Source organism: Cebidichthys violaceus, unplaced genomic scaffold (genome assembly GCF_023349555.1).
Source record: "Cebidichthys violaceus isolate CVI_PGR_0920_01 unplaced genomic scaffold, fCebVio1.0.p SCAF_10, whole genome shotgun sequence".
In the NCBI taxonomy this organism is placed as follows: Eukaryota; Metazoa; Chordata; class Actinopteri; order Perciformes; family Stichaeidae; genus Cebidichthys; species Cebidichthys violaceus.
In genome coordinates this window covers 3,305,461-3,449,639 of record NW_027176263.1, presented here as the reverse complement: position 1 = coordinate 3,449,639, position 144,179 = coordinate 3,305,461, and the positions used below count along the sequence as shown (strand labels likewise).

The 144,179-nt window shown below is 38.5% G+C and overlaps 3 protein-coding genes across 3 annotated transcripts in view; 2 read left to right on the top strand and 1 right to left on the bottom strand.

Annotated features, from left to right (window-relative positions):
* The first annotated feature begins 36,571 nt into the window (after positions 1–36,571).
* On the top strand, positions 36,572–75,793 carry sorcs3b (sortilin related VPS10 domain containing receptor 3b). Its single transcript, XM_068720939.1, has 27 exons — positions 36,572–37,381; positions 49,694–49,761; positions 54,549–54,648; positions 54,831–54,989; positions 55,145–55,218; positions 56,043–56,107; positions 56,716–56,834; positions 58,462–58,551; positions 58,792–58,971; positions 59,902–60,048; positions 60,935–61,037; positions 61,396–61,472; positions 61,582–61,673; positions 62,503–62,610; positions 62,847–62,964; positions 63,130–63,263; positions 63,787–63,900; positions 64,483–64,654; positions 65,383–65,569; positions 65,844–65,977; positions 66,332–66,455; positions 66,768–66,880; positions 67,171–67,305; positions 67,667–67,766; positions 68,663–68,768; positions 68,903–69,063; positions 74,086–75,793. The coding sequence occupies exons 1-27, from the start codon at positions 36,686–36,688 to the stop codon at positions 74,148–74,150; spliced, it is 3,741 nt and encodes a 1,246-aa protein (XP_068577040.1). The 5' UTR covers positions 36,572–36,685; the 3' UTR covers positions 74,151–75,793.
* Positions 75,794–77,269: 1,476 nt separating this feature from the next.
* On the bottom strand, positions 77,270–120,333 carry LOC137879938 (VPS10 domain-containing receptor SorCS1-like). The gene is made up of 27 exons (XM_068720929.1): positions 119,488–120,333; positions 105,828–105,895; positions 104,337–104,436; positions 103,939–104,097; positions 102,418–102,491; positions 98,768–98,832; positions 98,151–98,269; positions 97,719–97,808; positions 96,661–96,840; positions 94,338–94,484; positions 92,857–92,959; positions 92,538–92,614; positions 91,919–92,010; positions 91,656–91,763; positions 91,253–91,370; positions 90,992–91,125; positions 89,134–89,247; positions 88,561–88,732; positions 88,091–88,277; positions 87,404–87,537; positions 87,187–87,310; positions 86,552–86,664; positions 85,581–85,715; positions 82,769–82,868; positions 82,204–82,312; positions 81,038–81,192; positions 77,270–79,245 (listed from the first exon to the last, which is right to left on the bottom strand). Exons 1-27 carry the CDS (start codon positions 120,208–120,210, stop codon positions 79,187–79,189), a joined length of 3,759 nt encoding a protein of 1,252 aa, XP_068577030.1. The 5' UTR covers positions 120,211–120,333; the 3' UTR covers positions 77,270–79,186.
* A 21,813-nt stretch (positions 120,334–142,146) lies between these two features.
* The window catches only part of add3b (adducin 3 (gamma) b), a 19,143-nt gene continuing 17,110 nt past the window's right edge, over positions 142,147–144,179 (top strand). The window contains exon 1 of the mRNA XM_068720913.1: positions 142,147–142,658. The gene's annotated coding sequence lies outside the window, so the exon portion shown is untranslated. The remainder of the gene's footprint in view (positions 142,659–144,179) is intronic.

Below are 144,179 nucleotides of genomic sequence, written 5' to 3'. Positions count from 1 at the left end.
TGTAGAGGACACTGCAATCTTTCCAGTCCTACAGTACATAGATCCCTGCAAGTCACAGTGGTGGAGGGAGAAGCTAATGGAGCAAGAAGCCCAACCATGTCATCTCCCAGACAGGTTTACAAGGCGTAGTATACAAACTTTAAACTTCTCTCCACACACTTTCTGGAACTTACTGGCAAACACACCTGGACAACGAATTTTGAAAAAATATTACTGATATTTCTGTAACAATTCATATGTTGGAGAAAAAAGTACATCATTTCACTCCGAAATGTTATGGAGTAGAAGTATAAAGTGGTGTACTCTAGTAAAGTACTAGCACCTCAAAAGTGTATGAAAGTACAGTTTTTCCACCACTGCTGCTAATACAATATTTCTACATTGTTCTGTTGGTGCGTTTATAAATAGTCTACTTTTTCCACCCCTGAAACTCAAGGTCCATGTACTTGCTTTGATCTTCATACATATTTATTTTAAAGGGCCAGTGTGTTTGTCGTGTTTTCATGTCTACCCCTGTAGTTCGTAGTACGCTTGGCACATGGGAAAGGTTTCAGTTGGTTGCAATCTGCAACCTCACCTCTAGATGCTGACACTGGCCCCCTTTTTTTTTTCTTCTAGGGATTACATAATTACAGATTACAGTTTATGCAAAGTAGTGTCATGTGTAATCATGTACTGTATTAACCAACAAGTCATATCAGAAACCAAATCCTGCCTTTTATTAAATATGACATTTGATTGCTTATTTTCCCAGCGAGCACATTTTAGATAGCAACAAATGTGAAAATATGTAAATACCCGCCCATAATTTAAATATCCGTACATATATTACGAGCTAACTTTCATGAGTGCTCCTTTTTTATCTTTACCCTTTTCCCCACATTCAGGAAGAACCAGTGCTTTTATTTTCAAAGTCGGTGCCTAACAAGATAAACGACGCTTCACTCCAGAGTATTGATTCCTCCGTGTCACAAACAGATGCTCTTTCATTGGCTGTGACTCACAATCATATTAAGTTGACAACAAGGTGAAGGCCATGTTATATCTGAATGACAGCTCGTCTCCTCCAGAAACAAATGGATTCACATATCTTCCTCTTCTTCCACTCTCTACACAACACTCAGAGCTACACAACAATAAAAAATAATAATGATACGAATAAATACAATAAGAGTAGTCATAATAGTGACCATACCAGTAATAGTAGTAATGATAATAATACATAAGATGTAGTAGGCAAGCATATTCATATTGCATGATTTGTTGATTTTAATTCTATAAGTCTTCTGTTTTGTGTAAACGTGATTTTCCATTGTTGTGTGTATGATTTGAAGCTGCATAACAATGTGCAGATTGTATGGGCCAGATTTACACTCTTGTGCCGCCTGTTGTTTCAGTGCTCTCCAAACAGATGCTCCATCAAATCTCTTTATGCTTGGCTGAGAAATGGGAGTTACGCACTGTCACTCCATGGCCTCCATTCAAAGACTTCCAATGTATAAGCTGTCATTCACCATGATGGCTTTCATGAGTGTGTGCAATGTGTGTGTGCCTGTTGGCTCCTGAACATATGCCAGCGGGCTCTTTTTTGCATCCTCTCTTTATTTGAAAATGTGTTGTATATTCAGCCTGCCAGTAAACCAGTAATATGTGTGTGTTTATTCTCACCTGGTCTTTAGCCAAAAGTGTCCACGCTGTAAAACATTAACTTCATATGAAGTCTCCTGTGGATAGGGTTCTATTTTTCTAATTTTCCTCTTATCGCGTTATCTTAATAGTGCTGCAATTCACTCAGTCATTAGGTTTATGCCATCATGGAGGGCTTTATAACGATGCTTAAATCATGCTGTTTGCGTTTTCTATGCACTTCCCCTCACAGTTTGGTAGATTATTGGTTTGTCGTGTCGAGAAACCTGCACAGAGTATAAAAGATCCAAATGTTTCCCTGTCACGATTCTGCGTCAGCTCATGTCTATGCGACCGTTCGCACAAAGTTGGCTCTTCTACAGTTTATTGCAGAACATCCAAGTGACATTATGTCATAGTAACATGTTCTGTGCGCAGAAGAACCATAAAAATAGCCTCATTTTTAGCCTTTATTTGTTTAAATGTTTTACAAATTGGCACCATAAAAGTATGCCGAATTAGTTAGTCCCTGTCTGCATTGTATCCATTCATTCTATTCAAATGTTGACGATTCTCAGGCAAGTGGGAGTCTACATTCTAAGCAAATTTATTGACAATTATATGCGATGGACATTGAAGATAATGATGTCCTCGGTAAGTGTAAGTCACGCTTGATCTAAAAATATGAGTTTTCCAAGAAAAAGGGACATTTTTCAAGCAAATTGTGGGCCAAATCAGCAGGCCAAACTACAATTAAACTTTGCATTGTTTTATGAATGCTTGCATGCACCTGTCCCTTTTCCCTCAAACGGCCTCTCTGCTCCAAAACATTTTTTAATTATTATTATTTAGTCATGACATTACATTGTCCTCGCTTTAAGTCCCAACGCTACAGATCATTTCTCTCCAGAAGTGAATTTAGAAGGCAATGACAATGTGCATGATTTTATCGCATAAAATGGCAGAAACCCTCAACATTATGAATTAAAATGACAATTTAGAGCAGGGGTCTTCAACGTTTTTCAGGCCAATGACCCCCAAACTGATAGAGAGATGGAGCAGGGACCCCCTATATATATTGTATAAAATTGTGTTTTATATTAAACTGGGCCTAGTGCTATGTATAAACATGCCTTGTTATTGTGCATTCAATACTAAGCTATTCAAATATTACACAGGTTCATATATTCATGTTTTTATTTGAAACGTGTAAGGTACAGTGAGTAGGGTGGCCGTGACACTGCCATTTAGAAACACACCTTGTCAACTGATACCAATGCTAATATCAACATTGTCTGTCAATTGCATGATAATCATGTATACAAACTTTTCAAATTGACGTTTGACAAAACAAAAATGAGTGATGGCCTATTAGTGCCACTGCCATGCATAAACATACCTGTTATCTTGCATACAATACTGAACTATTAAAATAATGGACAGATTCATGTTTGAAAAAAATAAAATAAAAAATTGAAATTGTCTAATCAACCCAAAATTTCACGGACCCCCTAGGGGTCGTGGATCCCCTGTTGAAGACCTCTGATTTAAAGACTTGGTGTGTAAATGCAAAATGAGTAGTCTTTTGTGCAGCACAGTGTTTCTCTTGACTGTGTCCGTACTTATGACACAGTCTGTCTTCAGCACATCTGTCTTTACTCACACTGTAAAGCTGACATCATCTCCACACAAGCAAACCCACGCACAAACGCCCACTCTCCCCCCAGCACAGGCCCTGTAGACACTTCTATAGCATGCGGATGGAGGAGGGGATAAATAAATAAAAATCAACAGCAGGCATCTGTTTGAAACAACCGGCAGGATCCAGGATTCAGAACCCCAAAGCAGGCAAGTCGAAGGTCAGTGTAAAAGAAAAAAGGAAACACAATATCGTGTCTGTCTTTCAGGCTGCAGGCAAATGGGACCAATTTTTAGCCATGTTTTTTTTAACCTTGTTCCACATAAATCACACTAATAAGACTTAGGAATAATCACCAAGGATACAGATAAAAAAAAATGCCTGAGATGTTGCACTCTGTTGTCAAGGAAACTGGTCAGAATTGGCTTGGTGGCCTTGTAAGCTCAAAGTAAACTGCTGACCAAATCCATTGGATAGATGCAGCACATGGGAACCGTTAGAGACAAAATCTTCATCCTCTGCTGCATTTAGTTTACTTTTTAGTTTACTGGTGTGAGGCTTTAAATCCAACACTCATTTTTACACATAAGTTAAGAACAGGAAGAACAGGTCGGTATTAAATTTAAATGCAAATGATCTGTTACATTTAAGAAGGACCTTATTTAAAATCTTTGAGAAATATTCTTTATGCTACTGCGAACTATCGCAGCTGATGTGCACAACAAACAGTCACTTTAGGGATAAGATTTTGCTGTGAATGTGGGTATAGAATAGTTCATGACTCATGTGTGTGTGTGTCACAGGCACAGAAGACTCACTTCTATGAACAAAGCTGCGACACATAATGATGTGAGCTGAGTAAACACATCACAATAAGCATGATTGCAGCTTCCCATGCTGGAATTGAGTCTTCACTCTGAATCTTTTGCAAAAGATGTGTTCAAAATCTGCACATGATGTCTTCTTTTTTTTTTTTTTTTATTAACTCACATTTTCCTCTGTCAATTAATGAGATTTTTTCTCCCTCCGGAAGCCAATTAAACAATGGACCCTGTGTTCCCGTCCTTGCCAATATTCTGACAGTTCTCCTTTATCAACACGCAACTATCTAATACCAATTACTGTCTGTCTTTTCAAATACATGCAAATTAAAGTTGCAGCAAATTAACTGGCTTTCCAGCTTATCCCAGGCACTCATGTGGACCCACCCACTGCTACTATATCTTTTATTTTGTCATTATTTCATCCTCCAGTCAAAGTCAGTGTGTTCTCGAGGGTAATATGGTGTGAAGGAGATTAACCTGACCCAACTCATAATATCTGACTCAGCTGACACTGATTTGGCTGTTTATCTGTTATGTGTGTACATATTTGTTTCTCTGCGGGTTAGAGAGAGAGGATATAGTCTTACTATAGATGTAAAAAATGTGGTGAAATACACGACCAGAGCACTTTCTGTAATCATAATCAACTTGTATATAATATAACGTCCTCCCAATGATCTAGCCCCCTCTAGTGTGTACAGAAATGACCACGTAGGAGACTCCTGCCTCAAAGGTCCTCTTTAGACATTCATCACACATGGAACAGAAGATTTCAGTGTATTATTCAAATATTGCAGCTTTGTAGCATATTTTGAAGACTACAGAGAATTGCTCTTAAAATGAATAAAATATCATTTCAATGTCAGGTTGCATCTTGGCTGTGTTTTCCTCATAATTCCCTCTCCAGCCAATGTCTGCCCTCAGTCTCTGCTGGTCTTACTCTGCTGTTGCATACATTTGCTTTTCTGATCAACCAATTCCTCCAGCATCACAGAAATAGGCTCCTTCAAACCACTAGGGGGCACTATGAAACAACACAGCCATTAGCAAATTAGCAGGGGAGTCGTAAGGGATGGTTATTTCTCTAGCAGTAGCTGTTTGTTGCTGTGTTACTGAAAATGAAATTCAAAACAAACAGGTCTGTTTGGTACATATCCCCCCATTCTCCCCCGCTATTCCACTCATTTGCCCTCATACCACTTTTTTCTTTTTTCTGTTTCTGTCTTTCTTTTTTTTTCTTCTAAACCAACCAGTGGTTATGTTGTCTGGAATATGCTAATCTGCTATGCACCGGCAACTCCCTGGGTGAAGATCACTTATTAAAAGCATAGTTGGGAGGGTTTATGCAAATTGAGTCAAATCAAAGCAAGCTTTCCCTTGGTTGGTTACCTCTTTGCATACATTGTGAATTTGAGACCAATATTTTTTTTTCCTGATATTCCTTTTTGCGGAGCCTGTGCCACTTTCGCATCACCTCTGAGCTATCCTTGTTGTGTATTTAATGTTGAATTCATGGTGCTCTGCTTTCTTATTTTTTTTTTGCCAGTGTGTTGCTGCAGACAAACAGTTTTCTTGTCTCCGAAAGGAGAAGTTTCATTTCCCGTTGAGTGGATTGACAGATTTGTTAGAAGGAAAAGATGGATAATATCCGCTGTGGCCAAAGGCTGCCGTGAAGTAGTCTGACACAGACACTGATTAAGCCTCTTGAGATCTGAAAGGATTGTGGGTCTTAGTTGTGAGAGAAAAGGAAAAACAAAAAGAGAGGGGTGAGCAGGCTAAAGAACAAAATTGTAAATTGGATTGGATGAGATGCAAGTGTCCTGTGGGTGTGCTGGCTTTTGCGTAACATGTTGTTCAGGTTGGACCAACAATCAGTCGTGCTTCCTTAACTCCAGACTATTAAGTGCAGTAAAGAAGGGACAAGTAGATCTCAGATCAACAAGGAGGAACAGTATTAGGGATAATGTGCGGCATTGTTTGTGGGCAGCGTTGGTTTCTGTTTTCCTGGTCATTACTTAGGAGAAAGTCACACTTTCTGAATCAGCTGTGCTGTATGACTTATTGTAATGAAGCACTTAATTGGACTTCTTGACTAGCATATGGGTTTATGTTTATACCACAGTAATGCACACACACCTGACTTCTAAAATCACCCCTGCCCTTTAGCGCACCTTGTGCTGTGCAAAGGTGAGTCCTCTATGTTCCATATTTATATTTTGACAGTAAATTAAGTAAAAGGAGCAGAGGTCAATGTCTGCCCTCCGGGCAAATATGCAGACTCTGCAGTCTTGTATTGGGTACTAAATATCACCAGGTGTTCCTATTACTAGTGTAGATTGTAGTCGAACTGGGAATTTTCACTTTAAAGAGTAAGGACATCATTCATTGCTCAACCGTTCACTGCAGCCAAGCAGCAAGATTGATTAAATATATTGAATGTTTGTTCATGCTTTCAGAGGCAGAAAGGCACATTTAGCCATGCTTTACAAATGGATTTTTGTACAGAGAAGTAAGAGTTAACATTTTACCATCTTTGTCCTGTCAACTTGAATATAATCTCTGATGAAGGCAACTCATGAAAGCTCACATGGCTCAGTCTTAAAGTCATCATGTGTCTTATTTTACTGTATTTTTGAACAGGCATTTGATTTTAATGAGCTACCTTGAACTACAGCATACCATATTATCTAAAGATGAATATACATACTAAATCAAAAGTATATGTTTCTGCAAAATCGAAATATTTTTTTAAATATAATGTCCATTTTAGATGTAAATAACTAGATGTGTTTGGTTGCTGCTGTATACTACAAACAAAATAAAGTGTGTGTATCACGTCTTCACAAGTGGCTTTTGTCTAGACGTATTCATTTAGACAGTTGCATTCCTCCGTGTCTTTGTGGGTCAATTCAGTAAGGTTTGGACTATAAGGCGATCACTTGAGCACATTTCAGCATTTAACCCGACCATAAACCCCATCAGTGCAGTAGCGGCAGCTGTGGATGATTCCTTAATCCAACCAGACACTGGGAGACGGATTCATAAAGACAGAAAGCCTTCCAACAGCATCCTCCCTACTGCACACCAGCAGGGATACAATTTCCTAATGTGAATGCAGAAGGGTTTGCCGATTGCAAAGTCTAATTGCAATATTAATCAATTACAGAGAATAAAAAGCTAATTTTTATGCCTACCATTGGTGGTTGGCTTGCTCACTTCCTGTGCTCTATGTTCACTGGATCACATGAGGTTTGCCCACCATTGTAAGAAAATGAAATGATCCCACTTCACTTTGATATTTGCATATTTACCCCAAAACAATGAGGTTTTTGAGTAAATCGGTTTTTATAAAATAGCATAGTAGCTACATCATAGTATAGCATATTGAATGTTTGCCGGACTCCTGTTGATATAGTTACACAGATTCAGCCCTGCATTAATGGTGAACGCAGTTCAATAATGTCTCAGTCTGGATGAAAGCAGCCCCCCATAAAAACCATCAGAGGGCAATCGATGTGCTTTCATCCCCAGGACGGAAATTGCACTCATATGGCTCAGACTCTATGAAGGTCCCCCATCCAAAGCCAAATCATTAACATCAAACTTGCAGGAAAGATATCAAAATGTCAGTCTGCCTGCAATCTCTTGGCAGATGAGTATTGCCTCTATTTCTTATACAATTTCAGTCTTCTCATATCAGCTCTCGCCATAGCCTACTGTAGGCCTATTTCCCCAAGCACGATATGACTGTATTGAACGTATGTACATTCGTATCTACATACATACAGTGCATACAGTACATACATACATACATATATATGTACAAACATACATACATACCTACGTACATACAGTACATACAGTACATACAGAACATACATACATACGTACAAACATACATACATGCATACCTACGTACATACAGTGCATACAGTACATACAGAACATACAGACCATATAGTACATATATAAGCTACTAAGAATAATGAATTCCCTTAAGACTTCATTACTTGGGGACATGGTTAATTCATATTAAATGGTCGGTTCATCCAAAGTACAAAACCATACTTGTCTCTAGTGGAGTCATTGCATATAGTTTTGGTTTTATTTACCTATTTTTGAGTTTTTTGCTGCCAACCCAACTGAGGTGAATGGACTTTATTTTATGACAGTACAATTTACTTAAATTGACTTTGTGGTGTTAACAGCATCTAACTGAAATAGTAGAAATGTCTAAATGGAAGGAGTCTCTGTCCACTTAGTGGATGTATTGCAGAGGACCCAAAAAGGGGACATATTTATAAGTAGTGCGTTATGCACACACTGTTCTGTGTATTGGGAGGAGACCCCCTATTAACTGTTAAACCGCCGAACAGCATGCTGGGTACAGCTCGCTCTCCATTGCTCACTACAGTACATTCAAGAACAGAAGAAGAAAGATAGACCAGAGATGTTATGTTGGAGCAAACTTAAACAATCCAAGCATACGTAATGTAACTTTCGTAATGAACTCGGAAATAGCCTGGTCCCAAATAGCTAGCTGTTAGCCAATTAGTCATATACTCGAGCATTGCAAAGAGATGCAACTATATCATGGCAGGTGTATTGCTTAGGAACCAAAGGAAGTTAAGTATAGAGTGAGAATTTGTTTGGATGAGCAGATCTCAAGAAAGGTGCAAGCAGCAATAACGGGGGAAAAGCTAATGGCCCGTTCTCGGTCCGTTTTTTTTTACTGGACATTGCACTAATTAAGAAAATAACACTTACAAAGTAAACAAGCCACCAGGGTGGTCAGCTCTGATCCTGTCAGGACCCCTAGGGAACTAGTGGGAAAGCGCTTTGAGTGGAAGACAAGAAATTTGTAAAACAAATGTATAGAAAGTTTAACATTTTAATTTTAAACATTTTATACAGTGTATTTTGTATAATACTGTGAACTCTGTTGTATGTATTGCACATTTAGTTTTTATAATCCGTATAGTGAAGAATTTGTTTTAATTGCCGTTGTGTTGCTTGAAATGCTGTGTTAAACCTATTGAATAGGTTCGGGAATAGGCTTTTTGTTAAACAATATTCAGTTGCCCATGATCATTGAAACTCATTGAATTCTTCTTGTTCATACTGGCTGTAAAGAGATCCCTTCCAACATGCTTCCAATGTAAATGATGCAGGATACAATCCATATTTCTTGTTCTGTGCAGAAAAGTTAAAAGGGAAAGTAATTGCGCAAAGAAGTAGTTTAAATTACTTTAGTAAAGTTTTAATGTTTAAGATCTGGCTACAATTTTCCAACTTGAGAAGACAAGGGAATAGCACAGCCCTGAGCACTTGTCAATCTCATTGAAGGTACATCTTTGAGAGATTGTCGAATTAAATAAATCCAATGTGGCAGAAATTTGCACCTCGCAGGGAGGAGGGTATGCAGCGGCTCCGAAAGACAGACCGTCAGTTAGCTGCAGCAACTAGCATTGAGCCAGCGCAAATCCCGGCGTCAGGAGTCCCAGCGTCTTTTATGACAACTGGTGTAATGGCAGCAACAGAAAGTTTATTGATCAGGCGGGGAGTCGAGACTGTCTGGAATCCATTGCGCTGATGTTTGCATTGGCTGAATTTGTGTAACTACACTGTCTTAGCAGTTTGGTTGGATTTTTAATCCTCATCCATGTCCTTTTCCAGATGGTTGACAGTAACAGACATCTGTGCAACCGCATCCTGGGCTTCTTCGTGCCCTTTTATCCGTTTCTATCTGCGAGATATATCTGAGTCCTCCCCAACTCAGTCTGCGTTAAAAATGCTGTATGTCAGATGAAGCATTTACGCATGTGTCAAACAATGCGCCTTTAATCCGATCATCATCATTATGATACATAATCAATGTCCCAATCACCTGCAGTGGCAGCGCTGTGTGACGAGAGTGCAACGTCTCCCGCCCCATTTTTTCTCCAGGCTGGGCTGACATGGTGTCAACCTTGCTTGTTGGTGCCTCCCTGCTTATTACGTGTGGCATTTACAGTTTGTGAACTGGTGTATGTTGTCTGCTTATGGACCTGAGTTTCACAGTGGGGCAAAGACTACATCAGCTTGGCCCAATTAACTCAATAGCAATAGCTCTCAGAGGGCAAAACCTATGCCAAATAGAATGGTTTGTATTGTAGCTCCATATTCTATGAGTACAGGCGTAGCCCTCTAAGCCAGAGATCATCAGGTGTGCCGTGGGAAAATGTCCAATTTCACTTAATCTGTCCAAAAAAATATTATTTAGTTGCTGCTCGGTTCGGCACACATGTGAACCGCGGATTCATTTCATTTTTCTTTTTACAGTTTAATCATCATAATGTGAAATAAAGTTGTACTGCCGCTCATATGTTTTCATATGTATGCAGGGTTGCAGTGAAAAGATATAAAGCAGTAGTGTGCTCACGTGAATGGACCGTGTTGAAAGCATTTGACGGTGAATGTCATGGCGAGCGGAGGAAATTCAGAACATCCGGCATCATTTAAGTGACGCCGGATGTTTGGCTTCCCTGTTACTAATAATGATGGGATAAGGGTGGTGAACAAAACCGTTACGGTAGGTAGGCATTGTTCAACGAGAAAGACATACGACAACAGCAATACATCGGGCATGTCCACACATATGAAGCGCCACCATCCTGGTCTGTCAGCAACGGGGGCCAAACAACAACAACAACAACAAAATCACCACAGCATTTAAGAAACCGTTTGTGGCAGAATCAGACCGGGCTAAAGCTATTACCAAATCTATTGGAGTGTTTATTGCTGCAGACATGAGGCCATACTCCGTTGTGGAAAACAAAGGATTTCAAAATCTGGTTAAGGTGCTTGAGCCACGCTACGAAATCCCCTCACGCACCCACTTCAGTATGAAGATCGTTCCAGGCCTCTATCAAAAGGAAAAGACTGCGACAGCTCACTTCATCACGGTGGAGTGGAGATTCAAAGTCCGGTGCTGCAGACACCCCTCCTCTGTGAGAGTCACACAGACACAAATCTGGCGCTACCCTTTCCCCACACAATGTAGATATTCTCATCTTTTTGAAAAATAAACATCTTAAATATTGTGGTTTTCATGTAAGACTGTAGCCCAAAGTTATTTGCTTTAAGTGTTCTTGAAGTTATTTTAATGAATAAATTCATATTTTGTCTCCTCCCCTTTTCTTTGTTGATCCGAAAAGCTATCCTCAAAAACCGCGGTACGATACGAACTGTGAGGTTTGTGATCCATTGCACCCCTAGTTGCTGCAAATCATTTTCCATTGTTGAGCATCTGAGCCTGCAATATACTAGTGCCAAGGTAAGTAATTAAATACTCTTCCATGCCAGTGGGTGGCAGTAGGTAGCGCAATAATTACCATGTTAATTTAAGACAGTAGAATTAAATGATGCATTGCAGTGACAAGACGAACAGCGTTGGAGAAATATTTGAAAATAAAATAAATGCAGACCATGAACCGGGCCCTGGACACAATTCTAACCCAGATGAAAAGGCTAGTATGAGTGGTGGTCAAAAGAAAGAAAAAACGGTGAGCTTGAGGCAAAACAGCGAAAGTCATCTTTCCTTTGGATTTACTTTCACCGGGGATTGGTATGTATACTTGCTTATTACGCTACAATGTGTCATTTTGTAAATTTTTTGGTTGTTGGTGTGCCGCTTAGAAAAAGGTTGAAAAAAAACTGCTCTAAGCTCTGGGCCTCTCAGGCTCCACCTACACCAGCTGAAGAAATGCTGTTTTTTAACTGGGAGCAGAACTATGGTAGCCCGGCTGTTGCAAGTTTAGGGGGGCATCTGCACAGGGACCCCAATGGCGATAGCTCTTAGAGGGCCTATGCTCATAGATTCTGTTGTTACAATATGTACGTTTTCTGTCAGGACCTGCTGCACAATGTGAGGCACAGAAGATTTTTGAGTCTTTGAGATCTTTTGTAAAAGTCATGAATAGCATCACAAAACACTTGTCAGGTAATTTTCAAAGCACAGGCTGACCAAAGAAGTATACTAATTTATTGGAAATGCAGTGAATGTTCAAACAGTATATTAAAGTATAGGAGCATTCATCCTTTTGATCATCTGGCATGTATGTTAAGTTCAATGTATGCCAAGGCCTCCTGTGATGCATCCCACAAACACAAACATACAGACATACCAAACTCGCTCTCTTTCTCTCTGCCTTCCTTCCTCTTCTTCTCTCATTTTTTTTCTCTTTGTGCAGCATCAAAATAGTTTCAACCCTCTGAAGCTCATTGTATTTGGTCCTTATGGTGAGAATGCTTCTTGTGTTTTTGAAAAAAAATTACTTGCATTTATAACTGTCCGTCATCTCGACAGTGTGGACGTTCTAGTACCTGCTGCAAAGCTATATTCTTATAAAAGCAATTAGTGATCTAAAAACAACACTGCTTCAGTGTCGTGCTATATTGAAATAATTCAAAGGTAGATGACATATAATTGCTGTAATTAATGTATAATGACAAGTACTGTAATCATAGGATAACTGTTTTTGGATCATAATTGGCATAACCTGTTATATTCAGTCCGCATCTAATAACTTTGTTTGTTTGAATGTTTGAATAGTGTGATTCGAATTGATCGAAACATATCACACAGAAATCTCTAATTATCTCTTCTCAAACATGCCTTTGTAAAATTTTCAGTCTGCTGTTATCACTTTGTTAGCTTTCTGTTACAGTACGTCAAGATGTCCCTCAATTTGGAAAAAGCATCATCCTCAGAAAATCAATTTCCTTTGCTTCTAAATGTAGACTGCTATTTAAGGAGACTGTATGGAAATTATTGGGAGGAGGTTAAATATCTTTTCTTTTTGCTAAATGGAGGGTAGTCGATGAACACGACGCATGTCTTTTGACTGTAAAAGTTATCATCCCATGAACAAGACATGGTTTAAAAGGGACCATAGTCGAATATTGTGAAAGAAATTTGATTTTGATGTGACTGACAGTTGTTTCTATTATTTTGTCCAAATACTTCTCCTGTATAATAACATACAGTTCAACAGCACAAAATAACCTTCATTAAAGTTGAATTTATTGCAGGACTGCATTAGTCATAGCTAGGTGTACCTACTAATATGCAGCTTTTGATTAGCATTGTGAAGTTTTTGTATTGTATAAATGATGTGGTGTAGAGACACATTTTTTACGTCTATCATGGCTAGTGAGTTTTGGCTCAAGGGATGCAGTGCAATGCTTGGCTTTTGGAAAACCAGTGGCAATCAATGCAATGGACAGTTTAAGAAAGAGCCAACACACACAGACAGAAATACACACTTGCTGTCACACACGCTCATCAGGGACAAGTATACAATCTTTTTTTTGACATGAATCAATGTTGACATGTTCTTATTTCCAGAGCTGAAGCTTTTTTTTTTATTAAACTCTGACATGAACTGAACAGAAATTTTGCGGCATCCGCTGTAGCTGGCGACACAGCTGCCTCGGTCAATAGGCCAGAGCTGCTCATTGACTTGGAGCAGATGACAGTGCCAACAGAGCCGGATCAAACAGCTTGATCTGTAAAGGACTTGACTTAAGACACAAATTGACTGGGGGTGCAGGAGAGACCACCTCTCTCCCGAATTCAGATAACTTTCACAGCTCATAGACACAGAGAGGGACACATTTTTGGAAGGGTGCCACAGTCATTAAATCCAGTCTATTTTTGTATGCTGCACACGCATCTGATGAAGATCTGTCGATGTGGTTCTGATATCACGAGAGGCGGAATCACCTCTGCCCCTGACTCCCTCCCATGTTTGTGACGGGGACTTATGCCATTAGACACCACAGGAAAGGATTTCACTCTTGTTTCACTCCTGACTGCTGATTGAACACCTCGATGCTATCTGTCTAGGATAGTGGTCTGCTGCTAGAGGCGCTTCATGTAGAGTTAGATTATTTTCTTCCACTTAGATGGATGTATTTTACATGACATTAAACAGAACCAATATGGGATATGCCTGATACAAACCCATTTCATCTCCTCGCTTATCCCTCCCCTTTGAAGAGCGTGGGAGAGTTTCATGCCCTAACATCTTATAATCTGTGATTTCTATTCAAAGGGGGTATCATATGGAGTTAATGGTCACATGCACTTTAAAAAACAACGATAATGTTGTTTACATATGTATCCTCAAATTTGAAATGATCTGAAATGAAAATTGGACTCACTTCCAGTGTAAAATTTTAAAACATACATCATCTGGCAGGCACTCTGGGCTAAGTGTTTCTAATGTCTTGAGAGAGAGTAAATAAAGAGCCTAATGTGTTCTAGTGCACACATCTAAATAAGACTTGTCAAGAGAACATAATCTTCTCTTCCCATGATGCCTTGGATATTGTGATGGCTTGGCTTGTTTGTTTTGCGTTCAAGGGACTGCTCTGAAAGGGAAATGATAGTGATATTTTCTCGTCAAACGTAATGACTTCTCATTTTGAATTCTTAGAAGTCTGCAGCAGAGGGACGGCGTGCATCCAGATAAGCTTCAGGCCTGGCTCTATTCACATAGTGACATATACAAAAAAAGAAATGAATAAATACATGTTCATAATTACAAAAATAATGTGATGGATTGATCAACTTCAACATTAAAGATAAAGACATGATTAATTAATCAGACCAACATTTTTATAATTTTTAGCAGAGTCAGCATATTAAATTCTCAATAAATATGTCAGTTTGAACTTTCTTTGTACAAGATTGAAAAACATGGATTTAAAAAAAAAATATTATCCTGCTGCAAATATTGCAAATAACTAATGCATCATTTACATTGTGTTACAATTTCAATTTACAGTAGACCTTATGATGTTTCTGGTTATTTACTAAATATAAATGTGAGTTTGATTATGTTGATGGGTCTGGCTGTTGAGGGTCTCAGACTTTGTTGGAAACGGGTTAGTTCATGTATTTAGATTAGGTGAGATTGTGTTGTGGACACTGGAGAGTAACAGACTATTTCCAATTTTCAGATTATTGAATTGTCAGGAGTTGTGTGTGTGTTTTGAGTCTTGTCCTGTTTATTTTGTAATGTTATGGTTAAGTTGTATGTTGTAAAGGATGCAATGTCCCTGTGTTAAGTCTGTTTTGTGCACCCCTGGAAGAATAGCTGCTGCAAGGCTGTAGCTAATGTGGACATACTGTATACTGGTATTGAAAATATACAAGTTTTTCTCTACTTACACCAATGTATGATTCTGAAAACTTGATTACTTGATTTTTTTGGCCAGCAGTAAGTCAAGCTGTAAACACAACATTGATAGATTACCACCTTACAGTTTGTACGTGGCACATGTTGTCAAACAGTTCATACACCCCTGAGAAAAAGAACAACATCAACACTAATTTGGTGTCATGTTTCATTTAACTTGATGTCCAATATTCACTTTTTTCTACAGAACCTTCTGAGGGAAATGTCTGGCTCTTTAGCTGCTAAATGCTCCATTATGTTCACCAGCAAGTGACAAACTGTATCTGTCTGTCCAGTAGACAGATGCAAGATGATTCTGCATTGATACAGTGACATAACCTAATCTGGAGTTTGGTTTCAGCTCGGTGTGAATCTTTACTAGATTTTGCTGTAATTTACTGTGATGCTACTTTCTCTCCTCTCTCCCCTTTGTCATCCTCCCCTTTGATCTCCCTGTGCGCCGTCTTAGAGCTGCTATGTAAAAACCTTAGTTTTTTAGATTACAGTACATTATGCTCCGCAGAACGATCCCAGCAAGCATAGACATCATTTCAACATCTCAGCTATGTCTAACACTGACATTATAAATGCTTAAATTTAGTTAAATTTTCTTCTTTTGTAAAGTCTACAATCTTTTCATTGTAGTTTTTGTGAGATGGATAATATCCCATCATGTTTGCAATGTGAATAATAATAATAATAATAATAATAATAATAATAATATGTTTTTAATAGAATTTTATTTACAAGGTATATGAAGCCTGCTTTTAGCCCATATGGCAAAATGGCATTAACTTTTGAATTTAGAATTTCAGCCATATAGTACATATATCTAACACATCTAACAGTGCCTATAGATCACCAAAAGCAACATTTAAAAAAACAAAACAGAAATAGAGTCAAAAGTAACTAAAAGACACATCTTATTGTTTAGTTGAGGCTTAACAGTACAGTTATTTTCAGAAATAACACTGTTCTGCAGATGAAATTTAGTGTGTCCTGAAACTAAAATGCTTAGGATGTTGTACAGGGTTGTATGAAGGCTTAGTGTTCCCTATATGGTGGGTTCAGAGTACCCACAGAGTCAGAATATAGCACACTGTCTGTCAGCAGATGGACTCCACTATTCTTTCGACCATAGAGGTATGCTGTTGAGCCTTTGTTGTGGCTGTGAAGTTCTGTCTTTCATGAGTAGCTAGCATCTCTGACATTTCATCATTTTACCATAACAGCCTTTATATTGGCCAAAGTTAGACAGTATTGCATATCATCATTTTCAGGACAATGGGACCACCGTACAGCATGCTAAAATCCCCACACAACAGCATGAAATTGTATTTCCTCATCTGCTGCAGCAAAGCGACATACACCCGCATCACTGACTCGAAAAAAAGAAGTTCTCGTTCTTCAAGGCTGCTCAGTGTTCTATTATTTAATATCAAGGAAGAGTTCAACTGTTTTTGTTTGGATTTAGCATTTGAACCAAGAGAAATTGTGTAAGGTCTAAAGATGAATTAGTGCAGGTCTAACTATTTCATCATTGTTGCTAAAAATTCTGTTCTGAAAAGCGGATGGTGCTGGGCCACAGGCAGATATCAAATTAAGAAAAAAGTAACTGGGATGCATTTGTTTCCACTTATAAAGATCAACGTCTTGGCAGACAGCCTTTTTCTAACTTGGATCAACTGTCACCTTACAGGCATTTGTATCAACAAAGTGTTACAAAGCCAGGCAATCCAATTGAGGCCGAAGACCAAAATCATGTTCCCAATTATCAATAAATAATATTGAGACTGTAAGAATTGGCCAGCAAAGAGTTGTCGCACCTCGCCCGGAAAAGCAAAACCGGGTCCCACTTCTGGAGCCAATCCCGGTATGGGTGATTGCTGGCAAGCGACTGGTCGCTGCTGGACAGACCTGGTAAACCCAGGTGTAGTAAGAACTTGGAACATCTGGATGAGGCCCCTGTCCACAAGGCCTTCAGCTTCCATCTCCGTAACAATTTTCCATGCATCAAGGTAGTTCTGACAAACTGTTAATCTGAGGTCTTGTATGAGTGATGGTAAAACGGAAGCGTGAGATGGACAGGCAGTACAGCGTCAGCAGTGATATAGGTTTTGTATTGGAGTAAACAGAAACGGTATTTTCCAGAATAGCTTGCCAACTAAGTCACCAACTGATCCTGAGTATGGTTGCTATGTCACCAAGCTTCTAAATATTTAGCAAAGACACACAAATACATTTTGCTGTTACGCATTCTGGTGTGACCTGAATTGAAATGAATGCATCAAAGTGTGCATTAGTGTATAAGTATGCAGCGTTCCATTTCTACCATAAATCAGGAAGTCTGAGCGTTTTCTATTGTGAGTTTTTTTATTTTAATAATATATTTTGGCTATATTTGTTTCAGAACAATGTTTTAAAACATTGTCTGAATGTTACATTGTGAGCTTCACCTTTTTGAATTTTTAATAGTTTTTTAAGATCTGAAAATTCGATTTTTGAGACCAGTGAGTGTGGTCTCAAATGATTTGGAACAACTTTTACAAAAAGGATTGTGTTGAAAAACCATGATCCTGTTCTTTACCCATTTGTTAGCCTTTATTGTATGTAATAAAGTCGATGACAGTAGCCAGCAATTCATGATTAAAGTATACTGTGTTTTCAGCTAGTTGTAATAATTAAAATTGTCACTGGTCCAGTTTTCCCTCCAGTTGGCTGAGCATAAGAACGAGATGACCAGGTTTGGTCGCAGCTACATTTGATGAAAGGGGAGAATTCATTAATTTAACTGGTAAAGCAATTATGAAATATGTATGTGGAACACACTGCATCAGCGTGATGAAAGTCTGTCATTGTCCTGACGGCTGGTTTTAGCATTGACATTTTAATTGGTGATTTTCAGCTCTTATTCTGCACCAGAAATACACCGACGGCAGAGAAAGTTTCTAGGACATTTCAGAGAGAACGTTAGCTTCTAAGCTGGTCACATACACAGTCATGCACACTGACACAAACACACACACACACACACACACACACACACACACACACACACACACACACACACACACACACACACACACACACACACACACACACACACACATATACACACACACACAGTGGAGTCATTGAAATTGAATAGTCTGACTGAGCCTTGTGTGGGCTCAGTGACAGCGTTGATTAAACATTAAGGAAGAGATATAATGCCATTTTACCATTGTGAGTTATCCAACCTCTTTGTACTATCATTTCATCTTTGCCCTTGAACTCAAACACATTGCCGACTGACAGGATAGAAAGAATAATGATAATGAATTATGCATAAATGAGAACTTGAATTCATCTTTATCCAACTTTGGGAAGTTGGTGCGTTTGAGGACCCCAGAGTGTTATTTGTCATGCAGCTGACAGGAAACACTGCGGTTGGTACTTGTAAAATGGGCTCAGTGTCTGTGCCAAACAGTTTTGCTCAGCATTGTGGACCGTGATCCTGATCCTCTTCATCTTTGGTGGGAATAAGTGGGTGAGCAATGTGAGAAAATAAACAATTTGTCTACTTGGACTTCCTTTTTACCCTTTTCTTGAATTGATGTAAGATGATTTGGAAGCAAGTTGTAAAATAAAGAAACTTTGTTAAATTCTCTGAATAACGGTGGCAAAGTTCCTGGTCTGGTTAAATTCTGAATGTGTTTTCACTTACTTGAAAAACGAACAAGAAAAAAAAAAGAAAACACAATTTTGTATTTTTTAGGTTATTTTAACCCAGTGGGTTTTCAATCTGATAGTCTGGGCTGTAGTAGCCGTTGAATTTCCTTTTTTGGCAAAACAGTAACAACCTGTGGTACCAGATGACGTGTCTACTGAGATACAGAAGTGCAGCAGACATACACAGAGAGGACAGAATTGCCAGCAGCAGTGATGTCTTACTGATTGCTGTTTTGTCTTGAGCTTGTCTGATCCCTCACACTGTAACCATCTTTAGTAAATAGAGGCCATACACTTCTTTTTCTATCCATATCAATAATGTCGAAAATCATAAGCTTTGGATCCACTTGGACAATCAGAGTTATTGCACCCTAACACACTGATATATTCATAGCCTTATTTCCACCTAGGTTACACACTTATCACTTTCATTTTGGCCAAGATATTGCTGTTGGGATATATGTAATTTTCTCTGCAGGCCTTCGAATTTCCTGGATAGCTTATCATCAGCTGATGCCCTTTGATATCATGAACTTTTGAGCACAATATGAAAGGCGGTTTTGTGTACCATAGAGGTGCACTGTGTAATTCATGGAGTTTACAGCAGTTTTGGCATGGGATGTGCCCCTACAAAATTGTTTGAGGAAAATATTCACATCACTTTTTTTCTGTCAAAGGGGGAAACCTGTATAGTGTGCCGACCTCAAATTAACTGCTGAGAGGTGAATTCTCATTATATCTGCAGCTTGCTGCAGTGTCATGGATCACATTAGGCAGAAGTTTAGCCTGAACCTGCTCCGTTTAATTCAAACTCCATTCAAGCATTAGTTCTGCAATTCTGCTGGCATACATTTTGTTTTGGAACAACAGATTATCGTTTGTTTGGATCGCTTTTTTTCTATACTTTCAATTATCTGAGTGTGTTTTTATTGAGGAAAATTTAGACCATAATCATATATCATTATATGCCTACTGTATGCTTAAAAGATATATTGAAGCCTTGAAAACTTATAACCTCTATAACCTCACAATCATCTGTAAAAACATCCTAAACTACCCTTCACTAAATGTTTATCAGGCAACAACTCAGCTGCTTAATCAGGACTGTTAGGGTGTCTTTTGATCCACTTTGATTGACTGTGCTGGCAGCATAAGCCACAGCCCCATCGTCATCACATTTTGATTAGAATATTTATGAATCTTGATGCACAGAAAGACATGACATCACTCTTCCAACTGAATCTGTTCCACTTCAAACCAGTTTGAAGAGCAGAAACTGAAAAACAAACAAACCTCTGTTGTGTGAAATAACCAAAACTGTTGTAACATAGGCAGCAAACTGTGTGTTTGTATTAGTATTCATAGTAAGAAGCTGATTCAGAAAGTAAGTTTTCAGGGCCTTTAATAAAAACATTACATCCTTACAAATCCAGACAGCGGTTACCTCCAAACAAAAAAAATATTCATACAGTAGTTTTTCTCCCAAGCTGACGAAACAACAAGCAATATCAGTGACAGTAATTAGTTATTTCTTCTGATCCAATTTGAACATCCACTGATCTTCATAACATACCTGACCTACAATGTTTAACATTCAAGGTGGGACATTTAGCTTACATGACCATTTGACTAAATGTTCTGTGGATTTTCTGAATATGAAGAGGTCCATCTGAGCCGTAAAGTTAGGGACCATTTAATAGAAAAGTGCTCCTTCCTAACCTTGGGAATAATTATTCTCATAAGCGTAGTGCTGCAGTGCATGACAACATTGCATATGCAGCTTTTTTAATTTTCTTGTGCATAGGGAGGTCCTCCGGAGCCTGGCTGTGCTTGATGAAGGTGCTATCACCCTCAATGAGAGGAATAATTATCACAACAACACATACATAAGTCCTCTATTAGATTAAGGCTTACTTTAATAGACTCCCACCAAGAGTGGGAGTGGTGGCTTAATGTAATTGGTTACAAGACGACATGCGGAGGGAAGCGTCACGAAAAAAGTAGCAGATTTATAAGACCTGCTCCATCTCAGTTTTTTATTTTTTTCCCCATGTCTCCCACTGAAGCTTTATTTGACCACTCTAATCGCTCCTGTCCTGTGATCTCACAAGTGTGTCATATAAATGGCTGGCGCATTCTGTTTATTTTTCCCATCCATAATACATAGGGTATCTAAATCCTGCTGGCGTGTGCAGGAAACAGAGGGGGAGAGAGGTGGCTTGCTAATGGTGTGAGGCATAAAGGCTCAGAACAAAGTGGCAGAAATACATACACATAAGCCAGGAAGAGCCGGAGAGGCCACGCACTGTGGTCTGCTGGTTGAGGAGTGGTGATTTGAGAGTTTGGAGCTCAGAAAGGCTTTAGGCAGAGTTTGATCTGCCCCTGCTCGAGCAGTATTTGGAATCAGCTGCCTAAGTATTGCCTTACGCTCACCTGACTGCAAGGTCACACAAAATTTAAATTCATTCCTCTGGAAAGCACAAATTGCTCTCCAGTGTAACCTTTATCTTTCTTTATCCAACAGCACCGGAGTGCTATCTGTCTGGCAGAATTCTGTGGAAAGCAACATTTCCCAGACTTACAGTTTAATTTCCACTGCAGAGCCTCTTTTATAGACATGGTACTACTGTATGTATCACATGAAAATATACAACAGGAACACGTTGTGCTAGCTGTATTTACTGTGATTTATAGATTGCAATCAATAAATGTGACCAGTGGTGTTGCTCATAAATCTGGGCTCCGTCGTACTGAGGCTTCCCCTTTTTATACATCCATTGTCACACCTGCACAAATAACTGAATAAACAACTAAACACACACATCTGTCGTGGTTATTAAGTGTGAACGTATTTAAGAAGTTCTGCATGATCTGAAATCCAAAGAAGGTTCTTCTCTCAACATAAATGCTGTTCTTCGGTCGGATGCTTGATTACACAGTACATTCGACAGATAGTTATGGTTGGGGGGTTTAGAAAGGTTAATGTAATTACATATTGTATGTATTTATGGCAACCCTACCCTCCAAAAACAAAGCAAATGTTTATCACCTTTTCTGTCATGTTTTCAGGTAAAAAACACTCCAGAAATAGTTATCGTTCCTTCTTTTATTATCTTTCATATAATAAAACCGCACAAATTTTACTCTTACTAATTCTTACCTACTGACAACAAATGAAAAGATGTCCTAAAATATATCTAATGACGATGTCCTAAGTTCAAAAATATAACATAATATGAACTCAGGTAGACTACTAAGTATTGTAAGTATTTTCAAACAAGCCAAACAAGCAAATGTTTATCGTCTTTTAACAGCACAGAATATAATTAGAGAAAAATTGACGAGACTAGACTTTCAGAATATCATCAGACTGAAGTGATCAAATTCTGATTAAACCATTTGGGTTTTAGATGCGGGAAACAGTCTGTCAAACTATTGATTGAGCCAACACTAATAGTTTTCTCATAATGCTGCTAACATAAAAATTGTAAAATTGCCGATAAAAAAAAACTTTTAATTCCTTTGGTTGCCTTCTTAGTTCCTCTATTCCTCTCACTGCTCTGCACTGCAATGTGAACTCTTCACCACTGCACATCATCACCGTTTTTCGTATCTGTTCTGATGGTTGCCACATTAACTGTCAAGAGCCCAGTTTTTCTGTTGATTGCAAACATACTAGCTGCGAGCTTGTCTGACTAACTGCCCCGTGGTTGACTGTTAAGCTCTTACTTCTGCACTCATACGTATATGCAACATCTAGTGAATATTTTAGCCTTGAACCCACAGCTAGACAGCATCAGGGGAACATGAATGTCATCTGTTTCAGAGAGATTATTAAAAGAAATAAGAATTTGCAATGCGCCTTCTAAATGACTCACAGCAAACACATACAAAATCCTATTCTATTGTTTTCTGGGCTGCTTTTGGTGAAGGATTTAAGTTCTTACTTTTACATTTTGTGTCTTGCAGCAGAGCTTTATGTATAAGCTTCTGCTCAGGAAAAAACAGGTCTCCTTCTGGTCTCCTGCTGCTATTGCACAGCAAAGCCAGGATAAACAGGTGCCCGTTTTAAGATTATTCAGTGTAAGTGAAGTGTGTAACTGAACTGCACACTCCTCTACCTTTCTGCAGAGTTCATGAAAAATACAAAATATGTGTTTTTAGTCAGCACACCAAATGAAAGACTGTACAATGGCATGAACCAAAAAGAAACAAGGGAACACAAGAGTTTTGTTTTGCCTTTCTTGTATCTGAGATTTGTCCACAAGCATTAGGCCTTTAAGTCTGATTCGATAAAGCTGTCAAAAGTTTCATGAAAGGATGGTTAGACGATGCAAGATCAAAGGGTGTATTTCTAATATCTGTCTACAAGTAGTGTGAGCATTTAAGAGCTCTGTTTCCTTACACTGTATGAAGGTTTCACAGACCTGGGTAATTACACCTGCCAAGTGTTATTCAAAAAAAGTAATGCGTTCCACCACTTTTTCAGCCCTCCACAAACCAATCTAGGCTTCTTACATGACAGCTTTGCAAAAACTGTGGAAAAAAGAAAAATAAGAGTGACTGAACTGGAATAGAAGTGTCGTGGAGAGAAGATGGATTCCTGTGCTCTCAGTGGAAAGCTGTCATAACAGTCCTCAGCAGCTGTTCTGGGAGCAGCTAGGAGTCGCTGGAAATATGTCACACACACCTCCACTCCTCCCTGTACAGGCCCAAGCAGGAGTCCCAACTAACTGTGTCACATTTCCATCTCATTGTGGTGAAAGCCAACCAACATAGAGGGAGAGGAGTACAGAGGAACCGGGGCACAGGGGGAAGATCCTTTAATTTAGTCTCAGAGGAAAGCTTTAAGCCTCTATCCATCCAGGGAGGAAGAGCACAGTGTGAAGCACTGCAGCTGTACGTTGCCCTCTCACATCGTTTGCTTCCATCACAGTACCTCCATCAGACCTCCTGTGATGGCAAGTGATTTGGTAATAGATATGAACATACCCTCTTTGACGGTATACTTGCTCTGTAACCATTCTGCAGCTTAACTGGTGCATTTTCCTCTCAACACGGAGTAAAAGCATGTAAAGCATTAGAGTTAACAACAGTGAGTAGTCAGGGGATCCAGAGAGTAAAAGTGGTGTCATTCCTGATAAGACTCAGCCCCTGGCCCTACAGGAGGCAGTTTAAACTTTGGAAATTATGAATGCCCACCAGACTCTTATACCATGTTTTCTACCTTCAGCATTAAAAACTCTGCACTACCAATTAATTTTTGCTTCAGTGGCTTGCAATGACAATGTTGGCACTTTGGTAAAACACCACATTAAGTGTGATCTTTCATATATTCATGATTTATGTTTTCATCTCAGCACACAAGCATGTTAATGAGACCGGCAAAGAGTGTTTTATATACAAATGGTATTTAATAAGGATAAAAAAATGTGATTATTTAAAGACACAAAGTATGATCCAAACACAGTATAAGAATTTTTTTTTGCTTTTAACGATTAACACTAGAATTGTCAGTTTGTCTCTCCCTCCTCTACAGCAATATTCTCTGTTCCCCAGGTCCCAATCTGAAAACGGTGAGCGCCAAACGGTGAGCGCCACTACAGATTCCAGGGTGAATGACATGTTTCCTCAAAACGAACTTTGAGGTACATTTTCTCTCTGCAATCAGCAGTGATGTTTGTATAACTGGTGGGGTGACCGTGGCTAAGTGGAGTGCAGGGCCGCCTTTCAATCAGAGGGTTGGCGGTTTGATCCCCGGCTACTGCTCTTCTAGTCTCATGTCAATGTGGCCTTGAGCAAGACACTTAACCCCAAAATTGCTCCCATAGCTGCGTCTACGGTGTGTAGATAGATACTGAATTGTAAGTCGCTAAGTGAACGTAATGTAATGTATAAACCCTGCCGTATTAGAAAGGCAGTGGGCACAATGGATTCAACTTTCACTTCCCCTACTGCTCTGCAGTTGCCTTGCCTTAACCGCCGACCTCACATGTATCTCATTCCCTCATCAGCCTCTCAGTACATATACCGGCCCAGTTTCAGTCATTCCCTGTCAGTCCAACAAGGTTGCGATGTTCCTTTCTTCCTTTGTGTTGTCTCTGTTTAGCTTCTGATAAGTGAATCTGAACTTTAATCTTGACCTGTGCCTGCCTGCACGTGCCTGTAAGCACGCACTATACCTTCATTGCGGCAACAAGTCATTTAACTCTTCCGTTCTGAATGCATTGTCTCTGTTTGGGTCCTATCCTGCATTTGTGACTAGAATAGAACTGAATATGTCAGTTTTTCTAATGCTGTTTACATAAGTAATGCCTGGAAACATTTGATTTGGTTTTTAAAATTGCATTAGTTGATTTTTCCGACTTCGGGACAGTAAGTAAACACAATGATATAATGGGGCAAATGTGTTAGCAAATAGTTGTTGATATTGGTTAATATTAGTATTCATTTGGAGCCATGTTTGTGTCGACCTGCAAATGTAAATTCAATATTCACTCTCGTTTCCGATCAGTTTTGGCTCTCCCCCAACTCTTGAGGGAAATATCTGACTCCTCAGCTGCTAAGTGCTCCACTATGTTCACAAGTTAGTCACAGTAAGTGTTCAGTAAGTTTTTAGAGCTTTAAAGATAACTTGAGAGTGAACAAAATATCAATTAAATTAACAAAGATAATATAAGTGTGTTGGGGCTAAGAGAGCAACAGATCAATTTGGATTCGTCATTTTAACATTAATTAAATGAATAAAATATACTTGTGTCATGAGTATAAATTGTATGCACTTTGATTTATTAAGTCCATTAGAGCCACTTGTCAGTTTTATAAATTGGAGGTTTGCCTAAATCAATCTTAAGTCAACTGAAATTAATTTTTTGTCTTGTACAGCATACATCTCATATGCTCTGTAACTCCTGTGTTCCCATGTATGTAAGTGTGTGCATCGCAGTTTGATAAAGGAAGTATGGCGGCGTGGATAGGCTTGTCAAACTGTGCAAGGGCATTAACCGCCACGAATACAACCAACACATTTTGAATCTTCAGATCTGTGTGCTATTAGTGAGTGGGTAGAATACATTAATATTTAGGGTGAATAGTAACACTCGTTACTATCGTTGTAGTTTAAACAGTGAGAGAGACAATTTATGGTGGGTGGGTCAACCAAGAGGCCGATGTTTGTGTCCCAAACTGTTGTTGAGTTATTGTGAAGTTATGTTAGTGACGTTTGTGATGTGTTCATGTATTTTACTTAGTTTACATACTTGTTTTAAGCCCAACCATGATGTTTTTCCTAAACCTTACTCGTTTTGTTGCCTAATTTTGTTGCGAGATTACGTGCCACCACCATGTATTTCTGTGAGATCATGTTGCCTGTGTTACAGTGTTTTATCAGAAATAATTACTGTTTCCACCGCCACAGGCTAATAGTAACTGTGTTTACATGACGTAATTTACACAGCTACATGTAGCTAACTGTTACATGCTGACACGTTACATCCGTCTCCCTTCACAGCAAATGCTTTCTTCTTCACTGGGCTCTGTAGGTTTTTTTTCTCACAAACGTACCTGTAGTTTGAAATATACTAAACTTGGACAGGGCCCACAAAGCTGTGTCCTTCGAAAGTCCTGAAGGCTAGACTGAGGCTCCCCAAATGAAACAATCCAACTTTGCAGAGAGAAAACTAATGGTGCATTCGGGTGGTCCTCATAAAGTTGTAAAGTTAAAAGTTTATCACCAGGAAGTTGCCCTTGAATGGTAAATATCAGAAGTTAACTGAGTTTTGAGTATAAATTATGTTGAGAACTCTACACAGGCCAATAATGTTGTTAAATTAAGTAAAACTTGCATTCATCTGTTAAGACCTTATATTAACAATATAGTTTAATTCATGCCTGGCTTCTATTATGATAACTTTATTTATACAGCACCTTTAGAAACAGAGTTTACAAAATGCTTTGACAGACAAAGCAGCAAAGGCAAGGATATAATACCAACAACAGAAAGATTAACAGTGAGAACAAAGCACGACAACTAAGAGTTAAACTCGGATAAAGCAGTACAATAGATGAAACAGAAAAAAATACAATCGATACGATTAAAATAAAGTAATGAACAAATCAAACCAAATAAATGAATACAAAAAATGTACTAAAATAATTTAGTAAAATCAACAAATGAAAATAAAACAGTAACACGACGAAATCACATAAAAGTCAGTCTGTACTTGTGGACTTCTTTGCAGTAGCTTTTTTATTGGAACAGTTCAGATATATTCACCAGTTTTAGATCACCAGCTCGACAAAAATACATAATGTGGTCACATGACATTTTTTTTCTCTACAAGTGGACGAAGGACCCCATAAATGCAATATGAATTTACACTTTAATCCAAGATAATTTAATCCAAGATGCACAAAGCATGGTGCAGGGCCTTTATTTTAAATTAGGTTCACCTTTAGAAACAAAACAAAAAAAATTAAATATAGTGACCATTCTCAGTTTTTATAAACTAGGGTTATATACCACAAAGTCAACAAAGACTTGAGGCACAACTTCTTTAACAATTAACTTAAACCATTATCTTTTCCTAACTTTAGCCAAAGAGCTAACTTTAATCAAAGGACGCAAACCCTCACCTATATGGTGTCAAAGTCCACCCTGACCTCCTTCCTGTGACAACTTCTTTCACCTGTAAAACGTTGCTAGTGAACATCATCCATGCAGCATTATTTTCCACCAAAACATAAAGTAAATGGCAAACAAATTATTTGTATATAACTGATTTCTAGGGGCTGCACACTTTTGTGGTTGCTATGTCACATCACAGCAAGAGGGACCCTGGTTCACTGCACAGTCCCTCTGTGTGGAGTTTGCATGTTCTCCCCGTGTCAGCGTGGGTTCTCTCATGGTTCTCCGGCTTCCTCCCAGACTCCAAAGACATGCAGCTTAGGTCAACTGATGATTCTACATTGCCCATAGGTGTGAGCATAAACGGTTGTCTTTCTGTATGTGTCAGCCCTGCGATAGTCTGGCGACCTGTCCAGGGTGTACCATTCCTTTGCTCAAATTCCGCTGGGACCCTGAACAGGATAAGCGGTTACAGATAATGGATGGATGTAATTTCTAGGAGACAATCCAGTCAACAATCCAGCCCCAAAGGTGATAGGTGGGATTGTGGTCGGGGACTCTGTGCAGGCCAGTCAAGGTCATCCACACTAAACACAAGTTTCTTCATGACACTCACTTTGTGCATGGTGCCATTGTCATACTAAAAAATAAAAAAGTGTCGCCAAAATATTGGAAGCAAGCTATTGTCTAAAATATCCTTCTTCTGTATGTTGTAGCATCAAGATTACCCTTAATCGTAACTGAAGAGCCCATAGTCCAAATCATTTAAAACAGTAAACCAAAGTATGTAGAGAGGGGCGTCCACATATTTCTGTTTTTTAGTGATGATTCAGAGTGTTGCATATCCATCTGCAGCACTTCTAGACTCCATCACTGTGTCTAGAGTAGTCCTCCAGGCACTCATCGTTCTTCCATTTCATTTGTCTCCATATCGTGGCCTGAATTGACCCAAGCTTTATAATTAGCTGTCTGCTGTGCTCTGGTCCTCTAGGTACAGTATGCATTTGCACTGAGGAATGAGAAAGTTTAATACATCTGTCTCACACTCTTTATTTGCTCAGTTTTAGTATGAGATTTACAGTGGAGCCTGTAAATGTGACAGCTTGCTATTCCAATTGAAAAGTAAAAAAAAACAAAACTATTAAGTTAGTCTCATGGCACGCAATTCAACGCCATCAGTCTACTCCACTGCATGAATATGAAAGATAGTGGGACCATGGGATAATGATGCAGATGCAACAAGCAAAGGTGATGGCTAGTGGATGAATGCTGACAGCTTGGATTATTAGTGTTCATTCCCATGACAGTCCAATGAGACGAAAACACAATTTCAATACATTTTTTTCTACTTTTTTTTTAAAGTATTTTTGCAACCTGTAATCTGATTTTGTGGTAAAAGTGGTGATAGTGTATACGTTTATAAGCATTTATACAATTTGAGTGTACAGCGCACAATTCTATTGTTTAACATGATGGACATCATTTCTGTTGCTTACAATAACATTTCACACAACTACGACAAGTACAGTCAGTCAAAGTTGGGTTTGATTGCTTTTATTTCTTGACACTTTCGATGTCTTTTTGGTGATGTCGTAGTGTAAGGGATTGCTTTTTGAATTTAACATTTATTAAACAGTTAGGACATTAAAACTTCTTTACTTTGAAGGTTAGGGGGTTGACTTGTTCAAGGTCTTACCGTGAGTAGATGGAGGGTTGATATCAGTTTTGCCTCTGTCTTCAGTTGGCAGACTGGTCCTGCTAGCTTGACATGGGACTGTGTGGGAAGGTAGCTAGTCTCTACTAAAACAGAAGAAATGGAACACCTGGTCATTTCAAAGTTGAATGTTGTGTTTTCTATGCTGGCTTGTTAACAAATATCCGATGTGTGGATGTAGAAGATTTGGAGTTGTTTGAAGGTACTTCTTTTTACAGACCTATCCTCAGTGAAGAAAGTGAAGTCATGAGGGATACATCTAATTACTTTTGCTGTTGAGAAATTAGTAAAGTCACTAACTTGTAATTTGTAGTGAATCATTCATGACATTTGTCAAGTAACTTGCCCAACACTTATAATTACTGCTGATTGAAAATGATGCACACAACTGCAAAAATAAGGAGTTGTAAGAATATCTAAATTATCCTTTGGAACTACCATGTGGAGTTTGAACATTTTGTACTTTGACGGACCCCTAGTGATATTGTCTTAAAACAAACAAACAAAATACTATTTGTCAGACCATAATGCATGCTGCTTCCAGGATTGCCTCATTTATCTACAAACAAAAGCATATCATCAGAATGATTTGAAAAATGTTACAATCACATACAAAATATAGAAACCATTGAAAGTAAATGCTCTATAACATCATCACAGAACATAATCCAGGGTTTGCAGAATGGTAATATATATGGCTGGTGAATGAGTTGCACTGAGGCAAAGAAGATACAGTAGCTTGAGCATGGATATTTGGTGTGCATTTATTCAGTTTTCAGTTTCTTTTGTCCTCTCATGCATATCTTCACGGGTATGTATTCTGTATTGTCCTAGCAAGTTTTCAGTTTTATAATTCTGCCCAGGGAGTAATGTGTCCGGATTTACAGAACAATATATCTTCATATAGGCCCGTGCATGTAACATATAGTGACTTTGACACATAGAAACCAAAATCATTTCTCACATCACGCCATGCTGGGCAGTGTAGATTTTTGATTAACAGCTGTAATCGAACTTGAGCCCATCTTTCTGAACCATTTCCCCTTGGCTGTCCAAAAAAAGAATCACGTTGGATTTCGAGCTGTCTCAGACTTCAAAAGGCGTGAGATGGGAAAGAAGCGAGGAAGTGCAAGTGGAGGCACATAGACAGAGAGAGGGTTGGGCATGGTGGTGGGAATGTACTTGAAAGGAAGACAAACAGACCAAGAAGGAGACAAAGAAGAGAAACTTGTGGTGTGGTGTACGTGTGTGTGGTGGGAAGAAAAGCGTTGTTGTTGGCAAGCAATTGCCTGCCAATATACCCTAAAAAGTGATGGAGCAGAAGACACAACACACAAGTTCTAAAGTCCTATTTTGTTAAAAAAAAAAAAAAAAGGGTTTCAGTAGTATTGACTTTCCTTTCAGTCTGTGAGGAAAGCCTACAGGAACCCCAATGAGTCCTAGTTAGCCAACACAGCAGATGTATAAATGTGGGACAAAATCTATAATGGGGAAGACGTTTCTTTCCTCTGGCTTCTCCCTTGTCAGCATAAAATGTAACACGACAGTAAAGAATACAACCATTACTTGTTTATGATGTTGGAGCAGGGAAGATTCTTCATCAGTTGTCATTCCAAACACGTACTGGTTCCTTTTAATTTGCCATGTTATACTGCTATAAATCTGCCCCAACATCATCCTAATGCTAACAAGGAGAGAAGGGATTTGGATGAACTCGTTGCCATGCTGTTTTTTTTGTATCACTTTTCTAATCTAATCTATTCCTGTTGTTGTTTGCCATCTACTCTTACTGGAACTAACTTGAATAAGACTACCACTTGATTTTTAATCATGCATATATTCCTCCCACAATAATGTCCAAGCAGTATTTGTGAACATAAAAGATGTCCTAAAGCTAGAAACCAGAGAACCAAGATTGTGTCCATAAAATGATGTCTTACTGAGACTGTTCCGCAGATAACAGAGGTCACTTTGTAGATTCAGGGAATGCTTTGCCTCAACTTTAACATAAAAAAATGTGATTTATACAAACTGTAAATGAGCTGCCGCAGTACTGTGCAGTACAACTTGTTCTCAGACAGAAATATCATCCTTATACTGTAGTAACTGGCACCAGACGAGCATAGTTACCTTGTTTCTCCTCACCAATCCCTTCTTAATTTCACTCTTCAATATACTGTAATGCAATTATGCAAAGCTTCACTTTCTCTGGCCGGTCTCATTATACACAAGTATTGCTTTAAAGATTCCTCCCTCCGTTTGTCTGTATGACGTTAGAAATGGGCTCCACTGGGAAGATGAAATGTATGACTGTCTTCGTGGATGTCTCCCATGGGGGAAAACACCCCCATGGGAGACGTCCATGCTGAAGACACAGCAGTTAGTGGCATATGCTAACAACCGGGCAAAGGGTCAAAAGAGTTGAAATGTTCATTTGCGCAAGTCAAACTGCCCTTCTGCCTAACATTGCTGGTATTTCCCTTTAAGAGACAGATCTGGTATTTTCAAAGTGGGTCAAAGAATTTCTGCTTGATAACAGATGGTGTCTGCTCTCCAGTATCAATAAACAAACAAGTTCATTAGAAATGAACAGAGCAGCTTCATAATTGTGTTAATATATCTGTTGTCATATTGTAGTGACATATTTGAGCTAAATAGATTCAAAAACATTATTTTAAAGCCACATACGGGCACACACATGCACTCACATAAGCGGTTTAATAGAATAATTCATTCTTTAATGAATTAGTTAATTTTGCCTTACATAATAACCCTACTTAGGGTTTACTTGCCTTTTCCAGCATACATTTGGCCCATGACAGGAAACCAGCCTGCAAAGGTTGTCAGTCCAGCTCATGGTTGACAGAGACAGACAGTCATACTCACATTCCTGCTTAGGTGTGTCGATTTTAGGAATGAATTTTACCCAGCTTGCATGTTGGAGGAGAGAACATGCAAACGCAATACTGTAGAGAAACAAACTTCCAATTGTGTAGAGGAGAAATGAGGTAATCACTCAGGCACCCCTTGTTAAGGAATCATTTTGTTTTTTTACAATGTGAATCCTATTTTGTTGTTTTTGCTGAGATCAATCAAACACGGTGACATAACAGAAGAAAAAGCGGTCAGATGATCAGGTTTTAAACAAACTTTAAGCGAATTTGTTTGGAATAGAAAATGAAAGGGAACTGCAACAATTAGCACCCAAAGTGTACATTATCAGACCTGAGACCACAGTTTTTGTGTGCAATCCTCACCCCTGTCTTTTAGAAATGATATGTGTACACTAATTATTATACGTTTTGAAAAGAAATGTAACAGCTGCCTGGATTTTGACCCCTGCAGTGTTCATTCTGGCACCTGCTTTTGATTTGGTCTTTCTTTTCACACAAATGTAAAAATGTATATTAGTTTTAGTCAACAAAAACTGAAAATGTGTATAACTTTCCTCAGGGAAATGTTGTCCCCCTCTTTGCCATGGACATTTAATTCATGTCTTCTAAGCATTTTGTGGCTCCAGCTCTGGCCATCTTTGTTGTGTTGTACTGTTACTATGGTTATACGTGTAACTCTCGTCTATCGTTCTTCCCTACCCTCAGGGAAGCCTTGGGAGTGCCTAAACATGACCATATATAATGTTTATTATGCTTCGTTGCTAATAGTGGATTTTATATTGCAAGAACACAGATTGCCCTGTAGGGAAAACTAACGACATACATTATCAGTGAACATTTGACTGATATTCTCAGTTTCTTTGCCAATACGTACATTAACATAATTTCTTCATTTTAATGATAGAAAAAATATTTTGGGTAACATCACATTTCTTACCTTTTTGCTGTTGCTTTATTAGGTGTATATAAATGCAAATTCAAGGTCAGGATTGCAAAGAGGGACATTCTGGGAGTACTCACTTAGTATTTTATCTCCAAAGAATAGTGTACAATGTACCTGAACTGTCGGCTTACAACCTGATCATCTAACTACTCGTGTTTTCCTTCCCATCTTGTACTAATGTCTCCCTGTTCCCAGAAACCACAGTTACTTTGGTGTGTACAATGTTATCATAACAGATACAATAGTCAATTATGACAATCCAAGTAGTAATAAACTGAAAATATTCTTTAAATAATATGAATCAAGTTAAAGAATATGGATGAAGGAACAGAAACTATAACTGACCCAGAACATCTGAGAAAATCCTGCAAACTGTTACTAAAGATGAGCTGCAGCTGTGGGAGATCAAGCAAATTGTATTGATATCTCGACAGGCTCGTCCCTGTGTTCATGTACAGGGAAAAGGCTCAAGAACAAAGACATCAAAGAGATAATAGTAATCCAGTGATTCACCAATGAGCAGCGTTGTATTTTCAGTGACAGGGTCAGTTTATTATGGTGGCAAACTGTCCTAAACTACTCCCACTGTGATTTTAAAATGCCTTTCTTTCATGGAGACGATGAAGGAGGTACAAAATAAGTGTTGCCATCTGCAATAAAAGAGAGTTTCTCCTTTTAATGGCATGGGTATAGCCGAGTGGAGTGTGCACCTTGCTGTTCATCTCCTCCATGCGAGTGTGAGCTGTCTGGGTGATGGCCATTATGGTTCCTGCTACTGCCTATGCGTCTGCTCCGCCGGGATCACTGAAGTGTTGGAACTAACAAGCTTGGGATGCAGACAGCGGATGCACAAATGGGATTTTGTCCTGAAAGCTTTAGAGTTTGCTCCCTGTCTTCAGTAGAAACAGGAGAGAGGATGGTACTGTTAGCAGGGACTGTCTAAGTTATGCGCCACCAGAATGAGATGATTACATCTGATAATCTTGCTAATGATCTACACTGGGGAAGAGAGCACATAAAAATGAATGAGCTACACCGATGTACACAGTTTTCAGTCTCACCCTCTCATCTCTCTTTTTCTCTTATTCCCTTTCACTGTGGTTCAGATTTATGCAGAATCTGAGATTCTCCACCCAGGAATATGCAATATTCCTTGTCATAGTTTAAGCACACGCAGGATGTGGGGCATATAGACGCGCACACTAGGACACATTAAAACTCTTTCCCCCAGATATTTCTTTACATATTAACACAGGCCTCTTTTTTTCTCTCACACACACACACACACACACACACACACACACACACACACACACACACACACACACACACACACACACACACACGCACAAAGACACAAACATGCCGAAATCTGCACAATGCTTTCCCGGCCCAAGGTTAGTACAGATTAAAAGACGTGTCATTGATGGAAGAGGCTCCTCCTCCCTCCCCGGCCTGTCACAGTGTGTTTGGGAACAACCCACTTCATTTTAGCAGCATAATGGGTAAACAGAGTGTGATCAGTCCAATTACCCCCTCACTGCAGAGGCGTTCTGGCGGGAATGGCCTGTAGAGAGAGGGAGCTGTCTGGCGTGCGGCGGAGTTGCAACAGTAGCACCTGCTGCCCAGAGCCCTCACTTGTATGAATCTCAATTTGTTTGTACAGCCTTGCCAAAAAAACAGTGACCAAGAAGTGATCCCTCTGAGGAGGATGGCAGTACTGGCTAGCCTTCTGATTGCTGTTTTCACTGCACTGTCTGAGGACATGTGCAAGATCAGAAGGTGCTGTTCTCAGCAATGAACTCATGTCAATGTCATTCCTTCCACTGAGTTGTTTTGTGCTTATTTCTGACTGTGCAGCATTCAAGGACGGTGCATTTTTCTTATCCCCCATACTACAGCATGTTTTACAGCTCAACATGATTTTGCAGCCGAGAGTTCATCCACAGTACAGTAACAAGCTGCAGTCCTAAACATGAATTCTGAAAATATATGTCATATGATTTTACTGGTTTTCAGACATTCATTGTTCACTATCAAATGAAGAGTAGGACAGGACAGTTGGCAGCCCAGTAATAGTCCGCTCTTCACTTTTCAAGTTTCTCTCATGACTAACAGTCAGGACTACTTGACATGTCCGCGCAAGTGTGGAAGTTTGCGCTGAATATGTGCAGGTCCTGGATTGGTTTAACCTTGACAGAAAGGAATAATTGCTCTCATATTATATGTAACATCCGCTCCTAAATTACAGCGACATATCTGGTTACATTCTACGTCCTGTTCTTGTAATCCAAATTTGTGTTTGTCGTCCTTGAAAAAGATGGAAAGCCTTCTCCCTTGTGCAGCTGTCCACTGAAGCAAGCATATCAAGGTGTGTTTCAACTCTTTATCACCGGGCATCATCGTACATTTCTGAGGGGAAAAAAAGCTTTTAAAAACCATAAAAGAAAACGACTAACGTACAATTTATGTAACAACTGACAGAGAGCCCTATCAGCAGGAAATTGGACTTGCCTTTCACAATTCATTTGGCTCCACTAATTGAAACTAATACATTTCAAATTGCATATCGATTTAGAGAAAGCTATTTTTTCTCAGATCCGCACAGTAAAAAAAAATGAATGAATAATGCAAAATGTGAAGGTGCCAGGATTAAAACAGTTGTTGAAGGCTTGCTGTTGCCTCTGTGGCAGCAAAAGTCATGAAGATCACAGCCAACATATCACAGTATGACTTCAAAGGTCCTTGTGTTTCCTGGGCTGTTGTGCAGTAGAAGGCCTGAGGTGCATTGTATTAGTGGCCTAATTAGAAAAAAGCTTAGTGTGTCACCAGAAATACAGGCACAGAAGAAAACCCCTGCACCGCTGCAGTTATGCACATGAAACGACATCAGATCACATCTGGTTCTTTGTCAGGAAGTCCAACTGAATTTGCCCAAAATGTACTCCCCGCGTGCGCACGCGCTTGCACATTTGACAGGTGAATCCGGAGGTGATTGATGCAAGTAAATTGTGTTTTCCTGTCGTTTCAGATGCAAACATTGCCACAACGGGGACACACAAGTGTTCTGCAAAGCACAAATTACTTTTCCTGTCAACCGCTCCGAGTCAATAACGTGCTGTTTCGGATAACTTTAATAGGTTTACATAAATAGAATCTAAAACGATGCAAAATAAAAAAACTCTGCCGACCCAGACGAAAAATAAAATAGTGGAATAATTTTAAAATTGCATAATTATAAAGCCTTTTCTCCCTAAATATCCCCATGAACAATGAGCTCAAATCGTTTCTGCAGTCACTCTCTGTCGGCGCGTTTGCCTGATGCGCAGCACCTCCCCAACTGGTCCCTCACTTTGACAAATTCCTGGACGTGAGCGGGTCTGCTGAATGGCTTCTTGCTCGTAAAGATGATACCCTGAATGTTTTAGAAGTTGCTTTACCTATCTTATCCCCGCTGGTAGACTATCACTTTGGAAAAACACAATGGGACTGTGGTCATTTCTGAGTTTTTCCCTCTTGGCTTTCGTGTTGCTGTACTCCTTTCACCCCAAGTTTCTGGCTCAAGCGGAAGTAAGTTCTCCAAGAGCAAATTACAGATTGTATCGCCTGGAGGTAACACCGCTGGAGGCACGTACAACCCGAAAATCAACGGAGGTTAAAGTCGAAAATAGCGCAAAAGTTTTCATCGCTTCTGAATCGGAAGCAGCCGTTGCTTTGAAACCGAACAATGGAAAGCAAGAAGGCAATGAAACACGGAGTGGACTTGGAGACGAGTCGCTGATCGGCAACAAAACGGCACCAAACTGTCACAACCGTCTAAGAATACCAGGTAAAAAGTGCGATAACATATCCGAGGACAACTATGGGCGACCTGCAACGAATATATTGTTAGAAAACACATTTTCTGAGATAAAAAAGAGGGCAAAAAGGAGTGTGCGTACAACATACACCGACAATGTGGATAGGAGTACAAGTGGAGAAGCTCAGTCAAGAGAGAGGTTTGTGGAGACTGTCCAAGGTGTTTCCAACTCCAGACCCGAGTACCGACGCCCAGGGGAGGAAGCTAGAGGCTCTAACCCGAGGCAAAGTGAGCCGCACCTGGACACTTCTACTTTTGCTCTATCGGGAGACTCGGCGCACAACCAGGCGATGGTGCACTGGTCCGGACACAACAGCAGCGTGAGTTTCAGTTTTACAAAAAACACTTCATAATATCATAACTGCTTTAGAGAACACGCTATTTTCCAACACACTTATTACAATGCAAATATATCTGAAATTCAAATTCTGAACCTTTTTTAAATAGATTTACATGCATTTGCCACATTTTTACGCACAGCCGTTTCTGCGCGCACGAGGATAATTTCTACCTCCAAACTAATTATTTCATTCTAACATAGTCTTGAATTGACCAGTACATGTTCTCTATTTACATGCATGGTCAAGTTTTTTTTGTTTTGTTATTTCTACATTTAGGTTATGACTGTAAGCGGATTGCGCGCCTGATGGATATGACCTGCAGGATTCCCTCTTGCTTTTTCAAACCTGCGTTTTAACAACGTGTTTGTCACCTGAACTTTAAATTAACAGTTAACCTCGCAGGTACATTTACCTGCCTCTGAGCTATGTGAAGGGGCAGGTATTTTGACAGCAATCACAATACATTCATTATTTATGAAATAATCAAGTAATGTCTCTCAGGAAGGTGCAGTAGCTACTAATAAGGATTGTGTCCAACCAACCTTAATGTGACGCTGATGAGACACAGTATGACCTTCTGGCAAATGAACCAGGCTTTTGTTGTTGACATTTGACTCACACTTTGTTGGCAGTTGTCTAATTGCCTGGATAAATACAGCATTGCAATATGTTTTGTTGTTGAAAAGTTGCCAAGCTTTACACTTCAAAACAGGTTGATGGAAATATGCACAGCTTAAATGAACTACAAGACACTGCAGCAACCACCCAGACCACCCCCCATCCTCACACAGACACACACAGACACACACACACACACACACACACACACACACACACACACACACACACACACACACACACACACACCATTTTACCATCACAAAGACAAAGCCATGGAGATTTTATCTCATGCAGCATGCAAAACTGTTTGCAAGCTCCAGCATTTATCAAGTACAAGGATCTAACAATTATAAACAGCCTTATACAAAACAAAGGGACTACTCTCATTTCTTTTACTGCAGGTAATTCAGATCACTTCAGTTTGCTGGGCAAACGGGGGTGTGCCAGCAACATTAATCAGAAGATTTGTGTCCCAGAACCTCTGTAAATATCCATACAATATTCAACAATAGAGATATATTTAATAGAATGGCTCATTTCAACATCTGCATGTATTTCATCTGGTTCATTTTGGTAACATATGACATAACGTTAGAAGCATTGCAGACTTTTGCCACATTGATGCATTGCTGTGGACAGTCTCTATGGAAATATACCAGAAATACATCTTGTAAAATCAGATTTGTGGGCTGTATTGTGAAATATGTTGTTGGTTTGAGATGTCTTCACCAACGATGGCCTTTCATACTGCAGGACACTGTTCACTGGATCATCACTGATGGGCTTGTCACTGCAGCCAGTCAACATTTGAGATTTATACAGTCTGAACCCCTGTCTGGGGTTCAAAAAGTATGAGTGGAACTGCAGAGTTTAAATTGATGGCATTTTATGACAGGGTGTTAGAGCTCAGACTATAATAGATGTAAATGACTGATAATAAATCCAATCTAAAAGGGACATTTGAAGGAAAATTACTTCATTCCTGTGGTCTAGGGTAGCTCTATCAAATATTCAATTCAAGACTTTGCCTGTGATCTGGCTAAGAAGTAAAATCCCACAGGGAGTGAAATGAGAAAGATGTAGAAGGTGATGGTGAGGGGGGGGGGGGGGATCTTTACAGTTCAGATTAGTTGAAGAATTTCATCGTATAAAACCTAAAATCTGTCCACGAATCAGCCCTATTATTTGATTTCTGTGATTGTCTGAGACATCAAAGCCTGGAGTCATAGCTCTACGGTCTCTGACTTTAAGAGAGATAACATTGATTGGACTCGACCATGGGGATAAAACATATACCGCACAAATTCCCTTTTAAATGGATGCTTCTTAACTACATGTAGTATTGATTGACTGCATGTTTCTCACTTTTAAAATCTGCCCTGAATGTGAATGGGGATGGGGATATAAAGATTCATGATTTGTAATGACGTGTGCCATAAATACGAGCAAAAGTGGAAATGAAACCAATTAAAAAATACAGATAAATACACTTGGCGTGGGATGCACTATATGGTAAATCAATATTTCAGTCTTTTTGCCTCACATGAGTGTTCAAGCTGTGATACGATGTTGGTTATTTTTCTAAGCAGCCTTTGCAGCACATCCTACTCTCAAGGGATGCAGAGTCCCCCCTGCTACCTCCCTGAAGGCAAAAGTCTTAGTGTGCAAGCCAGCTGGTGATCAGTGAGTTATTGGCAGCCAAATGATTTTAGGCTCCTGATTGACCATTTTTGCAAGCTCCTCACAGACAGCTGACCAAACTAGGACACTGTGTTGAAGTTGAAGGCAGCTATTGAGCGTCTTTATTGACATCACGTCCCTTGAGCTTCTGCTGCTGAAATGATACTGAATGTTGGTGTAAATAAAGTCCACCTATAATGAGTATATGGGTCTGATCATCCTCAGTGGTCTGTTACTAGAAACTTGCTCTGGAAGGAGCTGGACATTGATGATGCCAGCTGTTCTTCTTGGCTTAGGGTTCAATCTTGTTGTTTATTTGTAATGTTTTGTCTGAGGTGGCGAGGGCCAAACCAGTCCGTCAGCTCTGTAAAATCTTTTCGTCTTTTTCTGATGCGACTGAATGCGAATCAGACAGGCCTCCTGGGCCGCGTTGTCCGCATGCTTAATCAGAACGAAGCGGTTATTGTTGCACATAATCTCAACGGTATAAATAGACAATATAAAAAAAAAAGGAAATGGCACGGCCCTGGGGGACACTTGTGTTTAAAACCGGTTCATTAGATAGACAGCCATTCCATTTAACATGCCAGAGCTGGTTGCATAGAAACTCCTTGATCCATAAAATCAAATGGAATGGGTTCCCAATTCACAAAGGCATTTGACCAGTTTGTGGGTCTTACAGGATGATGAAAAGTGCATTAAAAAGCTGACTCTGAGGTCTTCAGATACAACAAAGGGAAACATTTCAATGTGGTTTTGTTTTTCTGATAATGTTCCACGTTTCGCTTTCATATTCTACACACACAACCACATTTTCCTGGTTTTGCAGTTATAGTTTGGAGTAAAATCACTTTTTAAACACATGGTGTTCTGTCAAAGGGTGCTGATATGTGACCTGGTCAAACTTTTTATTTATGCACTTTTCATCTTCCTCTGGCCCCCTGGTTGCTAGCTTAGGGGATATTATCAATACTACGTTTGAGGACATTTTGAGATGTCATTGCAAATCGTTTTCCTTGTGCAGCACCTCAGCATTTAAACATGTCTATATTTCAGATAAGCTTGTTTTGTATAGTATTGTTAACACAGCATCTAATTCAACTTATGGTCTGTCAAGTGTCTAATTTTTTACCAGATATGGATTTTAAAGTGGTAGCCAATGGAAAGAAATAAAACAATGGTAAAAAAAACTTTGACTAGCCATTTTCATCCTCCACCTGCTTGTCCCCCTTGGGGTGTCAGCACCATAAGTCTGTTCATTAATCCAGCCCGTCTCAAGCCTTTAGGGGTGCACTCTCCACTGATGTGATTGTAAGATGCTGATAGAAACGGCAGCAATCCTACGTGCTATGTAAGAGATAGACTGCTGGTTAGAACCGCAAAAACAATTTCTCAGGAGCCTGGGTGGTACATTTAAAAAAAATGGCTGAAAGAAATACAAAATGTTACATGTTTTTTTGTTTCAGTGTTATTTTACGGCACACAGGATACAATTTCCCCCCTTTCAATAGAAGTAATTCGGTGAAAAATACAGTTTTTTACAACTCAAATGACATGCATGTCTGCCCCTTTTTTTCATGAATCATTTGTGCTTGGGGACCGTAATGCATCACATCAACATAGGCTCTCAGCACTTAGACTGTACTTTTGGCTCACAAAGTGCTTTTTAAACAGCAAATATAAAGGCCTGCGACCAGTATGTTCAAGCGCACTGTCGTTGCTTGATTCCTATCTGCCTCCCTATCAGTCTCAGCCTCTCTCTCTCTCTGTTTAACACACACACACACACACACACACACACACACACACACACACACACACACACACACACACACACACACACGCGCACACACATGCACACACTTATTTCAATTTTAATCAAAGTGACAAAGCGGGTGCAGAATCATATTCGACAGGTTTGCATTTGATTAATTACTTTAATAACTGTTGCAGTGTGGTAGACACATACTTTAACTGTGATTAGGTTATGAAAACAAATTTATGCATTTTCTGATTGGGAAAATCACAAATTTCAAATTCAAATCGGGTGATGACCTCTTTATTAATCATCACAGAGATAGAGTTAACACAAACTACGGCACTTAATGGAATACGTTTTTATGCTTAAAGGACCTGACTGATTTTGTCCTGTTCTTCAGTATCATTGCTTCTTATATGAGGTGAACTAAGTTTGGTAACATTAAACCTTGAGATTTGCAGGGCCTTGAAGCAGCATTTTGCCTCAAGCCACAGCATTTACTAATATATTTAAATATTACAGGGATTGCTCAGAGAAATGTTTTTTCCAATCTAGTGGGATAGAAAATAATCAACCTAAAGCACCACACACACACACACACACACACACACACACACACACACACACACACACACACACACACACACTGAGCAATCAATGGAGATGATGGAAAACTTCCAAACACAAAATTACACATTTACAAAATGGCCTACTCACTCAATTGGTATCCTGGAACAAATCCTCTGAAATGAAAAAAATAAATAAAAAATGACTTAGAGTTAAAATCTGAATATATATTAGAAAATGTTAATATTGAACGTATCTGCAAAATGTTCACTGATAACATTTTTAAATTATGTTTCTACAATTGCGATCATAGCCTGAGCCAACTTTTGAATGGTTATATTTTTGCACTCAAAACACCTAATGGTGGTGGTATTGGTTAAATAAAGTAAACATGTCACTTTAACTTCATTAACATTAACATGAATACCAGTTTGGCATCACTGATGCCCTCTAACTTCACCACCTTCCTGTCACTTTAATTCAGCCCAAGAACATAGTTTGTTGCCTGGAAAAGACGTTCCTACTGAACAGAATCCTGGCAGCATTTATGTTCCTCTAAATGTAGCTGGTCAAACAAATAAGCTGCATATGATCTTACTTTTAGGATTTATAGAAACGCAAATCTGAATTTTGACTTGACCTTAAAGAGAAGGCAGTCTCTAACTCTACATATTATGAAAAATGCAAATCAGTGGTGGGAGGGTGGGAAGACAAAACAAGGAATTGTGGGACACATTTAGCTCATGATCTCAGTCTCACTGCACTTTTTGCAATGAAGGGGGTCTTTTAAGGTGGAGTGCTTCTCTCTTCCAAAACCTCAATTTGGACCCACTACCGCCTTTGGCTCCAGCTCAGACCCCCACTGGCAGAAGCCAGGCCATTATGAGCCAAATCTGTGAAAGAATATAAGAGACTGAAGGAAATGCCTGCAAGTTGTAAAGTTGCTCAAAGTAAAAGCTAACTAGTGTTCAAATTGATCAAAAATCTGTTCATTTTCCAAAGATTTTATATTAACATATTTCGCACTGGTAAATTTCCAATTTCTGTTGTATTCCATGGCCTAATGAATAACAGGATTACACACAAAAGGAAGTGTAGTCATGCTACTTTACCTTCATCTGCTGAACAATAAATATGAGCAAACAAGAGTGCCACAGAACAAAAAAACCTTTAAGAGTAAAATGCTAATGTTGTGTTTTTGTCTCTCCACGCCGCTTACAATGCATCAAATTAATTTGAAATTGCACGGGATGTGACTAAAACTTTGTCAAATGTGTCAAAACATTTAAATGACTTCTAAAATTGCCATCACATTTGTCCTTGAACACTGTGTTCCTTGTTTTTCACCTTTTTTATAAACCACAGTGTATTGTGCCGTAACGTCAACATTAAAACACAAAGAATAAAAAAAACTTGGCGTATATTTCTATACTTAGTCCATTAAACATACTTCATTTACTTTGTACTCGTGTCCCACTAATAGCAAAAACAGCAAAGAGACATAACATGCACAAAACATCTTCTCACAATAGAGCTATGCTAAAAGTGAATCCCTTTTCCATTCAGCCCATTTCATTAATTTCCCCCCATAGTGGATTGAATTGATTGCTGAAACTTGCATTAGGGCTATATAACCGGAGCTCAGGAGTCAGGAGGATAAGCAAACATACAGACAGCACACTAATGCACAAGGGACATTTTGCGTTCACTTGATGAAAGCAGCATCCCCAGAGTATGTTTTCGCCCACAAAAGTACAAACAATCAATTTGGTCCACAGATAAGATGAGGACAGAGTAAGGCCTCTCTTCGACCGCACCATTTCTCTTGAAAGACGCTTGTCTTTTCTGCTAAGTGCTCTACTTTGGAGGCATCGTCACTGAGCCACAATCAAGATGTTGTGTTTATATCCCTCCACCCTCTTGCAGTTGCTCTTGATTTTGCCCTCGTCGCTGTCAAGCCTTAAAGAAATTTATGCAAATTTGCAACTAATACTGTATTTCTTTTCTCTGCAGGTGTTTGCATCAGATAATTTCTAATGGATGCATGAATATATTAATCTTTAATCTTAAGAGACACAAAAGGAATTTACAATTTATGTCTTTGGAGTTGGATGTGTTGTGACACTTAAGTTTTGAGCTAATTTTGATACACCAATTACTTTCAACACGAGTAGTTTTTTAAGTGTGTTTTTGTCTCAACAAAGGCCCTAAAATGATATTCTTTCTTGTGTTCTTTTCCCCTCATATCACAAGAAAAGTGATAACACACTCACTGTGCAAGATCTAGGATGTTGATTAGCTATTTGACTTAAAAAAAACAGTGTTTGTCAAATTACTCAAACGACTCTTTGTTGCACACTGTTTCTGTTTGATTTCTCTTAATGGAGTTGGGAATGTAATGAGCTTAACAACACATGAAACAGGTTTTATTTTTGTGTCCTCAGAATTGCAACAGGCCAGTGAAATGCAGTGTAGTGAGTTGAACAAAGGAGTTCAAGCCTGCTCCTCTCACATCGATATGCCAGCTGTGGTGTCTGATAATGACCAGGATGTGTTAGGGGGCCCCCATGGATCTGCATTATTTGGTAGACTTTACTCTTCCATCTATGTTTTTGACCGTGCTTCCTCGTCCAGATTAATTATTCTGCTTCTAAAGTAGTAATGGCGAAATGGCAAAATAGAGTCAATTTTGGGGTAATCTATGCAATGACACAGGTATATAAAAAAATATGTAAAAGCTGAGCATCACCCCAGACTAGCCTATTACAGACTCCATTTGCACTCAAAAACAGCCTTTGTGTATTTTTTTAAAAGTCTGTAGGACTCTTAGGATCGATTGTGATCATCTGTGCTTTTATGATTATGTCTTAACAATTGTATTGACTGCTGTCATTTAATTAGTTTTACATTTCCTTTTCAATCTGATCTCATTTTTTTTGATTACCTTCCCGTCTGTGTTATAGCCCGACTGACAATGAATTTCTGAGGCAGATATAGTTACAGATATTTGTTAGTTAAAACAAACAAAAAACGATGGTATATGGGAAATCTTTTTAAACATAAACACAGACACACACACACAAACACACACACACACGCACAATATAAACAACCTTGATACGGATCCGTTTGATTCATTTTTATAAGTCGCAATAACTGATATTTTTGACCACATTATAATATAGAAATGTGAATTATGGCATTAAAAATTGTATGCACAATACACAGTAAACAGGATAATTTAGAAGTGTAGAAATTAACTTGTCAGTGCTTTCGGGTGGACATCTAAATTAGCTCAAACGTAATTTGACATTTCTGTACTACAATTTCATGTTACTTATCGATTTAACATATACACCTTACCGATATATCTGTTGTATGCTAATATTGGCTTATGTATCGGTCTTGCTTTGGTCTATGTTACAAGTTGTGTAACTTGTATTTTGTATGTACTGTGTGCCGCTGCTGCTATTGTTGCCATGTTGCACTTTTTTTTTTTGTCTCAGTGAGGCACTTTTCTGGTTAAATAAAGTTATTATTATCATAAATTATTATAAATGATAAAAAATAGTTTAAAAATAGAAAAACACAAAATTGCACAAAAATATACACACATGCACCAACACACACTCCAGGTAAATAAAAGAGTGTCTGCTCTCAAGGTTTGTCAGATTATGTTTTAATTCAATGTTTTGAATTACACACCTTTACTCTGTTTTATCAAAAACTGACCCCCAGACAGCTGACAGAGAAAGATGGCATATTTGGTTAAACGCCAGCTTATAAAAGCTTATATTTAAGACATGATTTAATTAGGGTTGACACATTTCAGTGAGTTGTCAGGCATTTTGATGTTTTGGTTACACTCAGAGGAGGTAAATAGACAAGGGTTACTCCTGTGAGATGGCTCTGTGTATGGATGTGTTTTCCCCGTAGTACAATATACAAAAGATTTTGTGTATTCATGAGAATGTAAATGTGTGTCATTTCAGTGGTGAACTTTTCCCGAGATAGTAAGGGTAAATAAAATGGATATATGTGTCAATGCTTCTCTGAGCATGAGCCTTTAGCCGTGTTATTACAAAGAGCCTTACATCACTCACTGTTATCAACTTTGGGGGTCCCTTGGAAATTAATTTGGATCTTTCAGTTGGCCCCTCCGGCTAGGTTCAAAAACACTACCAGATCTACATGAAAGTGGCTGCATTTCTTACATTTCTAAAGATTTCTCCTACATCCCGTTGTGTGTTACTCCTGAGAAGGAAAGAAACAACAATCTGGAGGTGTGATTTTCTTTTCAGTAAGAGTCCCTTTCTTCCCTTGACTACCCAATTAAACAGAAATGTTTTTTGACGGGTGCTGTCTTAATGATGCTTTACTGGGGGCAACAGGTTCCATTTGGAGCGTGGTGTTAGAAAGCACAATAAAGCTGCACTGATGTGCTGCAACAGTCTATTTCATTTTATTGATAGCCATATTGCCGGACAGTACACAGAGATGATTCATGGCTAAAATAGCGAGCTGTGTAGAAAATCCTCTGCTCACCAACATGGTGTTGAGATGCCTCTCACGTGCCACTGAAGCAAATTTGAGAGAGAAAGAGTTAATACCTTTGCATGGCCAAAGAGCTCCTGACTGTGCCTTTAATGTTTTCTGTCTACTCTATGTGCAGGTGAAATGAAGCTGGAGAACAGAAACTAAAAAAATACACAGCAAAAGAAAGAACCTGGAGAGCCTGTTTTTAAAAGGAAGAAAAAAAAAAAAAACCAAGACAGAAAGATTGAAAGAATGACAGAAAAAAAAGGAAGCAAAGAAGGGAAAGAAAGCGACAAGAATAGAACGTTAGGATAAAAGGATGACTAAACCCAACTCCTCGGAGGGAGAGAGCCAATCTGAAAAATGATTGGTTGACTTTCCTGGGGCAAAGCTCTCTTTGCTCACATCAATAAAACATAAACATGAATAAATGCACTGCTTTTGGCCTTCCAGGGTCCTTACTTAATTTCATGTATGCAAGTGAGCGATGATACGCATGGAAAATTGTATTTACCTAGAAGGCTCAAATAATTCTGGAAGCCATTTTGTGTTTGTTTGCTCCCAGTATTTACATAAAAGCAGGGCTACACCATAAACTCTTCAAATTTGCTTTTAATGCTTCTTCATTTGTCAGCTCTTCGTAGTTTCTTCGAAGGAATTTTTCAACCACAAAATGACCATTTGAATATCATTTCCTCACGGCTTGTTACCTTGAATTTATGAAGAAAACTGATTTTCTCGCATTCATCCACTGTGAATCAAAAAACTGAGAAAAGTCTTCATGAATTATAATAACTGGCTGTGTTTAACAACAGCAGAACTATATTAAAATGTGTTTACAAACTTTACAACTTGTTGTAGTATAATCCAATTCTCATGTATGCCCTACTCACTACTTCATGTATTTTCTTCACGCTACAACATTACTATTTAAAACACTTGTAATGCTGCATAGAAAGTCTCACGCTTCTCGTCCGTGCAAGTCCGAAGTGTTTTAAATTGTAAGGTTTTAGGGAAGATGCGTGTGTTTGGGAAGTTGTGCGTATGCGACTGGACAAATGAGGCTTGGATTATACTGCATGAGTTGTGTGGGAGTTTGTAAACGGATGTTATGATATAACTTTTGCTGTTGTTATATGTGGACGCCATTTCAATTCCTCAAGAATTTTCTCTTTGTTTTGGATTCTTTGTTGAAGCATGCAAGATTAACAGTCTTTCAAGGATTTAAACGGTGAGTACTTGATATACAAATGGTCATTTTGTGGGTGAAGTATTCCTTTAAATCACACATCTGATGAGCAAGTCCTATTCCGTCCCTCGGCATTTGCATGTAAAGTAATTGCTCCCTATTGACTTAAGCCACAGATACACAGCTATCAATAGTGTTGAAGACATGGGAACACACAGTCTCCAGCGATGTACTCTTGATGTGTCTACTTAGGGACAAATCAACCAAACAGTCATCTGCCTCACTAGTCTTTTGGTCCCTGAGGTAGATCTCCAGTGACCCATTTCAATGGGTCAGCTTTTGTTAATGAGCAGACAGCACAAACACGTTGACAACATTTAAGACAGAGCTCCTAATGACAGCTTGGGTGCTGAGAGGCTTTTTGTCATCAAGCGGTGCCATTTCGGGCTATTTTTAGACTCTGTTTTACATCCTCAACTAAATTCGTGAGCATTTGATTAAATTGGATCCATGTGCAAGATGGTGCAAGTGATTGAAACCCATAAAACTGTGAACATCTATTCGTTGTTCACTCAGTTAATTTGCTGTGCTGGATATTTGAATCCCTTTGGTTGGGAATGAATCGCCTCTAGTTTGACACTGATGAAATCAATTCCAGATTCAATTTACCTCGTAGTATTTATAATGTCCCATGGCACAGACTCATTGTTGTTAGCAAAAGAGTACTGAAGAGACAAACGATCAACAGTTTGGCAGAGTTTTTCTCTCGTATCTATTTTTCAAAGCAGGCAATTAGGCCTAACATCACAGCCACTTAACTAAGTCTGTACTCCAAATTGATTCAGACTCCAGCGTTGGACCTTGCAGACATGGTGCATTTAGTTATGCAAATGCTTATCTCTCTGTGTGATTGGTTAATTAACCTGTAATACAGATAGTCCCCAGCCATGCACAGTAGCCGTTGATGGCTAAATTGTGGGTCAATTGGTTTTTTAACATTTTCAAAGCAGGCTTAGAGGCATGTCTTTGTTCCGCTGAGTCTTGTGTGACTTTTCTCGGTTTAATGACTCGTTCCGTGGGTCCCATAAGGTTAATGTGTTTAAACTCACTGTAATTGAGCTTTTGACATATCTTTCAGGCCTTTTCAAAATTCGTCATATTATGCCATGTTCCTGCTCCTTGATTGTTATTATCTACCATTCCTTCTTCCGCCCTCCATGCCCTGTCCTAAACTCTCTATTGCAACCCCCCTTTCTATTCTGAGTTATGAGCGTCCCCATGGGAAGTCATTTATAATGCCATTGGAGTGACAATAATTCGTTTGCACACCATTTCACTCTGCCCTCTGTGCCTTGGCAGGCTTTTATGGGCCACATTTTGGTTTCCCCCAGAAACACATTGTCCAACCATCCTGAGAGAACAAGCAAAAGCATTTAGCCAAGACTGCAACTGGATGTCTTCCAATGAGTAAAATAAGTGACATAACATCTTCCAACAACATTTGAGGTCAACATTTGTTGGTGCTTTTGCAACTACTTTACTATTTTTAAGGTAAAAGCAAGCAGAAGGGGAGAGGGTTGTGCTCTGCAGCCAGTGACTGCATATCTTTTCATTGTTCAGTGAACAATTATGTTCAGATTTTGCTGTTATGTAGGTATTATTCCACATGAGATACAGACACAATTCTTGACAGCCCACATGGATTTTTTCTTCAGATCCTGTCACCAGCAGACTGACATCTCCTGACAACACGAGGATCACTTGTCATACTGGATAACATACTGTATGGGGCTGATATTTGTTAATAAAGGGATTTAGCAGACATGTTGTATTCATTCCACACCATTAGGTGTAGACAGGTAATGAGGAACGTATGCAAAAGATTTTTAGTGCAGACCCTGGCATGTAATTAAGCATATCTGTTACTGTTATGTTGTAGGTGATCCTGATCTTGACGAAGCTGTATGATTTCAACCTGGGCGCTGTTACTGAGAGCTCACTCTGGAGGTAAGTTTGTTTTTAATCATTGCTATTTCCCCCCTTCTATCTAAATACAAAGGTTATGGCATCATTGCAAGTATTTTATGAAAATGCAAAAGCACAGCCCTAAAAACAATAAGGATAATATATTCATAGAGAGTGCAGTGTAGTGTAAGTGTGATTTATAGTGTTCACACTTGCTAGGATATGAACAATCAAGTTACACTGGAAGCCAATATGAAGTTTGTTTTAATAAAGCAATCTGAAGTAGTTCAGAATGAAGCATCTTCTCTTTGCTTCCTTCGGTCTTATAAAAAATAATCTTTTAAAGAAAGGCCCAACCTATTTTCTGTCCATCATCAACAAAGAACATTTTTGAAAGGCTATTTTTAAAAGATAAATCGGAACACTTATCTGAAGGATTCTTTGTTTATGTCCCTTTTCCTCTGACCTAGAAACTTCCTGATAGAGTTTTTTGATTGATTGTTATCCGTAACCTTTTGTTTCATAAGCAATTGACATGCAATTGCTACTGTATAGCCATAGTAATTCCATTCAGTATGTATTGAGAGGTGAGTTACAGTGCCCTATCGGATCATAAATAAGAATGGAATTCATTAAGGATTATACCACAGAGGCCAATCCACCAATCTGATATGGCTTTTTTCTCACCTCTCCCATAGCCTGCAGAGAACTCATTTCAGACTGAAATACATGTGAAAAAGAGACCATCAGTCTGCCAAGCATAGAGTTTCAAATTAATATCTGTTTCACCAGAGGCGCCGCTAAGATTTACACCCGACTTGACACATTTTGAAATCCCATATTGTGTACAGGAGGTCTTCCATCATCAAGGTGTCTGCTTAACAATAGCACCACGAGTAAATTAGAGTGTACCTCAGGGGGTGCACGAAGGCTCTTAGTATGGGTATTAGAAAAACAGAGATTTGAATGTTATGAGAAGAAACTGGAGTAAATGATTTCTTTGATAACACAATAAATGATTTATGACTACAGCTCCGGGCCACTCTTGGTGGCAGAATGCAATGTGCAGATCAATGGTGACTTGCAGAGACTTTCTGAACACACATCAAGTCCTTTTTGTGTTTTTAGATGGCTACCCTTTCTGCTAAAGAAACGTCACAATGTAATAACATCATTTAAAAGGCTTTCTTCCACAGCCTCAATCAAAGACAGATATGCCAACTGAAAGGAGTCCTTAAACACAAACACAAATGAGTTTGAGGGGTAAGTCTTTGTAAACAATGTCAACACCAAATAGGACGATTCAGATTAATGCACAGACAATGATAGCAGACACTGGGTATCTATCCAATTATGCAGTGAAATTACATTTGGAAGCACTCAGGTAGAACTGGGAGTGTGGATTGGCTGTTTGTGGTGAGGAGAAATATGAAGATTGGGATGACAAACACATCTACCCTTGTCATGGGATGCATGGATTGTAAGGAACAAGCAAATCTGTGATGAACAAGTACCTTCACATGATGCGACAGACCTAAATGTCTAATTTAATTTTAAAACTGGCCATTTAATTAATAATGACCAAGAGCTGTGTCATTTATTCTGATTTATTGTTCTCTTTTTAACTTAAATCTGTATTTGTCAGCTTTGTGTGCTACTTTGTTGCGCTATAGAAACAGAAATACTACAATTACGCTTCCCCTGCTGAAAAGAAAAGTGAATACAAGAGGATGAAACTAAATATCTAATTTAGTTGAAAACAGAGAGAACAAAAGGCCACTAATTTAAGATAAAAAAAAAACAGAATGAAAGGATTTCACCACTGGTCTTTGAATTCCTTTCTCATTGTCTTCAATTATCAAATATCTACAAAGGAGGAAAGGAGAGTAATGGTCTATCTACTGTGAGATAACAATGTGTTCATCGCTCAGAATGTTGTTATATTTAAGGACTATGCTCATGTTCGGTGTTTTTGTCTTTCCACTGCAATTTGCATTTAATACATACACTTAGCACTCACCGGCCACTTTCTTAGATACACTTTGCTGGTTCCTGGTTGGACCCCTTTTTGCCTTGAGAATTGCCTTTTTTCTTCATGGCAACAACAAGGTGCTGGAAACTTTCCTCAGAGATGTTGGACCATATTGACATGAGAGCATCATGCAGTTGCTGCAGCTTTGATTCAAATCTCCCGTTCCACCACATCCCAAAAGAGCTCTATTGGATTGAGACCTGGTGACTCGAGTACAGTAAACTCCTCCTCTAGAAACCAGTTTGGGACGATTTGAGCTTTGTGACATTATGTGTTATCCTGCTGTAAGTAGCCATCAGAAGATGGGTACACTGTGGTACTTAAGGGATGGACATGGTCAGCATTAATACTCAGGCAGTAACACCACCACCACCAGCATGAACCTTTTGATACAAGGCAGGGTGGATTCATGCTTTCAAGTTGTTCATGTCAAATTCTGACCCTCCCATCTCAATGTGTCAGGAATCGAGACTCATCAGACCAGGCAACTTTTTTCCAATCTTCTATTGTCCAATTTTGAAGAGCCCATGCCAATTGTAACCTCAGTGTCCTGCTGTTAACTGACAAGAGTGGAAACCGGTGTGGTAGTCTGCTGCTGTAACCCATCTGCTTCAAGGTTCAACTGCTGTGCATTCAAAGATACTCTTCTTCAGTTGTGACAAGTGGTTATTTGAGTTTCTGTTACCTTTTTATCAGCTCAAAGCACTCTGGCCATTCTCCTCTGACCGCTGCCATCAGAAAGGTGCTCACATGATTTTTTTTGTCTTTTTCGGACCATTCTCTTTGAACCCTAGAGATGGTTGTGTGTGAAAATCCCAGAAGTTCACCATATTCTGAAATACTGAAACCAGCCCATCTGGCACCAACAACCATGCCAAGTTAAAAATCACGAAATTGGCCTCTTCCCCATTCAGATGGTTGGTTTGAACTTCATCAGATCGTTTTGACCATGTATAAATTGAGTTGCTGCCACGTGACTAGATATTTGCTTTAACAAGCAGTTGAACAGGTGTACTTAATAAAGTGCCAGGTGAGTACATTATTGCTGACCGTTTTTTAAAGCGTACCTGAGGTCCATGAATTGATTTCCTACCTTGCAGGCAACCGCTGGTTTCATTACATTTCATTGTAGCATGAAATTCACCTTGCACCTTGACACATGTGAAGTGGATATTTAACATGATGTCTTTGTCAAAGTTAGTTTGCTGAATGGTATTGTAGTTGCGAGTAAGAAATGCCTAATGAATATGTCAACCTTTTTAATACAGAAAGCTACCAAACTTGCATTGTGATTGTCTTGATAGCCATATTCCCTATTGATTTTGGTTGTCAAAAAAAAGTAATTGCAACACTCCGGAGCTTCCTTTAAATGCATTGGTAAGGGGGAGTTTTCAGATTATTATGCACTAATGCATTAATTCAATTACAAAAAACAACAACCAAAAACAATATGCTAAAGGTACTTTGATGTTTTCTCGTAAACATCATTATGTAAACATTCAGTAATGTTCATTGTGTGTATGTTTGAGGCCTAACAAATCTGTTGAATGCATTTCCTTCATAATAAAACATTTCGAATTTGATTTATTTGGATATTTTGAAACCTGCATTGTTAAATTCATTAGTTAACAGTCTTATACCTTCCTTTATGTCTTTTGTAGCATGCGTGCAGAATACATTTCCAATACATTCTTAGCAACTTTCTCGCTAGATTTGGTTACTTGCAAAAAAGTGACCAGCAACAAATCTATTCAGATCGTAACATGAATGTAAATTAGTGCGTACAACAATCACTCCTTAATCTCTCTTATTTGTCCGGGAACTCCTTCTGCTTTGTTTTTGCTGTAAATGATTTACTTGGCTATTTCTCAAATTTGTATTTTGTCTCAAAAAGCAGAGTTTAGGTCCTCTCTATTTATTATATGTATACAACATTCTAGATGTACAGCTTTTGAAATAAAAGGTAGATTTGGATGCATATTGGTGATGTAATAGCAGCTTGAACAATAATAATGGCTAATGTTAAGGTTAGCATCAGTTAAGTTTAGCTTGACATTTTTTTATAACTTTATTTTTTGAATGTATGCAAATACTTTAGTAATGATGTTACATATATGCAAATTAGTTTGTGTCATAATCTTGCAACATCCAGCTAATTTTGGAGCAAACTTTAGCTACTTTCATTGAAAATGGTTGGAAACGGAGCACAACATACAAACAAAATGGCCACAAACTCATCAAAACATTTCTCACTTGTCAAAAACTCCACAGGGCTCCTTCAGCTGTTATTTATTTAATCAATTTAATTTCTGTTAAATAGTATCTTTGCAACAGTAAGTGACTACTTGAAAGCTGTGTTTTTATTCAACCGCCACCCTGTGTTCAAATATGTTGGTTGAAGAAAGAGCAAACTTTTCCATTAGGGAGTGTGTTTTTTCCGTGTTATTTTTTCCCATTCAGTCCCATTTGAGCACCTACAACAGAATACTGGTGGAGTAATGACAGCACGCCTTTTCAGTATGTCACATTTCTTGGAGGATTGCAGAAGTGCTTTATAAGAGCATCAAAAACAAAAATGACATTAGCATGAAGCTAGACAAGTTGGATGTCTGAGAGGTAGAAAATCCATCTAAAAACGTATGGTATGCCATGGAGATGCAGTCACGCGCAGTATAACTGATTAGCAGTTAATGGTCTAAAACATGCCAAACCACTGCTATGGTGTTTTGAAATCTGCCTCAGGAAGGTCTCTAATTTTTCCTCAAACATACAACTTGTCGTTTTTGTTTACGTCCAGATCCTCTGATTATGGAAGCACCTACACCAAACTCAACGACAAAGTGGGCTCAAGGACAGTTTTAAGTTACCTGTACGTCTGCCCTACCAACAAACAGAAGGTCAGCATTTCCCTATTGCTTTTGTCTCTCTGATCTCTCGCAAGGTCATTCCTGATATCAAATTACAGTTTCTTTTAAATTTGCTGCCAAATGACGGTATCACTGTCTCTCCCCCCCCCCCCCCCCCCCCCCCCCCCCTCTCTTCTAATGCCATATCCCTTCTCTGGTTCTCTGTACTTTAGATAATGATGCTTAGCGACCCAGAGGTAGAGAGCGCTGTTCTCATCAGTTCAGATGAAGGGGCAAGCTTTGAGAAACATCCCATTAACTTCAATATCCTGAGCCTGCTCTTCCACCCTGTACAGGAGAACTGGATACTGGCTTACAGTCATGACAGCAAGGTAGCTTCTGACTGAATGCACAATGAAGATAATTTATGATTCTTTTTCTTTAATGTGATTTTTTTTGGTTGATGTGATGATGGCTGTCCTGCTCATTAACAATATATTCCTCCTAAAACCTGTGTGATGAAGATTGGCCTAATTTTATTTTGCAGCTGTACAGTTCACTGGACTTTGGGAGGAAATGGCAGCTTATTCACGACAACGTGATGCCAGGCCGATTCTACTGGTATGACTATGTAGATCCTATTTTTGTATAGTGATTGATTGTAATTTGCATAATTATAGTGTTCATGACCCTGTGCTGCCAGAAGGATTCAGTGACCTCTTGTCAAAAACAGATCTTCATGGCAGTCAAGCATAAAACTATTATATCCACGTCACGTAGACCTGAAGGAACATTGTTCTTCTTTTTCCATAGCACAAACATGACATGCTGTTTTTGTTGTCGCTGTCATTTAGTAATCTCGACTGCTCGAGCACAAGCCAGTGAATATTGATGTGAGCCCGTTTATCCTTGTTTGTCATGGTACGTGTCAAACCCAAGAGTGTTTTTTTTTGCCGTGAAAGAAAGGACATTCGTTGGAGGACATCCTCTCCACATGCATGAACAGCGAGACGTTAGATAAATAAGAACAGCGCAGCAGGAATAGCGGCACCCGAAACAATGCATTATTTGTCCTCTTGAAAACCATTCCTTTATGCACATTATGGGAGATAGTTATTTTTGAAAATGGTTTTGCAGTCACCTACAATTTCATAACGACACACATTTGCTATGGTGGATATTTCTGGGAATAGCTGATGTCTGTTGTTGTTTCCTGTGTTGAGGCTTTGGTGAAGTGAGATTAATTGCAGCTGGGGCTGCAGATTGAGACTGACTGTTTTACAGGAGATAAAAACATCTTTCTATAGGTTTTTACAGAATAGCAATGACCATCTACAGCTGATACACAACCTGGCCTCCCCCTCTTTTATCTCATTTTCCCTTTCCTTCCTCATCTCCACTTCTTTCTGCTCCTCTCTATCTTCTCCTCCTCACGCTCTTTCAAGGGCGGTAATGGGGCTGGACAGAGAATCAGATGTGGTCCACATCGAGACGCGCATCGCAAAAGGCCGTGAGTGCTGCACTCAAGTCTGCTACAGTAGCAACACCCACAGGACCCTTTGCCTCTCATTTAGAGCGAGGTCACAGGGAAGATGAGACCCTTTCTGTTGTTCAGATTGGCCCCTGAAGTCTAGTAAAGCAGAATAGGTGTCTCCTGACAAAAACGGAGAGTTTTAGTGGGTTGATAGATGTTTCTTCTCTTTAATCTATCCCCTGTGTCTCATAGACAAACCTCAACTCCCCCCTTCTAAACGGCATGATATATTCTGTCAAACCAATTATAGGGGTTTCCTGCATTGGAAAATATACTCAAAGCCCTTCCTGTGGTGAAAAAATCTGCCTCTGAATTATTATTTTTTTTTGTAGTGTGACACACCGCAAGTACTGCATTAGTCTTGAATCTCAGCTGATTTTGAATTGCAAAAGGTCCTACTGCCTACTGTAGTATTAGTTGTTGAATTTTTTCTTAATTTATTCTACCGTTACCCAACTTAAAGTTGTTTCAGAACTGTGAACTTATGACTATGCGTTCTGTATAGCGGCTGCATACAAAGTACAGTTTGGAGGTGTAAATGCTTGTAATTTACTTCTGATTGATTTCCTTTCACCTCTCTCCAGGCGCCCAGTATGTGAAGTGCAGAGCCCAACGATGCACAGAAGGCAATAGACTGTACCTCTTTCCTGGACATGTAGACACCAACTCACTGGTTGTGCAGGATGAATACGTTTTCACACAGGTTTGCGTAGTAATAGATTAATTTTCTTTTTACTGAAGGGCTATATTCTGTCTCTGTGAAGTTAGATTTTCTTGTTTTTTGTTTTTTATTTTGGTCTTTTGTGCATCCAGTTCATTCTTCTCCATCAAAACCCACATAATGGCTTTCCCCAACACACCTGTTCCCCACTTACCCAATGTGGGTTTTGATTATGTTTTGTCTCGTTCATGGGAAGGCACGCTCAGTGTTTGCGTTTACGCACAGACATACTCCAAGCCTGAAAAATGTGTTTGCGAACTGAGATCACTAGAATAGGCAGGTTGGTGACCTTATTATCATTCACTCTGACTTTGACTCCAATTAGACACCGGCAGTCAGGGTCATTATTAGAAATTTAATTTTCAAATGCCCTCCGCTGTCATTGGTTTTTATCCACAGGAAAGTCATTTTCTCTCTGCTGGTCAGCCTTGATGCAGAAATCAAATGATATAGTTTTCTAGGGCTCAGTGTGTACTAAATCATTCTGCACTCTCCCATTTTGAATAAACGCCCCTAAATGTTTACTGTTCATATTTGAATTTATTCATCCACAGATTTAATCTTTTTGATATGATATGATGTTGCAGCAGCAGCAGCAATACTTTAGGGTGACCCAGTTTCACTTTCAACACGCTTAATCCACAGACTTGATTGGAATGGCTGTGATGTAAGAATGAAAATGTATGAAAAAAATACATCACAGCGTGATTCAGAAATGGTGATTCAATAAAATGCCCAAATTGCATTTAGCCGAGATGAGATTGACCGTCAAGGCAGAGGCAGACGTGAGGAAGATGTCTGGTGAAAATAACTGGACACAGAGAGTGTCTGCGCGGCTCTGTGGTGGCACAGATGACTTTCTTGTGACTTTCATTGCTCGGGGCAGTTGGATTTAACTTGACAAAGAGTAATGAGGTTATCGATTGGGCTACAACGAAATAAGCAGTCTTCAACACCTCCAAAGTCTCTTGGGAGAGAAGGAACAGCCAAGTGCAACATCCTCAAAAATGTGGCCTGGGAAAATGCAGCTCATTGATTTTCGATAGATTATTCCATTAGAGCCCTAATGTAGTGTGTTGGGGGACAAACACCATCCTTCTAGTTGATTAGAAAATAAGCAATCAAGTAGTGTTACCCTGCCTGTTAGTGGATGGGAAAGTGCATTAAGATCTTCAAGACACACTGTAGATAAAGCCAACACAATTTTCAGTGCTTCTTAGCTTTAGACTAATTGAGATAATGATAATTTCTCTTGTGCATTTTACTCCGCTTTTGACACTGTTGAGTAAAATTGCAAACATTTTATCAAGTCAGTCATGTGTTGCAAATTAATACACCTCATTCGGGAGACGTTTTAGCTTCATGTTTTCATTTCACATTTGGGATATGACTTTGTTTTGTGTAAAACCTCCCTTCCCATTTTTTCATTTTTGGACAGTCTACTAAGTCCTCTCTATAGGAAAAACTCATGGCATCGATCAGAATGCAAATAAAAGAGTTGCTGAGATAAAATAGAGAAAAACAAGGTGTTAGGGGAAGCAAAACTACAAAAAAATATACATGTGGTCTATTTAAAGTATGACAAAGCTTTCTTGACTCCATTGCAAAGGTAACCAAGTCAGGACGAGCCAGCTACTTTGTCTCCTACATGAGAGAATCCTTCAAACGGATGAAATTACCTAAATATTGTCTACCAAAGGTAAGCTACAAAGTAACCAAATAACTATCAGATAATTAAAAACAATGTGTTATCATAAAGAAACAAGATTATTGTTTTGTTTTTATAGAATACAAGTCTTACAACTGTTATTTTGTGAAGAAGAGTCACACTTTATTAAAAAGCTCTTGAACAGTTAAGTCTATTTTTGTTTTTTGTCTTGCTCACCCATCCTCTCTCTCTCTATCTGTCTTACTTTCTCTCACCAACACCTCTATGCAGGACATGCATATTATCAGTACGGATGAGAAGCAGGTATTTGCTGCGGTCCAGGAGTGGAACCAGAACAACACTTACAGCCTGTATATCTCAGACTCCCCCGGGGTCTACTTTACCCTTTCATTAGAGAACCTCAGAACCAGCAGAGGACCCGGCGGTAACCTACTGGTTGACTTTTATAAGGTGCGTAGTTAGTCTTGTTCATGGACTGCTGCTGTCACTTCACAACTAATGCCCCTTCAAGTTATTTCACATAGTAGTAGAAAACATTTCTTCCTTTACTAACCTTTTTTTCTCCATGAATTGATTAGTAATTTTGTCTTTAAAATGTTGTATCACATTTCAATCAGATCATGAGGGGACATGTTCAAATTGCCTTTTTTTAATCTAATCAACAGTATACAATCAGTGATATAAAAAAAATCTGAGAAAAGCAGTAAATCCTCACATTTAAGAAACTCAAACAGTGGTGGAAGTACATTTACTCAAGTAACGCATCTTAAGCACAATTTGTATGTACTTTACTTGAGCATTTCCATTTTATGCTGCTATACTTCTACTCCACTACTTTTGAGAGGTAATAAATGTCTTCATTTATTTTACAGTTAAAGTTACTAGTTACTTTTCAGATTAAGATTTGACTTACATTATCTGATCAGTCTTTAAAAGATGGTGCATTGTTATACAGATTAAACTACACAGCAAAGTAGTTCAAATTAGCCCCACCACAACCAGCTGCAACATTTAAGTACTGCTTACATGTTAATGCATTAATAATAATGAACTAAAATAAAAACAATCAAAACAATGACAAGTGCCTTCCTGTGTAAAGAGTATTTTCTACTTTTGATACTTCTCATACATTTAGCTGATAATACTTCTGTACTTTTATTTGCAACATAGTATTTTTACACTGTGGTATTGCTTACGTAAGTAAAGGGTCTGAATGCTTCTTCCACCATTGCTCAAACAATTAATTGTTTATTATTCATTCATTTTCTGTTCATCAACTAACCCAGTAATCCTTTTAGCTCCAAAGTATCATGAATATGATTGTTACATCCTGAAAATATTTCAGATGATCATCAGCATCATTGCTGTTTTCCTTTATAGGTTGAGGGGATAAATGGCATGTATCTCGCCAACAAACTGCTTGACAGTCATGTCAAGACTTTCATCACATACAACAAGGGACAAACATGGGCCCTGTTGCCAGCTCCTGCCACTGATGTGGCTAGAAATAACCTTCACTGCATTCTGGTGAGCTTGAGCCTTTGGGCAGGGGTAAATGTATGCTTATTCATGCGAATTAATCTCATGACATATATCATTCATCAAATGTTTCAACCTCATCAGCTGTGCTGTGGAAGTTCTTTGATTCAGAACCATACTTGCACAGGGCGAGGCGCCAGCTTGCGCATGAGCCTCCTAAATGGCAGATGAGATGCTCTGCTGGAATATTCTTATTATCAGTGTGAAGCACAGAGTCATCGTGTATAGTTTCAGGGGTCCAGACTTTCCATTAACCTCTGTGATTTCAATTTACTACCTGTAGTCACATTGAACTAATGAATGTTAGATTACACTGAATTACATTATATGGCCGTGCTGTTATTCAGCAGGTAGGATATTAATCTAATCCTGTCAGTATGTTCTTTAGAGTCTGTTTGAAATAATGTATATTGTTCAGTTAATAGCAGGTAATTTCTCTTTGTCATACAAAAGAGCATTATGCTCCTATCTGCTTTCTGACCCCTCTCCAACCCCTGCTGTTTGAAAAAAAACGTATTGATGTTTTTCAGTATGCTTTAGTCTGAGAGATGAGTGAAAATGATTTGAATCAATTTTGCCAGTTTTATCAGTGCATCTTGGGGAATTTTAATTACATGCCTTGTTTGCTTTAGAATGAAACAATTCAAATGCCCTCTGTGTCCTCCCAGACATTTTCTGCCTTTTTTTTCCCAGGCAGAGAATATGAAAGGAACAAAGTATCTTTGTTTTATAAATGGCATCTGAGAATGTTAGCACTTTTCTCTCAACGGGAAGCATAATTTGGAGGCAAAGCTAATTATAATTACTTTTGTGAAGATCTGTCTGATACATATTGTTTCAACCTGTGCTCCATTGGAATCCGTTTTGTTGACAGCCATTTTGTTCGCTGCATCTTCATCTGGAGATGTCGGAGAATCCCTACACGTCTGGACCCATCACCAGCAAAAAGTCTGTGCCAGGAATCATTGTGGCTACAGGTAGAGTTACCTAAAGCAGGAGCATTTGATTTATAGATTAAACTGATTAGAGGTATCCCTACTTTCTCAGATAAATGCACAGTGCATCCACAAAAACAAACAAAATGAATCACACAGTGCCCTCTTTCTGTCATTGAAATCAGATACTGAAACTTCAACTCCTAAATCTCCTATTTTGGAGGAGATGATTAGGTTGCAGTAAGTCGTAGACGTGTCCTCCAGTGGAAAATGAGGGCATGCACAGATTCAAAAAATAACTCTTAACGATTTTATCAGGTGATGGTTTATATAGGTGTGTTATGGAGTCTTTGCTATGTAAATACAGACTGAGTAAAATTATTCATGTCTTTGTACTCAGGGAATACCGGAACAGAACTGTCCTCCACTAACCTTGGGATGTTTATAACATCTGATGCAGGAAATAGCTGGAGACAGGTGGGTCTGCACACTGCATGCATTTATCTTAAACAGATTATGTATTCATATTGAAAGTGTGCTGTCATAAGTGGAGAAAATTTGTTTTTTTCAATGTGTACCAATACAGATTTTTGATGAAGAGCACAACGTTTGGTTTCTTGACAATGGAGGGGCATTGCTGGCAGTCTTACATGCAGCAGTGCCTATTCGACACTTATGGTAGGTGTAGCTACTGTTCAACAATAGCTGACATCATAATTGCTGTAGGTATAGGAACTTTAGGTGTTGGACTTAAAGTGGGAATTATCTTGGTATAATTTGAGTTTTCTCTCTGTTTTTGATGTAGCATATGATTACATTTAATGTTTTGAAATACTGATGGGCCAAGTTTGCATGGTTATTATATCAGCACTGCAGCTTCAGAACTGTCAGAATCATTTCCAACAGAAGAGAGTCTGTTACAGCTTTGTACTCTTGGTTGGATATGATGGTTTGAGTGCTTTTATGTAAATGTAGAGTGGAGCAGGGTAGAAATATGAGACTGAGAATGCCCCATAAGTCCCTCATATTGCGGGGGCTTTGTAACACTATCTACTTTGATGTCCCTGCACATTACAGCCCTGTCAAAAGTGATTAAGCTCTAGGAAAGGTGATTTGAAACCCCCCAAATCTATTTCTAATGTTACAACCTGAGTCATATCTTTCTTTTCCATTGTTTTGTCACCTTCAAAAATTTCCCTGGGCAGAGGAACATTTGTTCTATTGTTCAGCTCGGTGTCGAGATAATTTTTCACATTGAAGAGAATCTTAGGTGCTCCATTTTTCAACTGTGGCAAACGCTAAATCACCTGACATTTTGTTTTAAAATCATATTTCTTTGTACCTTGTTTTTCACTGCTTAACCTATGTGCTTGTGATGTTTAATGTTATATGCATTGAGAAAACAATATATTTACAAGCCACTGCAGAGCGATAAACATAGATGGATAGACAGAAAGACAGATGTTCATGCGTTGACAGCTGTTATTTTTTCTTTTTTTTCTTGAAGGATCAGTCTAGACGAAGGAAAAAAATGGGACCGACACAGTTTCTCCTTGGCTCCTCTGTATGTGGACGGAGTTTTAATGGAGCCAGAATCTGACAATCACATTATCACGTAAGCAGAGACGGACAAGTACAGTCCAGAAGGAATAAAACACATATTATCAGGCTTGAGGAATTTGCTCTTCTGTTTATGTAAACAAAGAAAGGTCCACCTATCTTGTCTGTCAGCATAAATGAATCAGATTTGCAGGTGCTACTATAATACTACACCATCATATCAGAAACTTGTATATCTGTATCTCAAGATGGTTTCATCTAAAATCTGCGTTTTGGTGAATCATCTTCCAGTTTTTTTGGACACTTCAGTCATCGGTCAGAATGGCAGCTGATCAAGATCGACTACAAAGGCCTCTTTAACAGGAGATGCATGGATGGAGATTACCAAACATGGCACCTGCACAACAAGGTTACAGGGATATTAAACATTATTGATTTATTGTCAGCTTAAAGAGATGCATGTTTATCCGTCGTCACTGTACACACTCGCTTATTGCATGAACAACATTTTTTATTTCCATCTCTCTTTCTCAATCTTGTGAAAAATGAAATCCTCTTTTTCTTTGTTTGATAGGGAGAGCTGTGTGTGATGGGCGAGAAGCAGATCTTTATGAAGCGCAGGCCAGGCAACCGTTGCATGCTGGCCCAGGACTATTCGAGGATCTATTCCTCAGAGCCATGCCTCTGCACAGCCTATGATTTTGAATGGTGAGGACTTCTTCTCTTAGCTTTCCCAACTAGGACTATACTGTAACTGAGACTTTTATCCCCAGTGATCTTTAACTTCTTTCATTACGTGTTTACCAAACATACATTTGGGATCAAAAACAGATCGTATCAGTTTGCAGAACTTAGCCTTAATGTCCATCTTACGTTCCACATTTACTTGAAAAACAATATGACTGTAATCATTAAATCTAATTATAGTTTTGAAATTGTACGTGGGAGTTAGGAACTTTTCATTGTGCTACTGTAATTTGCATAATGTTAAGTGACTTATTAGAATTCAATTAATAATGAATCATTAAATGAATTTTAAATATCATTTATCAATCTGTCGGAAATTCTGTTTGATCCTGCTTGTCTGACAATCATGTCTCTAGTTATGGTCTTAAAATATGCGATGAAGTGCCAACTGCAAAGCATTTTCCCCACTACAAAAGCTTGTAGAAGCTAGATTATTTGAGGTGCAGTGTTTATCATTTTATGAAGTGTCATGTTTTGTTGGCAGTGATTATGGGTGGGAACGCCAGGCGGACGGGAAGTGCTCCCCTGCTTTTTGGTTTAATCCAAATGGTGCGACTAAAAGCTGCAGCACCAGCCAAAGCTTTCTTAACAGCACAGGGTAAGTGGCCCCCAGTGTTTAATCCATCACAAAACAATATTATTCCACTCCAGCTTGTTTGTCACGTTGTCTTGAACACAAACAGAAAATAATGGTTCACTTTCTCAGTGGTTCAGGAAAAAAAGCATCTGAGTAGAGCTGGAAAAAGTAACCTAATTCCATAATTCATAATGTTGCTGAGCCGGTTTTGAGTTTGCAGCATGTTCCCATTTTAAAAGTAACACAATTGGCCAGGATGCATTATACTGTAAATCTGTGTGCTGTCGATGGACACTTTTCTCCCACAATGAATTCCAGAATTGACAATGAGGAGCTGCTGAGAACTAGAAACAATGAAAATATATTCTGGATGTTGGTGAAACAGCTCCGAAACACATACAAAAATAAAAACATTTTGCCCTCTCTTTGTGAAGTTATAGTGAAAGTAGCATTCCATAGTTTCAGTGTGATTGATATCAATTGCCGCAAGTCTTCATTCACCAAAGTACATTGATTTTTGCAAATTTGTATACTATGAAAATTAGTATGGTATATAAAAGTGGGATTTTGACACAACACTTTTTTTTGCTTAATGTTTCAAAGATATCGAAAGGTTTTGTCCAATAACTGTAAGGAGGGAGGGAGGAACGTGTACTCGCCCAAGAGGCAGGCGTGTCGTCCCAGACCCCCCCGAGGTCTACGGCTGTCCACCAGTCAAGGAGAGCTCAGTGCCACTGTTGGAAGCAACGTTACTTTCATGGTCTACCTCGATGATGTGAGTTGTATCGCCTAAACTCACTGTAGTGTTATCAGTAGCTGTAGTTCCGGTAATTATTTTAAAGGGTCACATACCGCCATATGTTTTCTGAGTGTCTGGTTATAAAAATATTGTTCAGTATTAGACAAATTAAGATTTTGACATGATGATGGCGCTAAATAAAAGGTCAGAGGAAAAGTAGTTATTAGGGGGAATTGAAGCGTGAATGAAATGACATGGCAATCAATATATTATCCGTTTTTGAAATATTTTACTCAATACTACAATTGTTTTGAGTTAAAAGAAGCCCTGTTGACCTTTCATATTAGTGTGGCAGAAATACAGATATCTCAAAGTATGGTGAAATAAAACCAAAGCTACATGCCACAATGGGATAGTGAGAAAGTACTTTTTAGTTGAGCGGTTGTTTTGCAATAAGGTGAAAAAAAGTTTTGTTTTGGATTATTTTATCATCTAGCAAGATGGCACCAGATGATAAACAAATCCTCGGGACAATTTCATGACCTCTTTTGCACTCTTTTTACTTTTCCTCTTCTTTTCTCAGTTGAATTTCTGTCTCCCTACATTCATATCCACCTGCAAAGTGTTTGTGACACAGCTTATAGGACATCTCAGCCCAAGCACTTTAGAAGCGGACTGTGCTTATTTCACTTGTATGTGATTGTGTTGAAGTATCCTGACCTAAGCTGTAGTGACAGATGCAATGTGTTACCACCTGTCCACAGGGAGACTCGTTGAGGACCAGCATCCAGCTAGACTTCGGGGACGGCATTAAGATCACATACTCTAACCTGAGCAGGACCGATGATGGCATCAACCATGTCTACAGAACGACTGGGATTTACAAAGTGACAGCTTTTGCTGAAAACAACCAGGGATCTGACAGCAGCACACTGTTTTTACACATCACCAGTATGTGAATAAGAAACATCATTACTCATTCCTGCGGCAGTGCATATAGCATGAATCTCTTACCTTTCATGGATAGTCACGTTCCCACTCTGCTGAATTTCCTTTTAGTCATGGCTGTAATACTTTTATGCATTTTAGCCTTGTAAAATGGAAATACACACACCTGGAGCTAAAAACGCTCCATGCTTGATGAATTTATGTGTGTTTTACTCGTGCCTGCATTTGCACACGTGTGTAACGTATGTATGTGGCGGTGTATTTGTTGCTGCCGCAGGTCCAGTGGAGCGTGTATATCTCTCCACTCCTATCGTAGCCATCAGGGGGAAGGAGGTTAATCTGACTGCGGTGGTATGGCCGAGTCACACCAGAACATTGACCTTCTTCTGGTGGTTTGACAACAGCTCCGAGGTGAGAAGCTCCTACTCCCACTCCAACTATTGTTCCAGTGCCACTGTTTGTTCTGTTTACTGCAGTCTTTTCCATCTTCTCTTGATGTCCTTGTGGTGTTGTTAACAAAGTGTAAATCTTAAAAGCCGTCACACAAATCATGTTAAATGTGACTGCACGTGACTTCACCGTGTCTTTCTGAAGAATCCCGATAGGAAGGCTGGTTGTATTTATTAATCACGTTGATTGTGTTCACTGCAGCACTACCTCATTATACAGTATGTCAAGGGCTGCATGTACGTAGTATTCTATATTCGGCTGAGAGGATCCAGGGTTTTCTGTGAAATTCTCTGTGTTTTTCCTTTTAAATTTCAGCCCATTATAACCTTGGAGGGAAGCATTTCATACACATTTCAGAGAGAAGGAAAAAACAAGGTCACAGTCCAGGTTGCTTCTGGGAGCACCATAATGCAGGATTCAAAAGTTATAAATGTTAAAGGTGAGTGGGGGAGACAGTCTTCAAAGCACTTTAATTGGTGTGATGCACGTTACATGAATATGCAATATGCTTTCTCGGGGAAAGTATGATGCCTCTCGGTCCACGCTGCAAGCAACGCCACGTTGTTGTCAACATGGACTTATCTAATGAATAAAATGTCATGGAGGGCGAACACGAAATCTTGAGGAGCAATTAACTTCAAGGCGTATGTTGCCAAATGAGAAAAGACAAAACTGCACATCAGATTAATCAAAAACGAAACCAGAATTAACATTCATATTCTAACAGACATCAATTTGCCTTTTTTGCCAGAATTCTTCAGGTCACTGCTGTTGTCATTCTCGCTAGCTCTTGATGAGCACAATCCTGACATCCCAGAGTGGAGGGAGGACATAGGCCGCGTGGTGCGGACAGCTCTGTCACAGGTACATAGAGAACATATTGCTCTGAGGTCCTTCCAGCAGTCATCAGCCACCAGTGGCTTTCACGGCCATTACTATTTTATATCTCTATGCAGTATTGATAAGGCAGTCACAATTTTTTATGGTCCATGTGTGTAATTTTACCTTTGACGACAGTAACTAAACACTGTTATTTAGTGTGAATTTGAAGACAAGCTGATATCAAAATGTGGATGTTTAGCAATTTTGACTTTATTGTCTAAAGTTTAGTAACAGTCCAAACTTAATACCTCCCTGTTGTCTTGTTGTTGCAGGTATCTGGGGTCCCTGAAGATCAGCTTCTGGTGTCTCTGTATCCTGGACTTCCATCTACAGCAGAGCTCTTTATCCTGCCTGATGAGCAGACGTCAAGTGAGCACAAGAGAGGGAGTGAGGAGGCTCTAGAGACGGTAAGAACCATGATATATAGAAATATTACGTTTCTTGTCATGTATCATTAGTCAAATTTTGGGTGTTTGTAGCTGAATTTTTTAACTATGGAGAGAGCCAGGCTAGCTGTTTCCCCCTGATCACAGTCATTATGCTATGCTAAGCTAAACGCCTCCTGGCTAAACCTCCAATGTTCTTATATTATTCTTGCAAGAATCATATCTGTTGAACTATTTTTTTAAGAAGTGCTAGTTATGATTTACCAGTTCATAATATGATGAGTGCATAAAGATGTTTTACCTTACAGAGATTATATTTTTTATTTATTGTAGCATAATATATCATTCTCTGTTTTTGTGTCTTACCTTATACCTAAAACAGATATCAGACATTTTTGTCACTGCCCTGAACCAAGGTTTGATCCAGTTTGAGCTGAAAGCGGATATTCACATTATTGTGTACATGACTCAGCAAACTTTGGGTAAGTTTGTTTTTAACCTGCCCATTGTCCCTGCATACTTGGACCAACTGTTGCATCTAAAAACCTTTTACAGGTACATCAAAAAGTGTTCAAATAGATATTTGTCTTAATTTATGCAAATTTAGTACAATATTAAATACTAAAGTGTATCTGTGCTTTAGTATTGTACTACAGTTGTAAAAAAGTTGAACCATGTGTCTTTTTTATGATTTGAGATTGAGTATTACCCAAACACTGAAAAAATAAGACAAAGACAACCATAAACCCTGAGTGAGATTCATATGATACTGTGTACCACAGGATTTAAATATATTTCACAGTACATCAGTTTTGCACTTGAGGCTGTGAGACAGTAGTTCTCTTTTGAAATCAGCCAATCAATCACACGATTGACAAAGAGGGCATTTGGTATGCAATGAGGAAATCGGCAGGGTCACTTGATCATTAGCATATCGCAAAAACGTGTCGATCAACCCTGCTCGGCTTTACCCTTTTCATCCACCAATGGATCTGTCTTCATTTGTGTCTGCATACAAAGGTCTGGGTTGCCTTTAAAATGATCCAGAAAGGTCAAACTTCATAGGCTCCTCTCTCAAGGAGAGAAAGGTGGGAGGGGAAATACTTTGAATATTGCATCTCAGCATTTAAAAAGCCATGACTATGCATAAGCTACCTGCATGACGGACCCCAGGGAGCGGCAGTAGACCTCCTAAAGATTCCTTTTAATACCCTGAGGGGATAACATGCATAGAGCAGCTCTTCAAACTCTACCTGCAGTTGTTACATGACATGAGGTGATGAAAGGGATCTCCTTAAAATAAGACATGGTTAAGAGGGAAATTAAAGCGTTTGTCTTTTTCCAAATGTGGTGCTCATTTGACGCGTTTGACTTTCAGCACCACTTGTGGATTCAAACTCCATCCACAGTGGGTCAGCCATGCTGATGCTGCTCACCGTGGTCTTTGTTGGTTTAGCAGCATTCTTCATCTACAAGTTCAAAAGGTGTGTTCACTTGGATAAGGAAGTAAACTGTATTTGTACTGAATTGTATTGAATTCTCTTTTAAATCACAAACGATGTATCTTTGTTGTTCGTGAAGACCTTACACAGCTGCTCTGCTAATTCTTTGTCATTAGGAAAATCCCTTGGATCCATGTTCAAGCTGAGGATAGTCATGAGAAGGAACCGGAGGTGATCAGTACAGTCGGTCAGAATGACAACATGTCAAAGGTCAAGCTCAGTGAGTTTCCCTCTCCGAAAGAACTCATGGAAAAGGAGCTGGAGGCCAGGAGCAGAGGTAAGTTATCGACACATTTACTACTTACCACCATTAACATTGAGTGGGTGTTGTACAAAATATACTGTATTTTAAGTAGTGATGGAAGAAGATTAACGTCTTTTATTTCAGTAAAATCAGCAATAACCACAATTTAAAATCTCTGTTAAATGTAAAACTCCTGCATTCAAAACCTTGTTGTTTAAGTACATGTAAAAGTTGTCACTATGGAGCCAAAATGGACTGTTGTTGTTACATTATTATATATATCGGATCATTATTATAGATGCAGTGACATGTAAAGAGGATTTCAATGTTGTACCCATACAAACTAACTACCATCTGCAAATACCAAATAAATGTAATGGATTAACAAGAACAGTGGTATAGAATTAAAATACTCTATTAAAGTAGAATTACATGACAATTGTACTTCACTTAGTTATTTTTCATAAATACATAAGTGAATGCATTTTAGGTGTGATGGCCCTTGATTGCTAAGACTAAATGAAATACAGAATATTCAAATCTGTATACTTTATTGAACATTTTAATGGCATAATATACTTTGAGATTTTTATGACATCTTCATGGCAGACAATATGACTACATATAACTTTTCTTGACATTTTTATGACAGACAACACTCTGACTTGACGAATAGTATACCAAAACTTTTTTTATGACATTTGTTATGGCATTTTTACGACATCATGTCATGATAACATGATATATTCATTACACACTATACAGTGACCATTTTTAATGGAATGTGACAGTTTTCTGGCATAGTATACTTTGACATTTTTATAGCATACATTTCATTTATTTGTCTAACTTTGATATAATTTGTTATGACATACTATACTATATCATTTTAAAGAAATATTTCGGACATACCACACCAATTTTTTTTGACATAATGACATTTTTAGAACATTTTCACTATAGGAGAGGCCAAGACCATGACAACTAAAATATTTGTAGTAAATAAAAATGATTTAGATTTTTGATGCAAGGGTCCTGGGACAGAGGATGTCGTATGTGTTTTACAAATGTTACAGCCCTCTTAGGCAAATTTGTGATTTAGGGCTATACAAAATATATTGAATTTGAATTTAATTAAATTGAATAATATTTTTATGACATATTATACAATGACTTAAAATGAAAAACTATACTGTGACTTTTTATAGATATTCTGACATTTTCTTTTTTTTTTCATGACTTACTATAGTTTTATTTTTTATTATTTTTTTAATGACTTTTTTCAGCATGCAACACTATGACTTTTTAATGACTTTTTTCATGATGCTATGCTATAACTTTTTAAGACTTGCTATACTATGACTTTTTTCTTTATGCTATACTATGTCTTTTTCATACATTTACTATTCTATGATTTTTTTCGACACACTCTATTATACTATACTATAACTTTTTAATTTTATTCTACTGTTCCATGATTTTTTTATGACTTTTTCGAACGTACTATACTTTGACTTCTACCAGGTGAGCTAATAAGTGGATACTATAGCTTTTCATGACTTTGACGATATAGTATACTGTGACATATATTTCTTGACATACTATGCTATGAAGTTCTGACTTTTTAGATGCACTACTGTATGACTTTTTTTTTTTTCTTTTTCCGAAATGCTATACTATAACTATAGAACTACTATTTTCGACATACTATTCTATGGCTTGTTTGGACATGCAATACTATGACTTTTTTAAACATGCTATGCTACTACTTTTTAAATGACTTTTTCCAACATACTACACTATGACTATTTTCATGGCTACTTTGACTTTTTAATGATTTATTTCAACATATTATACTATTACTTTTTATGACATGCTATATTACGATTTTTTTGACATAGTATTCTATGACTTTTTCATGATTTGTTTCAAAATGCTATATCATGACTTTTTGATGACTTTTTTTCAACATACTAAACCATGACTTTTTATGACTTTTTTTGACATACTACACTTTCTCATTTTTAATTACATTTTCATGACATACTATACTATGAGGTTTTTTTTATTACATATACTATTTTATGACATTTTAATGAAATTGTATTGGTATACTAAATGCTCAGACACTAATACAGGATGTAAAGGATGACTGTAATTGTAAAAGACATTAACATTTAACTGCCCAAAAAAAACCACATCACTTAGCATCACACAGTACATGGTTTCAGTTTTATTTAAACAACTGTAAATTAAAGTACAGCACACATCTACAGTACTGGAACTTCTTTATCAATGCAATGTGTCATATATGTGGAAATTGAACACCACAAGCAATTGCAGCACAGTAACCAGATATCACGATGACAAGTTCCATTTTTGATTGTTATGGCTGACATCCACAGTGATGTCTTTTAGATGAGAACTACTCAGTCCATTATTTGACAAAAGTAGCATTGCAGTTCTCCTGACTGACAAAGACATGTGGGCTGCAGGCTGTTTTTCTGGTCGCTCAGCACTTTGGCTATTCTTCATTTCTCAGCTGTTTGTACTTTTACAAGTCTTTGCTGATCTGAAACAAATCAACTTCTTTTTGGTGGCTTTCAAAAAATGTTTATTTACAAAAGGGCAGATCAGCATGGGACCTTTTGATCTGTGGCTCACTAGATCAAATTAATTTACATCCTGCTGTTTAATTAATGTTCTGAAATTTGGTTTGATTTTCATGCTGTCTGATTTGGGCTGGGGATACAAGTCTGTTGTATCCATTTTACAAGAGCATATTATGATCAATCATCTGTTAGTTCAGGCCTCTGTCCAGTAATCATTCATCCTTTGTGAACATTGACTTCATTATTCACTATTACATTGTGAATAATTCAATATGTTTATTTAATTGTACTTGAAATATGCCTAGTATAAACTTCATATCCCTCAGTTTCCATTGCCGTTAGGTAGGCCTTGCTCCAGCCAATGAAAAAAGCCCCCTACCAGAGGAAAAACATTAACCAGTTTTAATTTAATTAATGTCTGGGTTCAGTGATTTTACGTGTTCTCATTTTAGTCCAAATGGCTTTACAGGCACTAAGAAAAAGCCGATTCTGCTGGCCATATGTTTCACAGTGCAGCAAGCTATGAAATAAAATCTGAATTTATAAAGGTAGAAATTATGATTTGAACATTTAAAACAAGACGTTGCATATTAAAATGAAAATTTTAATGTAATGATGTAATGATTTATGTGATTACAAATTGGTTCTGAATGATTAACATGACAGCTCACATGGCCTCAAGCTGTAAAAGAAATTCAGGGCAAGGCAGGAGGTTGTCAGAACAGGTTTACTTAGCAATGTAGTTGTATTTCACAATGTGAGAAATAGAAATTAATTCTATTTAAAAAAGTGTTATTTACATACCCACAGTTAGACATCACTCTTGCTAGATGACGCTGGATGCACTAAGGGAGAAGTTCACTTTTTTTGAATGAAGGGTAGTGTGATGCAAGTATTTCACTTAAAGTTAAATTTTTACATTGAAGAGCTACCTTGGGAGTAAAAAAGCTCTTAGTTGAGTGTGAAGAATAAAACAGATTTAACAAGAAACGTATTCCTACTTAGAGCAACTCTCAAGTAATCGCATCATTAATTATATGTATTAATAGCCAATCAGAGACAAGCACTAATGCCTAAATCTCTTTCACTGTTTATTCCTTTAAAAAAAACATTATATTGTATTCAGTGACACAAACATTTTTAATTTACATTTTTAATTGTGTGAAATCTTTGATGCACTATATATGATATTTTTAGACCAACAATGTAGGAATGAAATGATAATGTGGAAGAGGTCGCTCATAGTGATGAACCTACAGAGAATTATCACCTGAATCTTCAGCTCCCTTCTGCTTTTCCAGAGCTATAGTTTCTGTGCATTGTTTTGTTTGCCCTTACTACTCACATAGACGTAGAGAAAAAAGGTTAGAGACTAGCTGGTGAACATAGTGAAGCATTTAGCAGCTAAAGAGACACATGTTTTTTCAGGAGTTGGTAGAGATAAAAAACAGCTTAAAGAGACTGAATGTTGGACTTGCATTGGTCAGGTAGCTAGAAGCACAACTCTAAATGAATAATAATGTTGCTCCGTAACTGCTGGATAGGTAAATAAGCAGCTGTTTTCTAGTTTTCCACATCAACTTAAAAGGTAAATATGTTAATGTGGCCAAAAATGTAGTTATCTTCAGTTAAAATGTGGACCTCTCTAACTCTCTTAACTTTAGGAGCAAGTCTCTTTCCTCAGCTCTCTGTGTGATACAGTAACTTTTTTAGGCATTAGATATTTCAATCTTAAATTGTATTCTTTCAGATCTTAATTTTAAACTTCTAAACTCCTCCTATCCTTTACCTTACAAATTTTACTACTACATATATTTTAGTCTTAAAATATGCTCATGTTTTCTTTGGCAAATCTGAACTAACTGCAAGATCTTTTCCTTGATACATTTACTGCCAGGTCATTAGTTATACAGGTGAACATGAAATTGGCTTCAAGCAGCTTCATACAAATCACCAAATTGAAATTACCTACACAGTTGAGAGATGAAAGTACCACCTTTGAATAAGCCAGTGTCTGCACAATCTGAACGACCCCACTTGTCACAGCGATCCTATCTTATCAGCTCTCCATCACCAGCTCAGCCCTGCTTGGAGAGGCCATGTTCCTTTGAGACAACAGGGGGCTTTTCAACCAATATGCATGGCTGATGAATTCATAATTAAGTGTAAAAGCTTATAAAAAAACATTTGATCTCCAAGTAGAAAGATACGATAGAACGCAAGATTGAATTTTGTGTTGATTGGTTGATGTTAAAGGCAGTTATTCCTTGACCCCTAAACCAATGCCATGTAGGCAAAGCAGAAATATAAAACAAGTTGTGTTTGCAAAGAGTCTCTTTCATTATCGTATCAAAACAAGCAACGTGTGATGTGCATGTAATGTCTAAGCAGTTAATTGTCCCTTTAATTAGTCTGTTTTTATTTTTTGTTTGCATGTTTTCAGGAGGAATTGGAAGAAATATGGAGAGAATTGTTACAAGGGAATTTCCAAACTGTACAAACGTCTAAGACTCTGTTACTGAGTAAGTACAGATAGTTGTGTTACAATTGTGCTAAAAGTGTTTGCTTTGTTGGCATTGCTTTCTTTTTATTAAACACATTTCACTGTGATAGCTGCTATCGTTCAAAGTCATGTTTTTAACCCACATGGGTAGAGTAAGTCTCTTTACAATACTTGATGAAGATCAATCCACCGAGCCAGACTCTAGGGCCTCTAGTTTGAGGGCGGTGAATTGCTGAAAATGGCTTATAACGTTAGCCAGCAAAACATGTCCAATTAGCCTCAAGATTCCCAGCTCTACATTAACACCATCTATTCAGCTGCCATTGTGTGCTTTTGATGAATGCGTCACTGCCTGTGACATATCATCATAAATAGCATAGGAAAAAGAGAGTTCTTGAAAGAATATACCTCAGAATCTATAAGAAACAGTGAAATGAGGAAAGTACCATTAACTTAACAGTTCAGTACAAGAGACATAATGTATAGGCTTCACTGTATATGTATAGATTTTTTGTTACTTTCAATTCTGCATTGAATGAACATGACTCACTATAAGGACATTTAGGCCGTTAAGGACTATCATGATACAAGGCTTAAAATGAACAAACTTAATGTAATAAAAATGAAATATTACAGTACTTGTTGATAATGTTTCCCTCTAACAGACAAATTGAACGAGAAGGCTATAAAATTTATCAAGTGTAACCTTTTATATTTTGTTTTTTATTTTTTTCTCTTTTCCTTACATCCAGAAAAGATAATATAACCCAAACAACAAAAGAAGTGTCAGTTTAATAAGACAGAACACATCTTGCCCTGCCTCCATACCACAGAAATATAGTTGATAGATAACTTTAGTCATCATTTCATGTTTAATAAACCACATTAACTTTACACTCTGGATAAACATTTACCGCCCTATAACTAGAGGTCTTTGAGTTGTAAATATACACTAATGAATATTTATATTAAAAATGTCAAAATCTGACTGTTGTGAATGCTTATAAGAAAGGAATATCGGAAAGGTTTTGCTTTGTAAGTTAACATGGTGCTTTAAATGACTCATCAGATGATGGTACACAACGAAAAATGTTTTGTTTGAACATGAACGTATGGCCTTAGAAGTAGAAATATTGTAAACTTGTACATAGAGAAAGAAGGAATGTAAAGGAATGTACAGTAGCATCATCCTACTTTAATGTAAGGTCGACTCACTGAACAGTTAGTAGGTTAGTATGATTCTATGTACTTCAGTCTCACAACAAACTGTATGTCCTCTTTTATATTTGTTTGATTTGTTTTTCCAGTAGCATGCCCTAATAATATGTGATAAAATATATATGAATATATTAGGGAGAGCAAGTACTTTATGTCTGTATGTATACATATATACAGTATGTATACATATGTATATATGTATATACACACACACACACACACACACAATCATTGGTTTTAAAGTTTCATTAAACAAATAATTGACACCTTGTCTAATAGTCTAGTTGTGCAATTGCCAAAAGTTGTGCATGATCTATGATATTGTTCATTTTTGTCTGATATATAAATTGTCTTGTTTTGAATCATATTTCTTACTGTGAACAAATTGCCATTTTTAAATTGTTCAAAATAAATGTATTTTTATATTGAATCATGTGTATCTATTATGCATGCACCCAAAGTTTCTGTTGTAATGGGAGATGTAAGAATATAATATAGTTTACACTCTTTTCTCCTGGCGAAAGGATGTGAAGACAGATTTTTTCGGCTGCCAGTGAACGAGAAATGTCTGCATTGTCATGACATACACCTGAAAACAAGATTCATGAAGCGCGTGTTATCTGAAAGTCAGGTGCCTTGTAGCAGCCAGCACATCAGTCTCAGCATTACACTTTTAATGATCCCTCAGAGGCTCTGAAGTCAGCTTTAATGGGCAGAAGTGGGATAACACCCATGTGAAGATTCCAATCTGACACTTTGACTGAGCTTCATTTTACCTCTATCACTCAAGTTGCCAGTTACAGATGGCTTCTATTTAATGGGAACAATTACTGAGGCAGTAGTCGAATGATGAGAAACAGACGATTTTGTAAAGAACTACTGCCATTAGTATTGCTCATTCTCTGTCCTGAGATTTAGAAAAAAAGCCTTTCACATTAAAATGGCAAAGAGACAGAAAGGTTTGGAGGAGAGAACTGTGTGGCTGATTGGCTGAAATGATTCTTCACGCACAAAGATGCAACAACAAGGCCCTTGTTCCTTTGTTTTGCATTTTGTTTGCCACCTAAACAGCCTCATATCGCACACCAATCTCCATCACTCCAACAGTCATCAACACCCCGAGAGTCTTATTCTCGGTCCTGCTCTCAGTCTGAATTAACACCAAGGCCTTTCTCTAACTGCCCTGGGATGTTCGGCGGTGCACAATCAAATTGAACGGTGACAATCCCTAATGGATGATTCGCTGCAGCCAGACACTAATGTAGCACTCAATGAAAGGAAACATGCTCATCAATTTCACACTGTGGCTAACACAATATTGCTGTGGGGTTATTGTTGTGGGACATTTTTCATTCAAGGTGCAACCCATTCTGGGAAAATCTTCCTTGATTGTGTGTGTGTGTGTGTGTGTGTGTGTGTGTGTGTGTGTGTGTGTGTGTGTGTGTGTGTGTGTGTGTGTGTGTGTGTGTGTGTGTGTGTGTGTGTGTGTCGATTTCCTGGAGAGGGGATAATTAATTTGTTGCACAGTGGGAGAGCCATGGAACTAGCCCATTAGAATCACTCCAGGCTACTTGGTGCTTTTCATTGTCCTCCTGCTCGGCCCTATTGTATCATGCAAATGGCTGAACTGAAACTTAGAGTGTGCTAAGCAACACTTGTTAGAGACAAAGCAGAAAAAGCAACAAATTCGAGTGAGGGTGCCCGTCGCTCAAACTTACCAGTTTGAGTCATAGTTCCGCCCTTTATGAAATTGACTAAATCAAAGGTCAAACACAACTAAATGCTGCAGTCAACTACATGGATTTTAACAGACAGCAGAAATAAATAAAGCGGTTTATGCTTTGGGGAAATGAGTTCAACAATCCGCCACACTGCATTAATGTTTAGTTTCTGCTTTATTCCGCAACCATGGTTACTTCTGCGAGATCAAATGAAAAACACAGGAACAGCAAGTCACTTGTAATGAATTAGCTGTCCAGCCTTTGAGAAACAGAAAATACTGCAGTTCACATTACATTTTTCTTTTCTAATTAAGACACAGTTTTACCATCTTGAAAGAAGGGGGAAAAAATCATCATGCAAATATGTTTACAATCCTATTCACAGGTTGATTATTGGGACTCGACAAAAACTCTCTGATGATCGGTGTAGAGACAGCGTTCGCCTGATGACGGGAAAGAGTTTATTTATGCTTCAGGCTCAATCGCAGGATTGGAGGAAAGAAGTATGGAGAAGCCCCCAGTCAATTTGTCTTACTGACATATGATGCTGACAACACTTAAAAAGAAAAGTTGGATGAAGAAGAACTTCAGTACTTATCCCAAAGAGACAGCAGCTGACCAAAGCCCTGTGCGTAGGCTGAGCCTTGTTGACAGGAGATACGTCTTCTCTATCTCCGTGTCCCTTGCAGCGAAGGAGATGAACAAATCCGCAGCCTTTTGTGCGCTGAGTCCTTGGGGGCAAACCTAGAACAGACTGCAGGCTCCTGAGGAAATGCCAGGTGGAGATGCTGGCAACATAGTGGTAGATAAACAGTCCAGAATAAATAAAAAGGTGTAAAATGAGAACATGTTTCCATTGAATCCTGGTGTAGTTTTAGTGTTGCCATTCTTCCTGTAGCCTTCACAGTGAGCTCAGTTCAAAGAAAAACATGAGAAATGTTTTGTAACTGTGTCAAGGAGCTCAAGTCTTTTAACTTTATGGTGGTACATCTGACAAACAAACAGCTAATGAATCTTGAACAAATAAGTAATTAATTAAAATACAGATCTAGCACTTTTTACTACATCACAGTATGTGTTTGCGGCTGTAACCATAGCTTCTTTGTTAACACAGGAATTATTCTGAAGGTTTACATTTAGCTCTATTTATAGAAACCAGAATGTACAACAAATGCTCTGGGCAACAAATAAGTACGAAGCACAAGTTTAAAAGTCATTGCGTTATTTTACAGTCAAATTGACTGTAAAATAATCAAATGTAAGATTTCCGCTGCACAAATAATCCATATGCATGATTTAGATTGGACATTTGTGTATAATCTGTTAAAAGTAGGTTTAACATTAATCACGTTAGCTTCCATTCCACTGTCACTAAAATTACTTATTTGAGTCACTTACACAAGAGGGATTGCTCAGTTTCTTGTCTACTGTATACACCGGTCTAGTACATTTCCCCTTTAATCTTGTGTTGTTATTTTTGTTATGACATTTATAACATTTTGAGCGGCAAAGAGACAGGCTTGATGGAATACACAGATCTGGGACAAGGAGCCCTCCCTCATCTCCTGGATATTGCAAGCTTTCATTTGATGAGAATCTGGTGATAAGATTTACTGATTGTACAGAGCTTAATGAATCTGCTTCCCTCACTGTCTTAATCAGATAAGCTATTTCCACATAGTTAAAGTAAACTTCACAAACACAAGCCCAGAGAACAGAAATAGGAACATATTTTGAGATATTATTATACATCACATCTGCCCCGCTGTGTGATATTTTCATAGTTGGGCAAACGCAGCTGTAACCAGCTGAGACAAATAACTTTTACTTCTCCCATTATGGATGTACATTATTTACATAAAAAGATCAATGTCCTTGCAAAAATACAAGTATTTTCAGTCAAAAAGTGTCCCTTTTCAAGAAGCAAGTATAAATCTGTACAGTCTCCTCAGAGGGATTAGGCAGCACAGTGTGAACTGGTCCATCGATGCATGGGTAGCAAAACACTCGAGACCATTCATTGTGACCGTGGTTTCATAGCTTGCTGGAAGTAACTGCCAAAGAAGATGTATTGCTTTCGAGTTGGTCATAGACTCTCAACATTAAAACACATGGGGCGCTTCATCAGAGAGCTTGATGTCAGTGTGAGATGGCAGGTAGCCTGACAAGGGAGGAAAAAAAGAAAGACACAGAGGAGGAATTTTATGTATCGATTTGCATACGGGTGTATTTTTGCAGGCAAACACATTTATCTTGGATGGGTCGATTGTTTAGAAGTAAATCAACTGGAACCTCATAGATATTTCTTGATGAAAATGCTTTCACTACTCCGCTTCTTTCCTGATGCACTAATTATTTTATTGGGTCAAATAATTCACCTAGACATTCTCATCACTTTAGCACTAGATTGTGCTTCACTTACCTGTGAATACTAATACCTTGCTGTGACAAACTCAGGCTGACAAATACATAAATATACTGCACATAATAATAACGGTGTCTTGCGAACTCCTGTATGATAATACAGGTGCAGGGGGAATAGCATCAGTACTTAACAATAAGCGAATATCATGTATCGGTTTCGTTTCAGTAAGCTTCAACCTGTGACCACTGTTCCTCTCTGGCGGTGCAGTTTTTAACATGCAACATTTACAAAACAAATAAACATTTTCTCACTCAACCCTTGTGATCTGATATGTACTTAAGTGGTGGGATATCTGTTTCTGTGATTTATACCACAACTCAAAAACAAAGGGGGTGAATTACATGTTGTTTGTGGGGCTCATAGCGTTAAAAGAATTACATTTCAGAAATGTAACAGCAACAAGTCTTTTCAGAAACAATGTTCAGGTTAAGGTGCGGTCACATTAGCCTTCTGTTTGATCAAACTGCCCCAAACTCAACCACTAAACAAGGATGTGATGTTGCAATTTCAGTATGGTAATGAACATTTTCAGGGCAATAGTCAAACTGGTGGTGGTTTATGAGAGTGAATGCTGCAGTATGTGGTCTGGTAGTGTAATAGTGAACATTAAAAATGTATTGCACATTTCAAGGAAGTTTGCTTTCTATTTCTTTGTCATTCCAAACATTTGGCCCATCCTACATGGATTCAAACATAACTACTGATTGAATCATACACAAAGCAAAAATAAAATCATCAGTTCTAACATGATATGTACTTCTACGTTGAATACAATATATATATTCATGTGTAAAACAAGTTGAGCATTAAATAGCAGCGCAAAGAAAAGAAAAGCTACAAGCTTAAAGTTTATCCTCATCTATTTTCTCCAAGTAACTGGCTGACATAAATGTTTTGTATGTTAATAGCTAATTTGAAGACTTTTGTACTAATTAACAAGAATAATCACTACATTTACAAACACAGTGCATCACTGTTTCTGCCAATTAGCAAGGAAAACACAAGAAAAGTGTCAAGGACATGCAGCGGAACAGGAACCGCATCCTTGTATTTGTCTTGCAAACAATATGGGCTTCAACTGAAGTGATGGAAGTGTCATGTCACCGTTTACGGCTTTACTCATTATGTGTCACTGTGAACACTTTTCAAAGGAATGACTTTAGACTAATGAAATAGTTGCATATCTCTAAACCTTGGCAAATATACACACTACAACCAACTACCACTAAAGAAAATGTTATTTTGTCATGAGGATGAATTGACTTTTTAAGTAGTTCTGCAGACTTTATGACCAGTACACACAAAGACAACATTTGTTGCATTGAAAACAATGCAGGTGGTGATTACCTGAACTTATTTTTAGGTGCAATACCACAGACCGAATACTTAGTTTGACAAGCGATAGAATAATACACTTCATCAAGAATAGACCCTCATTGTCCAACATAAAAATCTGAAAATAACAATGAGAAAAATCCTTGTATATTCGTGAGGAATAGCTGTAGCCTAAAGGGAGACACATAATTACCTCTGCCTTTTGAGTCCAACTGTACATCCACATGATCCAGTGAGGTCAGCTTGTCCCCCTCAGGGTTTGGGACGTCTATGGAGGTCACTGTCGGGATGACCTCTTGTTCTTTGTCAGGCTGCTCTGCTGTGTATGTGTTGATGCCCGGGATCTTCCTGTAGGTCATGCAGTTGGGAAAAAAAAAAAGATTTAAAAAAAGGCAAGCTAATGGAAACCTGCCATCAGGTCTGTTTCACTAATGCTTTCACTAAGCATAATGTGTCACACACTATTTTTAACTGTTAAGGATGGGAGAGGATTGCTTGAAAGCTGGAAACTAGGGCATTTCACATTCCACTGGGCATTGCTCTTTCACTTTCATATTGTTCACCTCCATTTTCAATCAATTTTTCATCCCCTCAGATGCACCCACAATTCCACTTAAAACTAACATCTTGCATTTCTAATTTCAGAGTCTCCCCTTGTGATTTTGTGCCGCAGCTGGTGCGGTGACATTTGAGGCAGCTTTAGAAACTAAAATTTGATTTCTTAATGTTGTAATTAAGATCTTGAAAGTGAAAGTTAAGTAATGTTTTACTTCATAATGAGTAAGATCCTGCAAACTACAGAGGAACTAAAGCATTCCTTTATGATTGGCATGGGATTACCTGCAGCATAGGATGCTATTTACTGTATGTCCCTCACTGTATAATATATGTTGTCTCAGGGCTTATCTCCTCAACCTTTCCTGCCATTCTGCAGAGTATGCCTCACCTTGGATGGCTGTGTTTAGCATTTCCGAAAGGTCAACCCTCACATTGTCAGATAGATGAATATTGATAACTGCAGGCCTCTGACAGCCATTCAGCACTCTGGGGGAATTGATTAGACTGTCATTCTCTGTAATATTCTGCAGATTGAGACAGAGGGGAATTGTCTTATTCCTCAAGCTATTATTGTGTCGCGGGTGTCCATAACTCAGAGATATATGGAGTCTGAATACTTCTGGAAAGTTTTAGGAGTTAAGAGTGAGATGCATGCTTGTAGTTAATGGGGCTGACTCCGAACAGGGTCGTTATGCAAACACACAAACAACAATAATCTATTTTATCATGGATATCTGCTCCTGGAAATCTGAGGATTGATCTTCACACAAGTCCAAATATATTCTATCCAGTATACTGTACCTTTTGAACTTATATATAACAAAGACAGCCAAGCCCATCAGTACGACTGACACAAGCATGATGACTGCAGTTCCACTGTGGCCACTATCACTGCTGTCCACAAGAGGAGCTTTGAGGGAGAAAAAAAAGAAAGAAAAATTGAGTGCACATGCAGGCCAACTGAGGATAAATGCATTTTTTTAATTTCATATGAATATAAATTATATAACAATGGAGATCACAGCTGTCTTATTATGCTGACAATAACCAATAATCGTGACTGAGAGAGCTTTTATCCAATCAACTCTTTATCTTTCTCTTCTTTGTATACTTCATCCAGGATAATCCCTTCACCATCAATACTGCTCTCCAGGGAGTTTAAATATATTAAAAACAAACAATACACCAATAATACAATTAAAACACTAAATTTCAAAACCTGTAAACGTACTAGTCATCTTCACCTCGAAACTAGAAGGATTGCACAAAGTCTGGCCTGACAACAACCTGAAATGCAACTCTCTCCTAAAAAAGGATCAGAGTTCCATTTGTTCGGGTTGGAGTGTGGCTGAGGCAGCAGACTCACCTGGAGACAGCTGCGTGGCGTACACGTTCACCTGCACCCCCGGTTTGAGTGTGAACTGGATGAGGTCTTGGTTCAAAGCACTTAGCAGAACCTGAGAAAGCTATGAGGAGGAGTGATGGAGCAGAGAAGACTCGGTTAGCAGCGGCTGCACAGCAATATTCCACAGTCATCAATATTTCAACCACAGTCATTTCATCTAACAGCCTGAATTATGAATCAGAATTTTTGCTTCCTTCTAAAGAGGAGCAAACGTTGATATGACACGGAAAACCAAACCTGCTGCACTGAAACCCGGCAGAATTTTAATGGCGATGGAAACCCCGTCAGGTAAAAGGGTGGCCCTATTGGTGTGGCAGTGACATTTAAAATAGAAAATGTATTGCTATTTTGATCAAAACCAAATTTCTTACCTGTTTTTGTTCAGTATTTCCAGAAGATACAATTTAATGATTTAAAGTTCAGCGAGGCAAAGATATTGGAAATCAAAGTATGTTCTAATATCAGAAAATTGTAGTTTTAATTTTTCTCCCTAAAGTGCCTCAAGTTCCCCTGCTTCACACCTAGATGAAGCAGTCATTTAACAGAAGACCAAAATGCCTTCCCAGAGCCCATTTGAGTCCTTAGCCATGCCTCACTAATTCCATCTTGCTCTTTCTAAAATCTTTCCACTGGTTAAAATTAGACTGCTCTACACAGTATGAATAATTACTTTTTGTTCTAGTGGCATATCAGGGTCAGTAAATCTATTACACATTTTAATAAGCTCCACCACACATACACTCACCACATGCATGTGTGTGGGTGTGGGCACACACTCACTTAATGCATCCACGTTGCAAGTCATTCACTCGAGATGAGAGCGGTGAACTGAAGATTTATTACCCTATTGTCTGTGAGGTTCTGCCAGGTAATCAGACAGGCTTTAGATAAATACATCTCTTTAATTCCCAATCCAGGCCGCCTGCCCTAGTTTGTCTCCTTTCTCGATGCTGCCAATTATATGATGCATCAATGTAATTAAATATCTATTAACTTAGTTCAAGACTGACTGTGAGCCAGCAAAATGATGTTTACTTGTGATACATTGAGGTCCTATCCCTTATGATGAATACATTAGCTTTAGTTTAGCTGGTGCTTAAAAAGCAGCGCTGTTTTATTGTTTTGTTTACATATTTGATAGCTTTCTATAACATGTTGAGAGATTAGTTTTGAAGACTCTAATTTTGCCGTGGGAAAAATAATAACAACCATGAAGCATCGGGACTTGAAATGATTATGGTTTCGTTGTTATCATCACAAGTTTAAGGCAAGCCTCCAAACTTCTAAAAGGTGGCAGTGAGTCTACAATATGCACCGAGATGCTTTGTAAGTAATATTTTAGTGCTCTGGTGGGTGCTGTTTTAGTCCCTTTACACGGGAAGACATTGCCCTCTAGTGTTGACATTATGCATTACTCTTTAGGAGGGATTGAAATACAAAGTGTGTGTGTGTGTGTGTGTGTGTGTGCGTGTGTGTGTTGGGGGGGGGGGGGGGGGGAGCCGCAGGGAATCAAAGGGGTTTACTCAAAAACTAAATGAGGAGGATGTCCTATGGAGCTATATGAGATGAGATGGGTCCTATGTGCCTGTATGCTAATAACAAAACATATTCCTCTTGTTCTCTGTGTGTGTTGTCACTTAATGAACCACACCAGTTTATTGCTTTACCCCAATTACTACAAAAAATGTTCACTCCTCATTACTGCTGACCTTTTCCAAAGAATATCATAGCATTTTTCCTACAGTACCACGTAGCCAGGGTGTCCAATCATTTCACCATGGTATCAACATACCTTTGCAGAGACTTTAAACTCGGCTGACTTCAGTAATCCATCACAATGAGCATCATGTCGGCATTTATTTCTGTCAAACTTACCCTTATTGTTGCATTGTGCAGGAGTGCAGACTTTCCAAAGCACTTAAAACTGTGTTATCATGCAACAATAATGTAACTTTGACAAAAATAAATGTGGACATGATGCTCATTGTGATGTATTGCCTTAAGGAAAAACAAGTTTTAAATCTATACAAGTACCAAGGTAGAAGGTAGAAAAAGGTTTCAAATGTTCAGCATGTAAAATGTAAGACACCTCATAGCAGAACTGGAAAATAATCAGTGTTCAGTGGGATAATTGTGGATGATTGCAGTAATATATGGGAAAGTCAGAAGACCAAAATTGAAATCAACTTTTTCATATTGGCAAGTTTACAAACCACATGCTGAATAGAGGTTGATGACTCATTTATCACATCACACCAGGACAAAATCCTTGATAAACTTATGGCACAGAATAAAATGATTTTGTCTACGAGCAAAGCAATCATGCAAAATGGTTGCAGCCAACAAAGGAAGACTGGAATACAACTGTCGATAAAATAAATTGTATATTCAGCCTGATATATGTAAAATACTGTTATTTTACATGTACATGTGCCTATGACGTATATTTTTCACATCTCACTAGAAGACCATGCTTCTGTACGAATATTGTGTTGCACATGTCAACCCACTCAAAGAAGATGTAACCTTTTGGTGAAAGCCATGTCCAAACATAAAAAAAATATCACTTTAATAGACCAATATAGCTCAAGCCGATCACTCAATAGTGTTGTATGGCACTCTAAATGGAAAGGACATATCCTCCAGGCATATCCTCTCTAGAGAGTCTTTTTACTTCCTCTTGCTTACTTTTGTGCGGTTTTAATTATCACAGAAAACCGCATTGTCGTGAACATCTGCAGAGGGCCATTAAAACAATTTGATGAGACAGTACCTGATCCAGGTGCGCCCACTTTTCATCCATGCCCCCGTCTCTTGGCTTCTTTTCAGGAACGATGAAAATCTCTGCTGTTGTTGGTAAACCTGGGAGCACTGTGACCAGGAGCTGCTCCTCGTTTATTCCTGTGACCTTTAATGATAACAACAAAACATCATTAAAAAAGTGTTTTCTAATTGACAGTGTTTGGAGTGATATTCTCTGCTTCGGCTCTGTATTAATGAGTAAATTCTCCTGGCTCACTGCTTCACATATCATTTGCCTAAGTACCAGTCACTGTCAAGATATAATGCAAGGATCAACTGAAACATGCAAGCTCAATTTGACAGTCTTTGGTAAAGGCCAGGGCTTTTAGTGCATTTATGCCGTAACCAGAGGTCTCCTGTCAGTTTCCTAGTGTAAACCATGGTAATATCTGACAAGACAGAAGGTCAAAGTGAATGTTTCATACTGAGGGCTACTGTAGGATATATATAGACCTCAGTATCCAGGTCTTTTACATAACCTGCTGCTTTTTTGACATCCCCACAATGTCTGAGAGGGGAAACCGGATGCACTTAACCACAGTTAAGTTCTCTTTACTTGAGGTTTTGGTGTTCTCTCAAGGCAATGGCATTCAGCTCTTTAGAGAGCAAAAGGCAACTACCACAGTGGTGCTTTTACTGCCCTGTTTTTAACAAGTTCAGTTGGAAGGTTGTACTGGTAATATCAGTGTGTAGAGGTTAACATTACAATTAGACAGCAATTGAGGTTAAAGACACTGCAGGTAGCAGAGTGCAACACTTGAGAAGACCACAAGCATACATTACAAGTGCAGCATAACCAAGAATGAAAATGCCATTAGTTTATTAGACTTGACTTACTCCCTCCAGGTGAGTGCAAAGCTGCATAGTGCCAAAATCTGAATGAGGAGTTCAATTAATTCCTGATTGTGTTATGGTCTTCATAATAAAAGCTGAAAAACTGACCTGAACCATGTTGCTCTTCACCACTCGGCTGATGTCCTCTCTCCACTCAGACACCCCGGGGTTCAGCTCGTCCAAATTAGAAGAAAAGCCCAAAACGTGTGACCGAAAATAATCTGAAATGAGATAGAGACATACATATATTTATTTATGTATGTATTGTATATGTTGTGACTTTGCTTTTTTATGTTGTGGGATATGTCTATAATAAAGACAAAAATAAATAATGTTTACAATCAATTTTATATATAAATGTAGGCGTGAGTTATTGGTTGTTTGTAATGTCACAAGCTACACTCAAAATATTAAGGAATTAATAAATAGACAATAAAAAAAAATGCCTCAATGTTGACTATGAAGATTCATTCTTGACTTTGGAAAGGTCCACTTACTTGAGCTTTCAGCCACATATCATGGCCTTAATCAGTGATTTGGAGTTCGCTCCACACACAACCACCAAATTCCATACTTTCAGGTCATGTGACACCATGACAAGTAAGCCAACCATCCACTGATGAATGCCACGAAAGTTTCGAAACTTTCATTGATTCCCTCTCAATATGAATACACAAAATTGACTCCATACTTTTCAATTTATAATTACATATTTAGAGGCTCTCTGTGTGTATTGAGTTTACCATAAACAGCCACAGTCATTTGGTCCTGATGGACAGTATTGCCAACTGAAGCCTGAACAGTGACGGTGTGACTTCCCTCCTTGGAGAAAGTGAAGGACATCGCTCCGTCCAGAGTCACAACAGGCTAAAAGGCAAAGAGACAGAGAGAGATGTAGTGGCCCTATCATGTCATTCAGTAAACGGGCTACATGGAAGAAGATAAGAAAGTAAAGCTAACCTCTGTTTTGTTATCAAACCACCAGTAATAGCTGACTGTTCCCACATTGCTGGGGCGTAACACTGTCGTGAGGTTTACTGCTTTGTTCTTGACGACAACTGAAGGAGCCGAGAGCTGGACCTGCTCAAGTTGACCTTTAGAGAGAAAACACAAACACTATAATTAAACATTTTTGTGAAAATGTGGCTAATAATAGGATACTCAAAATTCCAGCAGAAGCCATGTTTTTAGCTATATTTTGGACACAGCAATGACGGTGTGCCTGGAACACACCGAGCATACATGGTACATAGACAGTGGAGAAGATGATTGCACTACGGGAGTATTTTGACAAGTGTTTGTGGATGTTTAGATGCCAACGATTACAATGAGCTGAACTAAAACTGACCACAGGTGCTCTCCTCTTTTAAAGGAGACAATAAACTGCCGTCTTTTACGCATACACAGGGCCATGTTTTGAGTGAACCTTAACAGTTTGGATGGAGATTTTGGATGTAGTCTCGCTTTGAGGAGCTTACAGGTGATAAAAGCAATGGAATATGGCACAATTGATTAAAATAATGCAGACAAAGTCTATTCTGGAGGAAAAAGGCCTAGTGTTGAAATTCCAAAATCAATGGAAGAATAATCCAATAATTGTTTATGTTCTAGAAGCCACTTTTAAATGAAATAAATGATTTAACTCACAGGAGACGTGGAGATAGAGTATCACCCTATCAAAGCCCAGAGTGTTGGTTGCTGTCGCAGAAACTTGGTAGATGCCAACTTTACTGTAGATGTGCTTGACCCCGTCATCGATGGAGCTGATGTTAACATACGATATCGCTGTGCCGTCGCCAAAGTCCACTGTTATACTTGTCATGGAGCCGAGACCCTTCAAAAAGAAAACACAATACTGTCACTCACACTGTAGTCTCTTGTTTTTTCAGTGTCCTCGCCGACACGTAACAGAGTGCATTTTCCATAATACCTACAAGAAAGCGGTCAAGTGGTAAATCATGTCACTGCATATTATTGGATACGCTGGTGCTCAGAGAGGTGTTTTAGCCTCTCTGACAGCATACAGATAAAATACAACACTACAGAAAAGCATGAAGCCTACAAGTATCACCCTGTAATACACACTACTGTTGCTTTGATAAAGTGAAAATCAGCACCTCTTCCAGAAAGACCAAGAAAGTGACATTCATCTCCAGGGTTGCTACCAGTGTTCCCTCACTGGTGAAGAGCTGGAGGCCCCTGGGGGCCTGACTGGGACACTTTTGTCGCCTGGGGCTGTACTTCAACAGTGTTCCATCAGTGCAGTTGTTAGACAAAGCCCGGCGATATCTGGAATTCATTAAAGACCCCAAAAAGACACAGATGAGCACCACATGAGTGTAAAAGCAGACATATAACACATGCACACACATTCATTAGAGATATTCAACAGTGGTTCCAAAGCTTTTTTTGTCTACCATACCCCCGTAGATGAGCTCAATTAGCTTGTTTAAACAACAACAGCCATCAGGTTGTAACGGATGTCATTTAACACTATTAACTGTATAAAAAAATAACATATTTTTATCATACAAAACATAAATTATTATGAAAATGTTGACGTTTCAACAACCATTTTCACACAGAGTAGCAGAGTACATTTTCAAGAAAGTTGAGCTTGAATACAACCGGAGACATTTATACACCGACTACTCCCGTTGCTCGTGTCACCACAAAGGAATCTGGTTTACCCTGTGGTGTTGAGGAAGCTGTCCCCTGTGATGCAGTCTCTGGATGTTGCTGTAGGAACGAACCAGAAAGCCGGAGCACAGCTCCCGTCAATCTGCCTCTCAAACCCATAGTCGCTGTTTCCGTTGGAACAACAGGTAAAGAAAAAGAAACACTTAGGAGTTATCCAGATGAGTTATCATTTATTTAAAATATAAGATATAATTACTCAGCTCAAATACAATCATACACAATAAGTACATGTCTACTGTGAATAGAAGCGTTCTCGGCTCGAGAAAACTTTTCACAGCCCAGCAGCTCATAGAATTTGAGACTTGATGTTTTATGTATCACACTTCTGATGCAGAAAAAGAGTTGTGCGTGTTTATACAAATTCTAATTATACCTCGAGTGAGTCAAGAGGGATCTGTCAGATTTCTTTTTATCATGATCAGAGAAACACAGTCTCAGAGTTAGAAAGTTTAATAAACCTTGTAATAAAGTGATGTAAAGCTTGTTTAATTTAGTAGTAGGAGCTGTTCATTTAGCACCACTGAGATCAGAGAGATAAACCAAAGTTCAAGAAGTATACTTGTTAGACATACAGAAGTATAAAATATAGACTCTTGAGCGAGGCATTTGTTGTATTCCTGATTCAAGTAGTAAGATGAAGAAATTAACTGCTATCACATATTTGACTATATATATATATATATATATATATATATATATATATATATATATATATATATATATATATATATATATATCTATCTATCTATCTATCTATCTATCTATCTATCTATCTATCTATCTCATCTCATCTTCGACCGCTTATCCGGGATCGGGTCGCGGGGGCAACAGCTCCAGCAGGGGACCCCAAACTTCCCTTTCCCGGGCCACATCAGCCAGCTCTGACTGGGGGATCCCGAGGTGCTCCCAGGCCAGTTTGGAGATATAGTCCCTCCACCTGGTCCTGGGCCTCCCTCGGGGTCTCCTCCCAGCTGGTCGTGCCTGGAACACCTCCCTAGGGAGGCGCCCAGGTGGCATCCTCACCAGATGCCCGAACCACCTCAACTGGCTCCTTTCCACGCAATATGTGGATATTATAATTATAATAATTATAATAATATATATATATATATATATATATATATATATATATAAAAATATATATATATATATATATATATATAAAAATATATATATATATATATATATATATATAAAAATATATATATATATATATATATATATTATTATAATTATTATAATTATAATAATATATATATATATATATATATATATATATAAAAATATATATATATATATATATAAATATATATATATATATATATATATATATAAAAATATATATATATATATATATATATATATATATTTTCAGTCATCTTCAGTTAAATTGGCTTATGATGATATGATCATTAGTTTTATAGAATGATGTCCAAATCATCAATTCAAGCTAATTGTTGTTTATGAAATTGTTTTAACACATTCTATGTTTTGTTTGATGTAATGCGTGATCACAGAACACAGTTCACTACATTAAACCCCAGTTTGTTTGTTTTTGAATTTATATTGGATTATTGATTACAACCACAATCGTTTATAAAACTTATTCATAACTAACAGTTAAAACAACTTATGCCATATTTTTGAATCATATACTAACTAACACCCTAAGTCGATAGAAAGATAACAGAAATAAGAATAACAAGCTCTAAATCATAAAATATAACTCTTCAAACACTCTTGTTGTGCCTTAGGTTTGCTTCACGGATTCTGCCTCTGGAGATTGATAAAAGGTTTTGTATTGGATTTAATGAAATGAAAAGAGTAGCTGCAGAGCAGGGAACTCACCACTCAAAATCTGCCTCTGTGCATGGGCAGGAATCTGACATCTGGGAAATATACTGATTCCTGGCCTTGACACATCGAACGTTTGCTTTTGGTTTTTGGAAGATTCTCTTCATTCCCATGATGCACACTTCGCCCTGTGATGAATAATGCATCATAAACATTTCTGAGGTCCTTTATCCTTTTTTTGTCTACCATCTTGCTTTTATTGTGTGACTGAATCAAAGAGATTCACTTGGGTTTGATCAGCGAGTGGCAGCTTACCTCATTGTGTAACTGCCATGTCATGTAATCTTCAGATGTGCATCGTTGTTGAAAAATGGACCGGAAGTCAGTTTTGACAAGTTGCCACTCAGATCGATGACTGAAATGACCGAATATTCTGCACAAACAAGCCATATTACATGGTCAAAACATTGGGTATATGGGGCAGATTAAAATACGAAACACTAACTAAACATTTGGGTAATTTTAATGCAGCGACTTTAATCCATATTCCTCTGTGGGTTGAGAAGCCCCTCTACATCTAGGGCTCATGAAACCCTTTCAAAATCACATTGAATAGACTTAGATGTACACTTAATATATATATACATATACACACACTTAGAGCAATAATTAACAAACTACAAACACAGGAGCTCCTTTTGATTCCTTCGTATCTTACGTCATTATGAGGGTGTCCTCTCCAGGCTCTCCCAGCACCCCATCAACATAGAGCGGAGAGGAGGTGAAGCTGTATTTGTCCCAGTTTCTGCCCTCATCAAAACTCAGCCTGAGGGAGAGAACAGTGGTTGGATCATAGACAGACTAGCCACAAATAGAGTTGAATTCAGTATGACAATCCTCAGCAGAAAAGCAGCCTCACTCCTTGTTTGAAGATCGAGTATAGTCTCTAAAAAGATTGGGTACACCCTTGGAGAGCCTTACCAAATGTGTCTAATTGGCAGAGGTGTGTGTCGGATGGCCACCAGAGATCCTCCTTGATTCAGGAAAAACACGCTGTACTCTTCCTGAAAAACCTGCAGACACAACCAGCTTCACTTTATCACACCAGAGAAAAATTGAGTCTACACAAAGTGTGCACCAATGACGACATAAGGGACATGCATACATACACCTACACACTAAATAAGTAGAAACCACAACTATTCTTTACACAAGGGTCTCAGCTGTGTGAATAAACTAAAGCCTCTGTAGGCTCCTTTTGGTTTATTCGTTTTACAGATCAGAGATGTACACTTCTTCACAAGGCTGGGTGTCAAACCTCAATTCTTTATTTCTTCACCAAGAACTGAAAAGCGAGAGCTGAGAGTTGGCACTGAAAGCTCAGTCACATTCCTGTTCTTAATTCAGCTAATGCCTGACTAAAGTCATATTTTTTTCCTTTTGTTTTGTATTGTACTGCAGGAAAGTTCAGGGGAAAGACAACAGTTCAAATCAAATACGCTTTTAAAAAGTTTAAAAAGCAAAGTAATGTACAAAAAAACTATTGCTGCAGAAACGCAGCTATTGTATAGGGACCAGTCTTACAGTTATCATACTGTACCTCTCTCCAGCTGTTTCCAGCATCAGATGTGATGAAAATACTGACATTATTACTGGTCAGCTCAGGTCCAACCACACCTGAATACAAAAGGTACGATAGCACTATTTTCAGTACAGTTGCTTTTTTTGTATTTTATTCAGACAAAACTAAAATGTTTTCGCTATTCTTTGCACTGATGGAGAAGATATCCAGGAAACATTGATTTCATTTCAGTTTGAAAACGTAGAGAACTGAACTAAAGGACAGAATTGAGATACAATTGAGGACCATCATTAAGAGTAAACAACAGTTGGATGTTCAAATCAAATAATCTCCTCACCTGACGCTATTATAATTCCTGGAGCTGAGTCTTTGCTGACAATGTTTCCCGAGGTGTAAGGATTCTCTGACACATGAAGGTGTAGATGTAACGAGCAGTAAGGCTGTAGAGCACAAACACAAGGAGATTAGTTTTCTCAAGTGAAAATGTGAAATTGAAAAGCTTGACACAGACCTAGTTCACATGTCATGATAACTGCCCTGAATTGATTTCTTATTTTTACTTATCATTATTTTAAATGTATTAATTATTTCTTAAATATTCAACAAAAAACTTGAATTTTTAAATCTTATGGCACAGAGATCTGGGAAAGGAATGTGAACATGAAAAATAGTTTGTCAGAATGTGGTAAATATGTTAAAGAAGTAAAGCAGACACCAAGTCTCCACAGATAAAACTGACTACAAATCATTTATGCAGGAAGCTGAATGTGGAAGGATCCCTTTAACATCACAATTTATCAAAATGTGTATTTTCAGGTATTATTATGGCTAAAATACAATCCAATAAGAGTACAGTAAAAGGCTGTCTGGATGATGCAATTATTTATGGGACCTTTATTGGGCTAAAAGTGGTTTGATTTGATGTATGGCTAAGGATGTTCTTTGTTAAGAATTTTATTAATTTTAATTTTATTAAAATGTTGACTGGGTCTACCCAACTTTGTGTGTGCTTCCATTAATTAGTAGAAGTTGTTCCTACTTTCTCCACCATGTCTTTTGGTATTGTCTTCTCCTGTCACCATGTGATAATGTAAACCTTTTTTATTTCTGCCATGAACCAAAAGCCATCTTTAAAATGAATTTAAAAAAAGTTTAACTGGTCCATTCCCACTTCCTACCCCCCTCTCTCTGCGGCACTTTGCTCAGACCACACCCATCTTCAGATGCTATCGCAGTGACAAAATGTATCAGCAGAAATATAAACACTTGCCAAAGTCCTCAGAATTGCTTCTGTGGTATAGTTCTGCTACAGTAGGTGTCTCCAGGACCACATTTTCCCATGATGACACTCACTGACTCACAAGGTGAAATAATGCCATAACAATAGAACAATGTTCATTTATTGAATGTTTTGATTCCCAATTAACTAAGGAGATTAATTAAAAACATACATATATATATATATATATATATATATATATATATATATATATATATATATATATATATATATATATATATATATATATATATACATACACATATATATATATATATATATATATATACACACACATATATATATATATATATATATATATATACATATATATATATACACATACATACATACATATACTGTATATATATATATATATATATATATATATATATATACACAGTATATATACACACACATACATACATACATACATATATAGATAGATCATTATTCATCCATTATATATATATATACACTTTTAGAAGATAATGGAAATCCAAATAACCAAATCTATCTCTTGTCAGTGGCCCACTTACTTGTTCACAATAGACCTTGTTTCCCTGGAGATCGGTTGTTGGAGCCTGAAGAAGACGCCAGTCTCTCCCCTTGTTGTATGTGATATAAGTTTTCACTTGGTTCTCAACAACTTTATTTGACAGGAACACCCCTTTAATCCCGGCAACCTGCGAACATGAGAGACGGAGAGCAGTGGGGGAAAATAACAAAAAAGGGAGGAAAAAAAAAATAACCGTAAATTATTCAGACTTAAGTAAAGCTGAAGGCCTAGTTCGGAGAGGGAAAGATGTCTTAAAGTGATAGTTTTTGTGACAGGGAGCACTATTTTAGACCATCTGTAGGACTCTGCTGAATCAAAACAACATATGGCACAGCCCTGAGACATTTCTTCTTCTGTGCACATAGATGCAGAATCTCATGCGCGGCTATTCACATTTCTCTTCCATTTAAAGAGCACACATCTTTGTCACAGAAAGAATCACTATTTCATATCTGATACTAGAGTAGCTAAATATTTCTGGACAAAGGTGAAAAGGTGGAAAAATAAATATTCTGAAAATGCTGGACACATCATCAGTGAAGTTCCTGGGATCATCAGGTGTTACGGGTTCTTTTAACAACATGCTCACTCCCCCATTCAACCCAGCAGAGGCTGATCAGACCCCTGCTTGTGTCCAGCTGGCAACAACTAACTACTTCCCACCCAGGGTTGTTCTCTTTTCAGCCATAGCCATGTAGAGGCTCTTTCTGCTGTGCTGGTGGTCTCTCAAATGGCTGTCCTCTTCTTTTTTCCTTCAATTCCCAGTGTGCTGAGTGCTCTGGACAGCAAAGGCAGCAAATCCTCGACATCCAACCTCTTTCGGCAGACACATCGATCCCGATTCTCTGCCCTAGCTGGTAGGATCTTCATATTAAAAATTTCACATAAACTGTCTGTGGAGGTCAGCGAGCAGCGAGAGTAACCAATGCTGACGGCTATCTTAGGTGTGTTTTTGTAACAATGTGAAGCTTTTACTTCTGGCTGCAGATGAGGATAATCTAAAGTGATGCATACATGTGCAGCCACTGCAAACTTCATAGCACATCTGTCAACACAGATATTACATATTCAGGACACAAGTTAAAGCTGCTGTTTTCCCTGAATTGTGACTATGGGCTTTACATGACACGAGTGTTTCTTAAACTTCTGTACAGATGGTTTGTTACCTGAAGACTCAACCTGCTAAATGTTTTTTTTGTGTCTAAATGTCACATGAAAAGTAAGATCAAAGTGGGCAGAGACATGAGAGAGGCACTCAATGCAATGTACCAACATCTGTTCCATTATGGTGAGGACATCCGAGACAGTGCAAGGTACACTTAAAGATAAGCACGGCAGAAAATCAAGATTAACTTCAAGCAAAGTTTTAGTCTGACTGTTGGTTCTTTACTTGTCAGAGTCTCTTGTTACTGCTCAAGCCCCCAAACCAGGAATTTCAATTTGTATGGTGATCTAATACACAGTGAAAGTTAGGTGGATTAGATATTCTAAATTGCATGTGAATGTGAGTTGATTTATGAATAAAGCTAAGGGGTAATTTACTAAAGTGTACAACCATGTATTAATCTCATTATTGATGAATCTGTTTAATATTTTTCTGATTAATCATTTATTCAGAACCTTGTAAAAATTAATTAAATTGAATTAATAAAAAGGGAGCTCTTCTCTTGTTTCGACTTGCAACAGTCGAGAGAACATTAATTAGCAACTAGTTAGTTACTAAAAATATCTCAGCTTCTCAAATGTGACAATTTCCTGCTTGTCCTTTTCTCAACATTATTGTTAACTGAACAATTTGGAGTTTCGCAATGTCTGTTGGATAAAACAAAGCATCTGATACATCACCTTTGGAAACAGCAACTCCTCAAATTTGAGCAGCAAACCTGAGAACCTGTACCAGGCAAATGTTTGGCATTTTTGTTTGATAAGAGATTTAATTGATAACTCGATTGTCTAAATAGTTACTGATAGATTTTCCGTCAACCGATTGACTTAATTTCAGTGCTAATTAATGTAAAGAGTAATCCAAGTATGAGCAGCATTGGAACATACAGAATATAAAGGCATGAGTGTAGAATTGCATTAAAAGTTTAAGGTAATGCTTAATATAAAATAATTTTCATGTATAATTGCACAAATTATCATGTAGCTGATTGTTTTAGTCGTAAACATGAATGAACACGCCCTAAAAACTGCAGCAGTTATAAACCCAGGCCAGTGATTCGAGTTGGTTCAGCACGCCTGAATAAAATAAAAACATATAAAGGATGACAGCACCGCCCAACAGCAGTGTCGCTGCCTACCTCATAGAGGTCTATCATGATGTTGCCCTCCGGTCCTCCACTGCTCACAGCGTTCTCCAGCATCAAGGTGAAGAACAGCCCTCTGGACTCAGACATGTACAGGTTGTAGGAGTCATTCTGGTGCCAGTCCTGAATCGCTGCCACCACCTGGTTGTCATCTGTGCTGATTATCTGCAAGTCCTAAACATGTGAAATTCATGAGTGCTGTAGATGCCTATAGGGTTTTAAGAACTGACTCAAATGAGTTCTCTCAACAAAAAATTGTGAATCTGCATTTCAGTGTGTGCAGAGTGGCCACAGAGCTCAAGCAGCAAGCTAGCGATTCGTCTCTTCTCGACATCATTCAGTCCGGATCAGCAGCGATTAGACCTCAGTTTCATGCCATGCACTAAAAATCAAGACAGGCTCCATTTAATTTTACTGAATCCCTTCTCCAGAGTGAGGTGAGGTAGGGGATGTGTGTCCTGCTCAAGGGAATTTTGACACATCCATGGTTGGATGGATGGACGGACAGACTGATCGAAACAACACTGCAGGCATCTCTCCTGTTGTTGTGACATGGTCTCTAAAACCACTGAGCAACCCTGCTGTGCTTTTAGCAAATGGGATTCAGTGCAGAACAATGTTTTTGTGCAAATGCAAATTGACCTTTCTGCTTCAAAAAGTTCCTTTAGAGTTGTGTGGAAACTGTGCAACTCCACATTCATTTTTTTCAAGCAAATATCTGTTGATACAGACGAGAGGGAAACTCATTAAAAGCTATGCATGAGTCTTAAATAAAAGCATGATGTAAAGATGTAATTATGCAGAACTAAATAGAGTTTCAGGAGGATAATAATGTGGGGGAAACAATTCAATGGATTTATCAGCAAACGTTATGGCTGACTGGGAACGACCGTACATAAAAATCAACCCTCTCCAAGTCATCATGTTACCACAAAACAGCCTGAAGGAATAAATTGTGTTTCACAGTAAAATGAATGCTGCACTTGTTATGTTGCTTGTTTCTCTGCATGTGCTCAACTCACCAAACACTGCATCATTTCCAGAAGTCTTACCTTTGGCAGAGTGTATTTGGGAAGCTTCATTGGGTAGAAAGCATTTCTTTTATAGGACACATAATGGACAGACTGACCACCTAGTGGCACCTGGAAAAGCAATATAGTGCAGTTTACAGTTCAATCACATTTCAGGTAAATATTCATAAACTCCACTGTGCACACAAAATGCTAGCAGCATGTATCAAACAATTTAAGCCACCATCCAAACTTTGGGTTTGCTACTAATTTGGATATTGTGCATTATGGTAGAGTGGAGCTATAGTATAATACACAACATTGTGATTTCAATTTCATGCCATCCTTTCCCAGGATAATGGCCCCTTTTAGTTAATGAAAAACATGGCTGTACATTAAGATGCTATTGAATGCAGTGGTTTTACAGCTTTTAATTGTCCTTTAATGAAGCCAGACCTTGCAATAAAAACCCACCTGGATGAAAACGTATTCATCCTGAACCACCAGGGAATTAGGGATGATAAATCCAGGGAAAGGCTTGCCCTTGTTTCCATCAGAGCAATTCTGAAGTTTACAAGTGATGTACTGTGACCCTGTGGGTAAGCAAGAAATGAGTGCTAAAAATATAACAGAGAGAAAAACAAACAACCTTCTGTAGTCCACCATCAAGGTTTAGCTTGCTGATGGTTTTAAGAGAGCCATAGAGGCAACATTTTGGAGGCCGATCTTTATTTTCACTAATAGATAAAGTGGAGATAGAGCTGTCCCAGAGTGTTAGCATCAGCCAAATGAGGCAATCTCCCCAGGGTCGAGGCATTAACACACAAGGCCTTGTGGAAGTTCCCCCTCTCTGCACTGTGGCCAATAAAAAGAGCCAAGTCACAGCCGGCCCTTGAAAAATGAATTAGCTTAATCGTATGAAGAGTCTCTATGCAGCCAATGCAGATGGGGAGGTACGTTTTAGTAAAGCAAAAAAAAAGAAAAGAAACTCCTACTTGTTTTCAAATTCAAGGTTTAGGAATTACAACAAATGTTTAAAATTGTGACATGTTTTTGGGCTGCCAAGCACATAACGTTATTTTATCACTTACGTCCATCAGAGATGCTGATCTCCAGGTGGATCATTCCTTGCTCTTTGTCTAAACCCAGTCTGGACCTGTAACATTAAGACAATTGTGTTAGATATTTAAGATTTCTGCCCAAAGGAAAGTGTCTGTTAATAACGACATTGTGTCCAATAATACTGACAATGTGTCAGTTAATAAAAACAATGTGTGCATCAATAATGACATTACGTTCATTAAAAATGACATTGTGTTCATTAATAATCACTTTGTGTGCATTCATAACAACATTGTGTGCATTAGTAATTACATTTTGTCCATTAATAATGATTTTGTGTGCATCATTTCTGACAGTGTGTGCATTAATGATATCGTCATGTGCCCACAAATTTTAAATTACGATTCAAATTTGTTAACGTGCAACCTTATTTAGATACTAGCTAGTTTCTCACTAGCTAGTATCTAAAGGAACAACTTTACACACAAACTTAGAGTTTGATTTATGAATAGCTTGTGTAACCCAGTCCTGGAAATATGAAAGTATGCAGTATTTTACAAGAACAAAAATGGAGAGTTTATTTTTGTGAAGCAGAAGCATATGTTTTTCTTTCTAATCCATTGTATCATCTCATAGTCCCTGAGATTATCCAGGGACTCTAGGTTGTGAAACCCAGGTTGGGAGCCACTGATTTAGGTTCTGCAGTTTGCGGTGCCTGTACATGTAGTAGACTTGGTTACAAAACATTTGTATTGTAATTTTAACTTTCTTGACATATGTTTTGAACATTAGGTGGCTTATTAAGGCATCGAGGGAAAAAACTTTATCAACAATTTTTCTGCTGCCCTGAGGAATATTTAATAAAGGGATGCTGTGTAAATAATTATAACAAAAAAAAAAGACAATTGAGAAAACATATATAATAAATGCATTTAGCTCACAGCAATAGTTTCAGTTTTTGTATTATCAGAGATATTTGTGGTTATATTAGATTTTCCTTTTGTATTTTTACGCTGCATTGTAAATACAGCATTGTACTGTTAGGCCCATTAATACAACAACCTTATCTATAAACACTGGCCTGGCAGACATTTGACCTGCAATGCACTTTATGGCTAAGGTGCACTTAGCCATTTCATTCACTTTCAATAGAGATTCTTCATGACGTGCAGAGTGACAAGAGTCACCACTTGTTGTATTAATAGCAGCTGTTGTGACAGAAGACGGCTTTCTTCTCATTTTCCATACCGCATCTGATCTATAATATAAAAAGCCCCCGTCCTGCTTCCCTCAGCATTCGGTAATTGCCTCACAGCTCCATCTCTTTTAATGGACTTTCTGTCAAATACTTCATCCAATTCTATCAGTGAACAGCAGCGCTTGCTCTTAAATAAACCCCTGCAATGTTACAGTGTTCTCCCATAACCAACACATACCAGTATGTCTGCCTAGCGAGGGTGGCTGTTAACATGGTTTTGTAAATCATGTTTATCAGATCTTCTCAGATAAGATGAGCAGTGCAGGATGCGAGGAAAGAAATTCTTTCATACTTGATCTCTGATGGCGTGAGGAACGTGTTTGTTTTTTTTGCCTGGCATGTTTTGGTTGACTTATTTCCGCAATGACAAAAGGAAGAGTATTTTTGAACATAAAAAAAAATAGGTTTTTTTATTGATTATCTTGTAACAACTGCAGGATGATGCTAAAGAAAACTCAGACACGATTGTCCTTAATAAGCATATAAACTCAAGCTGTAAATACTGTATACCTGCCTTCTGAGAATAACAGCAGCTCACCACTAACATATTGTCGCATAAACATCTTTATTCTGTATGATCAATTTCTTTTTCTTTTTTTAGAACAGGTTGCAGCCTAATAGTTAGGAAGCCCAGTGCAAATTGTTCCTGATGTACGAGGAAAGATGGTCTGTTGATGTTTGGTACAAACCTAATTAAGAGGATATTCTCTCATGGAAAGCTACCACAGTGTAGAGCCTTATGTAAAGCAAAACTGAACTCAAAGATCTCCATATGCACAGTTGAGTTGAGGTACATTACCATTAGCTACAGAAAAAAGTTTTAATTGTTTCCCTGAAGAGAAAGAGCTTCGTTTGTTATGTGATTTAGGTGGGACTGAAGATGATTGATTATGTTTTATTGCTCATTATGTGATGACTTATGGGCTACATTTTCTATTTAGGAGTCTTTTTTCTGGATTGATGATTTAAAAAAAAAAGGTATCTCTTATAAATCCACGTGGGCTGTTGACTTGTATGTGCATGACACAATAAATACCATAGATAACACACACAGGTAGAGAGTCACTAACATGGGATGGTTAAAGATTACTTTTCAACCCCAATAAGAAATGAGTGCCATACATCTACCTTCTCTGAGGATCAAAACATCAGCCTCATAAAACAAGATATAGTCTTTGTTTTGTCTACTTTGTTGTCACCTCTTCACTAAAGTGATTGTTATTTACTGTAACATTGTTGTTAATGTGTTGGGTCATTGTGCTTCCCAGACAAACGCAAAAGCTGTAAAAGCATGTACTGGAGGTAACTCCAACCACCTTGATTAATCGGTGGTTCTTCTTCTTTAGTTCTGTGTGTGTGAAAGGCATTATGGAGCCAACAACTATAAAAACCATTATAAATTAAACATTTATCCCGGGCCATAATCCCTGTAGCAGCACCTGACAGCTAATAACGCTAAAACACTCTGAGAGACACCTAGAAGCTATCTGCCACAGCATCAGAGCTGATTCTGTGCTTTATAGATCCGGTATCATAATAAATTACTGACTGATAATATTTGGATAAGATTTGATTTTTAATACTGTGGTATCTAATCAATACTTAATGAGCAGATTCCATTCAGCGGATGACATATTATGTATATCACCACACTAGACGTTTAATGTAATTTTTTTTAAAGAAAGAAAAGAAAAAAGATCTTCCTCCCCAAAAACCTAGCTTCATTTGGCAATCAATAATAAAAGTGAAGGGAATAAAATGTGTCATTACATTTAGCAACAAGTTGTTAGCAGTTCCACCAAAAAGTTAATTCATGCATTATTAACAATACATGAAAGTTGATACAATGATCATTTCAATCAAAAGGGGCTTCACTTTTTTATACTTTAAGTACATTTTGCTAATACTTATTTACTTTTATTTAAGTCTGTTTCAATAAAGGGATTTTACTTGGAGTGTTTACATTGTTGTTTTGGTGCTTTTACCTAGAACAAGGATTCCACCACTGACTGACCACTGACTAATAAAAACTGTGGCGAAATATTAATTTAATAATTTAATGACATTTCTGTGACACACTGTAAAGTATAAAATGTCTTACTTTAAACTTGTTACTCGTTTCAAATCTTATATTTATAACGCCTTAGGAGCCAATTCTCATGTTTCTACCATGTCAGTGAAAATACAAATAAACATATTTTATAGAGCATTTTAATATGTACAGTGAATGCATTTCCCCTACTACTGCTGTGAACAGAATGCTAAAAATGCATACATTTTAATTTTGTAATGTATAATTGTTCTGTGTTTGTCTATTATTCATAGTGTTGATGGAAATAAATAAATAAATATGTGGCGGTATTGCGGCATTTCTCTCCCAGAATGGAAAACCCTCTGCAAATGACTGATTGTTGATCTCACCAGTAGAATCTGTTGGGGATGACGCTATCGTGCACAAGCTGCCATCTCTTCCCAAATTCAACAGAGACATAGAGCTGAAAAATGAGAGGAATGCATTAACCAAATGAGTTACAGCATTAAGAATAATGTTCCATGTCATAATACCCAAGAGAATTGTTTCCTGATATATGTCGAACTGTATTATCAAGCAGCTGTCAAGATTTGTTGATTTTGTGGCGTCAATGTGTTGATGTTGTTTTGAATATTGCACTACTGAGTACATACATAAAAATGCATCAGTGATGAGAAAATCCATCAGTTCCTATAAAAATACAGTTATACTCTGAAACCAGAAAAAAACTAATTGAAAGATGATTCGTTCTGATGCCTTGGAAAAGAGGGAAGGAGGACGGACAAATTGGTCTCTGTATTAAAATCAAAGTGTCTCCTTCACTCAGCAGGATTCCGGCCTTATTGGTGTTATAAAATCACTCATTTAACCGTCATTGCAGTCTTTTTATTCCATAAAGCCATTAGCCTTCTTTTTACTGCAAAGCTGGACTTATGTCAAAGCATTCAGAACGCCTGTCATCTTGCCATAATGATCGAGCAAAGCATCTTAAGCCCGGAGCTTTACAAGGATAAGCAACATCATTTTGACTTATCTAAGCGCTTTAAACTTTTAAAAGACATGACAAACAATCAATACATGTAAAATAAAACCAACCTAAGATTAATTTCTACAGTTAAAAGGAAAAAAAACGGATTCAATTTAGCTTTACAAAGACATATAGAATGACCTGAAGGCAAACTTCTCTAGAGCATCTTCATTTTGACCCGTCGATGGTTCTCAACTAAGCTTTCATCTTCCTCCCTGCACCATTTATCTCACTTCTCAGACCTTGACTGTTTTTCCCTCAGAAAATCAAGTCTTGCAATAGCAGGCTGGGAAGGCCGAGTTTGATGTCTGCGGTGTTGAGTAAAGCAGACAGCAGGGTTCTCACAGTAATGAAGGGCGCGTGTTCATGCTTGCATTTGTGTGTTAGTGTGTGTGTTTGTGGATTGTTTGGCTGTGTCTTTCTTGTTATCTTTCCCCTGTGTTGTCTGGGGCATATCCATTCAGAGTTAGAGTCTGCAGCCAGACTTTATGACTTGTTTAGAGGAGCAGGTGATCAGATGCCTCTGTTTTGGAAACTGCAGCCTTGGCAGAAGTGGCACATTTCTGCTCACAAAGACCATGTCCTGAATGCTAGCCGCTACTATCAAAGTTAATGCTTTTGACCGTTACAACAACCTATCTTTTGTAGCATTGTGTAGAGATATTAATTTTGCTGCGACACAACTGGCTTGTGGTTCATAATCGGACAGAACAACAATCTGGCAGAACACTCAATCCGAGCTAACATGTGCATGATAAGCAGCAAGTGAACCCTCCACAACAGCCCTTATTCAGCAGCCAGGGATTTTTTATTTCTTTTTTCCTCTGTCACATTTTCAGTTTTTATTCCAGCTATTTCATGCCACCTGACAGCTACACGTTACCTTTTGGTCGTGGCTGTAAGCCAGGATCCAGTCCTCCTGCTCGGGGTGAAAAAGCAGGCTGAGGATATCAAAGGCTAAGCTGTGTTTCTGATAGGTCGCCCCCTCGTCAAGGCTAATGAGCAGGCTGCTCTCCACCTCCGGGTCGGTAAGTAACATGATCTGAGACGAGACAAGAAAAGAGACGGGGGAGTCAGCGGCCCACCTTGACAGTATCCATTCCACAGGGCTTATGTGTACTTGTGTCGTGCGTTGCATGGGAGAGACGCATAGTGCACATTTCTGTAGGGCTGCTATGTAGTGAAAATGCGAAAAACTCTGCAACACAGCAGCAACAATTGACCTAATCATTCAATATAGGAAGGCAGGATTTTTTTTATAAGATGCATGTGGAAACTTACCTTCCTTTTGTTGTTCGGGCTCACGTACAAGTAGCTCAGGATGGTTTTAGGGCCGACTTTCTCATTAAGCTTCTCATATGTGGTCCCATAATCAGTTGACCTAAAATTCGATTATAAGGATAAAATTATATATATATGGAGAAACACCTACTAGTTAAGATGTTTATGGTATCATTAAGCATATCAGGCAAGCAGAAAATTGAAACTGCAGAAATCATGAAGCAATTTGCAAGATGAATGAAGATTCTTTTAATTATCAAAATAAACAAGAATATCCTGTGTCGCAGGGGGATGAAGTATTACTATCATTATTATTATTGATGCTTTGGGGTAAAAATGTAATTTCATGTTTGTGATTTTCATCTTTTGAAATTCACATGGAGGACATATTTGCCTGTTGGCTGAAAAAAAAGCTTTGATTGTTTTTGAAAACAGAATTATACAAAAAAAATATGAATTGCCCTCAAAGAATGGCACTGCTTTGTTGACTTCATTATCGATGTCTTTGTATGACTTGCCAGCTAAATAGATGCTGCTCTCAGGTGCTTTGTGACATTTCAGAAACAAGCAGCTTTGAAATGTTTTATTCTGCATAAAATTAAATAAAAAAATCTGGATATCTGGATTTTTATATTTTATAAGATAGGCAGTGTGGCATTTTGGAAATATGTCATTAGGAATGATTTAACTTATTATTTAAGATTAAACCTGCAATAACTGATTTTTTGGGACATATCATGACCTTTTGAGTTAAAATAGCAAACGTGTTACCAAACACTTGCTTATTTACACATCCTGCAGTAATGGAGCAACATTATCATTTGTTTAGAGTCATGTCATGAATGCAAGTCAAATATTTTCTCCTTTGGCTCTGCTTTTGGTCTCTACCAACTCCTGAGGGAAATATCTGGCTCTTTAGCTGCTAAATGCTCCATATGTTCAACAGTTAGTTGCTAACTGTCTCTGTCTGCTGTTTGGTGATAAACATATGAGTGAGCTTAAGAGTTTTTCACTGAAAACAGCTGCCTACTGCGGCCAAAAATGACGTTATGAGAGCAGTGGGAGTAAAACAAAGCTTGGCAATAAGGTAAAACTAGTGTCATATTGTTGTTTGACACATTGTTATTATAAAAAAATTTCAGTTTTTTCAGTCAAAAGTCAGTGACAGTCAAAAATGTATTTAAGGTTATCCTCCACACAGAAATGACAATAAATTGGTGTTTAATTAGACAACTGTAAGGTTTTAACTTGTGTTAGAATTATATTAAATGAACTGTAAAACTGTCAAAAATAACTGTAAAACTAAAATAACAGAAATCCAAATCAACTTCTTTGTAATTTAGTGATGTGTTATAAACATCAATCACATATATGAAGCATAAAAAAGCATTGTATTTAACAATGTTTTACAAGTCTCTGAGAACAAACAGGTGTAATGTTTCATTTTCTGGAGCAGACTTCTCATGTGTATAACCATACAGAAGATTTTACCTCCATAAAGAACTCTCTGTTACTCTGCCAGAGTTGAAGTCATAGTACTTTGTCAACATGAGGATCACCTACGAAACAGATCAAACAGATTAATAGCTTCGAAGGAGTAGTATCATCAGTTTTGTGAACAGCAAAGCGTCACATAGTGAAAAAAAAAAAATGCACATGTCTTTTATGCTCCATGACAGACACAGCTTTATTAAAAACAAAACAAAACAAAACTGTGATGGCATGTCAACCCGTTCCTTTTTTTTGTCGTAATGCTATAAACTTTGCGGATATTCTCTGAGGAAAAGCTGACCACATATGCATGCTATAATGGTTTCTTGGACCTGGTAGACCAGAAAATGCTACCACTGGTAAACTATGACTAAATGAATAAATAATATTATACATTGCAGGCACAGAAAGACAGGCCTCGTAAATATCATGGACATCTTTTTTGAAGAGGATCATAAAAAGTGTCATAGTGGTATGTGGTTTACAATAAACAGGCTTTTACTTAATAAACATAAAAAGCTGTAGATGTCTTGTAAATTACCCTAGATAATGAATGGCTCACTGTGGACCTTTCTATTTGCCTCTGTTTAATTTTTCCTCAGCAAATATCAGAACCCTAAATCAAAGCCTGAGTGTTTGTATATACAAGTAACTACTGATGCATAAAGACATCATTATGTACATTTTAAACAGAATTTTACTTTAATTTCCTTTTCTTTTTTTACAGTGAGACAATAATATGAGGAAAAACGTATTAAAATAATAACTTCCATCCAAAGAATGCATTTTTTCCACAATGGCCACAAAATCTCAACAGTTACACAAAAACAGTTGTTCACATTGTGCCCTTCACCCTCTACTTAAATGTGTAGTGCAGGGCCCCGCCTGCACTGTGCAATCGTAAAATCTGCAGATCATATTGCTCTCTAGGGGAGACTCTCTGGGCATCTTTTCATGGCTATCCTCTAATTATCGAGTGTTATGAGTGTTTGGGGTAACATTCTGTATAACAAGTAAGAACTCCATCATGTAAACAAGAAATTTGAACTTTTTAAAACCTTGCTTGCAGAGTTTGTGGAAATTCCAAATAGTCCGTCATTTTCTTGGCTTTCTTTCATATTAAACAGGTCAATCATCCTCATCTCTGCGAAATAAAAGCCCGCCCCTTCTTGAAACTGACAGACACACACTGTGCACACATGAGACCCATCCACGTCCCTTATGTACTGTCGACTCCAGCATTTAGCAGGAAATCTATTTCAAAAAAGATATTTTCCCAGGATTTTTAAAGCTAAATTGGTCAATATCATCTGTTTGCCAATATATTTTACTGATGTAACACCACAAAACACAGTAACAGTATCTCTGATTTATGAATACAAAACAATATTATACAAGTGCTCCATCCTAAATATAGACTCACTATCCAAATCTCTTAAATGATATTGTTAATTTATGCATCAATAAACAGAATCACCAAAGCCAATGAAATCAAATTAAGTAATTTTTGCTGGTATACATACAGAAATTCCTGTTATGTTATTATGGTTCTCAATTTCCCAGATCCTAAGACAACATCTTTAAATGTCTTGTTTAGTCTGATCAAACGTCCAACAAACAAAATAACAATTACATTACATATTAAAACACAGAAAAGCAGCAAATCCTCACAAATGCAAAGCTAGAAACAGATGTTTTCTATTATTCCTTTAGAAATTACTTAAACCATTAAACCATTAGAATAATTCTCTGTTGATTCTCTGTTTCTGCTCTAACATTATGAAAAATAGGAAAACTCTGACTCTGCAATTACTTTGTGCTGAATGTATGAAATCCTTTATATGAGCGCTAGTTCAGAGATAATCCATGTAGCTTGTTATAACTATGGTACCAAGTGTCCAGACTGGGTTGCAGAGATTTATGTTCTTCCAATAAAATGGCCTTTATACCTTCCAAAAGTCATACCCTCATGGACACTGTCATAAGCAATAAAACAACCAGCAGCAGCAGTCTGAAAATTAGGACAAAATATATGCTCCATTCTGTATGGCAATTAACTTTATGCATTTGCTTGGGAAGGATCCAGGATTACAGTCAGATATAATTTGCATCCAATGGTGGCGAGAAAAGTTCCCTGTGTTCTGAGGGATGTTGAAAGTGAAAGGTAAAGTCCCATGACTGCAGTTAACCCATCAATACGGTGATACAATATTCACTTTGTAGATACTTCTGTGTGAAACAGGTGTTTGAAGTTCAGCATGTCACATAAGCCATTAAATTGCTATTTGAAATCAGTGGACGAAGGCTACTTCTTTTAATTTTTACACCATACACCAGATAATGGCAGAACTTACCCTCTGGATTTCAAAAATGCCATATATATTAGCATATCTTTCCCTTTGTATTTCAACAAAGGTGTCCCATTTGATGCGTAGTGCACAGCCAATTAGACTGCAGTGGCACCAACATATCTTCAAACTGGATTACCTGACATCCAAGAGCAAGCAAATTGATTTTTCAACCTCTAATCCTTTGTAAATCTTAAACCTTTGGAAGTAAATGGACTGGGATGAATTTGATCATTATGTAAGAATGAATGGAGGCTTAATGGTGACTTAAAGGGCTTAGGGTGTAGAGATTACGGTTGAGAAATGAAGGTGTTGTATAAAGAGGAGAGGGGATGGGGTATCAAGAAAGCAAAAGGGGGGGTTCTGTTATTGAAAGGTGAACACCTGAGACAAATGACAGGAGCGACAGAATACACATTACGATTCATTCCCAGTCTCACCAACCCGTTGATCCAGCTTCATCAGCTGTTGGAATTAAGTTGCCTCATCAATAAAACTGTCATCATATTTAGCCACTGCAATTAAACAGATGGATGATTCCATAAAAGCAATTGTTACAGGAGTTACTGACTGGAATATTAATAATAAAGACAGATATGACATATCAAAAGCTGGTCACATGTCTGAGGTATTACCTTGCCTTTTGCCAAATGCATGATGGGATAAGCTCCAATATGGGATAAGCCGGTTTATATATATATATATATATATATATATATATATATATATATATATATATATATATATATATATATATATATATGAATGAATGAATGCAATAAATCTTTCTTTTATTGTCTAGTTTAGACAGTGTCAGTCATAAATGAAAAATAACTTAAATTAAACTAGGAATGAATGAATTCATTTAATAAACTGCAGCCCAAATTTAATAAAAATAATAGTACAGTACAAAACATTAGTGCAAAAGCCGGATGAATACACTTACGTACTTGCCGATACTTGATCCAGAATTTTAGCCTGTATTGGAGGCAGATACTGGTATCATCACAACAACTTTACTCTAGCTCAGCAGTATTCAATTAAAATTCAATGAGGTCCATTTAAAGATAATTTCCTCATGCAAAGGTCCGGAACATCACAATGTCTAACTTACGCTCTGATTTAGTCCCATATATGTTGAAGTAGCCTAGCAGTTGTATTAACATCTGTATGTAATCAACAACTGACTGTCAAATGAAAGAAAGAAAGTTAAATTGAATAATATCTCAACATTATTTATTGTCAGATTTTAATTGAACTTGACAAATTATAAAGAATATATAATCTAATAATAAATAAATGTTCTTCTCTTGTTTCAAGTAAAATATAGGGCTGCATTAAAGAATAAAATACATAACAGAAAGCTTTTGAAAAATGTTTATCTTAAAATAAAGTACTTCATTTAAGAAAAATGTGTTGAACTGAATTGTCCTGCAGCTTTAAAATAATTCCATTCGGGTGTAAAGTGATGTCATCCAAAAAAGCTACAATATTATATTCTTCTCATCTTCTAACAAGAGCAATTTGTGTGCAGGGTCTTTATCCGTGGTTATTAAAACCACTTTCTCCAGCTCTATTTACTCTCTGTTAACATCTTTGGGAAGTGAATTAATGTGTTAGGATTCTGATCATATTGGGCTCTTAAGTTGTTTATTTTGTTGTGCCTTCATTTCGGATGTGAGTGGGTACGTTTGCTCAAAAGAGTTATACTTTGTCTCACTCGAGTCGAGAAGCTTAACTGAATACACATATTTGATTGGAGTAGCACCATGGGATGTGATTTACAACGCATGTAATTGGTCAGTGTGTTTCCTGGACCGCTGAACAAATGCCATTAAGGCTAGAAAAGCTGCACCGGTTAAGCGCTCCGTCAAAATTGTATAATTCTTTAATAATAATGAATAATAGTTTTAGGTCCAGGTCCGGATACAACGGCGTCTGGGTCGGGACTCGGACCGCGGTCTGCCTATCAGTGAGCCCTACTCTAGCTATATGTAGCATTAAAGTCGCAGGGCCGTAAAACCAAAACAATGAGTTAAAAGATGCCAAACTTTAAACAAAGATTTTAAATCAACATGTTCAAAGGAAAGAGAAGATTTTGTCTAATGCTGGTATTCAAAATTGTGATAACTGGTGACAAAGAATGTCACAACTAAGACAAATTGAAGGGAAAAGGGTGAGAACACCTGCTTACAAGATACTAACGCCACAGAAGTGCTAACAATGTGACAACAAATGCTTTTCAAAGAATAAAATAACACACTTTAACGAGCAAATTCAAAGACCCCAGGGGCCGGTATAGCATTAAGTATGGAACTTCACTTGATAAAATCACCACTTTAAACAGCATAATTTAATGCCTTTAATAAAGAAAGAATTGTCTATTTCTATTACATTGTTTATGGCCCTGCAACTCACTCCGCAGCAACAAAAGCCTGCAGGAACTCACATCCTCAAATACTTCAATACCACCTCAGTGAGACATGTAATGTACAGAGGCTTTTGTCTGCCACTTCAAATTATATCACTTCATTAACAAAGGCAACATTTCCTCGTAGACCAGATGTTGTGCTGAAGCTAGGTTGTTTGAAGTCAGAGCTGTTGGCTCTCTCATGGATAGCAGGTCACTGCAATCATGAATTATAAAGTGACTTCACAATATACTTTGCACAAAAAAAAACTATGGGCTTCCTAATAAAACCTGATATGCAAACACAAAGAGAAGTGAAATCACAGTGAATTAAACATCTTCTGTCCTTGCATTAAGGACTTGAATGGTATTAATATGACTGGAGGTTTTTAAAACATGTCATTCTTGAGTAATACGGTTCAGCTATAATGTGACTGATGGCAGCATACTGTTACCTTGGCAGAGGATAATACCATTGATCTGTGCACATCAAATAACCAGCCTTTTAAATTGATAGAGAACAGATACTCCATTTTACAGCTACGGCTTTCAAGCAGAACAGAAAGTGTCTGACTCGTGTCGAGACAACAGCCCTGCGTGGGAAGTAGCAGCTTGGTTGACAAGTCATCTGAAACGGCTTTCCTTCTGGCTTCTACTCTCGCATCATTTGCTTCTTCACCATAAATGGAAGTCAAGGCTAGTTCAGCAGCTAGGCTACGGCAGCCTGCTGTGCTTCAGTGTGCATGAGGAGGGGGTCTGATCAATGCAGGCAAGATTAGAAAGCAAGAGGGTAGCTTTTTATCCAACCCAACCAAAAAGTTTGCGTTTTTTCCAAAACTACTTTTAACTCTACAGCACTCCATTTAAAAGTGCTGAGTGCAATGGTATAAGATTAGTTGCATGTTGACAAACTAAAAGCTCCATGGACTCTTTAATAAATTACATTTTCTCTGACATAAATAAAAGTAAAACAGCTGATTAGATAAATATGCTGGGGAAGAATTTATCTCACCCATATGCCTCCTTATAGGCTCACCAACAGTGTTTGAAACTTGCTTTTGCATCACTATAAATCCAAAAAAGGAAACTTCAGCATGTAAATCAAAGTTAGGGTTTTGAATATGAGGCTTTTCTTACAGCAGCCAGATGGTGTAACTCATACGGTATGAATGAGTAATGCAGGTGGCCACCGTAAAATGAAAGAGCTCTGAAACACAAAATGAGGTGGTGACTGAGCAATGGCCAAAAGCAGCATATCGACAACAACAACAGCAACCAACGAGTGTTTCTGATTCACAGATGGAGCACTGAGGCTCTGACTGCTTTGGTTTTAATTTAAACACACCGACAATGCGTTATACTTATGGTGCCAAAAATATGAATGCATTGTTGTGTAAGTGCACTAAAATGTATCAGTGCTGTGTTGGTGAATAAAGGAAATGTAAAAAATAGGTTGGGTTGACTGCACTCTAACGTTATTCTTTAAATTATCATGGAACGTATTTCAACACGATTCAACTGCTTTCTTTAAAACATGAAGCAATTCTGTTGGTCCAACTAAATTTACTAGGGTTGGATCAAGAAAAAACAACAACGCTTTCAACGAACTTAATAAAATCATGGAAAGTATTAGTCTTTTCTGTTGGGCCAACTTAATTCACTAGTGTTGGCTCAACTTCATTTACTACTGTAATTTTACAAATGTAAAATTAGTTTGACCAACCCTATTCAGTTAAATGGACCCAACCCAAGTAAATAAGTTGAACCAACATAATTGCTTGATGCTTACAGAAAGCAGTTTAATTGTGTGGACATACTTTCCATTGTTTTATTAAGTTCGTTGAAAGTGTTGTTTTTTTGAGTACAACCAAGGTTTTGAGCGACCGTGGCACATTGGGTTAAGAGGGTAACCGCAAGGTCAGCGGTTCGATCCTTTCCTGGGACGTGTCCTGTGTGGAAGTGTCCCTGAGCAAGACACTGAACCCCTAATTGCTCCCCGGGCGCTTCTCAGCAGCCCACTGCTCCCAATAAGTTGGTGATTGGTTAAAAGCAGAGGCTAAATTTCATATATGTGTGAAAAATGTATATGACATTAAAGGAATTTCATTTAATTTCAAAGTAAAACTTGAAAAAATTAAGCTGTAACTTTAATTTGGAAATCACGACAAAAGGGGTATGCACAATATAAGTTTGATTAAAGCAAACACAAAGAAGTGCAAAGACAATGACAAAATAAATAAACAAAAGGTAAGAACTAATCATGCATTGTTACAGCCAAATTGATTTTTGGTAAATTTCTGCTCAATTAGACAACGCAGCAGAGAAGACACTAGGGGGGTGGGGACATTTTTATCCATGCAATGTAGGCAATGCCACATCCTGGAATCCAAAAGATCTTTGGTTGTGTTGTGGGCTCACAATTCTTATCAATATGCATTTAATGAATTTATTTATGTTTCTTTAGCAGGATGTGTGATGATCCCTAAAACAATGCTATAGAAATCCTCCCAATTCAGCAGCCTGTCCATCAAAGGAGAGAGGGGAGCTGGTGGCCTTCTATACTGACACAGGGTTGCCTGAGCATGTCAACATGCTATATGCAGGAAGACATGCATCACAGTGTCCAGGTTTTTGGTGATGTTATGCTGAGGAGGCAGAATCAATGTGGGGGAGGTAGGCGAGATAAATTGGTGAAAAGGGTGTTTAGGACTAAATTGAATTAACACTGATGATATTAAGTCTCCTGTCCCTCTTCCCAAGGTACAACATGAAGAGCCAGGGCTGAACGGGTATGATTACTGACAAAATGAACACAGCTTCAACTGAAATAGATGTTGCTGTAGTAGGGCAAAATGCCTATAAATTGTTAATTGAGCAAACATGGTTAAAATCATATTACTAGCTCAAAGAGAACCAAAGGGCTGCCATTCAAATTAAAGTGTGTGGTTTCGAATTGGCTCTGGTGTATTCAGGTGCAGAACAATTTTATGAATGAAAATATATACTGTGCATATATACTGTGTGTATGCATATATACACACAGTATATCGTTTCTATTCGTGTTATTGGTGATTATTGATTACCTTGGTTAACTCTTAAGACCACTTACTGCCTTTTTTCTGACATCCATTGAGCCATGCTGCGCATTGACTGCAGAACATACTGTGGATACAGTAATTACACTTGCAAGTAATTACACTTTTGTTGCTTTTGTTAGCCATTGACAGACTCAATGTAAAACCTTGTACTTAACCTCTCCACCACTCCGTACCATAGACCCATTTGTTTGTCTTTTTCAGGGGTGCAGTTAAATCATGACATTTGTCTTTTAGCCTTTTTCCACTGAAATTAGAGGCAATAGACTCCTTCCCATTCCCAACGATCAGTGAGGTAAAATGTCTGTCAATGGACTCTTTGAGGAGAGCATATAACAGCTATTTCTTTTCCCATTTAATCGGTCAATATAGGGGTCTATTTCAACCAAACCAGAGTTGGTGAATGGTGGAAAGATGGTTTTAATGAGTTTTATTGTTTCTGTCGAGTAACTGTTGTCTGACTGGAGTCTGGCGGCTTTGAGGAGAGCATATGAATTGTAAGTCTGTTCATTGATAAATTATAATAATTGTCCAGATCTCTTTTGATTTCATTTTTTATATATTTTATAATTTGATATATTCTCTTCAATGCGTCACACAGCATCGCACCGGAAAAGGGCCGAAAAAAGTGTGTCCACTCGCACGTCATGTTTCCATCACTGCCGATCGGAGCTGGAGCCGATAGATGCCCGAGACTACTGCAGAGAAGGTTTTGAGTACACAGAAGTGTGTTCAGCAGAGAAAGATTATGAGGCTCCCTTTTGCCAAGAAATGGAAATTCACTCAGACTAAATGCCCTAATTATTGAAAAGCAAGCTGAAACTCAAGGCCAGTGAGATGTAGACACAGGCTCTCCATCAACAACTTGATTATTATAGGACAAAAACTATAGGGATCTCTAGCGTCTTGCCCCCCCCCACCACACACACACACACACACACACACACACACACACACACACACTGAAGAAGAAAAGGTAGAGGAAGATGGTGTACACTTCAAACCGACAACTTCATGCTTCTGAACACAATTAGGATACAATCACCTTTTTATTTGTTAATCTATCACCTGCAATATAACACATAATACGGTGTGCTGCCTGTATCGCTTCTGTGGAGGATCTTAAGTGATTAACATTAAACGTGGCATTTAAAACAGCTGGGTAGAGTGGAAACAAAATAGGACAGATGTGTTCAAGGTCGTGAGGGACTGGAGACTATCCCAGCATGCACTTGGCATTACCCAGGACAGTTTGACAATCTCACAAAGCTAACACAGAATGACAAACACATACACACATTCAGACTTTCTGATTCACTTTACTTGCATGAGGTTGGACTGTGAGACGAAACTAAAGCAGCTGAATAAAAGTCAATTTCTGTCAGATTGGTTGCTGTTAGATGTTCAGTTTGAAGGGGATCACAACGCCTGATGAAAAGTATAATATGTTGTCACATTAACGGTTGCACTTTGTAAACACAGCATTCAAAATGTGCTCCTCTTGTCCGGAGAGATAGAGATAGAGAGAGTGCAGTGGTGGTCGAGTGAGCTAGAGTGTGAATGAAGAGAGGGAAAGGCGTTAGTGAGAACAAAGCCGTGAATCAGAAAAATGAAACGCTATTTTCTGATTGTTTCACAGCGGTTACGTTCTAAAGCACAAATAAACACATCCACACCTCCTCACAAACCTGTGGGAAGGTGCCGGATTTTGAATGAATGCAGCCCAAGGCACACTTCAAACAGCTGTGGCCTGTCTGTGTCAGGCTTGGGATGACGAGGGGAATGAGGGGCAAAGACAAAGCAGCGGTGGTTGACCTGTGAATGAGAACCGGCTGCACAGCCTGCTTATTGGCTGGGGGTTACATCCCTGTGTGGGGTCAAAGATGTGTTAGATGGTTTGGTGTCACGATTATAGATTCAGCCCAGCACCCTAGTTTTCTCCATGTTGTGTTTGCAACAACCGATAGGGCAACAGGTCATGCAGTGGGACAGCACTTTACAAACGCACAGCACTTGAGTACAAGGCCCGCTTTGTTGCAGCTATACACAGAGAATTTGGCATTCGAACAGATCAATACAAATCGAACGTTTGCATTTTAGCTAAAATCGTACTATTTAAAACAAACGGCACAAAGAGAGTAATGCGCCTGCATGTGCAAGAGTAAGACTGTTTATGCAGGAGTGTTTTGAATGGAAAGGTGGTTGCAAAGACGTGTGTGTGTTTGGGAAGTAGTGAGCATACGACTGCATGAATGAGAATTGGAAAATACGCCATGAGTTGTGAGAGAGTTTGTGAACTGATGTTTTGAGATTGCTTTACTGTTGTGAAAAGCAGCCCCCATTTACTTCAATGCATCAAGACATTTGTCAGTTTTTGCATTCTCTGTTCACCATGGAGCCATGCAAGAAAAACAAAAGTTTTCTTCAAGAATTCAAGGTAACATGGGGGGAGTACCTGATATACAAATGATCATTTGGGGGAGTGAAGTATTCCTTTAAGCCCTCACATTTCGCTGACTGCTAATAAAGTCCCAGTAGATCTTTGATAAACATCCTCTGCAACACAAGTTGATTGAAATTTTGCATCTACCGCACTGGGTCCTGTAGGAAAACCGTTCAAGGCTATAGCAGCATGGATGCCACAGTAGGGATCTGATTAAAGCAAATCCATCTTCTCAGTAATAAAGTAGGCTTACTATATTATATATTTTTATTCCAATCTATTTCATTATAATCAAATCCTTGCTTGATTGCTCAAATGATAATGAATCTATTAATTAATTAATTTATAATTTAATTAAATTGGTCAAATGATGTGACAGTTCTTTTGGTATTAACGTGTTGCATGTGACAGGTTGTGTCACTCATGTATTAGCATACATTCAGCTCTGTTTTATTATCCAAGTTGCCATCTTTGTTTTGATTGGGAAACAGAGGCTCAACTTGGGAAACAAGTGTAAAATACCTCTATGACCCAAAGTATACTTGAAAAGCACAAACTCAAACTGTGGTAGCAGCAATGGACTGATCTCATTTTCCTTTGTTTTCATTTTAATTAAAAAGCCGAAATGACACTGCAGCTTATCAAACAGTGATAATTGGAGAAATGATAAAACAACAGTAAAATCCAACAACTAGGCTTCAGCGGCAAATGACAAAAAATAATATCTGGAATTTGACCGGATAACTAAATAGCATAGTCAATAACAAGCTTAGACATTGTGTCTCACAAACTGTATGCACTAAACCAAATACAAACTTTCACAATTTGAAAGTTGCAACAAATTAATTATAGTAGGCTGCACTATATAGGTAACTATCAGATGTCTGAATATTTGAGTTCAAGTGTGAAAACTTGATTTCCTGTAGAAAACGTGAGAGAAGTGCCTGAGGTGTCAAAACATGGCAGCACTTTCCCACACAAACTGAGTCACGTTAACAAGCCAAAGGGGAGATTACGTATATGAACACTGCAAGCTTTCACCAGCCCCTTTACACCTTCTTTGTATTAGTTGGCCAATGTACCCACATTTCACAAATTGTCTCCCTCTCTTTATTTGGCATGTAAGATAAGGTTGCTTATTGATGTCTGACTGGCTGCCAAACCTCTTACAATCAGGGAAGCTGATTGCAGCAATTATGACTGAACTCTATCTGTTAATAAGTTTTAAAAAACAACGTTGAATTTCAAAAAGGGACATTGGCCACTTTTGAAACAGATTATTAAACAGATTTCTAAAGAGAACACCAATCTGTGAGCTTTCTTGGTCACACCCTGGCCTGCACCTACAGAGAGAGCAAGGGTGGGGCGCGTCGCAGAAGTGGGAACACACACATTGTTACACAGTAGGCGGGATGAGATTCTGTGTCATTAGGGGCGAAATTACTTGGAGCAGGACTAGAAAGTTCCTCATGTAACTCTGAAAAAGATAATGCCAAATCCTGGCGATAATGATAGCGTGTTAATTAGTACAATTAAGAGGTGCTGCTTGGCAAATTTTGCTACCTTTGGACAGAGTGAGGCTAGCTGTTTCCCCCATGCTTCCAGTTGTAATGCTAAGCAAATCAGCTGCTAGCTGCAGCTTTATTTTCATATTTACTGACATGAGAGGCAAGAAAAGCTAAATGTTAAACTGAATTAGAATGATGGGGTTCATTTTGCTGTTTGTTATTTTTTCTTTTTACCATTTATTTGCATTTGTTTTACAAATTAACAGTCAACTTTGACATAGTTATAAAGCATTAAGACAAATGTTTTAAAACATTTCAGGTTCAGTTCTAGTGAGCTATAGATGCATTTGAATGCAACATTGTTGTGAAATGGGATGGTGTTACTGAATATGTTCTAAATCATTAATGCATGACTGGGACTTGGCCTCATGCTCTTAGTCTCAGTCTACACACTGCCCTTAGATGATGTCATCATATCGTCAATTTCCACAGCTACGCCGATGACACACACATATACACATCTGCAGAGAACTGGCTCAAAGCATGTCTGCATTTAATAAATAGATGAGTTATAAGTACCTAAAACTCAATGAAAGACACGCAAGACATAAATACTTTTGCTAAGCCCTGAGGCCAAAGGAGATGCACCGTGCAAGAACCTTGGATATCTGGTTCCCCGCATCAAGCATCGGCTCGCTGCCTTTCAGTATTAAATCACACCTCTAAATCAGCTTCTTTCATCTCAGAAAAATTGCCAAGGTGCAATTTAAGCCAGCAAGATGTCAAAAAGCTAATTCACGTCTACATCTCAAGCAGGCGAGAGTACAACACATTTCACTGGTCTTACTGAAAAGTCGATTTAAGGACTACAAATAATTCAAACTCTGCTGCTTGACACCTGATCAAAACAAGAAAAGAGAGTATGTGAGCGTGATTTTGGGTGAACTGTGCATGCTCCAGCTATCTTTTAGAATTTAAAGTCCCTTTGCTTGTAGACATACATATTGTAAAGCTCTTGGCTTACATCAAAGACTCTTTCTTGTTGTTTTGAGTGCTTCAGATTCACTCACATCCTTCCAATGTGGCTTGTTCGACTTTCACAACCAAATATAAGACAATAGGACATTACCATTCCCAAACTGGGTTACAACATCTATTTGTTAGCTTTCCATTTTTGTCTTTTATCTCTCTTTGTATCTATATTTCCTATTTTACAATATTACTAAGATGCTGTTTTAAACCTCTTGCTCCAGATTTCTCTTTGTTGTACAGAGCACTTCAAGTTGCATTCTTTGTGTCAATGTGTTATAATTTGAATCTGTACAATGACTTTTACTTTTAGCTTTCAGTATCTGTGTTCAGTGAGCTGTATACTTTTTTTTTATTAGCATCACGCATCTTTCTATTTCTGAGCAAGGCGGATAAGGCTCTAGCAAGAAGACGTGCATGGAAAGGTTTATTGATCTCATATAGGCACGAATATATATGGCTATAGCTAAAATCTATAGAAAAAAAGAAACACAACTTCAAGTTGTATTATTTTTTACTTATATTTTTCCTTTAAACTTCAGCCTACCTGCCAAGTTAATTAATCAAATAACAATAGTATAGATGGCATGTGTGCGTGCGAGAGAGCAAGAGACAGAATGAAGCGAGGCAAGGCTGATTCCCTCAAACTATGCAACGTCTCAGCAGTCGCACATTAACTCTCTGTGACATCTAGTATGTTCCGTAATTCTCAGTCAATACTACTGCTTTAAATTACTCAAATTAACATGCAACATTTGTGATTGCACGCAGACCACACTGCGTCAAAAGAGGTCCGTGCGTAAATCTTTTGCGCATCAACTACTTACGCTGCTGTTTTGTCCGGACCAGTGCACCATCGCCTGGTTATGAGCCGTGTCCCCGGTGAGTGCAAATGTCGAACTTGTGAGCTCAAACTCCTCCTGGTCCGAAAACGCAGCGTCCTCCCCGTCCTCGGGTCTGAATGCGGACCAAGTCTCTGCGCTCCTCGCACTCCGTGTTCGTCTCCAACTGGCCGTATCCGTATCCTCGTTCAGGCCCACTGTCACATCACTCTGCGCCCCATTTTCATCGGTGTTATTTTGTCCATCACCGGTTCTATTTTCGGTTACGTTCCCCTCACTGGGAGAAGGGGCAGCCGCGGTTGAAGCACTTCCAGGAAACACTTTCGGGGCGGAAAGTTTTTGCTGACTGTTCAACCCGTCCTTCTGGAGACAACTTGCGTTATTTCCCTCCAACCGTGGCTGCACTTTGGACGAACTTTCTTCGCTCGCCGTTAATTCTGCAACGTTGTGCTTTTCGTCGTCGCCGTCGGCGGGTTTGGCGCCCGGTGACCAATCCGTAAATCCGACAAAATCTTTAGTTGGTGCCTCGCCAAAATTAGTCAAATCCAGCTCCGAGAGTTCCCGGGGAACAGCTTTAATTAGCGGCAGCTGGCACGAAGGAATGCACCTCAGCTCCGCTTTTGTTCCGCCCAGGATGGAAGTTAGGGTGAAGAGCCAAATCCACTTAGAGAAAATGATAAAAAGGCAATGACCGAGGTGCGTCTCCATTCTACGTTGATTCCGACTTCAGGCGTGTTAAAAACATACCATTTTCACTCTTGAGCGTTGGTCTGACATCACCTGGTAAAGTGGAGTCCGTGAATGCACTGTGGGGAGGTGCAGCAGCGCGCGGACAAGTGTTCCCAAGTACTGATGCAAACGATGCATCAGAGGAGGAGCTGGAGGCTGAATCCTGGACGAGAAGGGAGAGGGGCCCATACCCCCGCATCCTCATCTCAACCTGAATGGAAAAAAAATACAGCAACTGGGCGTACTCTTAATTAAGTTATATTTCTGTAGAGGCACGTGGCCCCCTGGGGTTTTTATTCTGTTTTTGAACAGCAGTGTGCCAGATACTATTCCACTGTGAAATATTTGACTGGACCGTCATCCTATAGGTAATTTTGCATTGGACTAAAACAATCGGAAAGGTATTCCGATGATGGGGTATCTGGGGAAAAGTCTAAAAAACATTATTGGGTCTGCATCTGGTAGACCTTGCGTGGAACTGTTCCTGACTTGGGCTTTTCGGAAGGCACGATGAGGCTTTGCATTTCCCATTAGCAAATGCCTAGGTAATCAATTAACAGGATTGCCTGTGTTCCCTGTCAATTATGCCATGCAGGTAACGACCCCGTGGTGGCCAGCCTGCATAATGGCTTGGAGATTGTTTCACTCAGGCTGCACTCCTGTATTATCCATTTAACACAGCTGAGTGGAGAGCACATATTCCCCAAATGTTAGCCTCAGTTTTAGGGTGCCCTTTTTTCAGGTTAATGTAGGGGTGTCTGACACAAAATAATGAAAAGGATGCAAACAGAAGGTGAGTAAGCAATCATTTTCTCCATCAAACACCTCTGGTCTCTGCTGTTGTATTGAAGCACAGAGGAGTATGCAGATGAAAATAACTGAGAACCTGTTATTGCCATGCAATGCGGACACCCTGGAATATAATGTTATATTTTTCAAAAGTTTGGGCTTTGTTCCAGTCAACTAATGGTAAACCATTAGGAGAAGTAGAGCCTGTCCAAACCCTGTGATTAGATTCTATTTCTAGGCAACATTTAGTCAATAGGATGAGGATGCTGTTGACTGGTGACTGATGCCGAAGAGACTCCCTATATTGAGCTGTGTTCTCCCCATCGCTCTGAGCTGCGACGTGATCCTGTTCAACACATGGGTCAACTGCACAGAGACGTCTTTCATTGGCAGCCATTAGTGATGCAGTGAGCAAGAGCTGTCTCAATCTGTTTCAGTTAGCCCCCACCAGACAAGGGGAAACCAGTCTATAATGCAGATTGATGGCTGACTGAGAATTTCAATCATGGGGAACATTGGCTAAAAAGCTCAAGTCTTGACTGTAATGCAAACCTAATGCACAGTCCAACTATTACAATGCGGACGACGTCTGAAATGAAGTAATGCATGTGTGTGTGTGTGTGTGTGGCACCTTTGTGACGTTTTACATGTATTTTTTACTTGCCGTGGCTTTCTGTGGGATACATCTGCAATGACATTGTGGAGTGATAATAATGGATTTTTGCCCGACCTGCCTGCTGAGTTTAGACACGGATGGTTGTGCACATGCTGGTTTTGTGTATCCCTCGTTTTTAGTACTCTGTCTTGTTTTGCTTGGAATATTTCTGTGATAAAATAATGTCCCAAAGATGGATGCAACTAACGTTTAGATGGATATCAATTAACTACTGAATATTTTCTTGATCAACCAATTCATTTTTGAAATGTCAAAAAATAATGAAAGAGGGCCATCATAATTTCCCAGGGACTACGGTGACATTTCCAAATCAGTTGCTTTATCTGAAAAACAGCCCAAAACCTGAAGATATTATATTTTCAATTATCTAAATCAGTGAACAGCTGGAAAATGTCTAGAACTAAAGACTGTTTGGCATTTGTGCTTCAAAAGTGACCTAAACAATGACTCAACTATCACAAGAGTTGCAGACTAATCTAGTTGTATAGTTAACGTTTAACTTCTACTTCTGCTTTTATTAACGGTGTAGATTTCAACGACGGAACTGAGGAGAGAAGTCACATGTTAAAATAAAATCTGTGTAGGCATATGAAAGTACAAGCAGACTTGGAGGTGTGCTTTAAACATCCAAACAGGATCTTTTTAAATTGTTCAAAGATTTTGAATTTCACTGTGCAAGGTGACATATTTCCGGACTGATGTCTTATAGCACATTTGTGAGCACAACATGGCAGCTGAGTGGAATCATTGTCTTTTGACAGACAAGATTGCTGGTTTGCCGCCTGTCACACAGACTGAATACAAACTGTGTTATGCTTCCTAAGCTCATACTTCTATGAGGGAAACTTGTGAGCAGACAGTGTGAAAAGCACACAAAAGAGTGAGGCGACAGCGATCCATGTTGTTGGATTATTCTCCGTTTTTTAATTAAACAGATTTCAGTGAAAGAAGAAAAGTGTACCGTAGAGCCCCTCTCTGAAATTAGACCTTTTCCACTCTGATGTCTGGTTCACTTTCACAACTGTTTAAATGACTCTGGTGCTCATAACAGTAATATAAAAAGAGGAGCAAAGATACTCAGAGCATTAGTCATGCAGAGTACATTGTCTCGCCCTTCTGCTCCAACTAAAAAGCTAACATCTGCCTGCAGTGCTGCATTGAATATAAGCAGCAATGTGTGTGTATTCGACTAAAAGCCACACACAGTTGCCATAGAAAAATTACCTTTCTTTTCAGCATTCAATAATAATCTACGCCCAATCATCTTCACTCATAAAAGAAATGGAAAAAAGTATGAAACTTGTGTGCAGGTTTTTGCCTTTGTGCAGATGTGTTACAGAACCACTCGTGCTAAGATAGAAGGTGTTGAAGTAGCTAGACACCCGAGACATCCACTTCAATTAGTGCTGAACACACCTCTGGCGCACCAGGAGAGAAAATCGCCTTTTCAAATAATGATTTCAATTACATTATTGAGAGATATGGTGAGAGGCAATACAGGCAGCAGGTTAAGTGCTCTGACCTCAGTGCTTTGGGTTCTGTCTATTTCCACAAATCCTTTAAGGTTTACAGTTATACAGTATGTTGTCATTGTAGTAAAATGGTGAAGTGATACTTTGCTACTCACAGAATTGTACAGATACATAGAAATATTCTGCTTCTGTCCATTTCTGCTTATTTTATTATACATGGCTTTAATTCATTAACCTTCAGCTCTTAAATATGTAGTCTGATCCAAAACCGTAATTTATTTTTACACAGATTTAGTAATAAGTAAGACCATTCCCATTAAAGTACCTCTTCACCATTACGTTCATTTTCATTCTTTCGTATTTTCATTGCAGAATTTGCCTCTGTGCAGCTCAGGACAACAGCAACAGCAATCTATACGATCACAACTTTACATTGCTCCACATTTAAAAGGGCAAATTCCCCACACAATTTGAGAAAATTATAAGAAATAGTTTTTTTCTTTTCTCCTCATTTCACTCATGCCAAGAAGCCAAAATGCAGTGAAGTAAATTAGTGTGATAGGTCTGAGAGAATGATTGGCCTGGCCTGTTTGTGAGATTAGAATAAATGAAACTATAGCCTAGGGCACCAGGAATTAACTTTTCTTTTGTTTTTACCATGAGCAGATTAATGGTAAAATATAGCCAATTATGTATGTAGTTTTGGTCGTTTGATTTAAAATTAGTCTCAAATGTACTTGTATAAATATTTGCAGTAAAACAGTGAACTATTAAGACTATGCAATTATAATAAGCAATCTCAACTGATGAACATACATCTGTGTTGATCATTTTATAGATGATGCACTTCCCTATTTTGCTAAAAATTGCACACATTTTCCTTCTGAGATATTTTTAGATATTAAAAGTTTTCACATAATGCATCCAACAGAGTCAAATACTACTTTGTTATGTTTTTTTTAACCAGCACATATAAGAGGTAATGTATTCATTATTTAGAGCATCAGTGCTTGGATATTGAAAATGTGTTTACATTCATGTCAGCTAGCTGTGAACAAGCTAAAATCCATTTAGACCTAAACTATACAGTAGACACACACTTACTAAGTTGTATTGTATCTGTTGTCGATCTCACAAGACATAATATAATATAATCGATCTGTCTACTGCATATTCCAATGAAACTTTTTTTTTGACGTTGAGAACATAATGAAGAGCTTGTTAAGTAAATTAACTTAGAATAAAGGGCTTTGGAGTAAGTGCAATATTTCCTAGTCCCCACTAAATTAAAAATTATTTTTTAATTTTAATTTTCCATGGCATAACTTATTTCACAACTAAATTCCATTATTTTTGCTCTCTGTGAAACACTGTTCTTAAAACAGTTACTGTCAAGCCACCAGGCTTGAATAAAACAAATAAAACCATTGTAGATGTTTGAGCCCATCTGTACCTTCCATTAAAACAAAACATGCTATCTCTTTACTTAATATCCAACTGGTGCGCACACTTAGATTTATCTGTTCTTGCAGTATGTCTCAGCCTAATATCTTGTTTCAATAGGAAAAAGGACAATTACAGAAATTAGATGTTCTTAAAACAAAGTTTTTGTGGCCCTGTACATTAGAGTTAGATGAGATGTTAGTGCTGATAGCTTTCTCCGTGTGTTTGACAAATGTAATTGTTATTTGGTGCCTCAGTTAAAAGCTAAAAAGAAGTCATTTGTGAGAAGATGCTTCTAAACTCGAGGCAAAGTTCATTTTAGGGTTGCAAATTCAAATACGTTTGCAGATAATGGCCCTATTCTTATTTTTCCTTATAAAAATGGACACCTTGGGAAATGATGGCGAGGTGAATCATCCCTTTATTAGATTAGCAAATTTGATTCCTGGCGGATGCCTTCAGGTGGTCAGAGGAAGCCCTGAGAGTGCAAAATGAAAAATAACCTGTAGTTGGAGACAGCCTGGATATGTAAACATTAATATCTGAGAGAAATATTGAAATATTGGCACAGACGGGCAAAGTTCTCCTGAAGTTGATTGTAATTATAACTTTTAGAAGTCCATTTAAAGGCTGTGTGGTAGTGACAGAAGTCCAGGCACCCTGCTGAAGATTTCCTCATTAATGTGTCGTCTTTTTTTCTTCTTGACTGTCTCACTTCAGAGATTATTACAGCAGTTTGCAACTAGAGAGACATCTTTGAAAAACTAGGTAATAACCACACATGTGAATATTATAAATTAACTGGATTAACATTTGGAAAGTGTTCTTGGGGCATGTTTAAGAGATATGCAGGAAGAGACCTCTGGAAGTCAAACAATTTTTCAGCAAAGTCGTCACGGGAGTTACATTATATTAACTCGTCATTAGCTCACAGCAGCACAACCATGATTGTAATTATCAATTAAAGATATCCCCATTTAAACTGTCTACTCTATTTGCAAATGACAAGCCATAAAACCCAGTCTATCTATCTACCTATTCATCCATCCGTCCATCCATAATGACCAATAAGAACTGCTGTAGTGTGGTGCTGAATACGATCTGATTTTCACTTAAAGGAATAGTCTGACATTACAACAAGTACCCCAAATTAAAAGACAATATACGTTCATGCCAAATATTGTCCATGCCCTCTACAGTGACACATAGAAGCGTTTTATGATCTGACGGCAACTATCGGCAGGGCGACATTTGTCTGTGGCTTCCAAAACTGTAACATGTCATGGTTATAAAGTGCTGCAGGAATGAGACCTAACACCCAGAAATGATTCAGCACTTTGGCACTTCCGGTTCCCTCGTCTCGAAGTCAATGGGTTTTTTTAATGGGTTTTTGGTTACATGCCTGAAATAAGGTCTGTGCTAAACACAAGGGGAAGAGTTTTGAACATTCTGTTCTGCAGCAAAATACGGCAGTGAATATCCCACACATGAATTTTGAAGCTTTTACATGTTTTAAAAAAGGCAGTTGCTAACAAGTGGCTAAATGAGACAAATAAACGTCATTATGCCGAACACTGGTCCGCCTTGAGCTTAGTGGTGGTGATGTGAAGTCATGCGACTGTGGTGTAGTATGTTAATAATCAACAATAGCTTCTTACTTCTGCCGACTGCATTTACTCTTCAAAAATCATAAACAAATAATGTTTGTGAAGGTTATCTTGTGGTACAAAACATGTAACATAAAGTATCATGAATGTTTTTTTTGCCTCAGAGCTTCTTTTCTGCAAAATACAAAGGAAAAATCCCACTAGCTTTTGTCAAAGCTAGTGGGATTCAGTCCGATGCCAACTTCCAGGTTGGCCCACAAAAAATCTGTCATCTCTGCAGCCCTCAAAAACCCTGTGGTTAGGGTTCTAGGTTGGTTCAATAAAAAAACAACACTGCAACCGGCTGCAGCTTTATATGTACTGACCAGAGAGTGTTGTCAATGTTCTAATGCTACTCTCAGTCAGAGCTCCAAGTACTCGAACATCTGCATTTTATTCCTTGGCGTACAGTGACTTTTTCTTTTGCACCAGTGATTCACAATCATACGGCACAGACAGTGCAAGCGTTCTTTCTGCACTCCTCATAGCCATATGCACATAAAAACAATGTGGAGAGGTGGGCTGATAATGAGGGTGCTATAATTCTTCATAAAGTTTCCTGAATCTGCTCTTATGATTTACAGAATACGATTTAACAAACATTTCCAGAAGAATGTTCAGACGAAGGCACAGTATGACATGCTTAAAGAAATAATTAGTAATTAGAAACTAGTTACAAGAGATTGCTGATACACACGCCAACATATAAATAAGGGGAGTACTGGCACTTTTTTCTTTCCCTTAAAAAAATGACACTTCAAGCACGACTCTCAGCAAGAAAGCGAAGAAGCATAAATGATTTCTCTAAAACTGGCTTACACACCCTTTGGTAGCAGCTTAGTTTTGGCAGCAACATGCTGTTTTCATGTTTCTCCTTGCAAAGCAGTCATCTTATAGTCCCCTTTTCCCTGAACTTAATTAGTCATGGAGAGAAACGTATGAGAAAAAGAGAAGGTCGTTTTTGTTGTTTAGCATATGGATAGAAACTTCTGGACACAGAACACTAGCTTCACATGATAACCAGTAACCACTAATGAGGTCAGCACAGCCTTGTCTTACTGGTCTAAAGGCCATGGCAAACTTAAAAACACTGAACTTTGCACAATAACACGGGAGCGAGAAGGGGTTGGGAACTCCCACACGGTACATCAGTAATTCACAAAGTGAAATATTTCATACTGCAGAAGACCCCTCTTATTTTCAGGAATGTCATTTTTTGAGTCGTATGAAGGAGCTGGAGAGAGACCTCCTTTCCAGACATCAATTATTAACCAAAGCTTATATCACAACCTCATAGATCAAAACAGCAAGCTTGTAATATACTAGAGGGCATCTCATAAATTTAGCGCTGCCAGAGAATCACTCCTAAGACAGAAAGGTTAGGCGTTTGAAATCTGACGCAAACTCACGAGTCTTTGTAATTTCCCTGACAGGTACACGATGTGGCACAGGAACACTGTAGGGTATGTGAGTCTATCTTTGTACTTCTCCATCAGAGGCAGAGGATTTTGCACCACCACAGAATAGGGTTCCTGTGAAAATGAATATTTTATGATATTGCTACCAGGCTATGATTGGTAGCATACGAGTAGATTTGCATTCCAAACTGCCTGTTGTGCAAAAAAATTCATCATTACCAACCTAAGTCTTAATGTACCCAGCAGTCCAAAAACATGTGGTACGGTGTTTTCTATTGCCCCCCCCCCCCCCCCCGAGGTTAAAAACCACAAGGCAGGTAAAAATATTTACCCTGGGTTAAAAGCCCACAATCCCCTGACTCATTAGAGTCATATTTAGCACTGGGAATACTAGATTTCAGCTTATGCCCTATTTCATTCTGCTCCCAGTGATGATAAAGGGATGTTTCCCCTCCTTATGGGTGCTTTTAATAATGATGAGATACAGTTGCCATAGCACCTTTCATTGTATATTTTCAGCTGACAAAAAAAAAACTATTTTTAGATTTTTTTTTTTAATGCACTGAGTGAACTTTTATCTCGTGTTTTTGGCAGCTTCCTATTGGTAGTTAGCATCTCAGGGTGAAGTTAGTGGTCCTGCTCTGTTTAAAGCGTTGTTGCAAAACAAAGACATTACAGGTGAAATGAATAATGAAGTCATTTCTCAGTAAGAAGTCTGGACACTTGCCTCGAGGGGGGCTGCGTCACTCTCTAAGCCCCTGTAACCCATATTTGTTTGAGTCGGTTTTAACCGCCCATCGGGGAGCAGAGCTTTCCAATACAACAAGCTTGCAATGTTAAAACAGATGATTCATCTATGTCCTGGTGCTGTGATGCGTAAATATGATACAGTACGCTTGCCCACACAACATATACCTCTGAAGTTATTTAAAATGTATTTTTAAAATATTTTGTGTGCTGTCACAGATATAGAAAGTGCTTTGTAAGAGAATCCAAAGCCTATGCATTCGTATCTGTTGAAAAGTCTAAAGCAAAAATAACCTCACTGCCTCTGCATACCTAAGCCTACTCCATTCTGATCCAAAGAACCTGTCACTCTCCACATTGTGGTGAGACAAACAAACTGGAACCACCTCAGGTACTCGATGCTGATTTGCATATTGTATCAAGTTCCTTGGTCCGACGCCAGCACAAGCATAAAAAGCTCTGCTCCCCAGATATGGGGGTCCTGATTGAAACTGTAGGCAGAGAGGAGGCTCTCACTGTGTGCTCTCTATATAGAGAGCTCATTAGTTGGAGAGACCTGTGTGCATTGTTCCAAGTCTGCAGAGTCAGCGATGGAGCCACTCATCATTCCTCACAATCCAGACTCCTGCACATCTGGTGTGGCAGCTTCAGGGTGACCTGCACGTGCACACACACACACACACACACACACACACACACACACACACACATGCACATGCACATGCACATGCAATTGTTGGCATAGAAGCAAACGTAAACATTCACCAGCGCACAAAGAGATACCGAATGGATAATCTCCTGGCTGATCATGCATGCATTGTGCAGACAGATCTCGGAGGATGAACAGCATTGAAATGTAAAAGATTGAACACACATTCTTCCCCTCATACACACAACTTCACACAAGCACTGGCCTGTATCGCCTGTGATTTACTGGCCATTTTACACTCATCTGAAGTAGCCACCTCCAGCGCTGACCCTGCACTGCAGCTCAGGGACGCAGGTACGGCATTTGGCAGCACTTCCCCCAAGAATCCACAAGCACAAACGGCAACTCTGCTGTCAATCTCCTCTTGTGAAGGCTTTAATTTACTGGGTTGAAGGTCTAAAATGCACAGGTCCTTTCATATAGGTCAGTCCTTTCACTGCTATTCCCAGTTCTCGATTATACAGCGAGCTGGTCTGCACTGCAGCATGTTTTACCAAACGGTAGCTGCAACTGTGTGTGCTCATATTTACAATGCTTTGGCATTGAGATTCTCCGAGAGGAAGTCATCAGCATGCAGGTGACTGTCACACATGGGCATATGAATAAAGAGAAAATGAAATAAATCTATTCCACAGCAAGGGAGAGGGCATGCCTCTATTGAGAGCATGTCAGTGTTCATTCTATTGACAGACCCGTTTTGTCTTGACTACGTCATTTCCAAGTCACGCTAAGCTGTGGAGGAAAAAGTTGACTGAGAAAACTGAGAACAATAAAGTCACATATTGACTCTCTGTATCAGTATAAAAGAAATATACTTACTGGACCTATGGATGCCATTTCAAAAGACAAAATGAATCAATGGAGTTCATTGAAGCGGATTTCACACAATGGCACTCACAGAGCGCTGTCATTTAAGACCAAAACCACTATTAGAAATCAATGCTTTTCCGCTTTGATGCCAGTGGCAAGATGCCATAGTGACTGCCTCTCAGTGTGACCTGGGAGGTACGATGAGATCACCTTCATGAGTCAGACGTGGTGTGAGTGGAAGATAAGGCAGAGGTATATATTTCAAGAAAAACTTTGTCATCTTGGGAAATACTCTTCTTCTTGCAGAGAGTCAGATCAGAATTTCAACACCACTCTCACGTCTGTACGTTAGCTAAATATAAAGTTGGCCGGCTAACTTAGTTCAGCACAAAAACAGGAGAAACAGCTAGGCCGACTCTGTCCAAAGATAACAAAATTCATATTGTATGTTTGTTTAATCCGAATAGCGGCGGTACGTTTTGTTAGTGAAATGAAAAATAAAAAAGTATGATAAAAATATTTCTAGGGAAGATTTGTAAAAATAACTCAACAACATTTTTCATCCACACACACATGCTCATTGTCTCTGTCAGATAATAATAAATGGAGCCAGAGCACCTATAGGAAACAGCCCCAATGTAAGAAAAATGTGTCTCACCATTGTAAACCCTTTTCCTGCTTTCAGCTAAGCTGTGCAGGTCTCCCACCAGCTTACAGTAGGCAGGTGTGATTTGCGACTGGTCTACATTATCTGGCAACAGACTTCAATTTCAGGAGCAGTTTATAAGCGGCTTGGACAGGTGTGCTGTAAGGATTAGACCACCTTTGATCCAAACACATACAATCAATCATCACATTACTTTACTTCATATAGTTTCTGGATTATTATCAAGCTTAATATTATCTTTGTTAGACAATGACAACGACTTCAGATAGGCTTTAACAACTATAAATTGTATTCCCTGGCTGTCACAACACCTCTTCAGAAAACTGCTAATTGGGAAGACTCAGCCTATTCTCAGAAGCCAAGGAAGGGGAAAAGAAAGATAAAGAAAGGAATAAAAGTGCGAGACTTCGACGTCCCAGGCTCGACTGTCATAGCACAACGTAGCGCTGCTCCTCTGAGATTTGCCTCTGTGAAAAGCAAACACAAAGGCTTGCAGACTCCTCAGTCGAGTTTTATCGGAGGTGTGAGAGAAGAGAGAGTTGTCAAGGCCATCACAATTGTATTCACAAACCTTACGTAGGTTCAAATTAATCTGTGTGAGGAGTCGTGCGGTGACGTCAATCGACTATATTTATGGAGGCATCAGTATTCGGTGTTAGGGTGATGACACTGATACTTTATTTAACTGCATGACCTCATCATTATCCAGCTAGACTCCTTGCACTTTGTTGTGAACAGACTGAAATAAGAAACATGTCACAAATGAGGTACACGCATCTCACATGGGAGACTGTCAGAGTTCAGTGGCTTCTCAGAACATTTTTGATGTGACAGCATTGGAAATATTGCTGGCATCAAAGCTGCAAATTTTGGGGAAAACTCTTCCTAATGATGGATTTCAGTGATATCGCATTTCCACAAATTTCATGTCCACGCATTTGAGGACACTAAAACTATACAGAATAATCCCTATATCCCTAAATAACAAATACCTACAGATGCACCCATTTCCATATGGAAATCTCTTCAGAAATCAACTCACCTGTTAGCTGCGAGTTTTGCCACTAATCGTAGTGAGACTTTGAAGTAGCCATTTGCCCCTGCAGTGACAACACTAGTATTGTGAATTTACTGTTCATCAGACTTGGCCCTCTGCGGCCGTCATTTAGACTATATCACAATTATCACTCAATAATTTGATCCTATTAGACATTTGTGTGAAATTGACATAATTAGCATATACATTATTATTATTAAGGCCAAAAAGGTGTTTTGTGAGGTCACAATGACCTCTGACCACCAAATTCGTATCAGTTCATCCTTGAGTCCAAAAGTAGACTTTTGTGCCATATTTGAAGAAATTCACTCAAGGCGTTCCTGAGATAGCACAAGAATGGCACGGACATGAGGTTACAGCCTCCGGCCACAGCTTCTGGGTTTCTGTCTCCGGATGCAGAGTATCGTTTGCTGAGCGAGCTAGCTGTCGGAAAATGTATCTGTAAAACTCCACCAGTAGGGATCCGTGACATTTCTCTTGTGGCCATAATGGAGAAAAATATCTGAATCATGTGTGCACTGGGGCTGGTTTTGCTGTTTAAATAGGTGGCAGCTTGCTTTGGACGAGTGGACGTCGCGGGCGCCAGTTTCGAAGAAAGAAAGCGTCTTGACCCTGGTGCTAATTCTTGTCTTAATTGTTGTCTGATAAGCTGTAAATTCAGTGTCTCATATTTGTATTTTTCCAAGCTTCTGTATCTGTCAAATTTTGTGGAACCCATGTGTGAGCAGTAATGGGTACGCACAAAAGTGGGCATGGTTTCATAGGTTAAACAAAAATAAACACGTCCAGAATGCACCCAGACATATTTCCATTTTTGGATATGGAGTGAATGTTTTCAAACTTTTAATGTGAAATGAAATAATTAAAGACAACATTCTCTCCATTCCGAAAGGAGCTGAATTTTTTATGAGCACCATCCAGTTTTTTGAAGCCTGACGTAGGAAGCAGAGCCTTCTCTGTGGCACACTTTTCAGGCTTTATAAATAAAATATGACGTTCACGTGGGTGTGCTTAAGCAACAAAAAGAAACGCTGTCTGGGTTGTTCTACAATGATTTCAAATAAATCTTTTGTGAATAAGAAAAAAGAGACACACAAACAAAGCCATAGTCACTTTATGTATGTCTTTTCATGATCAAAGTGTCTGTGAGTATATTGCCCAGCATTAAAGAAATCAATCAAAAGTGAGGGTTCTGATCTCATTATTTCGGTAAATTAGAGCCCTAACGATGGTTTAATTGCACTGTGATACAGTCAAAATTGATTCATTTGTTTGTTAGATTCCAGGCCCATGGTGGCTTTGATTGTCATTTAAAGATGGGTAACCCATTCATTCTGCTCATAAAGGTATCGGTCACAGCAGCTGTCACACACTGTAAGTCATGACGGACAATGACGATGCTAACACAATGCTAATCCAGCGCCGCTTAAAAACCAAATTACAAAGTCAAGGTGAGTTTGCTTTTGTGTGTGACTTCTGCATTGATACCATCGATAAAAAGCTTCATCTTTATAAATGACTCTATTACATGTGATAGTGATTGCTATATTTGATTAAAGTATAAAAAACTACTAATTTGCAACAGCAAATGTTTGTTTTTTTAAATGGTAAATGCAAGTATGGAGCGCTTTTATCAATCACCTCCACACACACACCAACGGCAGCAAGCTACCATACAAGGTGTCCGTGTCTTGTCCAAGGACACTTGAACACATGGACAGGAGGAGCTGTCCCTCTGCTGCCTCATAGGTATTTTAGCCACACACACACGGCAAAGCCTGGTTCTAGCAATTGGTATGTTTGTAAGCCATACACTCTGGTCCATGACTGATTGTCTTTTTTTCTGATTTAGTTTTTTCTGTGAAATGTCGTGACAACTTGGCATTGAATAAGAAGACACACATCCATGTCCCCCTTCAGGATGTATTAAAATAGCTTTGGTGACCTGTGAGTTGTCCTCTATAGCCATCATCAGGCTACTTTGGGTTTAGTGCTAATTAGTACATGTTAATATGATATGCTTAATTAAGATTTGAACATGGTAAAATGCAGCATGTTAGCATTGTCATTGAGAGCATATTAGCATGCTGACATTAGTTCAAAACACTGCTTTTCTAAAATACAGCCTTACAGAGCCATTAGCATAGAGTCTTTTTATGGTGATATTTAGGAATGCGAAGCATTATATTAAGGTTAAGGAAAGCTTGTGGTCTTTGTTAAACATTGAAAAAGTTGACAGTGACTTGAGGCACGAGACAGGAAAACCTAAAAAGAAAAATGAACTTGTCTTGACTAATATTAACCAAAGTGCTTTTGTTGCCTAAACCTAACCACAGACAGGACTGGATGTGAACCACAATCTAAGGAGTCATGGTGCTGCCCTTTCTACGCCCACCATCCACCCAACCACTTACTTGGATTTTCATTAAACTTGGATTTGGAAATACGTTGCTTGTGAACATAATCCATGCAGCATTAGGTTCCTTGCCAAATTGTATTTAGCAAAACAAATATACATTGATTGGTTGATTGTTAACTGGAGGCCACTTTCACTGCCTGTTGCAGACTCCATAGGATGATTATCTCCAGGAGGAAAAGAGCATTCTTTTGGTGATACTATAGAGTACACTGTGACAAGCGCAGGATTTTCTCCACCTTTAACATATAGCGCTGTGTCTAAGCCCCACTGGAGATACTATCTGTATATGTGTGTCGCCTTGTGATTGCCTCTGAGGAGCAACAAGGAGACTTGGCTCATTAAAAATGAATGTATGGGGGGATCGATGGATACAACAATAGAATACATTTAGTGTGGACCATGCAGTGCAGTGACATCAGGGACATCTCAGTCAGCAGCGATATGATGAACTCATTAAAATGATTGAAGTTGGTCTTCAAAAAAAATGCAGTTCAAATCCCAGGACAGCTGGCTAACATGAATCACAGCCAAGATACTGAAGTCATGACCTTAACTCTTTCATTTAAATGTGATGCTCTTTGAAAATGACAATGACAACCAAGAGCACCAGGTACAGCACCCGACCCTCAGCTATATTTCATGAACCAAACCTGCTTTTATTTCAATATATTGCATTCATTTTTGTGAAGTATAGGTAAAGATCACCTCTTTGGGGAATTTGTTTGTGCAGTCGGAGACTCTATGGGAAACTATGTGTGAAAGGTGAGGTAAAGTTAAGGTGGAACCCATTTCTACATTATCTTTTTTTCAGAGTGTGCATTATGAGTCAATGAAAAGAAAGGCAGACACACACACAAAGCAGCACACAACAAGACTATAAAAGCCCAGTGTGTAAAAACAGGCTTTCAGATGTCTTGAGATGTTCATCTCACAATGCTTACTAACTCAAATCACTAATACTATTAGAATGAATCCTCTATGGACATTTAATAGCTCTGTAGCAAATGTCATAGCAATCTATGAAATAGATATTCCGCTCTGAATCACAAACGTCAACCTCATGGTGGCACTAGAGGAAAAGTTACGGGATAACCAAAATCAGCAGGATTCCTGGGGACCATGAATGTCATGGCAATCCATCTAATATTTGTTGAGATATTTCAGTCTGGAACAAAGTGGTGGACTGACTATTGGCCATTGCCATCCCTAGTTGTCTTTCCCTCGAAAGGCAGCAGCAAACAGAACAATTTTACGCTTTGATTTAAAAGAACTGTGGGTTGGAGCAGACCTCAGGTTTACTGATATGTGGATGAATGCTACTAAAAACTGAATGATGCCTCTCCAGACTCTGGGGACAGAAAGCAAACCTGCCCCAGACAATCTGAGAGGTCTGGATGATTCATAACATACTGTAACTGCAGATCAGACATGTATTTTGACCAAATTGCCCAGTGCTTTAAGAAAATCTTTATCAGTATTTTAAAATCAAAATTTTTTAACAAGAAGCCAGTGCAAAGATTTGAGAAAATGCTGCAGAACCAGAGCCATGTGCTGCACAAGACAGCACATGGCTCTGGTTCTGCAGCATGTTAGAGAGGGCTATTGGACCGTTTACGAGGCTACAGTGTGTGCTTTTGCATTTGTTTGTAGTCTTTAACGACTGCATGAATACTCTATTAATAAATTACGGTAGAATGAGCAGCCATACATATTTGTTGAGATTGACGGACATAACAATACAGATAACAAATATCCATGACATGTCATGCACACATGGCCTGACTTTGCCAGGAGTGCACTTGGTGGATTTCATTATATTTTGAAGTGCTGAAAAATGATGGCATATGAAAAAAAAAATCTTATTTAGATGTTGTACCTGAAACACTGATGCACACAACTGTGCTAGAGTCCCAGAGGGCAGGAAGACTTTTCTGAAAGATGATTGAGTCTTGTCTGACAACGCATCTGATAAATGGTTTAACTCACAGTTTGGTAAAAAAATACCCCAGAATAAATTTTTGTCTATTTTAAAAATAATCTCATGTCCAGTTTTTTATCCTCAATCAAAAAGCACTTCTTCAACACTGTGGACAATTCAGATCAACAATTGCTTTGTGAATAATGAAAAACCTCCAGAATATTGACATTGAACAGTTTTAACTATCCTTTCAACATAAGAAAAAAATCATTATGCCTGTTCTCTCATTTCCTCTTGAGTGTATCAACCCTGTGGTGCCAAAAATGAATTGTAGCTGGGGATCTAAACTGTCAGCTGTGGCCAAAGTGAAGTGAAGTTTCAACTCAGAAGACTGTGTTCGCTGCATTCTGCACAGATGGTCCTATCCTCTATCCTAAAAAAGTAAGTGACTCTCTCTCTGCTTCCATCTTTAATGTAGCATAGGCAACAGCAGGACAAAAGTCTCAATTTGATTGACCTGCTAGAACCTCCTCTCCACCGGTGGAGCTCTTGTACGCTCCTGGAGGGGAGAACAACAACTTATCTTAAAATGAATCACATTTAGTGTTTGCAACCAAATATCAGATCAGAATCCATCTTCCACACAGAAAGTAATCATCCTTTTTAGAAACGCCTATGGCCCGTCAGTCAGCCATTTGGGTCCAGACCAAAGTATTTCCAGAACTATTGGGTTATGGCATTTTGTACAGACATTCATGGGCTCCAGAGGATGAATTGTGATGAATGTGTCATCCCTTAACTGTTAATGTAGCACCAGCAGCAGTTACTTTCCAGTAAAGTATCTCAATATCTACGAGAGGACTTGGCACAAATTGCGTAGAGACATTCATGGTCCCCAGAGGATGAATTGTAATAACTTTGTTGATCCCCTGACATTTCCTGTCTGTAATTTTGGTGGAGACATTCAAGTCTCCCTCAGGATAAATTACAACAATATTGGTGATGCCTTAACTTATCATCCAGCACATCATGTCAAAATCTTTCTTTGTTTTATGACTAAATACCTGCAGAGTTAATGATAGTCCCAACATTATACCTGCTAAACGTCAACCTGTAAGCATCGTCAGTGCACGCTCAGATTAGCACTTAGCTAAAAGAACTGCTGTGCCGAGGTAGCCTCACAGAGCTGCTAGCATGATTGTAGACGCATGAAAGAGGGAAAAGGTAACACAAGTAAAGTCAACTTTAACAGACTTAATATTTCTTAATGGTTTTCCTCACTTGACACACAACAATGAAAAATCTTGCCATAAGTACCAGTCTGATGAGGGGCGACAAAACACAGCATTAAATTAAGGTTAGATAAGCCATTTATGTCCGTGCCCCCCCTCACTAAACTCAACCCTGAGCTAAATGGTTCTGCTATAGTAACGTAATGTCTTCTGGCAAAGTGAAAACCCTCAAGTATTCAATGATAATAACATCAAGAGCCACCCAGGGATCAAGTTCAGGTGCAAGTTGGACATGTGCTGCCGCCACACATTATAGCTGAATAGTCTGATCACTCTCCTCAAGGATCTTGGAGAGAAAATAACGAGAAGACAAATGCGCTCACGTTTTTTTAGTAATTGCTTCTGCAGGAACACGTGTTTATTCAAAACTATGGTGTTGGTAGTTCACTATGCTGCAAACGAGTCTAAAATATTCATTTTCCTTCAGCTGTAATGTCGAAAACAGTTTTTGATCTTCCAGATATGAATCCAAATGACCAGGTGTGTTATGTGAAAATCTCAGCGTGGTATTTCAGATCACAAATACTTTTGTTCCTTTGAAAAAGCCCAGGAAGATCAAACAAATAATTGGGCACACTGGGGACAATAAAAAGGTAACAAATTGCGCCGTCTGCATGTGAGAAAATCTGCTTCACACATCCTAACATTAAATTACTTCTCGACATTGTTTTACATTACAAAGTTCTTGTATCACTCTTACTCATATGGCATATCAAAGTATTACAGCCCTCAGAGGAGTGATCATCCACACCATCATTTCAGTCATTAAAAGTCAGGGAAAGTAACTTTTAATGACATGTTCCCTTGTTATTCTACTAGAAATAACTAGAAAATAATTGTGTTCTAAAGTCCAATGCAATGATAGAAACCATTCACTGACCTAGAAACTATAGAAAGTTTCTCAGCATGTGTTAAATATTTATCTCAAACCGGCTCTCTTATTACCTACCCCTACAGGGTCATGTCTTTGCCTCTTAGTTATAATGTTCTACTGAATGTCTCAGAATGTACAGATGGACATGATATTTTTCTGGGCAGGTAGGCCTTGAGCCAGAGAACCATTGATTACATTCTGGTAGTGCTCCAGATCTGGGATTTCCACCATTAGACAGTTATTGTTTTTAATCCATAACTATGAATTTACAACAGATAGAGGCTTGATTACAAATGCTGAGGGTGTGTCTGCAGGGTTTAGGAATCAATTGAAGGTACAAATGACACGACAGCAATGATGTCATTGAGTGTAGCTGTTGTGCGGGCAGGTTTTGGCGGAGCTTTGCGGTCTTAAAGCCCTTCTCAGTTTGATACTATTAAGCCTGATGCCGCTATGAGTCTGGGCTTCAGCCAGCTTTAGAGAACTGCAGGACAAGAAAATGATGATCACAGGGCGGGATGTGCTTTTAATGTTTCTCATTTTAATGAAGTTTGCTTTCCATTCTTTACCCCTGCCTCCTGATCCTTTGCAGGAGTAGTAATTGCCTTACAGGGATTCTGGGGCAGCACAGTAGCGAGACACTGCGTTAGATATCCATCTATGCCTCTGTTCCTGGGGTAATTAAGGTTTGATGTCACCTCAGGAGATATTGTGGCTCCTCAAACTAGCTGGCTTTAGCAATCTGCGTCGCAGTGTAGGGGGTAATTCAACGACAGACTAAGCCAGAGCGCTAGAGTTAGGAAAAGTGCGTCATGTCCTCCTGAGTGAACCTGTCTGAGTTCATTGGTATTGTTTGGGTTGACAGAGGCATAATTGTTTAAAGAAAGGGGCTATTTTTGTCTTTATTATGGTGCTGCAGAAGGAAATTACACTATATCTGCAACAGCCATTAGGCTACCTAGGGTCATTTTAGGAGTGAGTCCTCTACCATTCAAATATTAATGCTATAGAGCCGTCTGTTGTCAAGCAAATTACCTGGAGCACACAGCTAATGAATCCCATTAAAGAAGTGAAAAGCATTTTTTTTTCCAGATATATTGAGGCTAAACATTATATGCATGGTAAAAATGATAGAAAATGAAGGCTTAGAATTATGCTTTCAGTTATGATATATCAATAAAGGATTAAATCTATATAATGAAGGCAACTGGGATGCCCCAGTTGGCTCCATCACAACCACAACAACAGTTTAATTGCTCTGTGCCTGAGACAGCCTCTTCAACTACTTTGGAATATGGTCTGACAGCACCCTGTCCTTCCAACATAAAGTAAAACCACAGTTGGGGCTTTGCCTTTTAGATCAGAGCCGTTCTTCTCTTTCTCTGTGGCGAGTGGGGCAGGCACTGAGCTCTGGTTAGGGGGTGCAGGGAGCCAAGATTGGTCCAACCAGCCAATGCGGGGAGTCTGATTACCATTTTCTTCCTATCTGTGTGTTTCTATGACCAAAGCAAATGTCTTGGCGAGTACTTGAATGACAAGAGCACAACACAAGAATGGCAAGCTGCAAAGACTCTTGAATACAAAGACCATAGCCCTGTAGCCCCAAGGGAGAAGCTGTGATCTATTTACAAAACTGTTGGGCTCTGTGATAAGTAACGGCAACAGAGTCAAACACTGGTGGTGCATGCTGGTGTTGTTGCCGACATGAAAGCAGCTCAAGAAAAAACCAGAACTCTCATCTCCAACGTGTCTTCCTGACAAGATCTGTCTCAGACTATCTCTGCCATTGCAGATGATCCTTCCACTGCTAGATTAAGGTGATGCGCTACACATATCAGCCTTTCAAAGGTGTGTGTGTGTGTGTGTGTGTGTGTGTGTGTGTGTGTGTGTGTGTGTGTGTGTGTGTGTGATTGGTTACATGTTTTAAGGTGATGCTTAGGATTGATGCCAGTGCTTCTGACAAGTCACAGTCACAAGTACAAATCCTCTGCAGAAAAAAATTCTTAACTTGTGATGCTTTTTAGCTTCATAGCCCGTCTCAGCTTTTTGTCCTTGATGAATACCTCATTGAAACACAGACACAACATTCTAGTGTCTTCTCAAGAGGGCAAAATCAGCTTTTTTAGTCATTGCTTTGTAGGATTCAGATCTGAGAATCTTAAGCGAACATGTAATTGATCCAATCTCAATATCTCCTGGTTTCGCTCATTGGTTCCATTCATGCTTTTCATGAATTTTATTTAACAGTCTATGTCAGATAAAAACTGAGTTATTTGTGCTGTTTTTGTCACATCTGTTACGTCAACATACCTGACATGTTCCCTCATGTGCTCCATGATGTTCCGCTGTAGCCAATTTTTGTGATCATGTCACCACTTTCCTCTGTGTCCGGAAAAAGATCCTTTATATATTGAAGCCATGTTTATGGGGGGGGATCGTTTTTTGAATGAGTTGCTATGAAAACATTTCTTTCGAATTTTGCTGCAAAATATAGTTGAAGGATTGACTTCTTTGACCTTTAATATGTATGATTTATTGTATAAATTTAAATAACTTTAACAATCTCATAGATTCTTGTCATATTTTAATATAAACCATTGCTAGTGATGTGCCATTTTCTTGCCATTTCTAGTCTTGTATTCTTAAAATAATTCAAGTATCTTAATTACACAAAATGTTAGTTTATGAAATAACTAAAAATTAAAAAAGAACACACTGGCATTTGTAGTTTGACTCCCCAGCATGTCAACAACACAAAGTATCTGACTGACAGAAACAAACTGAAGTATGTTTTGCCCAAATCTGAAGCACGAAACCTCACAGCCCAAAGCTACCAACCACCCACAGAGTGACGTTCCCTGCCTCCGCTGCCCCAAGCTTCTTATTTTCTTGATTTTCCAGATAGCTGGTTCAGCCTGTCCAAAAACCAAATGAGAGAGCGAGCATTAGAGTGTTTGTGACAGGAGACACACGAGGAGAGGTGGCATATTTTACTGTCATTATGTTTGCAGAGTCCTCACTAGATGGCAGTGTAGTGTAGGAATATTGTTTGACAAGTTTTACCAGAGATGGCATCATTTTAGAAACTTTCTCTGAGCGTGTGTGTGCGTGTGTGTGAATGTGTGTGTGTGTGTGTGTGTGTGTGTGTGTGTGTGTGTGTGTCTGTGTGTGTGTGTGTGTGTGTGCGTGAGTGTGTGTGTGTGCGTGTGTGCGTGTGTGTGCATGTGTGTGCGTATGTGTGTGTGTGTGTGTGTGTGTGTGTTGGTACAACAAAATGCAAAACTGCTCAACGTGATAGTGGTATGGAGGTAGTGTCTGAGTCTCACCATTTGGATGTTTATTTTAATAACTTTTCTTCATCTGACTGTGCCCTTTGACCTCCCTGGGTGCACTCTTTGACTGGGGCCATTCTGTGGGTGTGGTTCAGTGGTTCAGTGGTTGCAGAAAACTCAGGAAATGAATGTTTTATCAGCCTGTGCAAAGACAACAACAACGGCGTAGCGGAGGGAAAGAGAAAGGTCTATATTTGACTCATCAGCTGCTGCCAACTTAAATAAAATCATCAGAGGACAGTTTCCTGTTGGTTTCTCTTCCAAAACATCTTGATTTTTATTAGATGGATAAAATCTATGTTTATCGAGAACATAAATAGTATAGGTGTTATATTATAGGTTTCACAGCAGAGTCTTGTTGAGCCCGGAATCTACACAATAAGCTAACACATTTCACTCTCTTGGTGTTTCTTTGATGGGCTTTTAGGTGCTCTTATTATTTTGATAAGACAAACAGCACCCAGACCCACCTATCATGGGCATGCATCCCACATACCCTGCCTGATGTATTCGGGAGGTGCAGTAAAGACGGAGAGCAGCACATCCTACTCACTCACTGTTAGAGAGTATGTGGGAGGAGGTGATAGCGGGCAAGCATTCACTGTGTGCAATGTCCTTGTCGACGGCGAAATTTAGAAACATGAAGCACGCTCAATATGCAGAGGAAAAATATGCCTGGCAGGAAATTTCTGCAGTTTTCCTCCATTTATGGTTAGATACAGATTTACTAGTAATCCCTGCTTAATAAAGTATTACCTTTTTTTAAAATCTAGTTTTGAATTGCTTTAAATAATGTGTTTTAAGGAAATTATCCAGTATTACAGCAAGGAAGGATTAAGCATATATAATAAATGTCGGAGGTGAAGGCTCGTCCCTCCCATTTTTTCAGTTGAGTCCAGTCCAATCTAAAAGATTGGTCTCCAGAACCTCCTCTGACAAGTTCTCCTGCTTTCCTGTGAGAATAGGCAGCCGCCGTCACAGAGGAGCCGAGGGAGTTCAGGAGATCAGAGGCAAAGCAGCAGTTGCCTCTCTTCTGGGAAACCAGATGACCCTCTTCAAAGTGATAATGTAAACAGCTAGCAACTGCTGGAACCGTGGGAGTTTGAAGTAAAACCCGAGGAATTCTGCTGCAGGATAAGTTTAAAAACGAACAACACAGTAAGTTGTATTCTTTTCTTTATCTTTGTATCTTATTGGAACAGCTGTTTGCTGGAGCTAAGAACAAAGCACTTACGTTATGTAGCATTGTGCAATTGTGTGATCTGTGGGGTTTGAAGCTCTGGGAGAGTATGAGGTTATTTTCAATGCGCTGTTAGCAGATAAAGGACACTTTACATGATACAGGTTTTTGTGAGACAATTTCCAAAATATCAAGACATGGTGTATATAGTTTCTGTGAATTGCCTCTTCTTTGTTAAGCATTAAGAATTGCTTACGTCTATTTTTATAGTATTCTCAAGATCAAACATTGTGGTAGATCTTCATTGCTAAACTAGCCTGTCTGCAGCTGCACTAACTCCAGCTGCAGAGGCTTTAAACAGCTGCTTTCAATTAATGGCACCCCTAGTAACATGAACAAGCATTTGTTGACTTTAGATGTGGGGCTCGGGCAGAAACAGGATTTCATAATGCGTGTGCCTGGTGATGTGAGTTATAGTCAGCCGTAAAACGGAAAAGGCAGGTCGTGACCCAGACCGTTTCACCCGTGCAATGGATTGTTCCTGTTTTAAATTTTATGAATTTTACGTTAGATTAAGTTTTATGATGTCATCAGCTTGTCGCTCAGTGAATTTCACAATAGATGGAATTCTTTTACTGCACTAAATTTGGATGCTTTTTAGTTCACAGTAAATGTCAGGTTTTTGCATAATGTTAGAGGTTTATAGGAATTTTACAGCATTACTAAATTGAAAACACTTCCTTTTTCCCAGGGAGTTGGTTACAAGGTGACACATATGAGGGATCTGTTAGCTCGACCACCACCTCAGCCTTGAGTAATAGTGAACCGCACACTAACCACTAGATCTCCAACATGGAGGCCATCCAAAGACAACCACTGTAGGGACTACAGCCAGCTCCTCCACTTAGCTAAACAGTCTATTTCCACGCCACTGCAGTGTGTGTATGTGTGTGTGTGTGTGTGTGTGTGTGTGTGTGTGTGTGTGTGTGTGTGTGTGTGTACGTCTACATGCATGTGTGTCCCAATGCGGTTCTACACCCAAAAGCTTCGAAGGCACAGATCCAACTGTAACAATGTAAATTGTTTCAGGTTCAAAGTGTGCTCTGTTGTTGCCACCCACCCTGCTGTGGGAGTGTAGCAGGGCCATTTTTAGCGAGTTGGGATATATTCTGTGTGAAGTTGTCAAAACAATGGCATTGTTTTGTATCAGAAATACAAATCTCTGGAGTGCAAGTTCTCTTTTCACTCCAACCACCCCAAGGTTAATGCAAAAGCTTTGCGTACAAGTTTGACTTAATGTAAATGTGTATTGTAATGTACAAACTACAGTAGGACAAGCAGCTTTGCTCTGTTACATTTGATTGTGTTTTAAAAATAAACCATTCCCACTAGTTTTAATTATGGGTGCTTAAATAAGTAATTTAAATTGTCCAAATGTCCATCAAGTTAGACAGCGCCTAATAAATGATAAACACCAAATGAGCCTCATAAACAGAATG

Bases quoted from the DNA above. Each gene is read 5' to 3' on its own strand.
- sorcs3b (XM_068720939.1), top strand. From the start codon at position 36,686: ATGGGACTGTGGTCATTTCTGAGTTTTTCCCTCTTGGCTTTCGTGTTG. The intron at 49,762-54,548 runs GTAAGTTTGTTT...GTTTACGTCCAG, and splicing joins ACTGAGAGCTCACTCTGGAG to ATCCTCTGATTATGGAAGCA. The intron at 63,901-64,482 runs GTAAGTGGCCCC...AATGTTTCAAAG, and splicing joins AGCTTTCTTAACAGCACAGG to ATATCGAAAGGTTTTGTCCA.
- LOC137879938 (XM_068720929.1), bottom strand. From the start codon at position 120,210: ATGGAGACGCACCTCGGTCATTGCCTTTTTATCATTTTCTCTAAGTGG. The intron at 105,896-119,487 runs GTAAGTAGTTGA...TCTGTTTCGTAG, and splicing joins GGTCCGGACAAAACAGCAGC to GTGATCCTCATGTTGACAAA. The intron at 91,764-91,918 runs GTAAGGCTCTCC...TCTCTCCCTCAG, and splicing joins CTGCCAATTAGACACATTTG to GCTGAGTTTTGATGAGGGCA.